This window comes from Rattus norvegicus, chromosome 5 (genome assembly GCF_036323735.1).
Source record: "Rattus norvegicus strain BN/NHsdMcwi chromosome 5, GRCr8, whole genome shotgun sequence".
Taxonomy (NCBI): Eukaryota; Metazoa; Chordata; class Mammalia; order Rodentia; family Muridae; genus Rattus; species Rattus norvegicus.
In genome coordinates, this window is record NC_086023.1 from 22,927,055 (window position 1) to 23,071,233 (window position 144,179).

A 144,179-nucleotide genomic window follows, 5' to 3' on the forward strand; every position below is an offset into this window, starting at 1 on the left:
CTGTAATACTGCTTTGAGGTAAGGGTTGGTGATTTCCCCAGAAGTGCTTTTATTGTTGAGTATTGTTTTCATTATCCTGAGCTTTATGTTATTACAAATGAATTTTCAAATTGCTTTTTCTATCTCTATGAAGAATTGAGTTGGAATTTTGATGAGGATTGCATTAAATTTGTAGATTGCTTTTGGCAAAATGGCCATTTTTACTGTATTAATCCTGCCAATCCATGAGCATGAGAGGTCTTTCCATCTTCTGAGATCTTCAATTTCTTTCTTCAGAGGCTTAAAGTTCTTGTCATACAAATCTTTCACTTGCTTGGTTAAAGTCACACCAACATATTTTATATTATTTGGGACTATTGTGAAGGGTGTTATTTCCCTAGTTTCTTCTCAGCCTATTTATCCTTTGAGTAGAGAAAGGTTACTACTTTGAGTTAATTTTAGACCCAGCCACTTTGCTGAAGTTGTTTATCAGACTTAGTATTTCTCTGGTGAAACTTTAGGGGTCACTAAAGTATACTATTATATCATCTGCAAGTAGTAATATTTTGATTTCTTTCCTTCCAAATTCCATCCCTTTGACCTCCTTTCATTATCTCATTGCTCTAACTAGGACTTTGAGTTCTATACTGAATAAGTAGGGAGAGAGTGGGCAGCCTTGTCTAGTCCCTGATTTTAGTGGGATTGTTCAAGTTTCTCTCCCTTTAGTTTAATGTTAGCTATTGGTTTGCTGTATATTGCTTTTACTATGTTTAGGTATGGACCTTGAATTTCTGATCTTTCCAGGACTTTTATCATGAAGGGGTGTTGAATTTTGTCAAATGCTTTCTCAGCATTTAAAGTGGTTTTTATCTTTGATTTTGTTTATATAGTGGATTATGTTGATGGATTTCCATATATTGAACCATTCCTGCATTCATGGGATGAAGCCTACTTGATCATGAGGGATGATTGTTTTGATATGTTCTTGGATTCAGTTTGCAATAATTTTACTGAGTATTTTGGCATCGATATTCATAAGGGAAATTGCTCTGAAGTTCTCTTTCTTCGTTTGGTCTTTGTGTGGTTTAGGCATACTCACAATTGTGGCTTCATAGAAGGAATTTGGTAGTGCTCTATCTGTTTCTATTTTGTGGAATTGTTTGGACAGTATTGGTATGAGGTCTTCTATGAAGGTCTGATAGAATTCTGCACTAAACCCGTCTGGTCCTGGGCTCTTTTTAGTTGGGAGACTTTGAATAATTGCTTCTGTTTCTTTAGGGGTTATGGAGTTGTTTGTCTGCTCCTGATTTAGCTTTGGTACCTGGTATTTGTCTAGAAAATTGTCCATTTCCTGCAGATTTTCAAGTTTTGTTGAATATAGGCTTTTATAGTAAGACAGCCAGCTGATCTTTGACAATGATGTAATAAATATATTTTAGAGAAAAGACAGCCTCTTTTACATATACACAGGAAGGGCTGCAGAGGAGAAAAAGAAGGAAAATAATTGTCATTGTCCTGGTTGAAATTCAGTGGTGGTGGTAGTGATAGTGGTAGTGGTAGTGGTATTCTTTAAAAAAGTTTTGTCTTTATTTTGTTTTTTTTATTATTTTTTTTTATTTTTTGTAAATTTCACTCAGGCTAGGGTCCTTTGAAAAGAGAAAATGTTTCCAAGATTAGTCGATAAGGAAAAGAAAGAAACCAGGGTATTTTTATAATTCTGGGTAGTATCCTGATACTTAAACTGTATAAAACATACATACTTAAAACTTACAGATCGGGGCTGGGGATTTAGCTCAGTGGTAGAGCTCTTACCTAGGAAGCGCAAGGCCCTGGGTTCGGTCCCCAGCTCCGAAAAAAAAAGAACCAAAAAAAAAAAAAAACAAAAAAAAAAAAAAAACTTACAGATCTCTCTGACAAGTACAGCATCACAAAGTACTGATAAAGTTTTTGCCAAGGAAAAAAAAACTGAAATCAAGAGCACTTCAGACAAATCATTTACCATGATCAAGTAAGCTTTATCCCAGAAATGCACAGATGTTATAATACCTGCAAATCACCTAATTTTAGTCATCCAATAAATGGACTTGTAAACAATAATCATATGATCATTTTAATAGAAGCAAAGGGGATTTCAAAATAAAATCTAACATTGTGCATGAGAAAAGCTCTAAAGAAAATAGGAATAAATAGAACATGTCTCAACATAGTAAAGACTTTACAACAAACTTATAGCAAACATTTTAGTAAATAATGACAAAAGCAAAGAATCTCCAATAGGATCAGAAGCAAGGCAAAAATGTCTACTTTCTTAACTTCCATTCCACATAGTTCTTAAAAGTCTTAGCTACAGGCATGAGATAAGAAATGGAAACAAAAGGAATAATAATAGGAAAGGAGAAATAAAAAAATCATTATTTGAACGTGATTCGATTCTATATGTAAAAGCCTTTAAAGCTTCACCAGAAAATGACTATAAATGATGAGCCCAGAGAATTGAGTATAAAAGTGACAACAAGAATCAGTAGTGTTTTGTGTTGTCTAGTTTTCTGTCCATTTGACACAATATAATGTATAATCACTAGAGAGAAGGGAGTCTCAACTGAGAAAATGCTTTCATAAGATTGGGATGTAGGCAAGCCTTGAGAGTGTTTTCTTATATAGTCATTGAAGTGGAATAGCCCAGTCAACTGTGGTTGGGCCTACCCTTGGACAGGTGGTTCTGCGTTCTTTATGAAAGCAGGCTGAGCAAGCTATGAGAAGGAAGCCAGGAAGGAGCATTTCTCAATGCCCTCTATATCATCTCCTGACGCAAGGTTCTTCCCTGTTTGAGTTCCTATCCTGACTTATTTTGGTGATACACAGTGATACAGAAGAGTAAGCTAAATAAACCCTTTCCTGCCAAGTTGCTTAGCATGGTGTTTCCTTACATGAATAGCTGAGACACTTTCCTATAAACCAATAATAAATACCCTGAGAAAGAAATCAGGAGAAACTCCATTCTGAACGGCCTCAACAATGACAAATCTCCCAAAATACTTTAGAATAAATTTAATGAGGAATGTGAAAGAGATCTACAATGAGATTTTAAATACTGAAAAAAAAAAGATTTTAGAACATGGGAAGCCCTTGATTTGGAGAGATTTCTCTAAGGCTAAGAACTCTTGCTGTTCTTACGGAGTACTGGGGTTCAGTTCCTTGCATTCCATGGTAGCTCAAAACCATCTGTAATTGTAGTTCCATGATCTTTGAGGTTCTCTTTTATCCTCTGTTATTGTTACACACATACAAACAAAACACAGATTCACATAAATATATGAGAATATTTTAAAATTAATGCTTAAAGGCCTTCCATGCACATAGATACAAAGATTTAATATTTTAAAATGGGTATACTATGCAAAGCCAACTACAGATTCAAGTCAATGTAATAAAATTTTTCGTATCATTCTTCACAGTAATGAAAAAGTCTTAAACTTTATATACAAATACAAGTGGTTTCCAGTAATAAAGGTAAAAATTATAATGTTGGAGTTATTAACCATACAACCACATCTGCTTTCAAGTTATACTATGGAGCCATAGTTTAAACAATAAAATAAACAAAAAATCATTATGATATTGACACAGAACACAGAGACAGACATATAAATAAATGGAATAGAAAATGGGAATAAGGTTGCACCCACAGAGCCACAGACAACTGGTCTTCGAAATAATATAAAAATATATTTTAGAAAAAAGACAACCTCTTTTGCAAATGGTGCTGGTTCAACTGGAGGTCAACATGTAGAAGAATGCAGATCGATCCATGCTTATCACCCTGTACAAAGCTTAAGTCCAAGTGGATCAAGGACCTCCACATCAAACCAGATACACTCAAACTAATAGAAAGAAAAGTGGGGAAACATCTCGAACACATGGACTCTGGAGAAAATTTCCTGAACAAAACACCAATGGCTTATGCTCTAAGATCAAGAATCGACAAATGGGATCTCATAAAACTGCAAAGCTTCTGTAAGGCAAAGGACACTGTGGTTAGGACAAAATGGCAACCAACAGATTGGGAAAATATCTTTACCAATCCTACAACAGATAGAGGGCTTATATCCAAAATATACAAAGAACTCAAGAAGTTAGACAGCAGAGAGACAAATAACCCTATTAAAAAATGGGGTTCAGAGCTAAAGAAAGAATTCACAGCTGAGGAATGCCGAATGGCTGAGAAACACCTAAAGAAATGTTCAACATCTTTAGTCATAAGGGAAATGCAAATCAAAACAACCCTGAGATTTCACCTCTCACCAGTGAGAATGGCTAAGATCAAAAACTCAGGTGACAGCAAATGCTGGCAAGGTTGTGGAGAAAGAGGAACACTCCTCCATTGTTGGTGGGATTGAAGACTGGTACAACCATTCTGGAAATCAGTCTGGAGGTTCCTCAGAAAATTGGACATTGAACTACCTGAGGACCCAGCTATACCTCTCTTGGGCATATACCCTAAAGATGCCCCAACATAGAACAAAGACACATGCTCCACTATGTTCATAGCAGCCTTATTTAAAATAGCCTGAAGCTGGAAAGAACCCAGATGCCCTTCAACAGAGGAATGGATACAGAAAATGTGGTACATCTACACAATGGAATATTACTCAGCTATCAAAAACAATGACTTTATGAAATTCATAGGCAAATGGATGGAACTGGAAAATATCATCCTAAGTGAGGTAACCCAATCACAGAAAAACACACATGGTATGCATTCATTGATAAGTGGCTATTAGCCCAAATGCTTGAATTACCCCAGATGCTCAGAACACATGAAACTCAAGACTGATGATCAAAATGTGAATGCTTCACTCCTTCTTTAAAAGGGGAACAAGGATACCCTTGGCAGGGAATAGGGAGGCAAAGATTAAATCAGAGGGAGAAGGAACGCCCATTCAGAGCCTGCCCCACATGTGGCCTATACATATACAGCCACCTAATTAGACAAGATGGATGAAGCAAATAAGTGCAGGCCGACAGGAACTGGATGTAGATATCTCCTGAGAGACAAAGCAAGAATACAGCAAATACATAGGCGAATGCCAGCAGCAAACGTGAACTGAGAACGGGACCCCCTTTGAAGGAATCAGACAAAGGACTGGAAGAGCTTGAAGGGGCTCGAGACCCCATATAAACAACAATGCCAAGCAACCAGAGGTTCCAGGGACTAAGCCACTACCCAAAGACTATACATGGACTGACCCTGGGCTCCGATCTCATAGGTAGCAATGAATAGCCTAGTAAGAGCACCAGTGGAAGGGGAAGCCCTTGGTCCTGCTAAGTAAGACTGAACCCCCAGTGAATGTGATTTTTGGGGAGAGGGCGGTAATGGGGGAGGATGGGGAGGGAAACAGCCATATAGAAGGGGAGGGGGAGGGGCTAGGTGGATGTTGGCCCACAAACCAGGAAAGGGAATAACAATCGAAATGTAAATAAGAAATACTCAAGTTAATAAAGAAAAAAAAAAGAATAAAATTAAATACCTATCTCTCGGGATTGGGGATTTAGCTCATTGGTAGAGCACTTGCCTAGAAAGCTCAAGGCCCTGGGTTTGGTCCCCAGCTCTGAAAAAAAAAAAGAAAAAAAAAAAAAACAAACAAATACCTATCTCTCACCACCACCATCCCTAAATCAACACCAACTGTATCAAAATTCTTACTCTAAGACTTGAAAGTGTTAGAGGAAAACATTTTAGTATGTATCCATAGCCAAGGTTTCCTAAAAAGAAGTGTAATTTCTGAGAAAATATTTTATCAATTGCCAAATAGGATTTAATGAAATTGAGAAAACTTATGAGTGTAAAATAATGTATTAATTGGGAGAAAGATATCCTACAGTATGAGAGAAAGTCTTTGTTAAGTGCACTTCTGTCAGAGGATTGATAACAAAATTATAAGAAAGAAACAAAGGCAAATAAGAAGAAAGAGCTCATTCATATATGGACAAATGAATCGAACAGATGGTTCTCAACAAAGTATACATAACCAACAAACAGCTGAAAATACATTCAGTGGCACTAACCATGTGAGAAATGCAAATTACAAATACAGGGAGCTAGAAAGCTCATCATCAAGAGTACAGATGACAACTATGACAACTGGGGTGTGTGGAAAGAGGACGCTTCCCACTGCTGCTGAAAATTATCACTGGAATAGACTAGATTAGAAAATGTGTGGAGATTTCTGAAAAGGCTAAAAGGAATACTACCATGTAACCTAACTCTACACTACTCTTTGGTAAATCATTGAAAGACTTTACATCCTACCACTGAAATACCTGCACATCGATGATAATTGTCGTATTATTGACAATTGGAAAGAAACTGAATCAGCCTAGGTGTCCATAAAGTAAATGTGGCACATGTACTTAGTGGAATTTTTCATCTGCTCTAAAGAAAAGCTAAAACATGGCATTTTTGAGTAAAAAACTTAGAATTGAAGGTCACCATGTCACACAAAAGAACTCAGACTCAAAAAAAGGTAGAAACCACATTTCCTCTTGTATGCTGAATTTGGATTTAAAATCCTGGCATGGGGCTGTGCAGGTGTGTATCTTCAACTAGAAAGAAGATCATACGAAAGATGCATATGATGATGGAAGAGGTGGGAGGAGAACAAGAGAGACATATCATACAGAAACTGGACAGAAGCAAAAGGAATTGGACCAAGAAGAGAAGGCCAAGAGAATGATGTGATGAGAAGAGAGTGATGGAAACAGAATAAGAACAAAATATCATGATGATTTACGTGCATGAAAATGCCATAAAGAAACCCACTGTTTCTAGCTTCACTAAAAATGGATGGAATTGTCCCCACCAGCGGGGACCCAGTTATTCAGGGTCCCGAAGAGGCTTTCTACCTGTGGGCCAAATGAGGGTAAAGAGAAGGAGACCAAGCAAGATTCTGTTGTCAAGGTCTCGTTTATTGGAGTGAATGTTACAACTTTTAAGGCTTTCAGGTAGGGGTAGTGTCCTTTGTGAAACATAGAGGAGGGGGAGATGAAGATATAGACAGTGATAGCTGGAGGCAAAGAGGTCAGGCGGTAGACGATGATGAGGTCAGGCAATGGAGACACCAGGTGTTGACTCAGGAGATAACTGGTATTTGCTAGAGCTGAGCCATCCCTTGAATGTTATCTTCCTGTGCCATAAATTCATGGGAGAGGCTTTGTCCAACAATCTTAAGACTTATGGCAGTCATCTTAGGGGTGAATATCTGTGGCCAAACAGCCCAGAGTCACCTAGTCACTTTGAGCCATGCAGTCAAAAAGCGGCTAGGCCCAAATGTGTAATATCTGGGACTGGGTAGATTTAGCTAAGAAAAGACTTTAGAGGGAAAAAAAGTCAAGTTCAGAGTGTCACACATTTGGGGCGTTTATCTGAGATGTGCAATGAAACCTGAGGAGCTGCAGAGAAACCAAGCAGCTATTGGAGAAGAATCCTGTGGTTCCCAAAAGAGCCTTCATAAAATGAGATGAGGGAGTACAAGAATTTGAACAGTGACTGCATTGCAACTGAAGGAATGAGGGCCGTGGAGGCTGAAAGTGGAGCATAAGGGAGATGAGCACAAAGCCACAAAACAAGGGAGGGAACTAAGTCCAGCTTAAGAGAGACACACTTGCCTTGACGTTACAAAGAAGCTGAAGGAAAAGCATCTATAACAAAAGAATATTTGGATAAAAGCTGCAGTAAAAGAGTGGCAGAGGGACTGGAGAGATGGCTCAGCGGTTAAGAGCCCTGACTGTTCTTCCAGAGGTCCTGAGTTCAATTCCCAGCAACCACATGGTGGCTCACAACCATCTGTAAAGAGATCCTATGCCCTCTTCTGGTGTGTCCGAAGACAGCTACAATGTACTTATATAGAATAAAGCTTTAAAAAGAAAGAGTGGCAGAGATGAAAGCAGGCAGTGGAAGGATATAGAGGGCCAGGGATGGGGGTGGGGGGCAAGAGAATGAAAAGACGTACTGGCAACTCTTCCTAACTTATGTTTCCTGTACATGACTGCACTGTTACAAATTCAATAGTCTTTGCAATTTATCAGGTCTGTCCCATTCAAAGCTCTCAGGAGCTCCATGCTACTACAAACTTAAATGCAACCCAGGGATTTTCATTCATTCTAAATGATTGAATTCAAATTAGAAAAATGACAAAGCATCATGATTTCTAGGACAAAGAGGATAGGAAAACAAATGTCAGTGGTCAACCTGAGATTACAGGCCTGAATGAATTAAGAATATTATTAACAATGACTAGTCTAAAAGTCAAAATAACCAGTAACTTTCTTCTTGATCAGAGACAGGTTCTAGGCCTTGGACTAAAGCAATATAAACAATCTTCATCCTCGATCTCCTGCTAATGTTCTACAAATAGTAGGAGATGAAAGATCTGTTAATCAGGTTAAAGAAGTATGGCCAGGGGCTTTAAATCAAGAAAAGCAGATGAGAGTCTCCTCAATGATACATCCCATATGCACTTCCCTGTGTGTCCTCTGTGGACTACATAGTCTGTGAGGAAGGAAATCAGGAGGCATAGCTACCTCTTCCAAGCCTGTAAAGATCAAAGTAGGTACAGTCATTTGATCACATCACATATAACTGCCTCATATTTATTTTTATATTCCTTCCTTTAATGAAAAGTAATTATTTTCTCATGCAATATATCCGGATTACAGTTTCCCACCTTCTACTCCTCCAAGTTTCTTCCTACCTCTCCTCCTCTCCCTTCCAGATCAACTCATTTTTTCTTTCTCATTTGCAAAAGCCAGGCTTAAAAGAGATATCACTCAAACATGCCAAAGTAAAGTACAATAAGATGAAGCAATAACTCACATATCAAAGTTGGATATGGCAGCCGAACAGGAGGGAAAATGTCCTAAGAGCAGACACAAGAATTGGAGACCCAATCATTCTCACAGTCAAGAGAACCATAAGAATACTAAACTAATAACTGTAACATACATGAAGACCTGATGCAGAGCCATTTACGCACTGTGCTTCTTGTTTCAGTCTCTATGAGCTCACATATACCTGTATTGATTGATTCAAAGGGCCTTCCTCTCACCAATCCATTAGTTGCCACTTTGTCCTATTGACAGTGTCCTTTGCCTTACAGAAGCTTTTCAATTTTATGAGGTCTCATTTGCTGATTGTTGATCTTAGAGAATAAGCCATTGGTGTTCTATTCACGAAATTTCCCTCTCTGCCCTTGTGTTGAAGGATTTTCCCCTCTATCTCTTCTATTAGACACAGTGTATCCAGTCTTATGTGTCCTTGATCCTCTTGGACTTGAGCTTTTCACAAGGAAATTAGAATGGATCAATTTGCATTCTTCTACATGCTTATTTCTACTTGAACCAGCACCATTTGTTGAAAATGCTGTCTTTATTTCTACTAGATGATTTTAGCTTCTTTGTCAAAGATCATAAGTGTGTGGATATATTTCTGGGTCTTCAATTAATCCATTAATTCATTAATCTACCTGCCTCTTTCTGAACCAATACCATGCAGTTTTTATCACAATTGTTCTATAATATAGCTTGAGGTCAGGGCTGGTGTTCTTCCACAGAAGTTCTTTTATTGTTGAGAATAGTTTTTGCCCTTCTGGATTTTTAGTTATTGCAAATGAATTTGAGAATTGCTCTTTCTAACTCTATAAATAAGTGAGATGGAATTTTGATGTGGATTCTATTCAATGTTTAGATTGCTTTTTGCAAGATGGCCATTTTTACTATATTAATCCTGCCCAATCCATGTGCATGGGAGGTCTTTCCATCATCTGAGATATCTGATTTCTTTCTTCAGTGACTTGAAATTCTTGTCATACAGATCTTTCCCTTGCTTGGTTAAAATCACACCAAGATATTTTATATTATTTGTGACTATAGTGAAGGGTGTTGTTTCCTTAATTTTTTCTCAGCCCTTTGATCCTTTGAGTAAAGGAAGACTACTGATTCATTTGAGTTAATTTTATATCCATCTACTTTGCTGAAGTGGTTTATCAGATGTAAGAGTTCTCTAGTGAAATTTTTGGGGTCACTTAAATATACTATCATATCATCTGAAAGTAATGATATTTTGAGTTATTCATCTCCAATATTTATCCATTTAACTGACTTTTGTTGTCTAACTACTCTGGCTAGTTCTTCAAGCACTATATTGAATAGATAGGTAGAGGTTGGACAGCCTTGTCTAGGACCTGATTTTGGTGGGAACGCTTCAAGTTTCTCTCAATTTTTCCTGGAGTTGGCTACTGGTTTGATGTACATTGTTTTTTTTTTTTTTTTTTTACTAAGTTTAGGTATGGGTCTTGAGTTCCTGATTTTTCCAAATCTTTTAAAATGAAAGGCTGTTGAATTTTGTCAAATGCTTTTTCAACATCTATTGAGATGATCATATGTTTTTTTTTTCTTGAGTTTGTTTTTATAGTGAATTACATAGATGGATTTCTGTATATTGAACCATCCTTGCATCCTTGGGATGAAGTTTACTTGGTCATGGTGAATGATCATTTTGATGTGCTCTTGGATTCAGCTTGGGGGAATTGTGTTGAGTATTTTTGCATTGATATTCATTAGGGAAATTGGTTTGAAGTTCTCTTTCTTTGTTGGGTCTTTGTGTGGTTTATGTATCAATGTAACTGTGGCTTCACAGAGTGAATTAAGTAGTGTTCCTTCTGTTTCTATTTTATGAAATAATTTGAGGAGTATTAGCTCTTTGAAGGTCTGATAGAATTCCTTACTCATGGTTTATCTAATGGTATATCTGATCCTGATTAAACTTTGGTACCTGATAACTGTTTAGAGAATTATCCATTTCATCCAGATTTTCCAGTTTTCTTGAGTATAGGCTTTTGTAGTAGGATCCGATATTTTTAAATTTACTTGGTTTCTGTTGTTATATATCTTTTTTTCATTTCCCAGGTTTATTGGGAAGCTGCTCTCAGGTAAGTTTACTGGTCCCAAGGATTGAGACCAGGGGAGTCTCCATGGGGAGGTGGGGAGGAGGAGAGAGAAAGGGTGTTCTACTCAGAGAGAAAGGAGAAGGGGAAAAGAAGGGCATAAAGAGAGAGGAAAAGCTCTCTTTTCATTTCTGATTTTGTTCATTTGATACTGTCTTTGTTTCCTGGTTGTTGATTTTCTCAAACAACCAGGTCCTAGTTTTGTTGATTCTTTCTATAGTTTTCTTTGTTTCTACTTGGTTGATTTCAGCTCTTAGTTTGATTATTTCTTGCCATCTACTCCTCTTGGGTGTATTTGCTTCTTTTTGTTTTAGAGCTTTTAGGTATGCTGTCAAGCTGCTAGTATATGTTCTCTCCAGTTTCTTTTTAGAGGCACTCAGAGCTATGAGTTTTCCTCTTACCACTGCTTTCATTGTTTTTACTTAAGTTTGGGTATGCTGTGCCTTCATTTACATTACATTCTAAAAAGACTTTAATTTCTTTATTTCTCCCTTGATCAAGTTATCATTTAGAGCATTGTTCAGCTTCTGTGTGTATCTGGGATTTCTGTTGTTTTTGTTGTTACTGAAGACCAGTCTCAGTTTGGGGTGATCTGATAGAGTGCATGGGATTATTTCAATCTCCCTGTATCTTTTGATGCCTGTTTTGTGACAGATTATATGGTTACTTTTGAGGTGCTGAAAAGTTGGTATATTCTTTTGTTTTAGGATTAAATGTTCTATAGATAACTGCTAAATTCATTTGGTTCATAATTTCTGTTAGTTTCAAGTAAATGTCTCCATTTATTTTCTGTTTCCAGGATCTGTTCATTGATGAGATAGGGTATTGAAGTCTCCCATTATTATTGTGTGAGGTACAATGTGTGCTTTGAGCTTTAGTAAAGTTTCTTTTATGAATGTGGTTGCCCTTGCAATTGGAGAATAGATATTCAGAATTGAGAGTTCATATTGGTGGATTTTTCCTTTGATGAGTATGCAGTGTCCTTCCTTTTCTTTCTTGATAACTTGTGGTTGAAAGCCAATTTTATTTGATATTAGAATGGCTATTTCTGCCTGTGTCATGGGACCATTTGCTTGGAAAATGTTTTTCCAGCCTTTTCCTCTGAGGTAGTGTCTGTCTTTTTTTTTCACTGAGGTGTGCTTCCTGTATGAAGCAAAATGCTGAGTCCTATTTTCATATCCAGTCTGTTAGTTTATGTCTTTTACTGGGGAATTGAGTCCACTGATATTAAGAAACATTAAAGACCAGTAATAATTGCTTCCTGTTATTTTTATTTTTGGAGGTGGCATTATGTTTGTGCAGTTATCTTCTTTTGGGGTTGTTGAAAGAAGATTAATTTCTTGCTGCTTCTGAAAGAGCGTACCCCAAAACGGGGAGCCGCGTCTCTCGCTCCGATCGCAGGGTGGGGTGCCCCCAGGAGTCACGAGGAGCCATTCTTGATGTAACAGCAAGAGGTAGCTTTATTAACGAGATCCCAGGTCTTAGCGGGATCCCGGGTCGACACATATCTCACACAGGAGACAGAGGAATCGACCCCGAGCTTCCAAACTCGGGGGTTTTTATAGGGGAGGTAAGGGGCATTCGAGAGGTTACACATGATTGGTCAATTCAAAAGGTGCACGGTTACTTTCGGCGCGAAATGACATCAGCAAGGAGTATGTGTTATCTAGCAGCTCGGCAGGCAGGTAGGGTGGCTCATCTCACTCAGGGGGGTGAAGGAAGGGGAGGGGGTGGCTATGGATGGTCAGTGTCCTTGGGGCTGATAGCTGGTTTGGCAAGTCCTATCTCTGGCTGTCCCTCAGGCACGTCTGGCCCTGCACATCCGGACTCTGACAATGAGCAACCTTTATGAAACTCTAGTTCTACATTCCCCAATTCTTTTTTTTTTTTTTTTTTTTTTTTTTTTTTTTGGTTAATAGTTCTAATCCTAGAACTTCATGGAGAACTCAGCTTCATCTAGCATAACAGCTTGGTATTGTTGTCTTAACATGAGGATTCTAATCTGGACACTATCCAAGCCTATCCACCAAGGTCATGACTAGCTTTTAGAACTTCTAAGCTTATACAGACTGTGATCCCAGAGGCACAGTCCCAAGAAGTGTTAAGAGTACTAACATATGCAATGTTACATCATTTGTAATGGAAATCAAGCCTATCCCACACCTATCTTGATAGAACCCAGGACAAACATGACTGAATTTCCCTCTAGGTCCCAGCTCTCAGCCCCAACAGCTAGTACGTGGCTGGTGAGGGCTGAGAATTGACAGCTCTCAGGGTGGTCAGCAGCACCAGGTACGGTCCTTTCCAGCGAGGCTCGAGTGTCTGGGCTCAGTGTAGCTGCAATCTCCGACCTGGAACTGATGGGATGTCTCAGGGGTCTCCGGGGCATAGGCTGCTGTCAGCTGTGAGCAGATTTCTTTCTGTATCACCTGTAGGTCTTTTAGCCTGGCACACAAATCGTTATTACTATGGCACTATGACATGTTGGTTCAGTAACATCATCTAATACATTCGGGGGTAGGGGGCTGAGGCCCCATATAAGATCTCAAAGCGGATAAGGCTGAATCTGGAAGGGGTATTTCTTGCTCTGAAGAGAGCAAGAGGGAAGGAGTGTCACCCAGTCTGCGCCAGTCTCCATGGTTAATTTAATTTGGTCAGGGTCTCTTTGCCCTGTTTGCTTGCTAAGCATTCACTTATTGACATACCTTATACTTTCTACTGTCTCTCTGGCTAAAATCTTAAAGTCTATTACACACACCTTAACTACTTGGACAAACTTCTTATCTCCTAAATGAGTCAATTTCTGTATTTGGCAAAGTGAGTCTTTTCTTTGTTCTCTGGGGAGTATAGCTTTCCTCTCAAGTGTGCCATTGTCCTTTATCTTTTAAGCAATTTGGGCCTTTTCTAAGTGAGGCCATCCCTTAGTCCGATCCTAGTTCTCAGTGGCTGTCTCTTGCAGGCCTGCAACCAGGATAGGCTCCTGCATAGTCATTTTTCTAGCCGCTTGATCTGCTTCGTTATTGCCCCATGCCACTGAATCTCTTCCCTCCTGATATCCTGAGCAATGAATAGTACTCACAGTTGTTGGCTTCACCAGGGCATCCAAGAGATGGCAACAGCATCTGAAGTGCTGATGTGCTGGGGGGGTAGAGGTTCAGCCATCCCAGATGACATTGTGTTGTCCACCATGGCAGCACCCACTTGTCTCTGACCTTCATTCATGAAGAGAACTGTTCCCGTCTGTGGACAAGGTCCTCGGCTTTCAGCAGGGGTCAATCAGCCAGTCGCAGAGGTCTTTCCTCCACCCATGGGCTTCTGCCAGTACTTGACACTCGTGCTGTGGTGGCTCCAGGTCCGGATTGGGCAGCAAGGTGACCAGATTGTCCCCAACCGGTGGAGAATCTAGTCCATGGCAGCTGACCAGTGGTCCCATCTTTTGGGACACTCTATTCAAAGGCAAACATCAGCCACTCTATCACAGTTTAAGTCCTGGATTGGGTGATAATTGTTAGTGCCCGGTTGGCAGGAGTGATGTGTTCCAGGCAGATCAGGACTAAGTCACACATCTCCCAGCATCAGGTACTGGTGCACTGAGACAGGTCTTAAGCTCCACATACACAGTCTGTAGATATGTATACACATGGCCTCACCCAGCCATTTCAGCCCACGCAAGCCATTTTGGAGAGCAATTTTCTCATGAGCAAGGGATAGGGGCAGTCAGGGATGACCATGAATTAGTGGGTGGGTTACCCGGCCCACGCCAAGGTCCACTGTTCTTCGGGCAGTCCATAAGTATTGTTCGTTGCCAGTAGCCCCTTGCACTCAAGGTCTTTGGATATTGGCCCACTGGGGGGCATAGGAGCACAGAGCATTGGGTCCCTGTATCCACACTTCCCTTCTATCTCTGTACATAGCCAGCACTCTAGGACCAAGAGGCTCTCCAGTGGCCCCTCTTGTTCTTCTTGGGCAGTCCCTGACCCAGTGTCCTTTTTTCTTCGTATTAGGCACACTGATCTTTAGCCAGGAATTCTCTTCTGTTGCCAGGTACTATCTTCCTAGGTTCCCTAACTACTGTGGCCAGTATATGTTCCTCTCTCGTCTTTTATCTCTCTTTAGCTCTCTAATTTCCTCTTCTTTTTGTCTCTTTTCTTCCCTAGCTTCCTGCTCTCTTTACCTCTTTCTTTCTTTCTTTCTTTCTTTCTTTGCAGTCTCTCTGCATCTTCTTCTACAGCTATTAGGTGCTGTCCACTTTTCTGCACAGACCCTGAACCATGCATCAACTTATTTTCTCTGCAACTTACAATAACTCTCTCAGTGACTTAGCTTAACCCTTCAAGTTTCTGTAACTTTCTCTTCATATCTTTTCCTTATCTTAGCCAGATTGGTGGGGCATTTTCCAGCCCCTCAGAGACCCACCCTTGGAGCCTGACGGCAGACCCAGCACTCCCTACTTTCAGGCGTCTGAAGAGAGCAGGCAGAAGTGAGGGCCTTCTATCCATGTCTGGAACATTTTTTCTGGTCTCCAGTAGGATTCCGTCTTTCCTTGGTGGTAAAGAAGACCTGTAACAGTTACTAACAAGCATCTCAAATGGGATGGTGAGAAAACAAGAGAATCTTGAGAATAGAGGTCTACTGAAGAGGGCAAACAGCATTTAGTCACACAGCTAAACCAGGAGGCCTTTCTTGGAACAAAAAGGCCATTGTCAGTGTCAGCTCCATGGCTTTGCCTCTCAAGAGAACCAGCCTCCAAATGACACTAGGCTTCTAGTAACAAAAGGATGGAGAGATGGTTAGAACCTGGGTGCTAGATGCCAGGGGGCTGATAACCAGTTCACCTGGGGCTATCAGGACCTCAGTAGTAGCCCTTTACCAAACTGTCTCACTGGGTTTAAAGGGCCCAAGGAAAAGAAAACATTAATAGTGCTGGAGACTGACTCCTCCCTTGGAATAAAGACAGCAGATAAGGCAGGCTTCCTTAAAGAACTTCTCTAAATGAGTGCTCTCCTACTGGGAGCAAATGTCAGAAATTCCTTTACTGTTCTTGTTTTCCTTATAGCCCCACCTAGCTCTCGGCCTTTTTAGATTATTCTTCCTGTAGCATTTCTAACACAGCCTGTCCCTTTTTTTTTTTTTTTTTTATAGCCTGTTGACAGCATTTCTGATCTTTTAGGCAGCTACGCACTAAGTGTCATACCGGCTGAAACTCCGCCTTTAAGATTCTTTGCTCCCAAGCAAAATTTAAATCCTTTTCCAGCTTATCTCAGCTGTCCACCGTGAGATTTCCAGAGATCACGAACCAAGGTGTAGTAATTCACTAAGAAATCTCTCTATAGTGTTTCTTTTTACCTTAAGCCTTTTCCTTTTAAACAGCTCCTGAAGAGCCAGAAAAATTGGGTGAGACTTGAGAAGTCCCCGTGCTCGCTGCAGCAGCTCCGCAGCTAATTTCGCTCCCCTCTACTGTGTGCTGCGAGCACAAGCACAGATAAAACACTATTTTAAAAATTAACTTTGGCTATCAACCAACACACCGCCACTAGAGCGGGGTCCATAAGATTAAGTTTCTTACTCACTAAGCATTAAGGGGACCAAGTAAAACTCTTCGACGAACAAAGCATAACATGATTTCAAACACAGTCGTCAGTCCAAAGTCAAACACGAAACAAAAGCCAAAAAAGACACTAGACAATACCACAGAAAACAAACCAGACAAGCAAGACTAAAACAAAGCATCCTATAACCAATTTCCACAGATGCCTGGTACCTTCAGTACCTGGCCCAAACTTCAGCTTAACCTTAGCTGCTTCTGGGATACCAAACACAGAATACAGACAACAGACACTAACACATCTAAGCACACTTGTCCGTGCCTATACTTAAATAGGCAGCCGAACTCGACCTCCAAAGTCACAGTCAGATCTTTTTGACTGTCCGTTGCCGGGTCCTCCTGACAAAATTCGGCTTGTGGAACGTCTCTCATGCGTCCCAGAGCCAGGACCCAACAAAGGCTGACTCATGGAACGTCTCTCATGCATCCCAGAGCCTGCGCGATTGGGGCGTCCCCCGGTGCGCTTTCTAAAAAGGAAAAAAGAAAGAAAAAGACTATTCAGAGTAGGAATTCTTCATCTACTCACAGGCGCCTATTCGGGGTGGGGAACCTTCTTCCACCCGTGCACAGGGCAGGAATCCTTCTTCTGCCCAGACAGTGCACTCTCAAGCTAGCTTTCTACAGGGCGGGAATCCTTCTTCCACCCGTGCACAGGGCAGGAATCCTTCATCTGCCCAGACAGTGCACTAAGACCTTAAACCGGTACCGAAAAACACAGACTACAGGACTTAATTCACACACACTCACACACAGCGGCCGCTTTCCAGCACTCACACTAACGTACCTCCAAGTGGCATTCGGGGTTCCGGGGGTCACGCTCCGATCCCGGACGAGCCCCCAAATGAAAGAGCGTACCCCAAAACGGGGAGCCGCGTCTCTCGCTCCGATCGCAGGGTGGGGTGCCCCCAGGAGTCACGAGGAGCCATTCTTGATGTAACAGCAAGAGGTAGCTTTATTAACGAGATCCCAGGTCTTAGCGGGATCCCGGGTCGACACATATCTCACACAGGAGACAGAGGAATCGACCCCGAGCTTCCAAACTCGGGGGTTTTTATAGGGGAGGTAAGGGGCATTCGAGAGGTTACACATGATTGGTCAATTCAAAAGGTGCACGGTTACTTTCAGCGCGAAATGACATCAGCAAGGAGTATGTGTTATCTAGCAGCTCGGCAGGCAGGTAGGGTGGCTCATCTCACTCAGGGGGGTGAAGGAAGGGGAGGGGGTGGCTATGGATGGTCAGTGTCCTTGGGGCTGATAGCTGGTTTGGCAAGTCCTATCTCTGGCTGTCCCTCAGGCACGTCTGGCCCTGCACATCCGGACTCTGACAATGAGCAACCTTTATGAAACTCTAGTTCTACATTTCTTGCATGTAGTTTCTCTCTTTGTGTTGGAGTTTTCTATCTATTATCCTCTGTAAGGCTGGATTTGTGAAAAATATTGTGTAAATTTGGTTTCGTCAGGGAATATCTTGGTTTCTTCATGTATGGTAATTGAGAGTTTTGCTGAGTTTAGAAGCCTGGGCTGGCTTTTGTGTTCTCTTAGGGTCCGTATGACATCTGACCGCAACCTTCTGGCTTTTAGAGACTCTATTGAGAAGTCTGGTATAATTCTGATAGGTCTGCCTTTATATGTTACTTGACACTTTTCCCTTACTGCTTTTAATATTCTTTCTTTGAGAATTTGGTATTTCGATTATGTGACAGGAAGAATTTCCTTTCTTTTCCAATCTATTAGAGGTTCTGTAGGCTTTTTGTATGTTTATATGCATCTCTTCCTTTAGGTTAGGGAAGTTTTCTAGTGGTCCTTGATTTGCCCATCTTTGCTCTCTTTGTAGGTATTATCCTTAGGTTTGGTCTTTTCATGTACTCTTGGATTTCCTGGATGTTTGGGTTATGAGTTTTTTGGGTTTTCTTTGTTTGATTTTGAATTTGTTTTGACTGTTGTGTCTATGTTTTCTATGGTATCTTCTGCCCCTGAGATTTTCTCTTCTATCTTTTGTATTCTGTTAGTAATGCTTGCATCTATGACTCCTGATCTTTTTCCTAGGTTTTCTATTTCCAGGGTTGTCTCCCTTTGGGATTTCTTTATTATTTCTATTTCCAGTTTTAGTTGCTGGATGGTTTTGTTCAAATCCTTCACTTGTTTGTTTGTTTTCCTGTATTTCTTTAAGGGATTTGTGTGTGTGTGTGTGTGTGTGTGTGTGTGTGTGTGTGTGTGTGTGTGTGTTTAAGGGCTTCTACCTGTTTACTTGTGTTCTCCTGTATTTTTTTAATGGAGTTATTTATGTCCTTCTTAAAGTTGTCTATCATCATCATGAAATATGATTTTAAATCAGAACCTTGTTTTTCTGGTGTGTTGGGGTTTCCAGGGCTTGCTGTGGTTGGAGAACTGGGTTTTGATGATGCCATGTACTCTTGATTTCTGTTGCTTATGTTCTTGCACTTACCTCTCACCATCCCATTATCTCTAGTGTTAGCTGTTCTTGCTGTCTCTGCCAGGAGCTTATCCCTCCTGTGAGCCTGTGATCTTTGGTGTGTAAGTACTTCCTGGGTGAAAAGCTCTCTCTGAGTGCAGTTGGGGTACAGAGAGCTGTGGCACAGTGTCAGCTCAGGGGCACAGATGGAAACTGGAAGGATCATGTTCTTGGCAGATTTGGGCTTCCTATGTCCTTTGGGCTCCAGGTAGTTCTCAGTTGGGTCAGGTATTAGGGCAGAAGTGGTGGTCTTACCTGTGATCTTAGGTGTGTCATCACTTATGGAAGACCAGCTCTCTCTGGGCAGCATCAGGTTGCAAAGAGCTGTGGCACACGGTTAGTTTTGGGGTGCAAATAGAAACTAGAAGGATCCTCCAGGAATCTTCTAAACGGTGATAGAGAACACATCACCTTGAGGGCATATGTGAGAAGACATGAAAAAAATTTTTTTTATTGTGTCAAGCCAGGAGAGGAAGAGAGAGAGAGAGAGAGAGAGAGAGAGAGAGAGAGAGAGAGAGAGAGAGAGAGAGAGAGAGAGATATGAAAATTTTAAGTAACAAATTCAGGCCCTGGGTCAGAGGACAGATAAGGAATTTCAAATAGAAGATTAGAAACTCTCAGAAAAAGTTTTTGGCTTGGTGCAATGTCACATTTTTTAAAGTTCTTGTTATGAAGTCAGAAGTCCAACATGGTTTTCTGCTTTCTATGCTTCTGGTATATTCATTGGAATTTCACACTGATAATTAAGCGTCCTCAGTTCACAAAATTGAGAAGTATAATTAACTTCTAATTAGTGTTTCTGCTAAACTGTAAGCCCTTCCCAATTTGTTCTAAAAATATAGTATATAATTTCAATCAAAGTCATACTAATTCTTTCTTTCTCTTCTGTGGATTGAACCAAGGGCCTCATGCATGGCATGCTGTTGTTCTACCATGAAGCTATACTATGAACCCCATTTCCCCCACTTTTTACTTGGAGACAGGGTCCCAATAAATCGATCACATTGGATTTGAATTATACAGACCTCTTAATGTAGGATAAGATTAAAAAAGATTGATTATTGGAGAGTAGTTCATCTATTTAGTCATTCACTAAAGCACTGCTTGTACTGCCTATCTGCCAAGCATGACTTCATTTCCTACATGGAGCAGAGTAACCTGGAGAAACAGCTGAAACAATGGGTCATTGCCTTTAACAATCTGCTGACTGGACATATGTTTCTGTAAAATCTTGCTTGCTTGCTGGTGTTAGAGTGCTTAGTCCAGAAGACTGTGGAAACAGTCTGTACTTTAGTAACCACATCAACTAGTTAGACATTTTTATCTGTGCCCTAAATATATTTTTATTTTCCTTCTCTTTTATTTTGTTTGAAATACCCTTAAAGAAATGTAAAAATCAGGCCATTTTGCCTATCTATATTTAGCATCCATCTTTGACTGGGTGGATATGTTAATTCATCAGCACCTGCTGGCATACCTCCTGATCAACAGTGTTGCATATCATCAGCAAATCCCCTTCCACACCTGATTCCAGGTGGCAACAGGGAGCCTCTTTCATGCATTTTCTCACATCCTGATCCTGCTGTTTGCCCTTCTATCTGAATTCATTGGTATTATGGGCAAGTACATAACTTCTGTCATTTCTGCTCTGGAACATATATTGAGATTTTATTTTGTCCTAACCCATGATAAGTTAATGCATATGCTGTAGGTATGTTTGGGTAGATGAATATTTTTATTTGTTTAGAGCAGTGTTTCTGGGATTAAACTTACCATGCTATCTAACTCCATCAGAGCAATGTTAAACAGTGTAGTTTGTGTGCAGAGTGCTGTAAAATAGACAAATTCATTAGCTTGTCTGGACCTTTTACCAACACAAGGATGGAGAAAGCACTATTCATTTTTTAGATGTTGTTCAAAGGATTAGTTGATTATCTTAAAAGTTAACATACCTTCTAGTGCCCATTAGGCAGTCAATTTATACAATTTGAACAAATAAAAGTGTTTGTACATATGTAAATGTAGCCTTGTATCATTGTTTGTTTTGTTTCATTTTTAAGATTAGTTTTTGCTCAGCCCAGGCTAGGATAGTGATATATCCTCCTGCCCCATCGTCTATACCACTGCGTTCAGCTTCTCACTATCCTCTCATCAGGACAACCTTTAAGTTAATTGTGTGAACCTAGCCTCCCTCCAGTTTGAAAAAATAAGAGTTATTTAGATGATCTCAAAATAATGAACTAAGGGCATCAGAAATAATCCATAGTGAGAAATTCTCTACTTCCAAAGTCTGACAAAATTTCAAAATGCTTGGGACTATTGAGCCATCTCAGTAACATTCAAGTGGGAGAACATCTGTGACCCTGTAGTGATCTGGCCACATTGACAAGGAAGACAGTCAGCAATAGGAAATGGCTTGTAGACCTCACATCTCTGCTTACTACATGAAGAAATTGTGAAGGCAGCCAAGTATGATGGCATAAGCCTGTATGTAGTCCCTGCATCTGGGTGGCTGTGTTGGGAAGATTAACATGAGTTTAATGCTAGCCTGGGCTACAAAGTCCATCCAGGGCTGTTTCAAATACATATCCTCATACAAAAGTAATATAAAAAAAATGAAAGAATTCATGAAACCAAGCATTGAAAGTTGCTCATAAGCACAAGGGTCAAGGAGAAACCAAAGGTGTTTGGGTTCTTAAGTTTCAGGATAAATAAACCCAACTCCAGCAGGCAATCAGTGGCCCTCAGAGCTCTGAAAGTAACTAAGCTGATGTAGTCATCACCCACATCATAGGTGTTCTCTACAGCACATCTAGTGGAAAACTAAGACACATCACCATCCGTATGACACCCAAAATAGTGATTTGAAATTAGTGGTGTGCAAGTGTGGAAGGTTTAGTTAGATTTTCTCTTAGCAACCATCTTATTTTCCTATTGGCATCCATAGGGGTAGACTACAGACTCCTACAGATGCCCAACTCCTTGTATGCTTAAATCTTTATATGACATAATAGTTTGCATTGTTTGTATATTGTAGTGAGCCCTATTGGATTTGGGCCTGGCCGTTTTGTGACTGTTTAGCTCAAAGTGGCTATGTGACTCTTGGCCACACATACTCCTCTAAGAGCCTCTCCCAGAAAGACCCTGAGAGCAATGACAGGATGTTTCAGCCTGAGCAAAACACCGGATGTCCTTGAGCAGATTCCTGAGAAGGGTTCGACCTTTTCAAAGAACATGTCCCCGGAAGACTGTTGCCTCTTTGTTATAGGAGGATGTCTTGCAGTGTAGTGATTCACCTTATATCCTTGGGCACTTCCCAAACTCCCCCACCCTAAGCTTCAGTTCCTGCTTCTATTCCTGCCTCAGAGCTTTAAATGCTGTACATTTCTCTCAATAAACGAGACCTTGACAATAGAATCTTGCTTGGTCTCCTTCTTCTCTCACCCCCCATTTAGGCCCAAGCGTAGCGCCCCTTCGGGACCCTGAATAACTGGGTCCCCGCTGGCAGGGCAGTACATATCTACAGACTTCCCACTAGGACATCTTTTCCACTTGCAGCCCTTCTCATCTGAGAACTGACATGGCACTAGGGATAGGAACATAATATAGGTATGTATGCAAATCAAAACTTACCCATATCAAATCATAAAGACATTCATTAAAATCATTTTTTGGCAGGCATATGTGTTTTAACCATTTATCATTAAAGATAAAGGTGAATTTTGTTAGATGGATGTCCTTGTTGGAGTTTATGTAAAGAACTAAGTCTTATCCAAGTATTTGATGTAGCAGGACATGACACTGTACACTAGTTCTTTTGTTTAGCTGTGATCATATGTCTGACAAAAGCAGGTGAACAAAGGAGGGTTTGCTTTGGATAATATTTAAGGAGCAGTTCATCTTGTTAGGAAAGGCATGTTAGCAGCAGTGTGAGGCGGCTATCACTTTACCTCTGTAATCAGAGCAGAGATAACTGGTGTTCACTTCCTTCTTCCGTTGGATGGTGCCGCTGGTACCTGAAGTAGATCCTCCCGTCTCGGCCGAGCCAGTCTAAGAGTCCCCTTGCAGACATGCACAGAAGTTTGTTTCCTTAATGAGTCAGGGCCTGTCAGGTTACCAATATTAATAATCACACAGAGCATCGCCAACATTTTAAAGAGTTAATATTTGGTTTTTATTTTCATCAGTGTTAGGGGTTAAATCTCGACTGGTGCCTGGGCAAAGCACACCAAGCCAACATGGTTCCACATGGAGAGGTTTAATGAAAGAAGAAGGGTAGAAGAAGAGAGAAGTAAAGGAGGTGGGCCATGGGCACATGGAGGGAAAGGGTGGTAGAGAGAAGGGACAGGGAAGGGGGCAAGAACAGAGAAGCGAAGAACAAAGAGAAAGCAAGAGGGAGAGGAGGGAGCAAGCATCTCCCTTTATAGTGTCAGGCATAGTTGGCTGTTGCCAGGCAACTGTGAGGAGGAGCTTAGACTGAATACCAGAATTAGTGCCAAGAATGCCATTTTGTGTAAACATATAGGACTCAATGGCAGAAGCACACTTAAGTCCAAACCTGAAACTTCTGGACATTCTGACCTAATCTCAAGCCAAAGTTCATTTAATGATTTTTGAATGAAATTCCAGTTAGCAAATCAAATATACACTTTAAAGTTCAAACAGTAAAACACAATAAAACCCAGAAGCATACATGGATTTGACTTTTACATGCTGAGGAAAAACACTAGGAAAATACTTTAAGTCTTTGTTTTCAAAACTAAACAATTATATTTCTGAAAGAACTGAGGCTGGAGAGTTCGTTCAGTGGTCAAGAGTACCTGTGCTCTTACAGAGGGCCTGACTGTGAGTTCTAGAACCCACAGGTAGCTCACAATCATGTATAACTTCAGTTCTAGGGGATCTGATACTTTCTTCTGACTTCCACAGGCATAAGAAATTTAGGTAGTATATAATACACATGAAAAATAAAAAGATGAATCAATTCTTAAGAATTAAAAAAAGAGCAGAAATATTCTGTGTACAATAAAAGTCCAGTAGTTTCTGAACATGGCGATGTTTAATTTCAGCATCCAGGAGGTAGATCAAGGTGCAGTTCTATGAGTTCAATACCAACTGGTATACATATAGGGAATTCCAGGACAGCCAGGACTCAGGAGTATATAAAGAGACTCTCAGAAAAGAAGGAAGAAAGAAGAAGGGTAGAAAGTCAAGGAGGGAGGGAAAGAGGGAGAGATGGAGGGAGGGAGGAAAGAGAAAAGAAACACTGAAAGACAAAATTTAAAACAAATAAACCAACCATACCCCTACGGTTACTAACAGTAGCTTCAGTCCAAGCTGAGATGTTTCAGACACCATGGTGTGATGACTGCAGAGTAATTGTTGGTGTTGTGTGTTCACAACCATGGCTGCCAGGAGACCATAATGCTATACAGGCGAGCATGGCCAGAAACACACCAGATTCACGGCATGGTTGATTTTGATCTACCTTTTGGTCCTTGGGTATTTGTTAAACTCTTGCTGTTGCAAAAGCTTTCACAATTGTCACATATAGAGTCTTGACTCACAGAGTAAGAAGCTCTGAACTGCTTCCCCATGTCATGTATTACCTACTACATATAATCATTATGCAAATGGTTCCTGGACAGAACAGGGTATACATGATCACACAAATGTAGTTGCCTTCTTTGCATATTTTGTTTCCAGGTTGGTTGAGTTCACAGATACAAAACCAGGTGGACATGGGAGACCTATGTGTCCAAAGACAGCCTGTTGTTGGCATTTGCCAGGCACTGCTCTTGAAGGTAACTATGATGCACACAGTTATTGATATGACCCTCAAGTCTGTCTTCTGAGGTCAACATTATAGAGAATGAAAAGAGGCACAGAACAGTGATACGTTATCTCTAGCCACGCCCTTCCCAAATGGAGGATTCACCAAATACATCTCTGTCTGCCCTTGCTTCTACATTAGTTAAACTCTATCTGTGTAAGGTACTCATACTTTATCAAGTGTCTTTGTACATTAAATTAGAAGGATGCCTAGCACAGGGGTTTAGTGGTGAAAACCATAATCCACCTGGCCGCAGAACAAACTAGAGTAAGCCTTGATTTCCATGTGCCAAGAGCACCAGAGAGCCAGGCCTTTCCAGATTTTTTTATCCTATGCTCCTTACTCTTTGGCTCTCTCACTACTCCATCTGCTGACCTCTGCCTGGCTGTCTTCAATCTTATCTGGTCAGTCCAATACCATATTGGCGAGGATCTATAGTAGCAGCACAATCTATGAGTAGGCCTGAATGAGAAGCGGGGCTATGCCTGCCTGTCTAGATTCACCACCCCTGGAGAACTGAGGCTTCACAGTTCTTTTTCAAGTCTACTGCCTATCAAAAACTCTGCTTTTTATTTTCTCTTACTTGGACATATTTTACATTGAACCTTCTGACTTTGATGTAGACCAGGGGTCAATAGCTTTTTTTTTCTTTTTTTCTTTTTGACAAATAATAGAATCTCATTAATGACCCTTGAGTAATCCCCTTTTGTGTTCTCAGACACACATGACTTGACTCATTCCCTCCAGGTTAAAATCTGTAAAAGAATAAATGCAGTTGACCCAGTCCACTTCCTTTGCACCTGTCCTTGGTACCCAGACTACAGATCAGTTCTCTGTACCCTTGAATCCATACCCACCCAGGAACTATCAGCAAAGTCTGCATGGAGGAACACATGGTCACCAGGCTACCCTTACAAAAAGGCATCTGCCTCAGAGCCTTGGCATGCACCAAGACAACAAAGTGAGGGCATAGATCACATGTGCAGACAACAGAATAGAAAAACAGGGGGCTGAAAAAATGCTTGGAAATTAAGTAGCACAATTTTTAGAAATGAGAGGGGGATGTAGCTCTGTGGAGTGCCACCTAGCATGTGTGAGGCCCTGGCTTCTAGGAATCCCCAGCACCAGTAGGTAAATGAATGAATGAACGACTAAATAAAGTAGCCGGACTGCATTTTGAATTTTTGCCTTTATTGCCACCTGCAGGCCAGGACCGGTATCAGGCTAAAGTTCTATTATAAAGTGGTCTTCTTGCTTTATAACAATTTTTATGTGTGGGAGCTTTTTTTCTAAAGACAACAACAACAACAACAAAAACAAAATAAAAAACAAAAATGTGATTTCTGTGCAAAATATTTGTACTATTATAAAATTAATGCTTTATTTATATGATAGTTGTATAAATTTTTGTTTATATTGAATATATTTTACATAAAGACATTTTAAAAGAAACAGTTAATATTTTTACAAAAGATGATAAAAGAAAAGACATTTAAAATACCTTTACATAGTTAAAGAATATGGAAAAATCAATACGAAAATCCTTTACATTCTGGGGGGGTGGAGAGATACTAGAATAGCACTAATGACCTCAGTTCAGGAGATCTGATGGTTTCATCTGGCCTCTATGGGTATACATACACACATGTCACACACACACACACACACACACACACACACACACACACACACACACACACTGATAAACAAAACACCTAGACAGTAAAGGTAGGAACCTGATTTCTGGAGAAAATCTTTACCTGTGTCCTCACTCCTCTCTTCCATTCCATGACCACCTAGTATCTTTACCCTGTAACCCTGAATAGTGTGCCTTCCTTCCTTCTTCTTGGATATGGTTACACCAGGTTTATATCTTCCTTCAATTCCTCCTGGCCATGCCTAACTGACCATCACATAAAGACATACAGATCACAGGATGTTTGTTGCTGCACTGAAGCGCTACCTGTCCGGGACCAGACTGCCGGACTAGGCAGATTCCTGAGAACCTTTACAAAGAAAGAACATGTCCCCGGAAGACTGTTGCCTCTTTGTCTAAGGAGGATATCTTGCAGTTTAGTGATTCACCTTATGTCCTTCGGCACTTCCCAGTACTCCCTCCCCCACCCCCCCGCCCCTAAGCTTCAGTTCCTTCTTCAATTCCTGCTTCAGAGCTTTAAATGCTGTACATTCCTCTCAATAAACAGACCTTGACAAGGACACTGCTTGGTCTCACTCCTCTTTCTCACCCGTTCTCCAGCAGGTATGGGTCCCCCTCGACCCTCACAAATAACTGGGTCCCGGTTGGCAGGGGCAGCTACTAAATGTTATTGCACATATCTTCTTCTACCTGCTCGACTTCCTGCCAGGCAGTACCCTAGAAGTCAAACTCCCATTGCAGGATTGCAAGCCTCTGCTGTTATCAGTCCAGGAATACCGGGGCATCTATGGTAGATCTTCTTAACACCTGCCCATATCTTTCTCAAGCTCTCTTTACTAAATTCTCAAGTTGGCCAGGGTTCTCATGCTGTCTGCTTCCTGACCACATCCTGGTTGAGTGTCACTATTTGTCCCAGCTATATGCCCAGGGAAGGTAATGGCTAAGGCAAGGTCACACTACTCAGGCTGTGCTTCTTCTTGTGCATACAGAAATCAGGGCAGTTCCATGGCATCGAACATCCTTTCAACTTGAGACACTGTTGCATTTTGTCAATACTTAAATAATTCTTAAGAATTTATTTTCACTTTATGCATATGAGCGAGTGCCTGCATGTATGTATGTATGTAATATATATACATATACATATACATATACATATACATATATATATATATATATATATATATATATATATATATATATATATATATATATATACCACGTGTGTGTTTGGTGTTCTCAGAGGCCAGAAGATTGTTTCAGATTCCCTAGAACTAGAATTACAGGTGGTTGCAAAATGTCCAGTGTGTGTGCTAAGAAATGAATTTGGGACTTCTACAAGAATATTAAGTGATCTTAACTGCTGAGCCATCTCTCCAGCCATACTGAGTTTGATGCGACCCCCCAAGAACTCACGTGAGACCGTCCTTGCTGTAATTAACATGAGGTTTATTGATAGGAACCAGTGCACTGGGGTCGAGACTCATATCCCACACAGGGGCAGTGGAGTTCGACCCCCAGTAACTAAGACAAGGGGAATTTAAAGGAAGAAACCTCAACCCAAGCGGGTAGGGAGGGCATCATTGGAAAATGTCGAGAATACCAGTGAAAAATCACAAGGAGGAGCTTCCTGTTTCTCAAGATTGTTTACTTTATGGTCCATTAGTTCCTGGGAGAAGCTTCCTGCTTCTCAAGATTATTCTCTAGGATTTTAATCTAACTTTATGGTCAGCTAGTACAGGTAGAGGGCAGGGTCTGGAATTTGAGGTATTTAGGGCTTTTTTAAACTTCTGACTTCTTAGCTGCATTTTTTATTCTTTCATTCCCTACTTCTTCTAGTGGCTAGTTCTAATCATAGAACTAAATTATAGTATCTTTATAATATTGATTTTCTTGTCGTCCTAAAGCATGATACTGTTGGCATAACATCAAAATCTGAACAGTACTCACTCTTTCTCTAATGAAGGTAACTAGTTTCTTTAACACACATGGACCTATAATCAGAAGCAGAAGCAAAACTAAGAATGGTACCATTAGGGAAGATAACAGAGTAGTCATCCAAGGAGATCTACTAAACCAGCTCTCAAACCATCCCTGATATGCTTCTCTGTCTCTCTGTCTTTTGTCTAACCTTTCTCTAAGTTTATTCATGGAGTCTTTAATTACTCCTGAACGGTCTACATAGAAGCAACATTCTTCTTTCAGTGTAGCACACAGACTCCTTCTTTAAGGAATATCAGGTCTAATCTCCTATTCTGAAGGACTACCTCTGAGAGGGAGGATAGGTATTCTTGAAGGTCAGCTAAAAAGTCGTTCACTCTTTTTATATCTGAGTCAACGGCTGTTCTGAATTCTCTATAAGCCTTGCATTTCAGGGCAACAGCAGATGTACTTGTAGCTGCCCTTGCAGCACCTAGATAGCCTTAAGTAATTCTCAACTCTTAAGATAGCCCTAAGTAATTCTCAACTCCTGTGTGTGTGTGTGTGTGTGTGTGTGTGTGTGTGTGTGTGTGTGTGTGTTACTAAGTCTTTCACATCAGGATTCCAATCTGGACACTATCTAAACCTACCCACCAAGGTCATGACTAGCTTAGAACTTCTAAACTTATGATCCCTGAGGCACAGTCCCAAGAAGTGTTAGAAGTAATAACGCACATAATGCCTTCATAGTAAGGGTATGTTACATCATTTGCAATAGAAATCAAGCCTATCCTCACACCTATCCCGATGGAACCCAGGGCAAACATGAAATTCTTGTTTCTAAAGCACACTCCTCAAGTGAGCATTATAACAACCTCCCAGTCACGTCTCTGATGTATCCACTTATCTGATGTGCAAGTTTAGGGAGCTTTTTGAAGATCTGAGTGTCCCTCTAGGTCCCAGCTCTCAGCCCAAACAGCTAGTACGCGGCTGGTGAGGGCTGAGACTTGATGGCTGTCAGGGTGGTCAGCAGCACCAGGTATGGTCCTTTCCAGTGAGGCTCGAGTGTCTGGGCTCTGTGTCATTGTATGTATTTGCAGTCTCTGACCTGGAACTGATGAGATGTCTCGGGGGTCCCCGGGCCATAGGCTGCTGCAAGCTGTGAGCAGATTTCTTTCTGTATCACCTGTAGGTCTTTTAGCCTGGTATATAAATCATTATTATTATGACATATTGGTTCAGTAACATCATCTAATACAGTTAGAGGAGCTGAGGCCCCATATAAGATCTCAAAGAGGGGTAAGGCTGAATCTGGAAGGGAGCAAGAGGGAAGGAGTGCCACCCAGTCTGCACCAGTCTCCATGGTCAATTTGGTCAGGGTCTCTTTTAGAGTTTTATTTATTTACTCTACCTGTCCTGAACTTTGAGGTCTGTAAATACAACGTAATTTCCAATCGACCTCTAAATACTTGGTCACACCCTGACTTACCTTGGCAACGAAAGTAGGGCCATTGTCTGATCAGATTACCTTGGGCACTCCAGACCAGGGGAAGATTTCTTCCAGTATCTTCTTGATGACTACCGAGGCTGTCTCTTGCTTGGTGAAGAAAACTTCTATCTATTCCTGGAAAGGTATCTACAAGCACTAGGAGAAACTTGTGATCATATTTGTCTGATTTTATCTCAGTGAAGTTCACTTTGACTTTTCACTAAACTCTCTAGGTCTCTTTGCCCTGTTTGCTCGCTAAGCATTCACTTACTGACTTACCTTATATTTTTTACTGCCTCTCTGGCTAGAATCTTACAGTCTATTACATACACCTTAACTACTTGGACAAGCTTCTTATCTAAGTGAGTCCATTTCTGTATTTGGCAAAGTGAGTCTTTTGTTTGTTCTCTGAGGAATATAGTTTTCCCTCAAGTGTGCCATTGTCTTTTTTTCGTTTAAGCAATTTGGGCCTTTTCTTCTGTTGTACATCCTAAGTGAGGCCATCCCTTAGTCCAATCCCAGTTCCCAGTGGCTGTCTCTTTCAGGCCTGTAACTAGGATAGGCTCCTGCATAGCCATTTCCCGAGCCACTTTATCTGCTTTGTTAGTACCCCATGCCACTGAATCTCTTCCTTCCTGATGTCCTGGGCAATGAATAATACTCACAGTTGCTGGCTTCATCAGGGCATCCAAGAGATGGCAAAGACATCTGCGGCAGTGATGTGCTGAGGGGTTGGGATTCAGCCATTCCAGATGACATTGTGTTGTCCACCACGGCAGCACCCATTTATCTCTGACCTTCATGAAGAGAACTGTTCCCATCTGTAGACAAGGTAGCCTTGGCTTTCAGCAGGGGTCAATCAGCCAGTCGCAGAGGTCTTTCCTCCACCCATGGGCTTCTGTCAGTACTTGACACTCGTGCTATGGTGGCTCCAGGTCAGGATTGGGCAGCAAGGTGACCAGATTGCCCCCAACCGGTGGAGAATCTAGTCCATGGTAGCTGACCAGTGGTCCCATCTTTTGGGACGTTCTATTCAGAGGCAAAACATCAGCCACTCTATCATAGTTTAAGTCCTGGATTGGGTGATAATTGTTAGTGCCCGGCTGGCAGAAACGGTGTGTTCCAGGCAGAATGGCACTAAGCCATACATCTCCCAGCATCAGGTACTGGTGCACTGAGACAGGTCTTAAGCTCCACATACACAGTCTGCAGATATGCATACACATGGCCTCACCCAGCCATTTCAGCCCACACAAGCCATTTTGGAGAGCAAATTTCTCATGAGCAAGGGATAGGGGCAGTCAGGGATGGATGACCATGAACTAGTGGGTTACCCAGCCCACCCCAAGGTCTACTGTTCTTCGGGCAGTCCATAAGTATTGTTTGTTGCCTGTAGCCCCCTGTACCCAAGGTCTTTGGATACTGGCTCACTGGGGCATAGGAGCACAGAGCGTTGGGTCGCTGTATCCACAAAACAATTGGGCGGGCTTCCCTTCTATCTCTGTGCATAGCCAGCACTCTAGGACCGAGAGGCTCTCCAGTGGCCCCTCTTGTTCTTTCTGGGGCAGTCCCTGACCCAGTGTCCTTTTTCTTTGCATTAGGCACACTGATCTTTAGCCAGGAATTCTCTTCTGTTGCCAGGTACTGTCTTCCTAGGTTCCCTAACTACGGTGGCCAGTATATGTTCCTCCCTTGTCTTTTATCTCTCTTTAGCTCTCTAGCTTCCTCTTCTTTTTGTCTCTTTTCTTCCCTATCTTTCTGCTCTTTTTGTCTTCTTTCTTTTTTCAGTCTCTCTGTCTGCATCCTCTTCTACAGCTATTAGGTGCTGTCCACTTTTGTGCACAGACCTTGAACCACACATCAACCTTATTTTTTCTGCAACTTACAATAACTCTCTCAGAGACTTAGCTGAATCCTTCAAGTTTCTGCAACTTCTTCTTCATATCTTTTCCTTACTTTAGCCAAATTGGTGGGGCATTTTTCCAGCCCCTCAGAGACCCACCATTGGAGTCTGACGGTAGACCTGGAGCTCCCTACCTTCAGGCATATTGAAGTAAACAGGCAGAATTGAGGGCCTTCCATCCGTGTCTGAAACATTTTTTCTGGCCTCTAGTAGGATTCTGTATCTCCTGTAACAGCTACTAACAAGCATCTCAAGTGGGATGGCGAGAAAACAAGAGTCCAGAAAATAGAGGTCCGCTGAACAGGACAAATAGCATTCAGTCACACAAAATGACAATCAAAAGATTAACAGACAAAATATAGAAGTGCGCACAAAAACAAAAAACAAGCAGCCGCCGCAAGATCACCACAAAACTGAACTAATTTAGAAGGGAGCTTACAACGACAGATGAAGGAGAGCGGATTCCACATCACTCTTCCTTTTCAACCACAGACAGATGAATGACAGCAGATCAAAAATAATGGTTAAGTCAAAGGTGCCTTCTGGAGGCCAGCCAATATCAAACGCTGGCCACTCCAAGGGGCAAAAAGTCTGCCGAGATACAAATCGTGTGCTCTAGTAGTCCAGTGGTCTAAAGTCAAACTCAGGAATCCCATCGTCAAAGTCACAAATAACACAAAACAAAGACCTAAAACACACAGACAAAGACCACTCTAGAAATACAGACAGCTGGGTGGACGGGTCTCTTCTCCAGTCCAGGAGATCACCGAATCCTCACCGGCACCCAGACAGGAATCTCCCAGGCGTCCCTGGGGTTCCCCCAGACCTCCTGGGCCATCTCCCAGGGCAGCACAATCGGTGAGTCCCTGGCACGTCTACCGCTCGTGTCTCTCCTGAGACACGAGCCTCCCTTCTCAGCCCGAGACGGAAGTGACTGCAAAACCAGAACTCCAGAACTCGCGAGCAAATACAGACCCAGAGTAGCAAATACAGATCCAGAGTTTAGCCGGCACAAAACAGAAGGACACAGACAAAGACACAGATGCTATCTCACCTCCAAGTGGGTCTTCAGAGACGAGGGTGGTCGCTGATCCCGGATGAGCCCCTAAATGAAAGACCCCCAGAGCAGGGAGACCCTCACTCATGTCTCAGGATGATGTGACCCCCCCAAGAACTCACGTGAGACCATCCTTGCTGTAATTAACATGAGGTTTATTGATAGGAACCAGTGCACTGGGGTCAAGACTTATATCCCACACAGGGGCAGTGGAGTTCGATCCCCAGTAACTAAGACAAGGGGAATTTAAAGGAAGAAACCTCAACCCAAGTGGGTAGGGAGGGCGTCATTGGAAAAATGTCGAGAATACCAGTGAAAAATCACAAGGAGGAGCTTCCTGCTTCTCAAGATTGTTTACTTTATGGTCCATCAGTTCCTGGGAGGAGCTTCCTGCTTCTCAAGATTATTCTCTAGGATTTTAATCTAACTTTATGGTCAGCTAGTACAGGTAGAGAGCAGGGTCTGGAATTTGAGGTATTTAGGGCTTTTTTAAACTTCTGACTTCTTAGCTGCATTTTTTATTCTTTCAAGATAATATTTTAATATGAGTATCATGGCAGTCTTTTCTAAGATTTAACTACAGGGACACATGTCTTCCACTGTCCTAAAGAACCTTGTTCAGTAGTTTGTTGATTAATCCTTGGCCCTCAAAGGGGATGTGGTTGGATATAGTGATGACAGCCTCTGACTTCAACACCCTTGTTTTCTTTTCCTACTTTGCTGCCTTCCAGATCACCATTCTTTGATTATCTCCAAAGAAATTCTGGATCTGGCCCCTTGGGTGAATGAGAGGAATGCTGTTGCCATCCACAACCTCATACGTGACGTCTGCCAGTTAGCTTAGATGAACTCCCAAGATCATATCCTGCCACCCTCAGATCTCATCAAAGAAGGTGGTGACCACACAGAGGACAGAAATGAGGAGCTCACCACTAGGAGAGCCAAGGCATGGCAGTCAGGGATTAAAATTCAAGAGTCAGTTTACTGTGTGGTGCTGACATTCTCATTGCATTCATGGTGAGTCATGTGTAAAGTGATTCTGAGCAGTGGCAGGGGTGGGGAATACAGGGTATTCCCTCGGCGGGGGGGGGGGTTCTCAGCCTGAGAAAATAGATAAGTCATTGCAGGGCAGGGGAAACAAAGTTTATAATTGGCAAGTAGCTATTCTATGTATCAGGCAAAAGTAAACACTGTAATGTAAGGTGAAAGCAATGTTGATGTATCAGACCCTCCTGGGACCCCTGGGTCTCTTGCAGGGTTTGATCCCTGCTGAGCCCTACTGATGCGTGTGGAAGCCTTTTGTTCCTAACAAAGGAGCAGTCTGGCCTGGTACCCACACACCTGGGCAATGGTCAATTCCTTCCTGTCTTTTGTCTTCCCAGTCTTTTGTCTTTGATATTTAGCCTGGTCTTCCTGGATTTCTCCCTAGTTAATTCAGGACACAGTCGGTCTTTCATTACAGAAGAGCCGGGGGTTTCCCACTCTGCTTCCCAGACCTTTTCTAACTGGCCAACTTTGGATATATATTTGGTGAATAAAGCTACAGGAGCCCCTTCCTCTTCTGGCTTGACACAAATAACCTGTGTGTGTGTTTCTTTAGTCCCACAGGCTTTTGCCCGATTCTCTGTGCCATGTTGGTGCGGGCATTGACATTGATGGACATACCAAAGTCAGCAAAGTTCATCCCAGCTGGACAGAATCAGTCATTCGCCCACATCTCATCCCTTTATGGGCAATCAGTGTATAGACTAAGAAGCTGCTGTGAACTTACTTGAGGTCTAGACTACCAGATGCAACACTGGGTCCTAAAACCCAGGCAGTTCAGAAGAATGTCAGAGAGCAATATTAAATTCAATCTGCTTATTTTCCTGGACAATTCCTGTCTCTCCTAACTGCACATTTAACATATTATTGTTAATTATACTGTGAGTACATTTCTATACATGATTCATCTTACTTCAAAAGTGTTCTTATATTTTCTATATAAATAGTACGCCTTTTAAAACGGTTTACTTTTCTTCCTTTTTTTTTATTAACTTGAGTATTTCTTATATACATTTCGAGTGTTATTCCCTTTCCCGGTTTCCGGGCAAACATCCCCCTCCCCCCTCCCCTTCCTTACGGGTGTTCCCCTCCCAACCCTCCCCCCATTGCCGCCCTCCCCCCATAGACTAGTTCACTGGGGGTTCAGTCTTAGCAGGACCCAGGGCTTCCCCTTCCACTGGTGCTCTTACTAGGATATTCATTGCTACCTATGGGGTCAGAGTCCAGGGTCAGTCCATGTATAGTCTTTAGGTAGTGGCTTACTCCCTGGAAGCTCTGGTTGCTTGGCATTGTTATACTTTTGGGGTCTCGAGCCCCTTCAAGCTCTTTCAGTTCTTTCTCTGATTCCTTCAATAGGGGACCTATTCTCAGTTCAGTGGTTTGCTGCTGGCATTCGCCTCTGTATTTGCTGTATTCTGGCTGTGTGTCTCAGGAGCGATCTACATCCGGCTCCTGTCGGTCTGCACTTCTTTGCTTCATCCATCTTGTCTAATTGGGTGGCTGTATATGTATGGGCCACATGTGGTGCAGGCTCTGAATGGGTGTTCCTTCAGTCTCTGTTTTAATCTTTGCCTCTCCCTTCCCTGCCAAGGGTATTCTTTTTCCTCATTTAAAGAAGGAGTGAAGCATTCACATTTTGATCATCCGTCTTGAGTTTCCTTTGTTCTAGGGATCTAGGGTAATTCAAGCATTTGGGCTAATAGCCACTTATCAATGAGTGCATACCATGTATGTCTTTCTGTGATTGGGTTAGCTCACTCAGGATGATATTTTCCAGTTCCAACCATTTGCCTACGAATTTCATAAACTCGTTGTTTTTGATAGCTGAGTAATATTCCATTGTGTAGATGTACCACATTTTCTGTATCCATTCCTCTGTTGAAGGGCATCTGGGTTCTTTCCATTTTCTGGCTATTATAAATAAGGCTGCGATGAACATAGTGGAGCACGTGTCTCTTTTATATGTTGAGGCATCTTTTGGGTATATGCCCAAGAGAGGTATAGCTGGATCCTCAGGCAGTTCAATGTCCAATTTTCTGAGGAACCTCCAGACTGATTTCCAGAATGGTTTTACCAGTCTGCAATCCCACCAAAAATGGAGGAGTGTTCCTCTTTCTCCACATCCTCGCCAGCATCTGCTGTCACCTGAGTTTTTGATCTTAGCCATTCTCACTGGTGTGAGGTGAAATCTCAGGGTTGTTTTGATTTGCATTTCCCTTATGAATAAAGATGTTGAACATTTCTTTAGGTGTTTCTCAGCCATTCGGCATTCCTCAGCTGTGAATTCTTTGTTCAGCTCTGAACCCCATTTTTTAATAGGGTTATTTGTTTCCCTGCGGTCTAACTTCTTGAGTTCTTTGTATATTTTGGATATAAGGCCTCTATCTGTTGTAGGATTGGTAAAGATCTTTTCCCAATCTGTTGGTTGCCGTTTTGTCCTAACCACAGTGTCCTTTGCCTTACAGAAGCTTTGCAGTTTTATGAGATCCCATTTGTCGATTCTTGATCTTAGAGCATAAGCCATTGGTGTTTTGTTCAGGAAATTTTTTCCAGTGCCCATGTGTTCCAGATGCTTCCCTAGTTTTTCTTCTATTAGTTTGAGTGTGTCTGGTTTGATGTGGAGGTCCTTGATCCACTTGGACTTAAGCTTTGTACAGGGTGATAAGCATGGATCGATCTGCATTCTTCTACATGTTGCCCTCCAGTTGAACCAGCACCATTTGCTGAAAATGCTATCTTTTTTCCATTGGATGGTTTTGGCTCCTTTGTCAAAAATCAAGTGACCATAGGTGTGTGGGTTCATTTCTGGGTCTTCAATTCTATTCCATTGGTCTATCTGTCTGTCTCTGTACCAATACCATGCAGTTTTTATCACTATTGCTCTGTAATACTGCTTGAGTTCAGGGATAGTGATTCCCCCTGAAGTCCTTTTATTGTTGAGGATAGCTTTAGCTATCCTGGGTTTTTTGTTATTCCAGATGAATTTGCAAATTGTTCTGTCTAACTCTTTGAAGAATTGGATTGGTATTTTGATGGGGATTGCATTGAATCTGTAGATTGCTTTTGGTAAAATGGCCATTTTTACTATATTAATCCTGCCAATCCATGAGCATGGGAGATCTTTCCATCTTCTGAGGTCTTCTTCAATTTCTTTCCTCAGTGTCTTGAAGTTCTTATTGTACAGATCTTTTACTTGCTTGGTTAAAGTCACACCGAGGTACTTTATATTATTTGGGTCTATTATGAAGGGTGTCGTTTCCCTAATTTCTTTCTCGGCTTGTTTCTCTTTTGTATAGAGGAAGGCAACTGATTTATTTGAGTTAATTTTATACCCAGCCACTTTGCTGAAGTTGTTTATCAGCTTTAGTAGTTCTCTGGTGGAACTTTTGGGATCACTTAAATATACTATCATGTCATCTGCAAATAGTGATATTTTGACCTCTTCTTTTCCGATCTGTATCCCTTTGATCTCCTTTTGTTGTCTGATTGCTCTGGCTAGAACTTCAAGAACTATATTGAATAAGTAGGGAGAGAGTGGGCAGCCTTGTCTAGTCCCTGATTTTAGTGGGATTGCTTCAAGGTTCTCTCCATTTAGTTTAATGTTAGCAACTGGTTTGATGTATATGGCTTTTACTATGTTTAGGTATGGGCCTTGAATTCCTATTCTTTCCAGGACTTTTATCATGAAGGGGTGTTGAATTTTGTCAAATGCTTTCTCAGCATCTAATGAAATGATCATGTGGTTCTGTTCTTTCAGTTTGTTTATATAATGGATCACGTTGATGGTTTTCCTTATATTAAACCATCCCTGCATGCCTGGGATGAAGCCTACTTGATCATGGTGGATGATTGTTTTGATGTGCTCTTGAATTCGGTTTGCCAGAATTTTATTGAGTATTTTTGCGTCGATATTCATAAGGGAAATTGGTCTGAAGTTCTCTTTCTTTGTTGTGTCTTTGTGTGGCTTAGGTATAAGAGTAATTGTGGCTTCGTAGAAGGAATTCGGTAGGGCTCCATCTGTTTCAATTTTGTGGAATAGTTTGGATAATATTGGTATGAGGTCTTCTATGAAGGTTTGATAGAATTCTGCACTAAACCCGTCTGGACCTGGGCTCTTTTTGGTTGGGAGACCTTTAATGACTGCTTCTATTTCCTTAGGAGTTATGGGGTTGTTTAACTGGTTTATCTCTTCCTGATTTAACTTCGATACCTGGTATCTGTCTAGGAAATTGTCCATTTCCTGAAGATTTTCAAGTTTTGTTGAATATAGGTTTTTATAGTAAGATCTGATGATTTTTTGAATTTCCTCCGAATCTGTAGTTATGTCTCCCTTTTCATTTCTGATTTTGTTTATTTGGACACACTCTCTGTGTCCTCTCGTTAGTCTGGCTAAGGGTTTATCTATCTTGTTGATTTTCTCAAAGAACCAACTTTTGGTTCTGTTGATTCTTTCTATGGTCCTTTTTGTTTCTACTTGGTTGATTTCAGCTCTGAGTTTGATTATTTCCTGCCTTCTACTCCTCCTGGGTGTATTTGCTTCTTTTTGTTCTAGAGCTTTTAGGTGTGCTGTCAAGCTGCTGACATATGCTCTTTCCTGTTTCTTTCTGCAGGCACTCAGCGCTATGAGTTTTCCCCTTAGCACAGCTTTCATTGTGTCCCATAAGTTTGAGTATGTTGTATCTTCATTTTCATTAAATTCTAAAAAGTTTTTAATTTCTTTCTTTATTTCTTCCTTGACCAGGTTATCATTGAGTAGAGCATTGTTCAATTTCCACGTATATGTGGGCATTCTTCCCTTACTGTTATTGAAGACCAGTTTTAGGCCGTGGTGGTCCGATAGCACGCATGGGATTATTTCTATCTTTCTGTACCTGTTGAGGCCCGTTTTTTGACTAATTATATGGTCAATTTTGGAGAAAGTACCATGAGGAGCTGAGAAGAAGGTATATCCTTTTGCTTTAGGATAGAATGTTCTATAAATATCCGTTAAGTCCATTTGGCTCATGACTTCTCTTAGTCTGTCGACATCACTGTTTAATTTCTGTTTCCATGATCTGTCCATTGATGAGAGTGGGGTGTTGAAATCTCCTACTATTATTGTGTGAGGTGCAATGTGTGTTTTGAACTTTAGTAAGGTTTCTTTTACGTATGTAGGTGCCCTTGTATTTGGGGCATAGATATTTAGGATTGAGAGTTCATCTTGGTGGATTTTTCCTTTGATGAATATGAAGTGTCCTTCCTTATCTTTTTTGATGACTTTTAGTTGAAAATTGATTTTATTTGATATTAGAATGGCTACTCCAGCTTGCTTCTTCTGACCATTTGCTTGGAAAGTTGTTTTCCAGCCTTTCACTCTGAGGTAGTGTCTGTCTTTGTCTCTGAGGTGTGTTTCCTGTAGGCAGCAGAATGCAGGGTCCTCGTTGCGTATCCAGTTTGTTAATCTATGTCTTTTTATTGGGGAGTTGAGGCCATTGATATTGAGAGATATTAAGGAATAGTGATTATTGCTTCCCGTTATATTCATATTTGGATGTGAGGTTATGTTTGTGTGCTTTCATTCTCTTTGTTTTGTTGCCAAGACGATTAGTTTCTTGCTTCTTCTAGGGTATAGCTTGCCTCCTTATGTTGGGCTTTACCATTTATTATCCTTTGTAGTGCTGGATTTGTAGAAAGATATTGTATAAATTTGGTTTTGTCATGGAATATCTTGGTTTCTCCATCAATGTTAATTGAGAGTTTTGCTGGATACAGTAATCTGGGCTGGCATTTGTGTTCTCTTAGGGTCTGTATAACATCAGTCCAGGATCTTCTGGCCTTCATAGTTTCTGGCGAGAAGTCTGGTGTGATTCTGATAGGTCTCCCTTTATATGTTACTTGACCTTTTTCCCTTACTGCTTTTAATATTCTTTCTTTATTTTGTGCGTTTGGTGATTTGACAATTATGTGACGGGAGGTGTTTCTTTTCTGGTCCAATCTATTTGGAGTTCTGTAGGCTTCTTGTATGTCTATGGGTATCTCTTTTTTTAGGTTAGGGAAGTTTTCTTCTATGATTTTGTTGAAGATATTTACTGGTCCTTTGAGCTGGGAGTCTTCACTCTCTTCTATACCTATTATCCTTAGGTTTGATCTTCTCATTGAGTCCTGGATTTCCTGTATGTTTTGGACCAGTAGCTTTTTCCGCTTTACATTATCTTTGACAGTTGAGTCAATGATTTCTATGGAATCTTCTGCTCCTGAGATTCTCTCTTCCATCTCTTGTATTCTGTTGGTGAAGCTTGTATCTACAGCTCCTTGTCTCTTCTTTTGGTTTTCTATATCCAGGGTTGTTTCCATGTGTTCTTTCTTGATTGCTTCTATTTCCATTTTTAATCTTCCTTTTTTTTTTAAAGAGAGAGTATCAGGTATCTTTGGTTGCCACTGAACTCTATATGTAACCACGGTTCAGTTTGAGTTCCTGTTCCTTCTACATCCATCACAGCTGGGTGAAACTATCTCCAGCATAAACTTTAGTCTATTCTTTTGAACATCTGCCTGTCTGTCCATCCATCTCTGTGCATGTGCAAAGATGTTAGTGTAGAGTGTTAGTGTGGAGATCCCAGTTGACTCTCTCCTTCTACCACATGGCTTCCAGGGATTGAACTTTGGTAGGTTTGTGGGGCAAGCACCAAGCACTTATAAGTGCTTAGACCCTTGCTAAGGTTTAGACCCAGTCCTTCTATTGATGCCATTACAAACTTCTGGGTTGATTAAACATAGGCATTGGGGGTGGGGCAAATAACAAATTCATTGCTCCTAGTTTAACATTAGCATGATTTTTAAAATAACCTCATCAGAAATAGTTGAGAATAGTTAAAGAACAACAGTCCAGATTACCTTATATAGATAGATGGTTTTCAAAAATGTCAGAAATCCACAGAACATAACATTTAAAGTTATTTATCTTTTTTTTTTGAGATATATCTGATCCTAACAGCTCCCCTTTGGTAGATTTAATGAAGAAATTGAGCATCTCTACCTCCAGGTAATGCAATACTTTGTGGCTAGGCAGCCACTGGACAGAAACTGCCTATTTCATCTACAGACTAATACTATCCAAAAGAGGACACTTTATGCAGAAGAGTCTACTGATAATCTTTGTCAAGCCACAATTATCAGCCCTTTGAGGTTTCTGCATTTCAAGTGTCTGTCAGTTGATTTGGGGCTAGAAGGCTGAAGACTTGCACTCACATGTTGCTAACAGAGGATTGTCGTAGTGGAGATTTCTCTCTACAACCCATCTCAGTTCTGGAAGCCATATTAGGCTTCATATGTTTTTAGAAATTTGGTCATTCTCAGGTTTTTGACAGGGTTGAAGACTGATTATAGTCTCATAGACTATTCAGGCTGTTTAACTATGAAAATATCTATTTAATTGGATAATTATCAGATAGTATACAAACTAACCAGGATATAGTATAGATTTTAAGCCTTTCTTAAGCTGGAATGGATACCTAAATGGTCTGTTTAACTGATAAAATGTTGGACTGGGTGTTAGGTATATTTTATGCTTTTATTTTTTATTTTTTTTTTTTTTTGGTTCTTTTTTTCGGAGCTGGGGACCGAACCCAGGGCCTTGCGCTTCCTAGGTAAGCGCTCTACCACTGAGCTAAATCCCCAGCCCCTATTTTATGCTTTTAAATTACAAAATGATAATAGTTGTGCTCAGCTTATATTTGAGAGAACAATTTTTTAAATTAGACAGAAAGGGTGAAATGTATGTTGATATCATTATACAGGTGAAGGCAGATTCAGGATAGAATGAAAGCCTGTGATTTGACAAGAAGGAAGGATGGGTGGGAGAAAAATTTTAGAGGAGGAGGAGCCTGGAGCAAACATGTGAGGGAGCAGCTGAGAAAACATGGAGGCAGATGTTAAGATTTTTCTCTGCACATTTACAGGTTGTTATGAATAGACTTAATGTATGGATGTGTACAGGATTTTGTGTTTCTAGATGAGACAACTGTATTTTATCTAGGTGGGCATTTATATCTTATCAACTGGATCAGAGGTTATTGTGTTGTGTGTTCTTTCATGTGGTGATTTAATTGATTTCAAGAGTGTGTGTGGTGGCTGGATACACTGGGCTGCCACTGAATTGGGATGCGTATGTCTGGCTGGGAACTAGATGGTTAGAGAGATTGTAGTTGGACTCAGAGAGTGGCCATTGGCAGTGTGATATGGGATGGAGCTTAGCGGGTGAGACGTTTAGATGACTGAGATGAAAATATCCAACAGATGCCATGTGGCCCCATCATTCTGGCACTAGTGTCGGGTAAAAGAAACCCTTTTTAATTTTACTACAAGACACTAAGGCTTTACCCTAGTGACCCTAAATGACTGTAGGCATTTCGCTTGACTCCCAGGAGACCAGGCCCATTCCTAGCTACAGCTTTCCATAGATTTGTGGCCATCAGTCAGGTAAGGGCAATGCCCCAAGCTCCTTCACAGGTAGAGGCCACGACCACAGAAAATGTAAGCTCAAAACAGATTTCCATTATAATGAGGTACCTAAAGGCCTGGAGGCTTAGCCAATGAACTTTCCTTCCCAGACACTCCTCCCTACAAAAGGTATTTAATCTTAGGACTACCCTGAGAAGTGGGATACTGTTTTGCTCATGCACTTTTCACCATGACAATAAATGCCTTAAAACAGTTGACTGCCTCTTTTCATCAGGATCCACCACAGGGAGCCATGGGGAAGGCCTTTGCCTACATAGCCATGTTGTCTAATTTCCTGTAGAAAGCCTCTCTGCGCTCCAAGCCACAGCCACCACTACAACCAAGCCAAACCAAACCTGCCACCATCACACCAAGGACTATCTCCAAGATATCAGCCAGAACGTCTCCCTCTTTCCCACGTCAGGCCTGGACTAGATTCAGCCTGTGGGCTGTCACTCCATTCTCATCTCTTCTGTGACTTCCAGCAGCACCTGGATGCCCAAGAGCTTGAGAGCCTGATGGCCCCGGCCTCCTTGCAGTACTGGAAACCCCCAAGCCAGATCTGGCTGTGTCCCATGCCCCAGACTGTGCTTCCCCACCCCCAGAATGGTGGCCTGCAGCTGCCCTATGGCCCAACACCTGCCCAGTGGTGGTGAGGTAAGTGCTGTCAGCTTCCCGTGTCTGCCTCCCCAGTGGCCAAGCCCTGTGGTAGAGCAGACACAGGACCCATGAACCTACACATCTCTGTGAGTTTGAGATCAGCCTGGTCTTCATCATGCAAAAACATAAAGTAAAAGTCTAAAAAAAATGGGACCATATTCTATTGTTTCATACCTTGCATTTTCTACTATAATTTAGAGATTATTTTATATCTGACTATCAGGTGTCTTTTCTTCTCCATATAAACAGGTTTTTATTTATATTTTATGAAGATGAGTATTTTGTTAATATGTACTATGTGCACCTCTTGTGTGCCTGATGCTCTAGAGGTCAAAAAAAGAGCATTAGATTCTTTGAAACTATGTTTATAGTTGTTTTGTGCCATAATGTTGTTGCTAGAAAACTAACCGGGATCCTCTACAAAAGTAGCAAGTGTTCCTAACTACTGAGATATTTCTCCAGCCTCAGCTGTGTTTTTCTTTAATGAACAGTTAATATCGGTGGCCAAGTTATTTATTCTCAGCTTTCACTTTGCTTCTTCTCACATGCTGTCTTTGGTTGACAGCAACACTGTTCTCTATTGACGTAATGCCCAGCCAGTCTGCTGTCTGATAAGCCTTCATAGTCCTCTTTTATAATACTTTCCCTAGTCATCCATTCTTTTTAATTATCACTGCTGCTTCTCAGCCCTTATCGTATTTTTGAGGGTCTGCCTGCAAGGTTTCCATTTCTTCATATCTATGCACTCCTGTCATCGAATTTCCTAATGCTGAGTGTCTGACTGTCATCCTCCTTTTCTTAAATCCTTCAGTGGATTTTCACTAATTGTTCTAGTAAAATTATTAACCCTGATCAAATAATCTAATTTTTAAATTGTATTCTGGAGGATGCAGAGATTAATCAATGATTCATCTCTTAATCAGTGATTAAGCAGTTAATCAGTAATTAAGAGAACTTGCTGCTCTTCCAGAGAACTTGAGTTCAGTTGTCAGTACCCACAACAGATTGCAGTTTCAGGAAGTCTGGTGCAATATTCTGGTCTCTGAGGACTTCTGAACACAAATACAAACACACACAAAACACACACACACACACACACACACACACACATACACACACACACACACACACACAAGTGAAACATAGATTGCATTCTGGGGAGTTTTTAAAATGAAGGTGGCTAGATCAGAGTTTCCAGAAGTCAGACCTTCAGTTTTTGTTTAAAAACTACAAATGCATTTCTAGGTGCTTTTGGTACATGGAGTATTTGGTCAGTGGAACTTTAGAATAAAGCACAAATGCATTCACTCCCTAGCATATTTCCTTTTAAGGTATATTTCTAGCTCATTTTCTTCCTTTCCTCTTCCTCTTCCTCTTCCTCTTCTTCTTCTTCCTCTCTCTCTCTGTCTCTCTGTCTCTCTGTCTCTCTCTGTCTCTCTGTCTCTCTCTCTGTCTCTCTCTGTCTCTCTCTGTCTCTCTCTGTCTCTCTCTGTCTCTCTCTGTCTCTCTCTCTCTCTCTCTCTCTCTCTCTCTCTCTCTCTCTCTCTCTCTGTCTGTCTAATTCTATAGCCAAGACTGGAATAGAACTCACTGTGTATCCTAGTCTGGCTTGCAACTCACAGTGATCCTCCTATCTCACTCTCCCACTAGTATTAAAGTCTTGAAGACTGTGTGCCTGTGCCTCCAGAATCTGACATTAAAGGCATGTGCCAGTACACCTACTCATTAAGGATGTTGGAAAACATCACAAAAATCATATTCTTTGATTTGTTTTCTAGCTTTGAGACAGGGTGTCACTCTGTAGTTGTGGCTGGCCTAGACTCACTTCTGGCTGACAAGGCTGGCTTGGAAATCACAAAGATACACTTGTCTCTGCCTCCCAACTGCTGAGGTTAAAAGCATGCCCTTAATTAAAAGCACAATTTTTTTGATTTACGAAAAACTACACATAATACAAATGTATGTGTATATATACTTTAAATAAGGTGAAGCTACTTGGACAGACAATCAAAAATCATAAACTACATAAAAGCAAACAATCAACAAAACAAAATGCATTGTACTGCTACCCCTCCACACAGCTTCAGCAGACCTGCTGACGCTGAACCTTAAAGATAGTCTCTCTTCGTGTATCCATGTTTCCTGACAGCTGAGTTCTAGAAGCATACCTATCTGCCCTGAGCAGCCTACTATCCCTGCCAGACCTTCATTATTCTTCCACTTATCTTCCCAGTTTCATCAGACCTGCTGATTTGAAACCATACAGCCCTGCTGATTGAGTAACAGACAGCCCAAGGATATGCCACTGAGGCCTGCCACATAAGCATAACAGAGGTTGGCTACTTTTGGAGGACTAAACGTACTTGAAAGAACACAATCAACAAAAGCCAGGGTAACATGATACCTAGAGAGCTATCCTACTATGGGAAGCCATGGATATCCTAAAACAACTGAAGCACAAAAATAACTTTACATTCAATCTTATCAAGGTGATAGAGGCCTTTAAGGAGGAAATGAATAAATCCCTTAAAAAATACATAAAAATACAGTCATATACACATCTTTAAAGAGAAAACAAATAGATCCCTTAAAATGGTACAGGAAAATACAATTAAAAGTAAAGTAAAACTGCTCAAGACCTGAAAATGGTAATAGAAGCAATAAAGAAAACACAATCTCAGGGAATCCTGAAGAAGAAAAACTACGGAAGAGAACAGGAAGACCAGATGCCAGCATCAGCATCACCAACAGAATACAAGAGATGGAGGGGAAAACAAAATATTTCAAGACAAATCCAAATTTAAGCAATACCAATCCACAAATCTTGACCTACAGAAAATACTAGAAGGGAAAGTCCAACCCAAGGAGGATAACATCATCCCAAAAACCAAAGGGAATAAGTGAGTCCATAGAAGCAAAACCAAAAGAAGCACATTCATACATACACACTAACAACACCAACATCAAAATAACAGGAATTAACAATCTTTGGTAATAAGTAACTCTCAACATCAATGGACTCAATTCTCCAATAAAAAGACAAAGACTAACAGAATGGATGTGAACACAGGATCCACAATTCTGCTGCATACAAGAAAGACACCTCAGAAATAAAATAGGTTTTACCTCAGAGTAAAGGGCCAGAAAAATTTTATAAGCAAATAGACCCAAGAAACAAGCTGAAGTAGCCATTTGAATATCTACAGAAATAGACTTTCTAACCGAAATTAATAAGAAGAGACAGGAACTGATAGGACTAAAAGTTGACTGCCTGCCATGCAAGAGTGAACCCTGATTAATAGTGGCATACTTTTTTGAGGTGGTCCTTTGTTTTTAACTCACAGAAGTGTATATATTTATCATGCACAACATGTTTTAAAAGAAACATTTATTGCGAATAGTTAAATCAAAATGATTACCAGTATGTTACCTCAAATGCTTTAATAGAAAAGCAACCGTATATTTTCAGCAAGTTTCAAAACCACAATGCATTGCTAGTTACTGTTCTCAGTGTGTTGTGCAATAGATAGCTAATTTTGTTCCTGCTTCCTAACTCTTGGGTCCTTTGACTGACATTTCTTGGCCTTGATTTTAGTGGGATTGGTACAAACATAGAGTTCAGGTAAGTGTAGTTTTAAGTTTATTCTCTTAGATGCAGAAATCCCTTCTAAAAACTCTGTCAGTTGAGCTAGAAATATTACTGTCATCTTCATTTCTCCAAAATATTTCTGCTTGCATTTTCCCAAAGACGGAGAAAATCATTGCTTGTGCCCTGCTCTCATGGGCAGGATGGCTATGCAGCTATCATTCTGTGCAATCTACAAGCAATCACAGACATCCATTCAGAGTATAAGTTTCCCCTGCTATTATGTGACCTAAATCTGGGTGTCACTCTGGATTGAATCCTTACCTTGGCCATGCACCTCTAGAATGAATAGAAAATCAAAGATATTAGCAACAGTTCCCAACCATCTGCCTTTGATTGTTTTGAAGTGCTTAATTATTCAATTCTTTTTTGAAGGATATTTTTATTTACATTTCAAATGTTATACCCTTTCTTGTGGAAAACCCCCATCCCATCTTTCTTCCCCTTCTTCTATGAGGGGTTTCCATGTCCCCACCCACCCACCCCTTTGAACCTCCCCACTGTGATAATCACCTATACTGAGGGGTCAAGCCTTGGCAGGATCAAGGGCTTCTCCTCCCTCTGGTGCCCAACAAAGCCATCCTCTGCTACATATGCAGCTGGAGCCATGGATCTGTTCATGTGCACCCTTTGGGTAGTGGATTAATCCCTGTGAGCCCGAATTGGTTGGGATTGTGGTTCTTATGGGCTGGCAAGCCCCTTCAGCTCCTTCAATTCTTTCTAGAACTCCTCCAATGGGCACCCTGTTCTCAGTTCAATGGTTTGCTGCTAGCACTCACCTCTGTATTTGTCATGCTCTGGTAGAGCCTCTCAGGAGACACCTATATCAGGCTCTTGTCAGCAGGCTCTGAACGGTCATTCCTTCAATCTCTGCTCTAAACTTTGTCTCCATATCTCCTCCTATGAATATTTTTATTCTTAATTTGAAGAACTGAAGCATCCACACTTTGATCATCCTTCTTCTTGAGTTTCATGTGGTCTGTGGATTGTATCTTGGGTAATTTGAGCTTCTGGGTTAATATCCAGTTATCAGTGTGTGTGTGTGTATGTATGTGTGTGTGTGTGTGTGTGTGTGTGTGTGTGTGTGTGTGTGTGTGTGTGTGTGTGTATGTGTCTGTGTGTGTGTCAGCGCCAGCACCGACCTGGTACCGAGAATCGGGCGGAAGCCTACGGGATGAAAGAAGCACACACACACAGGTTATTGGTGTCAAGCCAGGAGAGGAAGGGAGCCCCTCCTGTAGCTTTATTCACCACTTATATACCCAAGTTCCCCAGGTAGAAAATATCTGGGAAGCACAGTGGGAAACCCTGGCTCCTGACTTCGGTAACAAAAGACAGACTATGAGACCTGAATTAATTAGGGAGAAATCTGAGAAGACCAGCCTAAATTTTAAGGATAAAGGCTGAGGAAGCAAAAGGCAGAAGTAAATTGACCACCACCCAGGTGTGGTCCAGGTGTGTCGGTTCCACATGCATCAGCCGGGCTCAGCAGAGGTCATGCAGTGGAGACACGGAGTGTTTACTACTTGGTCTTTTCTTCCTGTGCCGTAAATACATGGGAGAGGCTCTCGTGGAGTATGTGTGGCCAAGAGTCACGTAACCACTTTGAGCTATCCAGGCCCAAATCCAATATGGCTCACTACGTGTGTGTGTGTGTGTGTGTGTGTGTGTGTGTGTGTGTGTGTGTGTGTGCGCTTGATTGAGTTACCTTACTCAGGATAACATACTTTAGTTCCATCCATTTGCCTATGAATTTCATGAAGTCATTGTTATTGATAGCTGAGTAGTACTCCATTGTGTAGATGTACCACATTTTCTGTATCCATTCCTCTGTTGAAGGGCATTTGGGTTCTTTACAGCTTCTGGCTATTAAAAATAAGGCTCCTGTGGACATAGTGTAGCAGGTATCCTTGTTATATTCTTATAGCATCTTCTGGGTATATGCCCTGGAGTGATATAGCTGGTTCCACAGGTAATGCAAGGTCCAATTTTCTGAGGAGCCTCCAGAATGATTTCCAGAATGGTGCACCAGTTTGCAATCCCACCAACAATGGAGGAGTGTTACCCTTTATCCGCATTCTCAGCAGCATCTGTTTTCACCTGAGATTTTATCTTAGCCATTCTGACTGGTGTGAGGTAGAATCTTAGGGTTGTTTTGATTTGCACTTCCCTGATGACTAAGAATGTTGAACATTTCTTTAGGTACTTCATAGCCATTCAGTATTTCTCATCTGATAATTATTTGTTTAGCTCTTGTGATAGTTTGCATATGCTTGGCCCAGGGAGTGGCACTATTAGAAAGTATGGCCTTGTTGGAGGTAGCTTTGTCACTGTGGGGATGGCTTAGAGACCCTCCACATAGCAGCTTAAGGATGTAGTCTGCTCCTGGCTCCCTTTGGCTGAAGATGTAGAACTCTCAGCTTCTCCTGCACCATGCCTACCTGGATTCTGCCATGTTCCCACTGTGACGATACTGGACTGAAAGTCTGAACCTGTCAGCCAACTCCAATTAAATGCTGTCCTAATAAGAGTTGCCTTGGTCTTGGTGTCTGTACTTCACAGTAAAACCCTAAGACAGCTCTGTATCTCGTTTTTAATAGGGTTATTTGACTCTCTGGAGTATAACTTGTTGAGTTCTTTGTATATATTGGATAGGAGCCCTCTATCAAATTGGCAAAGATCTTTTCCCAATCTGTCGGTTGGCATTTTGTGCTAATGACAGTGTCCTTTTCCTTACAGAAGCTTTGCAATTTCATGAGTTCCCATTTGTTGATTCCTGATCTTAGAGCATAAACCATTTGTTTTCTGTTCAGGAAAATTTCCCTTGTGCCTATGTGTTCAAGGCTCTTCCCTACTTTTTCTTCTATCAGTTGGACTGTATCTGGTTTTATGTGGAGGTCCTTGATCCACTTGGACTTCAGCTTTGTACTCAGAAATAAAAATGGATAGATTTGCAGTCTTCTACATGCTAACCTTCAGTTGGACCAGCACCATTTGTTGAAAATGCTATCTTTTTTTCCACTGGATGGTTTTAGCTCCTTTGTCAAAGATTAAGTCACCATAGGTGTGTGGGTTCATTTCCAGGTCTTCAATTCTATTCCATTTATCTACCTGCATGTCTCTGTACCAATAACATACAGTTTTGATCACTATTGCTCTGTAATACAACTTGAGGTCATGGATGGTGATTTCCCCAGTTCTTTTATTGTCGAGGATAATTTTTGATATCCTGGGTTTTCTGTTATTCCAAATAAATTAGCAAATTGCTCTGTTTAACTCGATGAAGAATTGAGTTGGAATTTTGATGGGGATTGCATTGAATTTGTAGATTGCTTTTGACAAGATGGCCATTTTTACTATAGCAATCCTGCCAAATCATGAGCATGGTAGATATTTCCTTCTGAGATCTTCAATTTCTTTCTTCAGAGACTTGAATATAGATCTTTCATTTGATTTATTAGTCACACAGATATATTTTATGTTATTTGTGACTATCATAAAGAATGTCATTTCTGTAATTTCTTTCTCAGCCTCTTTATCCTTTGAGTAGAGGAAGGCTACTGATTTGTGTAAGTTAATTTTATGCCTAGCCACTTTGCTGAAGTTGTTTATCAGGTTAAGTAGTTCTCTGGTGGAACTTTTGGGGTCACTTAAGTAAATTATCATATCATCTGCAAATAATGATATTTGACTTCCTCCTTTCCAATTAGGATCCATTTGACCTCCTCTTTTTGTCTGATTTCTCTGGATAAGATTTTGAGTACTATATTTTATAAGAAGGGAGAGAGTCGGCAGCCTTGTCTAGTCCCTGATTTTAGAGGGATTGTTTCAAGTTTCTCTCCATTTAGTTTGACATTGGCTACTTGTTTGCTACATATTGCTTTTATTATGTTTAGGTATGGACCTTGAATTCCTGATCTTTCCAAGACTTTTAACATGTTGAATTTTGTCAAATGCTTTCTCAGCATCTAATGAGATTATCATGTGGTGTTTTTTTCCTTTGAGTTTGATTATATACTGGATTATGTTGATGGATTTCTGTATTTTGAACCATCCCTGCATCCCTAGAATGAACCCTACTTGATCATGATAGATGGTTGTTTTGATGTGTTCTTGGATTCAGCTTGTGAGAATTTTATTGAGTATTTTTGCATTGGTATTCATAAGCGAACTTGTTCTGAAGTTCTCTTTCTTTGTTGGTTCTTTGTGTGGTTTAGGTATAAGTGTAATTGTGGCTTTATAGAAGGAATTGGGTAGTGTTCCTTTAGTTTCTATTTTGTGAAATAGTTTGAATAGTATTGGTATGAGGTCTTCTATGAAGGTCTGGTAGAATTCTGAACTAAACCGTTCTGGTTCTGAGCTTCTTTTTGGTTTGGAGACTTTTAATAATAACTGCTTCTATTTCTTTAGGAGTTATTTCCATAACATATGGTTTGTCTGATTCTGATTTAACTTTGGTATCTGATATCTGTCTAGAAAATTGTTCATTTCATCCAGCTTTTCCAGTTTTATTGAATATAGGCTTTTGTAATAGGATCTGATGATTTTTTGAATTTCTTCAGATTCTGTTGTTATGTCTCCCTTTTCATTTCTGATTATGCAAATTTGGATTCTCTCTCTCTCTCTCTCTCTCTCTCTCTCTCTCGCCCCCCCCTCTTTCTCTCTCTCTGCCCTCTGGTTAGTCTGCATATGTTTTCATCTATCCTGTTGATTTTTTTCAAAGAACCAGCTCCTGGTTCTGTTGATTCTTTATATAGTTTTTTTTTTTTTCTGTTTCAACTTGGTTGATTTCAGCCCTGAGTTTTATTATTTTCTGTTGCCTACTCCTCTTGGGTGTATTTGCTTCTTTTTTGTTCTAGAGCTTTTAGGTGTGCTGTCAAGCTGCTAGTCTATGCTCTCTCCAGTTTCTTTTTGGAGACACTCGGAGCTATGTGTATTCCTCTTAGCACTGCTTTCATTGTGTCTCATAAGTTTGAGTATGTTGTGCCTTCATTAAATTCTAAAAAGTCTTTTATTTCTTTCTTTATTTCTTCCTTGACTAAGTTATCATTGAGTAGAACATTATCCAATGTGTATGTGGGCTTTCTGTCACTTTTGTTGTTATTGAAGACCAGCCTTAGTCCATAGTGATCAGATAGGATGTATGGGATTATTTCAATCTTCTTGTATCTGTTGAGGCCTGCTTTGTGACCAATTATATGGACAATTTTAGAGAAGGTACCATGAGGTACTGAGAAGTAGGTATATTCTTTTATTTTAAGATGAAATGTTCTATAAATATTTGTTAAATCCATTTGGTTTATAAACTCTGTTAGTTTTCTTTATGTTTAGTTTCTATTTTCATGATCTGTCCATTGCTGAGAGTGGGGTGTTGAAATCTCCCACTATTATTGTGTGAGGTGCAATGTGTGCTTTGAGCTTTAGTATGATTTCTTTTATGAATGTAGGTGCCCTTGCATTTGTAGCATAGATATTCAGGATTGAGAATTCATCTTGGTGGATTTTTTCCTTTGATGAATATGACGTGTCCTTCCTTATCTTTTTTGATAACTTTTGGTTGAAAGTCAACTTTATTCAATATTAGAGTGGTTACTCCAGCCTGTTTCTTGGGAACATTTGCTTGGAAAATTGCTTTCCTATCTTTTACTCTTAGGTAGTATTTCTCTTTGAAACTGAGATGTGTTTCCTGTATGCAGCAAAATGCTGGTTCCTCTTTACATATCCAGTCTGTTAGTCTATTTCTTTTTATTGGGAATTGAGTCCATTGATGTTAAGATATATTAAGGAATAGAGATTGTTTTCTCCTCTTATTTTTGTTGTTAGAGATAGAATTATGTTTGTGTGACTATCTTCTTTTGATGTTTTTGCAAGGAGATTCCTTTCTTGCTTTTTCAATGGTGTTGTTTCCCTCCTCGTATTGGACTTTTTCATCTATTATCCTTTTTAGGTCTGTATTTGTGGAAAGATACTGTATAAATTTGATTTGTCATGGAATATCTTAGCTTCTCCTTCTATGATAATTGAAAGAATATAGTAGCCTGGACTGGTATTTGTGTTCTCTTAGGGTCTCTATGACATCTGTCCAGTACCTTCTGGCTTTCGTTGTCTCTGGTAAGAAGTCTGGTGTAATTCTGATAGGTCTGCCTTTATATGCTACTTGACTTTTTTCCCTTACTGCTTTTAATATTCTTTCCTTGTTTTGTGCATTTGGTGTTTGACTATTATGTGATGGGAGGAATTTCTTTTCTGGTTCAATATATTTGGAGTTCTGTAGGTTTCTTGTATGTTTATGGGTGTCTTTTTCTTTAGGTTAGGGATATTTTCTATAATTTTGTTGACGATATCTACTGGCCATTTTATTTGGGAATCTTTGCTCTCTTCTATGCCTATTATCCTTTGGTTTGATCTTCTCATTGTGTCCTGGAGTTCTTGGATTTTGGGGGCTAGGTGCTTTTTGCATTTTACATTATCTTTGATGGTTGTGTAGATGTTTTCTGTGGTATCTTCTGCCCCTGAGATTCTCTCTTCTATCTCTTATATTCTGTTCATAATGCTTGTATCTATGAATCCTGATCTCTTTCCTAGGATTTCTATCTCCAGGGTTGTCTCCCTCTGTGATCATTTTATTGTTTCTATTTCCATTCTTAGATCCTGGATGGTTTTGTTCAATTCCTTTACCTGTTTGGTTGTGCTTTCCTGTAATTCTTTAATGTCGTTTTTTCCTCTTTAAGTGCTTCTACTTGTTTACTTGTGTTATCCTGTATTTCTTTGAGGGAGTTACTTATGTCCTTCTTAAAGTCCTCCATCATCATCATGAGATGTGATTTTAAATCCAAATCTTGCTTTTCTGTTGTGTTGGGGTATGCAGTATTTGCTTTGCTGGGAGAACTGGGCTCTGATGATACCAAGTAGCCTTGGTTTCTGTTGCTTACATTCCTGCACTTCTCTCCCACCATCTGGTTGTCTCTGTTGTTAGCTGGTCTTGCTGTCTCTGATAGTGGCTTGACCCTCTTGTGAGCCTGTGTGTCCGCACTCCTAGAGACCGGCTTTCTCCCATTAGGATCTGGGTACAGAGAGCTATGGGACTGAATCAGCTATGGGTGCAGGCAGAAACTGGAAGTGTTCTGTCCCAGACTACTCCTGAGGCCTCCAGACTGTTCCCTTGGAGAAAAAAAATGTTGATCTTACCTCTGCTTTCAGGTATGTCAGTGCTTGTTGCCAAATTATTCAATTCTTAAGCTAGTTTTTCAACAAGAGTCTAATTTCAGCTGGTGACACGTATTAACATCATCTCATGGGAGGAAAATGTATGTGTCAAAGCAATTTTTGAAATCACTTGTAATTCTACAAGCCAACCAGTAATTTGAAAGCATTTCCTTAAGTGTTTATGGGCACATTTTTAAAGAGATCAGGCAATCCTAGGGGCATGGAATAAATGGAAGTGTATCTTCCCTCCAGCAAGTCTTTACCATACAGATTCTCCCATCAAGAGATTACACTGTATAGCAGTCCTGGGCAGAATTAGTAGCTTTTGGATATGGCCTGCACACTGGCTTGTGAGTTGAATATTTATTCCACAGCAAGTGGTTCTATTTTGAAAGCTATCACAATTCAAGGAGGTGTGTCTTCCCTGAAAGGGGCATATGATGACTCCCTTCCCTCTCTTCCTTCTTATCTAGCATGAGATGAAGTTTGTAACATGCTCCAGCCATAATTATTTCTGTCTTACTACAGGCTCAAAAGCAATATAGCCAAAACCTGTGAGAAATGAGGCAGAATAAATATTGTGTCACATTAAGTTATTCTTCTAGTTATTTATACATTAGAATAGATGGAAAATAACAGCATAGCACAGCATAGTAGGTGCTTGGATGTGAAAGATAGCTCACTGTATCTGTCAGCCCTGTCATCAAAGGGAAAACAACTACATTCTACTGCATTGTGCTATTAAGTTGTGCTGCTTGATGGATTTAGGGCCATTCAATGCAGTTTGGATTTAGGACATTTTCCACTTAACATGAGGTTATTGGAAAGTAACTGTGTCATGAGTTGAACAGCCTCTGAGTTTGTAGTTAGCTAAAGCATGTGCTCACAAGCATATTCAGTGACATTTTCAGTCTTAAAGGAATGTTTGGCAAAGCAAAATCTGCAAGTGCAGGACTGCTAGTTCTCCAGTAAGGAGAGAAGGACCTCCATCTTACATGGTGTTTGAATATGGTGCCACATAGATTAGGTGACTATTTTGTAACCAGTACTATTCAACATTGGCCTTGTCAGGGAACCTGGTAATAGAGTTTTTGTGGGTATACAGAAAAGTCAGTGAGGCTTGTAGCCAAGTATTGTTATGCTGGACTGCCCGCTCAGTCTCAATGAGAGAGGATACCTTTAGTCTTGATGGGAACTGATGTTTCAGGGCAGAGTTGTACCCACGTGGGGCTTTCTGTTCTCTGAGTAGAAGGGGAGAGAGTAATAGAAGAAGGATTCCTGAGAGTGGGCCTGGGAGGAGAGGATAGAGGGGGGCTGTGATTAAGATGTTATTTAATGAATTAACTGAATGTCAATTAATTTAAAAATGATGAAAGGGAAAGTAAAAAGTTAAAATGATGTTGTTGTTCATCTATATAACTATACAGTATCATAAATAATTTTAAAATTAAGCTAGAACCTAAACCCAAACTAAAAAATTAACTATGAAATATTCTTGACTTTAAAAATAGAAATGATTATTTCTTTGAAAAAAAAACTATACAAACTGTCTTATGGTGGTTTTATAGATTTGACTCTCATAGGCTCATGTGTTTGAATGCTTATCCCATGGGGTGTGGCATTATTAGGAGGTGTGGCCCTATTGGATTAGGTGTGAATTGTTGAAGAAAGTGTCTCACTGTGGTGTGTAAGCATTAAGCTCTACTCTCTGTAGATAGTCTCCTCATGGCTGCCGGAAGAAGATAGTCTTCTCCTGGCTGCCTACAAATCAAGATGTAGATCTCTTGGCTCCTACAATGCTAAAGTCTGTCTACATGATTCCATGCTTCTCACCATGTGGATAATGGACTGAACCCCTGAAACTGTAAGCCAGACCTAATTAAATATTGAATTTTATAATAGTTGCCCTGGTTATGGTGTCTCTTCACAACAATAAAACCATACCCATGACACATTATATTTTACTCTTGATTTTTATAGCATCATATAATATAAATACTTTGAGGGAATGTGATAATAATTATTTTAAAAATTTTTAGCATATTATTTATAAAATAAGTGTAAAGATATAAAAATAATCTTCTCCAAAGGAGTTTCTCAAAAATAATTCAATAACCATAAAGACAAACAGAAAGCAGACACCTAAAACTAAAGCAGTATAGCTAGCTAGTGATAATTACATTTATAGTATTTTTATAAAAACATTTACAAAACTCTTTTCTTGCATAGATTTTCATTGCTATCAAATTCCTAACAATGTGCATAGCTGTTATGAGACAGAGGTATTACTTATATACAGTGTGTTATATGTAGTTTTTGCTACACCACATAAGGTCTAGGAATTGACTACACTATAAGTCCTCATCCAGAGAATAATCTATCCATAGATGAAAAACACAGACACACACAGTTCTTTAATTTCCTTGCCTTGTTGGCACAATTGCTGGATGTTATTATCTCCCACCTGGAGAAGTGTACCCTTTTCAATACTCTTAGCTCCCCACCTCTCCACCTACACTCAACTTTAGTTGCTTTGTTACCTTTACTCCCAGCTCAACATCGCCAACCTCCAGCCTGTAGAAGCCTTATGTAGCAGCCAGTCCAGAGATCTCAGATGGCTGGTTGGCTTTTCCTCTGAAGCATGATGAAAACTCTTTCTCCTTTGTGTCTGTTAGCTTGCCTGTGGGGAATCTGAAGTCCTGACTATTCCTTCCATCTGGCAATTGAGCCATGGAATCTTCACTGATAGATCAATAACCAACTGGAGAATAGGAACTTAGCATCAGAACCAGCCCCACACACCGTGTGTTATACATGCCTACATGTGCTTGATTGTTTAAGATAGAGTTCTGAGAAACATTGGTGTGCTGATTAGTTTTATAGCAATATGACAAAAAATAGAGTCATTTGAGTACAGGGACTCTCAGTTGAGGAAATCCCTTCATCAGATTGCCAATAGACAAGTCTGTCGGGCATTTTTTTCAATTAACAATAGATTTGAGAGGTCCCATCTCACTTGAGTGATACCACCCTTGGAAACTTGGCCCTGACTCACATTGGAAAGCAAGTTGAGTGAATCATGGAGCAAGTGAGTGAGCAGCACTCTTCCACAACTTCTGCTCTAGTTCCTGCCTCCAAGACCCTGCCTTGAGCTCTGCTCTGACTGATTCATCTCACATTTTATAACTTACTCTATGGTCATACCCTACAGTCATAGGGAAAATGATGAAATGTGACCTGAGAATTGTTAGATGAGATCAATTCTTTCCTCTCCCAAGATGCTTTTGGTTATATTTTATCAAAGTAACAGAAAAGTAACTAAGACATCACTATACTTTGCAAATATGAAGTGCTAATATTCATTAGTTCACCTGGGTTAGCAGTCAACTACACTAGAGTGCTTATTTCTTCTCTTCATGATCACAAAGCTGACTTGGACTTTATGCAGCTGCCCAGTACTGTCCTCAAGATAGTGCCCTGCTGTATATCATAGCCTGAAGACAGACCATAATTTTAAAAATCTAAATGTGTTATCTACTAAGTACATATGTGTTTGTATCATTCTAATATTTAAAGCAGTAAACATTGTAAATTGGAAAATATAGTCTGTAACTACGAAAGAGAAGAGTACAATGAGGGACAGTTGGAATTGAGGAGCAGCTGGGGGGGGGTAGTGTGGAAACCTAGGACAGTGAACACTTCCTGGAATCTATTAAGGTCATTCTAATGAGGACTCCTAGTAGTGGAAGAAATGGAGACTCAATTAGTTATCTCTTGTCTCCAGGCAAAGTGATGGGAGTGAGTTATATCCAATTGAGTCAAGAGAATCCTGTGGAAATCTCCAAAGAACCCATGCTGTTGCTAAAACAAAGGATTGTTCTCTGCAAACTGACAACAGGGCCTCCAATGTTGAGGAGAACAACTACACAACTCATTGAACATGAAGAAGTGGAGCAGGTGGATACATGGAGCCTTTACCTCTATGTTCTAGTGTCTTTGGTGTGGAAAGGTATGATGCAGGCAGCCAAAAGAAAATTGACACCAAGCCAGTCACAAAACTTTTGGATATAATCTGTCCTGCTTGCAAAATAGGCTAGAGCAATGGTGGCACAGAATTTCTGAGAGTAGTCAACCAATGCCTGATTTGACCAAAAAGCCCACCCCATGAGCTGGAACCAATATCCAAAACTGTTTGGATAATGAAAACCATTGACCAGATAGTCTTGAGGCCTTGGGTAAAGTAAGAATACTGGTCTAAAATAATTGACAATAAAATGACTCTTAATGATACTTTGCTATATTCATAGATCAGTCCCTTCTCCCAGCATCATTGGAAAGGTTTCTGAACAAGCCACCTCAGTCAGTCAACAGGTTATTCAGGGCAGGAGTGAGGCTTAAAAAGAAAAAATGACAGTTAGACAAAACTATAACATGACTCCAGCCAGTTCTGAGGCTGAAGCAGATGTTTGATTTTTTAAATCTGCTTTTGGATCACTTTCATTATATGCAGAATGATAAGATCAGTTCTGAATCGAGGAAACAAGGTGATAATCAAAATCCTGTAAACACTTTTCTGGGGGCTTGTCAGGATGACCAAGACAGAAGAAGTGCAACAGGTGTTTCCATTGAGCCTGCTCTGAGCTTTGCATCAACTCAAATGTTAATGTTGTTAACCAGGGTCCATTTCCTCAGCCCAAGCCCAAAGACAGATTCCTACCCTGGGCTTATATCTTTTGTCCTGATAATGTCAATTTCCCACCAAGTGTGTAGAAGTAAGTAGCCCCAAATGGCTCTCTACGGGTTTCTTTAGTCAGCAGATGAGAAAGGGTGCAAATACAGCTACCATGCATTTGCGGAAAGGGTGTCTAAATGGGAGGTCTCCATCAAATCCTTTCCATCACAGCTCAGGGAATCTTTAGAAAGAGAAAGCACAGAGATAGTAAACATCAAAAAAGATGGTAGATACCAGGATAACAAGGCTCTGTGAACCAACTAAGCATGGCACAAATGAACTCACAGAGACCTCAGCAGCAAGCACAGGGCCTACATGAGTCTGCACCAGGTATTCCATGTATATATTATAGATATTCACATAGTATTTTTGTGAGAATGTGGAATGTGGGAACCAGGCAGACAAAACTATCTCAGAAAACATCAGGTGACTGGGACTTCCCGATAAACTTAAGGCCATGGATCTCGAGGAAAGGGGAGGTAGGGAGGAACTAGAAGGAGTAGAGGGAAGGGAAAAAATAATCAATATATACTGTATGAAGAAAGAATCTATTTTTAATAAATGCACATAAACAAATACAAGAAACATGAATACAGGTGGTTCATGGCACCTTAACTTTCATAGTCTGGCCACTTTCCTTTCAAAGTATTTGCTCAAACAAACAGACAGACCAATGAATAAATAGAGGCCTTTCTTTGCATAGTTCTTCTCTTTATGGATCAATTTCCTGAGTTATCAGCAGTAAAGAGTATGCATGGATTTGCAGTAAGAACTGCTATTTCTTAGATTAGAAGTCTATATAGTTTTTTAAAACTTTGTTTTTTCAAATATTTATTTTATTTTTTCTGTTCATTCATGTGTTTGGTTGAGTTTGTGTGTGTGTGTGTGTGTGTGTGTGTGTGTGTGTGTGTGTGTGTGTGTGTATCTGTGCACACATGTGCATGCGTGTGTACTGTATGTATGCAGGTGCCCATAAAGGCGAGAAGAGGACATTGTTTGTCCTGGAACTGGAGTTACAGGCAGTTGTAAGCTACTTGATGTGGATTCTGGAAACCAAACTTGGATCTCTGTAAAATCAGTAAGAGATCTTAACAAGTGAGCCATCTCTCTAGCCTGATTTCCTTTGCTTTACAGGAATGTCTAGAATATTTGCCTAGAAATACAAAGGAGAAAGAGTGGTTGCTGCAGTGCCTCTGTATTTCATTTTTTTTTTAATATCTCCTGTTCCTCAAACGAACCTGGGGCTGGGTAAAGAAGATAAACCTGTTTTATATACACGGTGAGTAGAAGTCAAAAGGACCCAGACTACCAAAGGTGACACTGCTTTCTGTTTGCTCTCTCAGACTGAGCTGTTGCTGGCCTCCTTGCTGCAAAGGCTATTGTTACCACATGAGACCCCGTAGGATTTGGAAGCTTCATGAAGGTTGTAGATAAAAACACCAAAATCATTACCTCCTCACCTGCATGGACTTCAGTTTGTCACTTCCAAACTCGAACTCATAGTTCTAGCAGCATCCCAGGGGTCGGTGCTCCAGCTTAGACCTCAGTCCTAAGGAATTACATGGTCATAGCTGAGGCAATAATGCTACAGCTTCTTTCCTGCCTGCACTGAGGGCATGATTCTTTTCCCTGAAAAGCCTGGATATTTTTCCTAGATGCCTCTGCAGATTTCTGTTCTCATGAGATTTGGAAATACAGAGAAGATACACAGTTAGCCTCAGCCCAAATTCACTGTGCTCTTTTGCCTTTCCAGAAGCTCACTGAACAGACATAAACCATAGGCGTAGTTTTTAAAGAAATATCAGATGAAAATAATTTTATCTTATTTTGCTATTTTAAGTGAATACATTCACATAGAACAGAATATGGTATCATCTGAATTGTTAGCTAAGTCATGGTTTGCCTTGTGTATGTCTTAGAAGAGTGATGTTGGAAACATTCAGACATCATATGAATCAAATGTAACGTTTAGCATTGCACACCAAAGCTCAGAACACTTGTAATAGGAGATCTTCTGAGTTAATTGGTTTGACAGTTTGACGGACTCTCCTGCTATTAACCTCACCATGACTTACTTAGTAAGAGGAAACCATGCAGATTCATGGCTAATCTGATTTCTAATATCAACTTTATAAAGCTTCTACATTTATTTATTCAGAGGTGTGTGTGTGTGTGTGTGTGTGTGTGTGTGTGTGTGTGTGTGTGCATGTGTACGTGTACAAGTCCATACGCTTAGTACAATAAACTTGTAGAGTTCAGAAGACAATTTGCTGTGTGGGTTGGTTCTCTCTTTCTACCATGTGGGTTTCATGGATCGATCTCAGGTAACTAGGCTCGGCAACAAGCACTATTACCTGCTGATCCGTCTGGTGGGCCCAGGACCTTAAACTGTATGACCAAAAACCTTTGAATCATGAAATCCTGCTTTACAGCTATAGTTACCTATTTTGGCACACTCCCTCTGTGTCAGTACTATGAAAGCTTTCCTACTGTAAAACTTCGTCAGAAGACCACCCACTCAATAAGGCCACAGAGACCAAAATCGCTGCAATCCGCAAGAGGTTTATTGTTCCAACGTACGTTGGGGTCCCCCACCATGCAGGCAAGAAGAGACCCCGAGCCCACAAGCACACACTTTTTATGAACATTTTGGCGGGGAGTTCAGCTGTTGCCTGAGTTGGGCGACTGCGGTTGGTTACCCTGAGCAACATTTCCTTCCAGCTGTGAGCCCCCATCCTTGGTCATAGGGAGCTGGCCTGCTATTTCTGACAGGGTTCTCACACTACCTGACAGTGGAGCAAAGTTAAAATGTCTTTCCAAGTGGTGAAATTTCCAATGGATGTTACCAATCTGAATACTACAATTTTATTCCAATCAAAGACAACTGATAAAGTGTCACATAATTAATCCATGAAGTGTTCTTCTCCCCATTTCCCTGGGCAAATATCACCCTTTGTCTTTATCAAGAGGGTTTAAATAGGCACTGCAGAGAGCTGCTAAATTCAATGCCTACCATAGAATGGACTCAAGGCCTAGAAGGGGAACTGGGCTGCCTTATTCTCAGGCATCAGAACAGTCAGCAGGTTTAATGACCCTCATAAAGAAGATTGAAGCTCTTAAAAGACATTAAATGGGAGCCTACAAAGATAGATGCAATTGCGAGACTATAAAAAAAAATTCTTTTCATTCTCTTTCATCAGCATTAACTGGCAGCGTATATATGGTAATTTACACCATAAATGAGTAAATATGTAAATGTTCCATTCCCTTTTGCATATTCATCCCCGTATGCACCAAAGAGTATCTGTCACAATCAGAAATGTTGGAACAATAAAGAAGAAAAGCAGATGAATCTTACGGAGGCAATGAAGCTGTAGCTTTTGGGTTGCTTCTATTTACTGTTTATTTTTTATTATTATAAATTAGTGTATTAACTCTAAAATTCTGAAGTATAATAAAAGAATGAGCAAAGTCAGTGTATAGAATTAAAGGCTACAGTAATCCAGCTCTTCAAATGTTTTATGCCTTATGTCTGAAGACAATTATGTCAAACTGATTTTTTTTTTTTGCTTCAGTGAGGGAGAGGATGTGAAGAGATGAGTTATTGATGCATTTAGGAGTGGAGAAAGAGGGTTTGGGTTCTGTTTTTCCATGTAACATTGGGTCAATTTTCTGCCTTGTTTTATTAAATACCTGTGACTTCTCTGGTTAATTTTTACAACCTTTCCCTTGGTGATGAATAAATTCATGCCTACAAATGTGTTTAAAATTAATCCAACCAACTACAGGGTATTCACTTATGCATGCAACTTATCCATTCCTACAAATGCTTGTCACTCTGGAATGGATAGATAATGACAGGTTATTGAATGAAAGACAGTTACAGAAAAGCTTGATCCTATGTGATGGAGTATGTGTTCAGAACTTCCTCCTCCCCTGACTTTGGATTTCCTTTCCAGGCTCTCTGTGCCAGGAACTGGAGAGCATTTGGAACCATATATGAAGAGTATCTTACTGGGCCATTGGCCTCATATCTCACACTTTGGAGAACTGCAAAATTTGGTACTTGCAGGATTCAAAGAAACCTTGGAAGGAGAAGTGAGAGCCTCTGCCAGGTGGCTTAAAGTGCATTACATTAAAATTGGTTGCATAAAGTAGGTCACTCTTACTTGCCAGTTCAAAATATGGAAAAAAAGAAAAAGAAAAGAAAAACAAAACAAAACAAAAAGAAGACCACCCCTGAGAGGCACAAAATGAGACTTAGAATCTACTCAGACCCACAGCTCATCAGTTGGATTCAGTAACATTTCTCTAACCAAATTATCTTAAAGTCATTTTTAAAACACCAGCCTTGATTGTTTCACTGTCTCTAACTCATGGAGCTTAACAAGGAAAAAAATTAAATGTTGAAAAAAAGACTATAAAGTGTTCCGTAGATGTGATACTAAAGGCTTGAACAGATTTTAATAAAACTTTTAAAAGATTCTTCCTGTAAAATCTCATAAAAAATGATCCACTGTCTCTGGATCCAAATCTATGTGTTTGCTCTTTTCCAAATCTCTAGGGCCAAGTGTTATTTGGGGATTATATTCTGGTCAAGGAGTAAGGCCAGAATTAAATCTCTAAGTTAAATAAAAAAGCAAAGCAAAACAAAACAAAACAAAACAAAAAATATATGTTTGAGTATGTTTTTTTACCATCCAAGTGGCAAACTTCACAAATGTTAGCCAGGCAGATTCTGGGTGGAATGGCTCTGGACTTAGTCCTTTCTGCTTTCTGTGACCATGTAAATTGATAACATGGTGAGCCTTTCATGGAAGACCGTGCCTGTACAGAGCTCATTTCCCTTACAGGAACTTAAGAAGACCCCTGTACTGTAAGGAAGAGTAGAGATGGCTCATTCAGGCACTGAGTCCTATAGTATTCTCTGTCTGAGGGCAATGAGGGGTGACAGAGAGTGAAAGAAGGTGTCAGTTAACAAAATGCACTAACAAAGATTACCAGACATTTTCTATTGCCCTCAAGCAGAGAGCCAAACAGTAGTGGTTGCACTGAGTAGGGCCATATGAGCACCGAACAGAGCACATGAGGACATAATGGAATCCTCTTGAGATGCTAGAGCCTAGTATAAGGTAATCACTTGGATTGTATTGGGAATGGTTACATGTTGAATTGTATTGCTACATGGCATTGCTATAAAATAAAAAAGGGGAGTGACACTTTCCAATTTATTTGTAATTAGGAAATAATTTGGGTCCAGGAGCAACCTGTGTACCATGGGAGGGGACCTGTTTTGCATCAGGAATAAACAACAGTTGAATTAACTGAGTAGATTTGATGGTTAGGAAGCTGCTAGAAAAGCCAGGCTATGAAATAAACAGCCACTTGGGAAAGTCCTTCATAAGCCAAGTTGAAGAATTAGATCTGTCCCTAAGGACATTACACAGAACTACAATTTTGGCATCAAAAACCCAGCTTCATTTCAGCATGTGACAACCCATTGATCTGTTCTGAGGTGCAGTTTCCCCTGATAAAAGGAAAGATCTAGAATTTCTAAAAAGGCCTCTTAGCTCATTTTCTGTTGCTGTAATGGAAGAGTTGATTCTGGGTAATGTAATAAAGAAAACAATGATTTTTTTACATGAGACTGGCTATTAAAATGAAAGGCTCTGAATCCTGTGAGAACCTTCTTCTTCATAAGGGCTTTCTGCAGAGCCTCAGTGGTATGAAGGAGAGATCACAGATACTACAGCAAGCCATTCTAAATCACACCAGGGCCTGTGTCATTAGGACTACACAGCAACTTGGGCTCCCTTTTTCTAATCTCTCTCTCTCTCTCTCTCTCTCTCTCTCTCTCTCTCTCTCTCTCTCTCCTCCGCCCCCTCTCAGGATTAAATTCAATGCTAGCTGGTGGAGACATTCAAACCATTCAAACCATTCAAACCCAATCGACCACAGGATTGGGTTAAACAAGACTGGGATTGATATTCTCCACACAATGGAAATGGGGATTATGATTTGAGATAATCACTCTGACAGTGCAAAATCAAACTAGGCTCCGTGAGATCCTGCTCTGAGAACTGGGTGAAGGGCTCAAATCTAGAGCATTTTCAGTCTGCTACAATGTGCTCATATCATATCACAGCCATTAATCAAACAAATCAAGTTCTAGGTCCCTCTGAGGTTTCAAATTCTGACCAAGAGGAGAATGAGCACTACACTGCACTTGGGAAGCACATGGCCTAGCAGGGGTGGCAGGAACTAAATGGGTGATTGTAACATTAGGGAAATGTAATTGAGGGAGAAAGGAAGCACAAAATCCTTAGAAGGAACACGTGGGCAGAGAGGTGTTGGAGTGCTTGGAGTTAAGGAAAAAGATGGAAGAGATATTTCGAGCTGCTGAACTAGAGGTTGGAAGTCACCAGGCAGCCTAAGAAAACCTTCCAGAGGAAGGTTAGTAGAGATATTAAAAAGGGTCCTATGCAGGGGTATGGACCCTACATTTCTGATGTTTGAGATAGCACTGCTGTGCATGGTCAGTAACAATAAGGAAAGTTTTGAATCACATCAAATACAAGCCAAAATAAATGTGTGTGGTTAAAAACATGAATTTCAGGTAAAAGATTTATGATATTCCTCAATGTTCTTGACTTCATTTCTTCCTGCCTCATCCAAAATAGTATTTGGCTATAAATGTAGGCACTCCTTTCCACACTTCATTTTTATTTACATCCTCAGAGTTAAATACAGGCTTGATGTAGTTTGTGCTTGCAGCAAATACAGAAAGTTGCAGGAAGTCTATGAATATAAACCATAAACACACTATTATAATACAGACATGTAGAATTTGCAGGTGATTGAGAGCTAAACATACTCGATGGTTCAGAAAGGTGGTTGTTAAGAGAATAGTGGGTTTATTTAGAGGAATTGGAAACTAGTTTTACTCTGTGTTCTTTGTTTGGTTTGGAAGACTTTTGGCCATGCCATAATTTTCTCTTCTTTTCACAAACAACTCCAGCTTTAACACTGCGTCCCTGCTCCTTGCTTCACATTTTCCGGGCATTTCCTGCCAAACCACATTGACTGTTTTTTACATTTTTTTTTCATGGAAACTTCCATCCAGCCATCTCCTGAATTTCTTACAGAAAGGCCTTTAGGCACCACAGCAGTTCTTTTAAGTGCTTTCTCTTTGAACTGTTCAAGGCTGAGTCAGACTAGAGTTCTGGAAACCAAGAATATCCCTTATGTAATAAATCAAAGACACTAAGGGTACACAGTGTCTCCAGCAGTATGAGGGGAAACACGCATCCGAGACTAGTCCTCGGAGCTCCCATCACCCACCCTTTAAATCAGGATGTGTTTAGTACATTTTACAGAGGACTGAGATTTATTTGTTTTTTAATCTTCTGTAACTTACATACTTCACAGAATCTTAGTTTCTTCTGAGTGATAAATTGTATGCAGGGGAGGTGAAATAACAGCCCAGGCATTGTGTTAAAACCTTGAGAAAAAGCAATGAGACTTTAATTTATTATAAACTCAATTCAAATAAGGGCGACCTGTCATTGTCAGTGATTGACTTAGGATACTACAACTGCTAAAAACCAATGTATTCTGGACCAGGGAATAGACTGGAAGATTCTGGGTTTATCAGTTCTCTCCTGTGTCCTTGAATATACTCCAGTCCTTGTCCTTCAGCCCATGCAGTGTCTTCCCAGTTTCTTCTGCATGCCCATTCCTGTGCCCATACCAAATTCTTTTTCTTCCCATTGTACTGGAGATTGAACCAGAGCACCACACATTAAAGGAGTGTTTTACCACTAAGTGATATCCTCGGCCTCTATCTTTAACCATTATAACTTTATAATGTTCCTCTGATATGTTCTGAACTGTTATAGTCATCCCCTCCACTTTTGTTTTCTCACATTGCACAAAGGAAAAGTAAAAGAAGTCAAGGTACAGGAGAACACTGATCCCCTCCCTTGAGAAGAAGCAAATGTTTCAAGTAATTAAGACTTCAAATTACTAAATATTGTCTCTTTCTATGAATTCAAATAATTTTATTTTATTTTTCATTGCATTCTGGTTACTCTCTCCCCTGGGCCCTCTTTTATCTCCCTCCCAACCCTATTAACCCTGACACCCCTTATTCCTACCTGTTCCTTTGCTGTATGAATGACTTTTCTGTACCTCTGGTTTTATAGCATGACTAGTTTAGTACTCAGAACTATCTGTGAAGTAATTGTATTGTGACTATCTATTGAAGCTTGAGGGTCATCCATAGGTTCATAACTGAAAGCAATGACTACCCCTTTCCCTGAGTCTATCCATACAGAATAGTTGAGCAGTGAGTGATGAGGCTTCTGGGTTTCCCCTCTATCCTTGTTAGCATGTTTAAGGCCCTCTTATGTGTGGTGGGACTAGTGAAATCATTCCTGGTTATTGTAATCCTATGCATTATCTGGAAGATGCTATTGTGTAGTCCTCATTCTTACCTTTGAACTCTGGCAGTCATCTTGATCATCTTTAATCAGCAGCCTCAGATCCTGGACAAAATATAGCTTGTTTAGTGCTTAAATACTTTGTTTAGTACTGAGTATTCACTCCTTCTCAGTACCTTGTTCGTCCATAAAACTGAGAGACTTTATCACAGTTTCAGCTTGATTTCCCTATACTGTGCAACAAAGAAGTACATTGTCTTCAATAAGAGTCTTATCATCTACCTCTAATGGGCAGTCAAGGGCAATGGCAAGAACCTATACTGACTGTCTGGTGGACCTTCATGACCAACACTTCATAAAGAGTTATCCAATACCTGACAGCAGGGATTTAATTCAAAAACCCATAGTTTCAGTAAAGAGCTTTTTCACCGATTGCAAACTTTTCTAGCTAATTTTGCATATTGGTGTCCTATTTAAAACTATTGTTCAATGCAGTGCAGCTCAATGGACAAAGGTGCTTGCTGCCAAGGCTGATGTTCTGAGTTCTATCCTTGGGATTCACAAGGTAGAAGAAGAGAAGAAGAAGAGAAGTCCCACAAGTTAGCCTCTGACCTCCATAAATGCATCATGACATCTCTCTCTCTCTCTCTCTCTCTTTCTCAATGTAGGTGTGTATGAGTGCGTGAGAGTTTTTGTCCATACAAACATAAACTAAACTCTTAATAATTTCATTGGGATCTTCTAGTTTTATTAAATCACCTATGGGAAATATAATTTAGAACTTCCAGTAAAATTAGCTTTTCAGAGAGGAAGAGAAATGACTGAGAACAGGGAAAGAACTAACATGACACTGCAATATGAAGACCAGCTAAGCACCAGAGTACATTTAGATCATTCAGCTGAGACCAAGCTATGTGACATTTAATGCTGTTAAGCACACTACAGATACTGGATAATTAGAAACTATTTGACGATAAACCAACTCAAAAGCCCATAATTGGGGAAGTCAGGAACTAGGAAGAATTCAATTGTTTAGCTAAATTTCCATTTTGTCAAATCAACTTCTAAATATGTATGTTTTTATCCAAACAATTGCCACTCTCGGTAAGATTTTAGGATTTGATAGAACAAGAAATCAATCTAGGCTAATTTACTTATTTGTAAAGTATAGAATCTGAGGCTTGGATAACTAAGGAATGTACAAATTCACACAATTAGTAGTAGAATTGATCAAGTCCTTAGTTTCAGTTTAGATAAAAATGTTTAGACCTGGTCATAGGGGCATAAGTGTGAAATACAAGCCTTCAGCTGACCTCTGCTCATATGGTGCTGAGGTGACGTGTGCAAGCAATACACGTCAGTGACACTGACTGTTCCTCATTTCTGATTCCATATGGCAGACATGAAGTGGGGTAGACAAGAGAAGCAACAACAGGATATATATGAACATTGATGAATAATTTTATTATCAGCCATCTTTCTATAAAATGTTAACAAGCTAGCTTTATGAACAGCCTAAGTCAGTCAATGCTCTAAGGCTAATGGAAGGAATATTCGGGAAGTATGCAGATAGAAAAGGAAATTAGATAATGGGAATCTAGTGCAAAGCCTTCAGTGGAGGTCAGAGGAAATGATGTGTGTGCTAAGATTGAACACAGAATTGTTTTTTCTGCCCTTCTCCTTTTGTCTGTCTTGGTTTGTGAAAGTTAAAAGCTGTGAAATACACTACCCCAAAACTCATTTTGTCAGACTAAAATAAGTGTCTTGTTTTATTTTTTCGTTCTTTGCTTACATCATCTTTACCACAACATGGGTTTTTAGTCAAGACCCAATGGACTCTGTGCTTTGACAGGCTTTACTGCACAAAATGGATCCCTTTGTTCTCCTTAAGTCAGAGCACTCATAGAAGCCTAAGCCATCCTTATTGGAGTTTATAAGGTAAAACCAATTTATACAAAATGACAGTTTGCTGCAACATTTTATGTCTGAGCCTCAGCCTGGTAAAGATTTGTTCAGAGAGAATACCTAGGTTAAAATAAGTTTGTGTAAATTTGACAATATGTGAAATTACAAACCTAATTGAAATAGGAATACAACTATATTTTCTCTAATTCCCTAAATGCTCTAATTTATTTTCTGAAGCAACATGGTAAGAATTTTGTTTGTTTGTTTGTTTAATATTGTTGTTGTTGCTTTTAATCAACATTTTTCCTAGTTTTGCTAGTTCTTTGAAAATTTTGTTCAATATATTTTTATCATTTTTATCCTTAACTCCTTCCACTTACTCCATCCAGATATACATTTCCCCCTACCCAGCCTCTAACTTTGTGCCTTTTGGGGGGGGTGGTGGAAAGGCTTATAAATGTTGCATTGGATACTAGATAAGATTTCAACTCTTTCTCAAAACGATTTGCAATTCTGGCAGGATATTTCAGATTAGATGTTTGGCTGCTTGGACTGATATGGTTTGAATGTGGTTAATCATCTCCAAAGCTTGCGTCTGTTTCTTGGTCTGTTAAGGTTCAAATTACCAACTTCATAAGAAGAATAAACAACATGAAGACTGAAGACGCCCTTGGGTTTGGGAGGGCATTCTACATTCTATACCTGTCACTATTCTGGATGTAAAGTTTCTCTTATCATGAATTAGAAATTTTTATCTGTTCTGCTAGCTTATGTAAATGTACGTCAACAGCAAAATGAGACTTGTTATTACTTTTCTTCCAAGTCCTCACTATGTAGCCCAAGGTGTTTCAGAACTCTCTATGTGGTATGAGTCCTGTTCTCAGTCTTTGAGTTCTGGGATTACAGGCATCATCCGGAACTATGCCCAGCTTGCAGTACAATTATTCTAACAATATTCACTGGAGTCAATGTATATTGATTCTTACTTACATCTGAGATTTTCTATTTGTTTCTGCCTATATACATATTCACATATACATTTAGATATGTGTATATATATATACATACATACATACATACATACATACATACATACATACATACATGCAGAAAGATAAATGCTGTCTTAGTAAGGGTTTCTAATGCAGTGAAGAGACATCACAACCAAGGCAATTCTTATAAAGGAAAGACTTAATTGGAACTGGCTTACAGGTTCAGAGGATTAGTCCACTATCATCATGGTGGGAAGCATGGTGACAGGCAGACAGACATGGAGCTGGAGAAGTAGCTGAGTGTTCTACATCTGGAAGAGCAGGCAGAAAAAGGAGAATGACTCATACTTCCTCCAGCATGACCACATCTCTAGACCCATGAGGGACATTTTTACTCAAATTACCACACACATGCCATTTCTAGAACTTGGCACAAGTGAGCAATAATTTTTAGCAGGTTATAGTGTGGTAGCAGTGAAAACAGCATCTTATGAGGGTAGCAGTAACACTACCAGAGGAAAAAGACTTTCAGGGATGGATTAGACCTTGATTTAAATTCATTTACTGTTGCTGTAACAAAGCACCTGACACCCATAAGAAACACATTGTTTTATCTCACAGCAAAACCATGTTGCTTCAGAAAATAAATTAGAGCATTTAGGGAATTAGAGAAAAATATAGTCATTGAGACTCTCTGCATTTGCCCCTCATTAGTGTGAGCTGCTAAATACTGAAACAGTTATAATCACCATAGTCTGCACAGATGGGGTTGCTGGAATGGGTAGAGGGTAGATGAAGAAGAGGAACAGACAGCCAGAGGAACCCATAATGCTTTTTGTTGTTGTTACTGTTGCTGACATGTGCTATTGGGTAAAATTTGTTTATTTGTCTTGGTGGAGGTTAATCTTCCTCTAGACTCTGAAGGCTTACTTAAAAATAAGTTTCCAGAAATTTACTAAATTCATAGATGGAAAGTGGTAGATTGGTGATTGCTGGTGGCTAAGGAGCAATGAGAATTGGAATTAGTATGAAGTAGAGTCTATTTGGGAAGAAAGTTCTTTGTGGCTGGTGGCAGTGGTTGCACATGGTACAATGTAATGGTTAACACTGGACTGTCAAGGCTTTGCCCTTTCTTTCCTCTTCCCATCACCCCCAATGCCAACAAATTTGTATCTCTTAAGTAATATTTACAACTGTATTTTACTAGCAAGATGTAATACATCAGGCTGTAGGTTTTAACTTGCCTTTAAATACAATTCACTATAGAAATCATTATATGATTTTATGTATGTGCAAAAACTTTTACTCTTCATTTTGTGTGGAGAATAGATTTAAAGATTTGGGGATCACACACACACACACACACACACACACACACACACACACACACAAATTCAAAGCCTCTGCAGTGACTACATGAAAAATGCTATCAGTGGAAGAGTGAATTAACAGATGACAGCTAGAGCTTCAAAGCCACATAATGAGCAGATACAATACAGAACTAATATATATTTCACAATTAACTTGCAAAATTTTATGCAAACATGTCTCATCAATCCCCAGACTGTCTTATGAGAAATATTAATTGACAGTATTAACACTGAGATCTTTTTTATTTTAAGTATAATAGAAAAGTCTTCCCCAATTATACATGAGGGATTGGTTCCAAGATTCTACAGGATGATTAAACCCTCCCATATTCAAGTTCTTTATCTGAAGTGCCATAATACATGCATATAAGCAATTATATTCTATCAGACATTTACAATGATATCTAGATTATACATATTCCCTGGTCAATGGAAATGCTATGTAAATCTTCTACATTGTTTCATTTACATTGAAAAGGGAACAGTGTGTGCATGTTTAGCAAGATTACATTTTTTTCTGAGTGTTTTCATTCTAAGGTTAGTTGATTCATAATTTGAAACCTCTGGACAATGGAGAGTGCACTCTGTACCCTGCATAATCACAGTCACCTTAGTTCTGACTTGGCTGCTCTTTACATTTGTGAGATAAGCACCTTACAAACAAATGTAGAAAAATGCAAGTCAGATTAAACTGAAAGGTTACAAAACCACCCAGAAAGTCCACTTGGAAAAGCCTGTGCTTGTCCTATTCCTGTCATCCTTGCCCTCCATCCCATGGACAATTTCTCTACGTGAACTGGAAAGAAACAATGGCAAGTGTCTCCCTTTGTCTGTGGTGAAAACAGGAGGGCCATTTGATCTCCTTTTAGCAGATCAGCATTAACATAGTACCTCAGCACCAAGACATACGACATCAAGGATCCCAGTGGATCTCACCCAAAACATTGGACACCAAGGACACTGGTGTTTATCCAGTAGCATCATTTTTACACTCAGTCATTTTCAAATGATGTCACTCAATGCCAGTGCTGTCCCGAAAGCTTTATTTTTCCCTCATGAGCCTCTATCTCTGTTATCTTAGCTCTTTATAAGTAGGCAAAATGGACATAGTTGTCAATGGTTTGTGGGTTATTTTCTATGCATTTACTCTTTAGAATATACCCACTTCCATTGATCATGACCTGCCTGAACATTGTTCCCGCAACCCAAGGTCGGACCAAGATCCATAAACATATGGCATGAATTTTTCTTTCATTAATTCATTTATTTATTCACTTTTTATCCCAATCACAACCCCCTCCTCCTCCTGGTCTCCCCCATCAGACAGCCCATTCCCCTCTCCTCCCTCTCCCTCTCCTCTGAGAATGGGGAGACTTCCCATGGTTTTCACCCAACCCAGGTACATCAAGTCACTGCAGGACTAGGCACATCCTCACCCACTGAGGCCAGACAAGGCAACTAGCTCGGGGAAAGGGATCCAGGCAGACAAAAGATTCTACAATAGCCCCCACTCCAGTTGTTGGGAGACTAATGGGTATTTGTAATAACCCAGTATTTTAAAACTGACAATTCCTTTAGAAATTATCGATTTTATCTCTTTCCATTGATAATGACAATTATTGAGGACTCCTAATCTTGTTCTCAGTGTGAGGAATTAAGTTTTCTAGTCTATGATTTCTTTCCTGTGAAAGGGATAGAGAACCACATTAAAAGTAATTCATGACTCCTAATGCTGAGAGTCCACAGGAAGGTGAAATCTGCAGGGGAATTTCAGTCAAACTACAAACAGGGTTAGAGCCATGGACTGGAAGTAGATGTAAGATGTAATATACACATAACATTATACACCAACCAATCTAACACAGTTCCCTGTGTCTACTGGGCTTATAAAAAGATACGTCTTTAGGGGGTTGACTTTTTATAATGGAGTTTTATTCCCTAGCTTCATGAAAAGAAAGTGAGTGCAGAATGCTTAAGGAATGTCGTGATCATTCTGATGAGAGTACAAAATTTCTTACAGTCAGTCCTGCTGTGAATAGAAACATTTTGTCAGGAATTCTTATAAATGTGCACAAGACTCCTAGGTTGCCAAGGGGATGCTGAGACCCAAGTGGAGTTTACAAAATAAACATTTATAAATCTTCCTGCTTTATAAACAAAACCTGGCATTTACACTTACATTAGCAGCACATCCTGACTTTGTGAGGGGAACAGTCCAGGGGGAAATTTACTGGAAAGGCATAACAAAGATAATTGCTTGTCTGCTGTTGTTTTTTTCTGAAAACAAAGTGGTCTAGAAGATGAAGTTCATGTGAGATTTTTAAAAGCCTCATGTCAGATAGTAATGAAACCACCAGAAATGCATTGTTCTTAAAGTGAAGGGGCTGACTGTCTGGGAAGAAGCCACACCTATGTTGGAGAGGTGCCAGGCTGCCTGACCCATTGTTGAGTTAAACATGTGCCCTGCCCTGAGTTATTTCATATTGTATAATACTTATTAATGTGTGGCCTCTTCAGACTGTGCCTTGCCACCAAAGTGTCTTTTTTACAAGCAGAATTTGAGTTTGCTATGAGGATGGAGGATGCTACTGCCCTTTGATGAATAAATAGGTGGCACCATGTGTTTGCACCACCCACACAACATACACTGACTAACTTACTCTTAAGAGTAAACGGCGCCACTCTATAAATGTAGCAAACTAAATTGTGAGAATGAGAGCATAAGGACATAACAAAATTGGGTCAATGAGGCTAGCAAAGTAGCTTAGTAGGTAAGGGGTTTCTTCTAAACCTGAGAAATCAAGTTCAATCCCCAGAGCATGTGGTGGAAGAAGAGAATCAGATCCATTAAATTGTCCCCTGACCTTCACATGTACACAATGGCACATGCATGAGCATGCTTACAGTTATATAAATACATTTTATAAATAAAAAATAGCAAAAAATAAGTAAACAAATGTAATTTTTGTTAAAAGAAAAAAGCAATCCTAACTAGGAAAACCAAGTTTACAAGCTTATCAGATATATGAAACTGAGGAAAGGATTCAAAGGCTTCCCATGATTCCTACAGAAAAGGACATCTAACGCTGTAAAAAAGAGGGCCCTACTCACCTGCTGTCTCAACATTCAATATTTGTATCATTACACAATACACAGAAAACAGGATCCTGTGGGTCTCAGGGCTTTTACTTCTGATGAACGCTAATGTAACCTGCTTGAAATGACACTTTTCTACCCATATGTCTGTTTGGACATAATGTTCATCCAGTCATTCATTCTAGACCCAGTCCTGATCATAACCTCTTTAGCCTCCACTGCTCTCACTTCTGAAGCTCAACACTAATTGTTCCACCTAACTCCACGGTGGATGCAGCAACATCAACCTCCAGTGTAGGCTCATCTTATTCCTGCAAAGACTCTTTCTTCTCATCCTTATCAGATTCTGCCTTCCAGGCTTTACTCAAACTCTCCAACCTGTAATCTGTGTGTGTGCGTGTGTGGGTGGGTGGGTGGGGTAATCTTTAATCCTTTGTGGGCTTTCTGTAACCTACCTATACATATGCATCTAGATAGATAGGCAGTTATATAGATGATAACTAGCTAGATGATAGAAAGATAGATTTACTATGTAATATGCAATATACAATTTCCAACAAAGTTTGTAGTTAGTATTATACTAAAGGAACCCATGTTTGCATCATCTGGTCACAAAAGGAAGTGAGAAGACATGTCAACAAAACTTTGATAGATTATAAATGTATTATTATTCAGCAAATTCTAACATTGTCAAAGATATGCATAAAAGACACATTTATGCTACTGATATAGTGTGCTCATGACACCTGGGCTAACTAGAACTCATTATGAAGATATGGAATCTTGCATTTCAAAAGGTAAGGTTGTTGGGGGCTAGCTTTAGTTGATTTTAGTATCTCTTTATAGTAAAACTCTGTATCAGACCTTGTATCCTCAGACTGAGAGATCTCTTTTCTCTACTAACCAGAAAAGTAATAATGATTTAAGTTAACATCTTAAAACCTCAGAATGTACTCTACTCTTCTATAACCTTCCTAACTAATGTTCCCACCAATGTTTTTTTTTTAATAAACATATTATTTATGGCTTCTTTTTATGGTAGTATAAGAGTCCATGGAATCACTTCAATGGCAGAACATGCCATTCACTTCACTTTGCATCTGTGCTTTAGAACTATGGTCACATGTATTTGCCTCATAGAAAACTATCAATTTCTTTTAAAAGAGTTGTTATTTTGTCTATATCAAATACTTCCTGTGTTAAAACATGGAAGTAAGTATTAAGTGTTTTTACTATCTGGAAACCCTAGCCACTCATAATTGTATTTGTTTTGACCTTTAACAGAAGCCTACTATTCAGCATTTTTAGCTCCAGAATGAGATCCAGGAATCTCTTCCTAATTCTATGTTGTTATATTCATGCAGATATCCTGATGACCACCTCTGATGGTAGCAATTCTTGGTTCCAAGGGGGTTCTCAGCATGCCCTTCAAACATGGCAAAAATGAGGTAATTCCTAGACTTCATTAATCAACTACAACTCAAATCCAAAAGTAGATATTCACATGTCCAATAGTTTTCTATATACCTTGTGGATCGTTATCCTAAAATTGGTTCTGAAAAAACCCTACCCACAGAACAGTGGTTACCCTTAAAACAGAGCATGTGGTGAAGATTATACACAATGTCTCCCACCTTGAAACTTCTGTGTATTTTCTCTGTAGCCCACACATAGCTCCAGGGTTCATTACATATGTGTTAAATCAATAAGTGAATCAATGCCTCAAGTAGAGGGAAGATGGATTTCCATGCTGCTTTAAATGAGATTTCACTTAGTAAGAGCACAGTTTAATTTCGTGATTTCCTCAAGGTTATTTTCGACATATTAGATCACTAACCTAGACTTACATAACTTCTATCAGGAATGTCAGCTAGGCCATGGATCAAAAGAAACTGTGCTAAGGTTTTATTTATTTAAGACCTGTAAGGAAAATTGCAAGTCACCCAGAAAGACCTCAAATCTAACTACTCAGTAAATTTCTTACTTTCTGCCCCCAAATCTGTTTTTAGATTTCTGCAGAGAAAGTTCTAATAATGCAATTTGTTTGCATAGCCATTGCCTAGACAGAATGACTTGCCCACAGGAGGAGTCATTCCTGGTTGACATTGCTGCCTGTAATAATGGACTTTGGAGGCACAGCAGTTTTAATGGGTCACAAAACCACCATAAATCTACAGCAGAAATGACCACATCTGTATTTTAAAGATGCATTTCTTAGTGATTTCATTCCAAAATATAACAAAAATTTAAAGCTGTTTCCATGCATGTCTCATTTTTCTAAATTCTCATTTGCAGATGGTAAGTCTACACACACGACATAACTGGATTTTCTTTCTTCTTTATCTGTTTTGTATACGTGTACTGTATATGTATGTACAGGTGTATCTGTGCATGTGTATATATGTGTGTGTGTGTTCTCATGTTCATATGTAACTAAGCTAATGCATGCCATAGTCTATGTATGAATATCAGAGGACAATCTCGGGTGTCAGTCTTTGCTTTCCATCTTGACAGAGGCAGGGTATCTTGTTGTTCACCACTGTGTATACTAATACTGGCTTTCAATTAATTATTTTTTCATGAATTCTTCTGGTCCTGGAAATAATCATGTGGTCTACTGTTTCTGAGTTTCTATGTGTTTGGGGTTCTGGACTCAGCTATTCAAGCTTACATCCCAAATGTTTTATTCATAGAACTATCTCCCTAGTTCCATAGCTGTATTTTTAACCCTCAGTCTTTATAATTAAAAGTTTTTTCCCTAGAAGTTTAACTTTAAGAGGACGCTTGAGTAATATTCAGTTCTAATTCAAGTCCTCTATGCTGTTTCGGTGTCGCCCATGGTGATTAGTGAATATCTCCCGTAAAGTCTATGTGATATTTACTGCTTTTACTTCTAACTGGACCAGAATTGGTAGCCAATGTTAAAGTGGGGTGAAATGATACAATCTGGCAGCAAAATTAAGTATTTTACCTAAGCCTTCATAATCATTTTTGAAACAGAATATATGAAGAAATGTAGGGAGCTGCAACGTGCCGTGCCTCAAAGATAGCACTGGTTTCCGCCTTCCACCCTTCCAATGGTAAGCGCTCCTTGCAGTAAACAAGTCCTTATTTGGCTATGCCTGCCTGGCCTGCTAGCTTCCGCATAGTGACAACCTATCTGCATGACCCACGTGGCTTGCTGGGATTGGCCAGCGCTAGCTATTTAAGTGTGGTGCGGGGGTTTCCCGGGGTCAGAAGACTGTATCAAGTAGTCAGAAGATTGTATCAAGTAGTCAGAAGATTGTATCAAGGTTCCTGAGTAAAACTGCTTGAAGAAGTTTTTTCTTCTCTGGTCGTGTCTTCCTTGCTGGTCGAGGTTGGGCACGACAAGTGGTGGCCCATACGGAGGCCTCAGAGATCAGAACTTCTTGCAGTCAGGGCAGCGCTGGAAAGTTCCAAAGGTAAGGTGGGACCATAAGGACCGCGGGAAATAAGCGGCTATAAAGTCTCAGGGTAATGAGCAGGAAAGTTCGCGGTAGCAGCGAACCGAAAGTAGCAAGACGTGCGGTGAATTTAGCTGTAACAGCATAGAAAGTTTTTGTCATGGGGACCTCACAGTCTCGTCCAATTTTTCTGGCTCTTCAAGAGCTGTTTGAGCGAAAGAAGCTAAAAAAAAAAAAAAAAAAAAAAAAAAAAAAAAAAAAAGAAGCACCATAGAGAGATTTTTGAGCAAATGCGATGCCATTGCACCCTGGTTTGTTGTCTCTGGTAATCTTACTGTGACAAGTTGGGAAAAATTAGGGAAACACCTTGATTTTGCCTGGGAACAGGGGACTCTAAGACCTGGGGTCCGTCCAGTGTGGTGCTTAGTGCGTAGTTGCCTTGAGGATCAAAAATGTTGTCAGGCAGCTATAGAGAAGGGGCAAGCTGCCCTAGAAATGCTTCAAGAGGAGAGGTCAGAAAAGCAGGGAAGTGCAAAGGAGACAGACTCAGAAAAGACAGATACAGAGGAGGAAACAGACAAAACAGATTCAGAAGAAGAGTTACAAGAGTTGATAGATCAAATGTGGAAACAGTCTCTAAGGAATAGACAGAAAAAGAAAAGGAAAAAGCCTAAAATGGCAGAGGAACCTCCTGGCGGTTCCCCTCGACTCCTCCTCCCTGCAATGTTTTAGAGGGAGGAAGTAGAGTTTCGGGTAGAACATTCTGCCCAGAAGTGTGGAAGGCAGTCCGCACAGAACTACATCTGGCCTATCCTGTTTATGTGGATGCTAATCAACAAAGGTATCATGAGCCTTTAGACTTTAAGGTGATCAAGTCCCTGGCGGAATAAGTCAGGACATATGGCATTGCGGCCTCATTTACCATAGCTGAGGTTGAGGCCTTACACAGATTTTGCATGACTCCTAGTGATTGGACTAAACTTGCTCGGGCTTGTCTTAGTCTGGGACAGTATTTGGACTGGAGAGCTTTTCTTATTGAGTTTGCCAATGAACAGGCTGCCACTAACTTGGCAGCGGGGGGCGGCCAAGCTGCCTGGGATAGGGATATGCTTCTGGGTCAGGGATGCTTTGCCAATGCTCAGGACAGGTTTACCAGCAGATTAATGAAGTTGCAATGAAGGCATGGAAATCCTTACCTAATGGGAGAAGTGAGTGGAAACCTTACCAAGATCCTTCAAGGACCTATGGAGCCATTCTTTGACTTTGTAGCCCGATTAGTGGAAGCAGCGGGGAGAGTCTTTGGAGACCCCAATACTGCTATGCCCTTGATTAAACAGTTGGCCTATGAATAGTGCACAAAGGAATGTCGAGCTGCTATCACTCCTTACAAGAACAAGGGACTTGAAGCTTGGATGAAGGTCTGTAGAGAAATAGGGGGACCTTTGACTAATGCTGGACTTGCGGCTGCTGTTATGCAGATGACGCAGAGAAAAGGAGGAAGCTCAGAAGCGTGTTTTAAGTGTGGTAAACAGGGGCACCTAAAAAGGCAATGTCCAGAAAGGAGAAGTCTAGTCAGTACAGGAAGTGGTCAATGCCCAAGGCAACCAGGGCTGTGCCTCAAGTGCAAAAAGGGGAATCATTGGGTTAATGAGTGCCGCTCGGTAAAAGACATCAATGGGCAGCCTCTTAGCTCGGGTTTTGGTGGAGCATGTCCAAAAAACGGGCAGCGGGGCCCACAACCCCAGGGCCCACAAATATATGGGGCAGTTGAGAATCAGGATGTAGAACAGAGTCACGAGAGATGGCCGTCCCTTCACCATCTGAGGGGCCAAGTAGAGCCACTAAGGGCTCCGCAGGACTGGACCTCTGCTCCGCTGCTAGACTTGTACTAACTCCTCGGATGGAGGTCCAGTTGATAGAAACTGATTTTATAGGACCCCTTGAGCCTGGCACAGTAGGGTTACTTATAGGGAGATCATCTACAGCTTTAAGAGGACTACATGTCCATCCAGGAGTTATTGACCCAGATTATACCGGGGTGTCAAGATCATGGTAGAATCACCGAAAGGGATTACTGCCATTTCCCCTGGGGACAGAATAGCCCAACTATTACTTTTGCCTAGCCTTCATGAAAGATTTGCAACCCAGTCTAGAGAGAGAGGGGAGAGAAGGCTTTCGGTTCCACAGGCTCCAACCTTACATTTTTAGCCTTGGGTTTAGACCAATGCCCAGTAATGGAGCTAAGGGTAGATGGTAAAAGGATCCTAGGACTGCAGATGCTCAACAGATAGTTTTAGGATGTCAACAGTGTATCACTTCTCACCATCCCCCTAGTGTAGGGGTTAATCCTAGGGGCCTCCTACCCCTAAAGATTTGTCAAATGGATGTAACTCACATATCTGGATTTGGGACTCTAAAATACATTCATGTTTCTGTGGATACCTGCTCAGGTGTCATTCATGCTACCCCTATGACTGGAGAAAAGGCACGCAATGTTATTGGACATTGCCTAGAAGCCTGGGCTGCTTGGGAAAAGCCTCAACACTTAAAAACTGATAATGGCCCAGCATACACTGCCCAATCTTTCAAATCCTTTTACAAACAGATGGATGTGCAGTTGAGCCATGGCCTGCCTTATAATCCCCAAGGTCAAGGTATTGTTGAGTGAGCACATCATACCTTGAAGGAATGCGTAATTAAACAAAAAGGAGGAATAGGCCATGGCAGAACTCCTAAGGAACAGATACTCTTATTTTTTTAATTTTGGATGATGATGGCCTTTATGCCGCTGACCGACATCAATGTTGGGCGAGCACATTGAAAGGTTATGTGAAATGGAAAGATGTGATCACTGGCTTATGGCATGGGCCAGATCCCGTGTTGGCGTGGGCGAGAGGGTCTGTTTGTGTGTTTCCTCAGGACCGGCAAGATCCGTTGTAGGTCCCTGAAAGATTGACCAGGAGGTACAACAAGAATGAAGATCTTGCTGTTGCTGACACTTCTCGGTGTAACCCAAGTGCTGGTCCAAATGGAGTCCTGGTTGGGGGATACTATCGGTGTTCCTGAGACTCATGCCGATACATCATGACCTTTAAGCCCACTCCTCTAATTTGTCTAAACAGTTGTCAAGTTTTCTTTTAGGTAATTGGATGGGAGAATTCGATTTCTTAATGGATCAGCTACATGTAGCCACACGTACGGATGCTAGACTGGCTACGGGATTGTCATCTTGGATTGCTGCTGCTATGAATCATCTGAGGGAGTGGGAGGGTATGGGAGCCCTAGCTGGACTCTTGCTGCTGGTCTCCCTAGTGAGCCTGTGGTGTCTCTGTAGAATGAGGTTTGTTCAGAGGCGACACGCGGCTATGGTGGTACAGGAATTTGCAGCCATTGAAGCAGGACAGTCCCCTCAAGCCTGGCTTATGGTCATTCAGAAGACCTAGCTGCACCTCGCCCCTGAGTATGTCTGAGTGACCCTGCCCAGTGACGGGCAACTTCCCTTCTACCTAAGGCATGGAACCTTGTGGGCGACGAGGTATCCTAAGAGGGGTTTAATGAACGGATGATCCTAAGACTGGGGGGGTCGCCACACTCAGCGGTGCCTTTGCCTGCTTGATTAATTAAATAAAATGGGGGAACTGTAGGGAGCTACAACGTGCCACACCTCAAAGATGGCGCTGGTTTCAGCCTTCTACCCTCCCAACGGTGAGCACTCCTTGCAGTAAATAAGTCCTTATTTGGCTATGCCTGCTTGGCCTGCTAGCTTCCGAATAGTGACAGCCTATCTGCATGACCCACGTGGCTTGCTGGGATTGGCCAGCGCTAGCTATTTAAGTGTGGTGCGGGGGTTTCCCGGGGTCAGAAGATTGTATCAAGGTTCCTGAGTAAAACTGCTTGAAGAAGATCTTCTCTGGTCGTGTCTTCCTTGCTGGCTGAGGTTGGGCGTGACAAAGAAAATGGGCATTAACACATACAAAATAAACAAAATAAGTATTGAAACAAATATTGGGTAGTGAGGTTTTAAAACACCTATGGTAACTAGAAAACTTTTCAGTTCATAGAAAGCTGCTTCTGACACTAGCTTGTACCAGTGTTGTTCCCTGCCAAGTGAGGTATACAATGGTAGCTCATTCAGTAACACCTTCTCATGGTGACATGTTCCTGTGGATATGTTCTGTTTTCAGCTCTTTTTTTTACAATACTACTACAAATTTAGTGTTTATGATAGAGACATGAGGAATAAAAAGGGTCCAGTTTTCCTTCTTTTTGACATGTCCTCTTCTGTGGATATATAGTTAAGCAACAAACTATCATTATGTAGGCAACTATATCGGTACTTTCAGTGCATTGACCCTAACATTTGAAGTGCAAAATGCTAACCTAACATAGATTTACTGTGCATTACTTCAATAACTTAGCAGATGAATTTAACACAGACCCAATCTTATCATCAGAGATTTTAAGACAAACTTTGACAGACCCAGTAGTTTAAACTCTTTCATATTCCCAATATGTTAATTAGAAAAACAAGTATTGATGAAAAGCAGAAGAGAGACATAGTCAGTCTGGCCCCATTAGGAAGAGCAACTACTGAAAAAGGAACCACTGACCAGTACATCTATCCTCAGAAAGTGACATGAGGCTTATATTTTAAAAAGGATAAGAAGCATGTACAATTAAGCAGTTTTGATCACAGCACAGTCTTAGTCATAACTTGTTTGTGTATTTTCTGTTCTGAAGATAGTCTCATAAATTGTTAAATTGTTAATTTGTTAGTGCTCAAGGTATACAATCTTACCTTTATGGTCTCTCTCTCTCTCTCTCTCTCTCTATCTATCTATCTTTCTCTCTCTCTCTGTGTGTGTGTGTGTGTGTGTGTGTCTGTATGTCTGTGTATCTGTGTGGTGTCTATGTGTGTGTCTCTGTGTGGTGTGTGTCTGTGTGTCTGTGTTTGTCTGTGGTGTGTGTGTATGTGTGTGTGTATGTTTGTGTGTGTGTATGTGTGTGTGTGTATGTGTGTGTCTGTGTCTGTGGCGGTGTCTGTGTGTGTGTGTGTGTGTGTGTGTGTGTGATAATAAAGAATTCCTATCTTGTGAAGTTTTGCTTCTCCTACAACATAAGATGTGACTCAAGAAAGAAGGTTCAGGACAACAATTATTCTCGCACATTCACAAAATGATAGAAGAAATTCCAGACTGCCATCCCATTCTTGGTCATTTGTGGGCCCAAGTCAGAGAGCAGCCATATTTTAGCAAAAGCAGCTATGAAGTGCACACTTCATTTTCCCTGTGTGTTCAACCATTCCTTAGTATTGAGGGATCTAGAGTGTTAGACAATTTGGCTCTGCAGGTTCCCAAGCAGGTGATGAGCTTGTACATAAGGAGATAGGCAATAAAGGTTGAAGAATCTAAGTTACAGTAAACAATCAGATGCTTAAAGCTGAAAGCAGTGGCAGCATTATAAACTAGAACACCAAGAGATAAACCACCAGAACATTTAATCAAATGAGTTCTGTCAGTAGATATCTTCTGTCAAATATCTCTGGTAATGAATTCTGGAAGGATTTAGTGCCAGGAAACTGAGACAGGACAGAAATATGTGGGACACGAAGAGGTCATAGAAAGAGAAAAAAACCCCAGCTTGGAATCTGAAGTCTCTCACGAGTTGTAAGTCAAGCATTTCAGCATAATTAACAAAATTTGTCAGATCAACAAATAATTCTCTTACATTGGAATATTTAAATAAGAGTGTTAAATAGCAGTATACCATGCTGAAGACCTAAGCCTACATAAGGCTTAAGTGTGACAGCAAGCCTGAAATTTTCTGGAATCTCACATTTTTAAAATATTTTTTAATTCTCTTATGACTTTTGATTTTACTTATCACCTATAATCATGCAATGTAAATGCATTTTTTAAATGATATTATTGTCTGTGTCTGGCTAGCTCCCAATGAGTGAGAAAGAGGTGTATCGAATTAAGCTTTACTGCTTACAATAACTGAGCAGTCAGTGATCTATTAGACTGCGTTATATTAATCTGGCTACATCCAAGTCGAAATACCCATGATATTTTATTTTAATATTGATCTGGCTCTTTGGGTGTTTTTCCATGATTTTTCTTCAGGACCCTGCTTGTGGCTGAATTGCCCCCCCCTTCTGTGTATGTGTGTGTCTCTGTCCCAGTCTCTCTCTCTCTCTCTCTCTCTCTCTCTCTCTCTCTCTCTCCCTCCCACTGCCCACCCATTGGTTGGTTAGCATTTATTGAGAAGTCAGAGAATAAATCTGGAGCAACGTTTACACAAACTTGAAACAGGAGATTCATAGAATAAGCATTACAATGCCATGTAAGGATGACAACAGGATTTTGAGGCAAAGAAATTAGCATTTGATAATACAAGGATAATCTTTAGATAGTGCACAAAAACATTATACCTACAAAGGACCTTCGGCAACTGTACATCATATCACTTAACTGGGATAAGTGAAAGAAAAGATTTTTGAAAATCAATTCTTTGGAACATAATACCTTAGAAATCAAAAAAATTATAGTATATTGCTCTTAAAAAGATACCTAAGATAAACTCTTTCTTGAAAAAATGCTCTCCGACACTTTAGTATGCCTTATCTTTCCAAATCACCACACTTTCAATTAATTCCCTTGCTTAAATTTATGATAAAATTATTTTCATAATAAACTCCGCCTCTGCTTCTTACTGACTTGTCTTGAAATTCTACTCTGCAGCACATTACAAAATCTAGCTTCTCCTAAATAGAGTACTCTGAATCAAACTCTGCAGGATGCTACAGGTAGCCATCGGGGAACTTTCTCTCAGTCTCTGGCTTCTGTTGTCATTGTCAGACTCACATGTAAGAACATGTCTCCACAATATAGTGGTTTTATTCTTCAAATGCCTGTGATAAATAATACCAGTTTTGTTGTGATTTTGTGAGACAGTGAATAGCTTAAGCTACCCTTGCATGCAGGATCTTGTTGTGTTCTGTAAGATCAGTGATTTTTTTTTAACTGCATATTAAGAACATAGAGAAGCAAAAATAGATAATATGGTCATTGGTAAAAATCAGTGGTTTTATATTTCTAATCATATTTCTTTGCACACTGAATTGATCATTGACAGTGTTTCTCAGGAAGAGACCATCTTACTAGTCCTCTTCCCAAGTTCCCCATCCTATTGCTTCAAGACACAAAGCCTTATGTCACAAATATCCTTAGATTTGGTGTTTTCCCCTCTTCCAATGTATGGACTAAGTCACATAGAAGACTGCAGGTAACTTTATAATTTTTGAGTAAACAAAGAGTATAGAAATACTGAGACACAATTAACCAAGTAGAAACAAAAAGCAACATAGAAAGAATCAACAGAACCAAAAGTTGGTTCTTTGAGAAATTCAACCAGATAGATAAACCCTTAGCCAGACTAACGAGAGGGCACAGAGAGTGTTTCCAAATTAACAAAATCAGAAATAAAAAGGGAGACATAACTACAGATTCAGAGGAAATTCAAAAAATCATCAGATCTGACTATAAAAGCCTATATTCAACAAAACTTGAAAATCTGCAGGAAATGGACAATTTCCTAGACAGATACCAGGTACCGAAGTTAAATCAGGAACAGATAAACCAGTTAAACAACCCCATAACTCCTAAGGAAATAGAAGCAGTCATTAAAGGTCTCCCAACCAAAAAGAGCCCAGGTCCAGACAGGTTTAGTGCAGAATTCTATCAGACCTTCATAGAAGACCTCATACCAATACTATCCAAACTATTCCACAAAATTGAAACAGGTGGAGCACTACCGAATTCCTTCTATGAAGCCACAATTACTCTTATACCTAAACCACACAAAGACCCAACAAAGAAAGAGAACTTCAGACCAATTTCGCTTATGAATACCGACGCAAAAATACTCAATAAAATTCTGACAAACCGAATCCAAGAGCACATCAAAACAATCATCCACCATGATCAAGTAGGCTTCATCCCAGGCATGCAGGGATGGTTTAATATAAGGAAAACCAACAACGTGATCCATTATATAAACAAACTGAAAGAACAAAACCACATGATCATTTCATTAGATGCTGAGAAAGCATTTGACAAAATTCAACACCCCTTCATGATAAAAGTCCTGGAAAGAATAATTCAAGTCCCATACCTAAACATAGTAAAAGCCATATACAGCAAACCAGTTGTTAACATTAAACTAAATGGAGAGAAACTTGAAGCAATCCCACTAAAATCAGGGACTAAACAAGGCTGCCCACTCTTTCCCTACTTATTCAATATAGTTCTTGAAGTTCTAGCCAGAGCAATCAGACAACAGAAGGAAATCAAGGGGATACAGATTGGTAAAGAAGAAGTCAAAATATCACTATTTGCAGATGATATGATAGTATATTTAAGTGATCCCAAACGTTCCACCAGAGAACTACTAAAGCTGATAGACAACTTCAGCAAAGTGGCTGGGTATAAAATTAACTCAAATAAATCAGTAGCCTTCCTCTACACAAAAGAGAAACAAGCTGAGAAAGAAATTAGTGAACGGCACCCTTCATAATAGTCACAAATAATATAAAATACCTCAGTGTGACTTTAACCAAGCGAGTAAAAGATATGAACAATAAGAACTTCAAGGCTCTGAAGAAAGAAATTGAAGAAGACCTCAGAAGATGGAAAGATCTCCCATGCTCATGGATTGGCAGGATTAATACAGTAAAAATGGCCATTTTACCAAAAGCGATCTACAGATTCAATGCAATCCCCATCAAAATACCAATCCAATTCTTCAAAGAGTTAGACAGAACAATTTGCAAATTCATCTGGAATAACAAAAAACCCAGGATAGCTAAAACTATTCTCAACAATAAAAGAACTTTAGGGGGAATCACTATCCCTGAACTCAAGCAATATTACAGAGCAACAGTGATAAAAACTGCATGGTATTGGTACAGACAGGCAGATAGACCAATGGAATAGAATTGAAGACCCAGAAATGAACCCACACACCTATGGGCACTTGATTTTTGACAAAGGAGCCAAAACCATCAAATGGAAAAAAGATAGCATTTTCAGCAAATGGTGCTGGTTCAACTGGAGGTCAACATGTAGAAGAATGCAGATCGATCCACGTTTATCACCCTTTACAAAGCTTAAGTCCAAGTGGATCAAGGACCTCCACATCATACCAGATACACTCAAACTAATAGAGGAAAAACTAGGGAATCATCTGGAACACATGGGCACTAGAAAAAATTTCCTGAACAAAACACCAATGGCTTATGCTCTAAGATCAAGAATCGACAAATGGGATCTCATAAAACTGCAAAGCTTCTGTAAGTCAAAGGACACTGTGGTTAGGACAAAACGGCAACCAACAGATTGGGAAAAGATCTTTACCAATCCTACAACAGATAGAGGCCTTATATCCAAAATATACAAAGAACTCAAGAAGTTAGACCGCAGGGAGACAAATAACCCTATTAAAAATGGGGTTCAGAGCTAAACAAAGAATTCACAGCTGAGGAATGCCGAATGGCTGAGAAACACCTAAAGAAATGTTCAACATCTTTAGTCATAAGGGAAATGCAAATCAAAACAACCCTGAGATTTCCCCTCACACCAGTGAGAATGGCTAAGATCAAAAACTCAGGTGACGACAAATGCTGGCGAGGATGTGGAGAAAGAGGAACACTCCTCTATTGTTGGTGGGATTGAAAACTGGTAAAACCATTCTGGAAATCAGTCTGGAGTTTCCTCAGAAAATTGGACATTGAACTACCTGAGGATCCAGCTATACCTCTCTTGGGCATATACCCACAAGGTGCTCCAACATATAAAAAAGACACGTGCTCCACTATGTTCATCGCAGCATTATTTATAATAGCCAGAAGCTGGAAAGAACGCAGATGCCCGTCAACAGAGGAATGGATACAGAAAGTGTGGTACATCTACTCAATGGAATACTACTCAGCTATCAAAAACAATGCGTTTATGAAATTCATCGACAAATGGTTGGAACTGGAAAATATCATCCTGAGTGAGGTAACCCAATCACAGAAAAACACACATGGTATGCACTTATTGATAAGTGGATATTATTCCAAATGCCTGAATTCCCCTAGATACATAGAACACATGAAACTCAAGATGTGAATGCTTCACTCCTTCTTTAAAAGGGGAACAAGAATACTTGGCAGGGCATAGGGAGGCAAAGTTTAGAACAGAGGCAGAAAGAACACCCATTCAGAGCCTGCCCCACATGTGGCCCATACATATACCACCCAATTAGACAAGATAGATGAAGCAAAAAAGTGAAGGACGACAGGAACTGGATGTACATCTCTCCTGAGAGACACAGCCAGAATACAGCAAATACATAGGCAAATGCCAGCAGCAAACCCCTGAACTGAGAACGGGACCCTCGTTGAAGGAATCAGCGAAAGGCCTGGAAGAGCTTGAAGGTGCTTGAGACCCCATATGAACAACAATGCCAACCAACCAGAGCTTCCAGGGACTAAGCCACTACCCAAAGACTACACATGGACTGATCCTGGGCTCCAACTTCATAGATAGAAATGAATAACCTAGTAAGACCACCAATGGAAGGGGAAGCCCTTGGTCCTGCTAAGACTGAACTCCCAGTGAACATGATTGTTGGGGGGAGGTTGGTAATGGGGGGAGGATGTGGAAGGGAACACCCATATAGAAGGGGAGGGGCAGGGGTTAGGGAGATGTTGGCCCAGAAACCGGGAAAGGGATTAACAATCAATATGGAAACAATAAATACTCAAGTTAATAAAGAAAAAAGAATTACTGAGACACCAACTGTTAGGTATGGAAGACAGGGGCTACATGCCTCCTGTTTATCTGTAATTCTTTGATGAAATCTATACCACCCTCATACTGAAAATGAATCACAATGATTAATTTCTTATACTGCATCCTCCAACATTCTGGGACTACAGTCATATTCATTGTCTAATGTGAGTTCATTTTATTATAATAGCTATTTGCAGAGTATTCCATCCAAGCACAAGAGAGTACACATTCTTTTGAGCAGCACATAGAACTTTCATTAAAACAGACCATGTATTGCGACAGAAAGCTTATTTCACCAAATATGAGAATACTGAAATAACTCCTGGAATTTTTCTTACCACAGTGGAGTAATGCTAGATATCAAATAGAAGGTAAACCCCAATAAATATACATAGTTATGGAGGCTGAACAACACACTACATAATCATGAATGAATCACTGAAGGAGTAAAAAGCAAAGTTTAAAACTTTTAGTATTGATTAACACAAAAATTTCAACATACTAAAATCTATGAATGATTTATTTTTAAAGGAAATCCTAAGAAGGAAGTTTATAGTTCCCAGTGTCTGTTGGGAAATCACAGAGAACTCAAATGAACAACTTAATTGTAGGTCTTAAGGTTTCAGAAAAACAGGAAAAAACAACATCTTGAAAGAATAGATGGAATGAAATAATCAGTATCAGAGCAGAAATTAATAAAATAGAAATGTGAAAAATAAATCAATGAGATGAAGAATTTATTTTTGATATTAACAATTATAATAGATTAAAAACTTGAAATTAACAAGAGAGAGAAGACACAACTTGATTATAGATGAAAATGTTGATATAACAACAGATACCTGAGAAATCCAGAGGCTAGCAATGGTGTACTAAAAGTTTTATTCCAGCCAATTTGAAACCCCAAAAAATGCATTTTTCAATCATATAACATCCTAAAGTTAAAACAAGAAGAGATAAGAAACAGGTACATCATCAGCAATGATATTGAAATAGCAAAACAAATATCAAACAAAAATTCAAAAAGCAAGTGATCACTCAACTAGGTAGATTCACCACACAATTTTATTAAACATTAAGACCTAAAATATATGCTTCCCAAACAAATTATTTCATAAAGTAGAAAAAGGAAGAACTTTTCCAAATTATTCGCAAGAAGTCAGCTTTACACTGATTGGTGAGCTGAGTAAAGACACAACATAAGCAGACTTATCTACTCATCTCTCTGATGCAAAAGTTCTCAATAACATACCTGAAATTCAAAGAAAAAAGACCCCAAAATGAGCATTTGCTACTATCATTGCAGCGTTGATGGGATGTTTCAACATTCATCAGTCAGTCAATGTAACCCATGTTATTACCTACCCAAAACAGAGCAACATGATCATCTCAGTCAATTGAGAAAAGGCCACTAAGAAAATACTTTCATGATAAAAGTCTTGCTTGGAGACTAGGAAGACAGAGAACATACTCAACATAAAAAAGCAGTAGCAATATCCAACAAGTCCATAGTCCATCATTCTAAACAGAGAAAACCCTGGCAACTTTTGATGTATATAGTAAGGATGTACAGATTTTTCCCTCTTGCTCACTATGATTGCCATGTTAGTCAGAGCAACAGTTCAAGAAAAAGAGATAAAGAGATGAAAATTGGAATTAGTCAAATAGTCTTATTTGTAGGTGATATGACTACACATAAAATATTCTGAATAGGGTTAAAAAACAGTCAACACAGTAGGAAGATACAAAATTAACAAGGTTTCTCAGAGGCACTGACAAAAGATCAAAAGGGAATGCTAACTAAGTGTTCTTGTCCAGGGGCAAACTTGACAAGATCTGGTCTAGAACTGGGATCAGTAGCTCAAAGGAGTTAAGGTTTCTGTTCCTGGGCACCTATATTTTTCCCCCAAGGAGATTGGAGTTATTGGTCCTAAGGGCACTGAGAGCTCAGTTTGTAGCACCCTTGAAATATCCTGTGTTCCTTTTGTGCAACATTGCTTGATTAGCTTCCTACTGATTTTATTCCACTGTATGATAGATTTCTGCCTTCTCTATTTCAGCACATCCACTCCTTATCCTCATTTTCCACCCCCTACCACTCACAAACTGTATATAAAATGCTGGATGTCTTAATAAACTTGCTTGTTATGAGTCATCAGCTTTTGTAAGACCTCATGACCCGAACTGTCCTGTTTTCTTTATTTTTCTTATCTGGAGTCCTCCCACTCAGGAACTTGTTACTGAAGAATGGCCTGCTGGTCCAGAACAACAACATAAAAAAAAGAAGAAGAAAAAGAAAGGTTTGAATCACGGAAATTTAAAACACTGAAGAAAGAAATTTAAGAAGACAATAGGAGGTGGAAAGGCTTGTCATGATAGATCGGTAGGATTCTTATCACAAAAATTGGTCATATTACTAAAACCATTCTACAGAATCAATGAAGTTCTGTCAGAATTTGAACTTAATTCTTCCAGAATTTGAAGCAAAAGAAGACGACCCAGGACAGTCAAACAATCCTGAACAATAAAAATAATGCTGGAGGTATCAGAATTTCTAATCTGAAGTTATACCTCAGAACCAAAGTGTGTGTGTTTATGCATCTGTAAATGTATGTGTGTATATCTATGATGTGTATATGTGTGTGTGTATGTGTATATATCTATATGTAATTATATATTTATTTACTGCCATTAAAACAGAAACATTGATTGTGAAATAGAATTAAGTAGCTATATATAATTCATAATCTTATAGCCACATTATTTTTGACACAGAGGTACACATTGGAGAAAAGACAGCATCTTCACTAGATGATGCTAGACAAATTGGATAGCTACATGTAGAATGAAACTAGATATTTATTCTTTACCCTGTGTAAAACTCATCTTCAAATGGATAGAGATCAATATAAAACCTAATACATTGGACAACTAGAGAAAAATGTAATAAGTATGATTTAATTTTTAGGTGGAGGGAGGGATTTCTGAATAGAATTCTAGTAGTACAGGAATCAGGACCAACAATTGACAAAATGGAGGACATAAAACCAAACTCTCTGTACAGCAAAGGACACTATCAATCAAGTGAAGAGGCAGTCTACAAATGAACAAAACCCTTTTTCATCTATACATATGACAGAGAATTAACATCTCAAATAAAGAACTCAAGAAATTAAATGCCAATAAAATAACCTGATTGTTAAAAACCATGGAACAGGGCAGAGCATTCTCAAAAGAAGAAATATAAATATCTAGGTAATATTTTTTAAATATTCAATATTGTTAACCACCAGGGAAACAAAAATTAAGACTACTTTATGACTTCACCTTACCTAGTCAGAATGACTAAGATAAGTAAAATTGATGATGAATACTAGCATGGATATTGGGAAAATAAAGCACTTATTGTTGGTGCTACTGTGAAAATAATGCAGACACTTTGGAATTCAGTAGGCAGGATCTTCAAAACCTAGAAAACTGATATGCCACATGACACAGCTATAAACTGTGTCACAGAATCAAGGGACTTTTTCCTACTACAGAGACACTTGCTCATCCATGGATGTTGCTGCTCTATTAACAAAAGTTAGGTAGTGGGACACCCCTAAAATGTTTGCCAAATGATGAATAATGAAACTGATGGTAATGAAACTGTGGCAGATTCATGGAATGCAGTTTTGTCTGCCTGTAAGAATAGTGAAACTGAAATTTCAAGTAAATGGAAAATACTAAATATAATAGTTCTGAATAAGGTAATTTAGACTCATAGAGACAAATGTTACATGTTCTATCTCATATGTGGATCCTTGCTTTGAATCTCCAGATATGTATCTTGAAGGTATGGTAAAAGTATAAATTAGTGGCAAGGACAAGCCTTGGCTTGGAGAGGAGTTCTGGGAAAGGGGTATTTTGGAGTGGTAGAAGAAATGATATTAAGTCCACCATGGCTACAAGCTGACAGCTCTCTTGTCTGTTCAAGATGGCTCTGTAGACAGCTCTAGCTCGAAACAACTCTTTCTTGCTAATAAAAGCTTTTAAAAGCCATCTGGATAATCCTAGGGTTTCCAACCAAAGTCTTAAAGGCTACTAAGAAATTATTGGGTTTTACAGCCAAAGTCAGAAACTTACTAGATAAAATTCTTGGGTTTTCTGACTAAAGTCAGAAGAACAACTAGAAAAAGATTCTTGTATTTTCCCACCAAAGTCAGAAAGCCCTCCAGAGAAAATTTAAAAAGAAAGCTACAATACCTCTCTGCTAGTTCATATTTTGCAGCAGAAAAGCTCAGGCTTTTATTTACCTATCAACTCAATCATTTATTTAGGTTCCCTTTTGATTATCTCATACATCAGCATTTTATGGTCTCAGTCACTTGATTCTAAGAAGACAGCAAGTACATTTTTTTAAACATGGCAAATAAATTCAAAGGTCTAAGCAAAGACAAAAATCTAGTTGGGTAGGATCCAGCTATGACATCACCATTCATGCCACAACTGGGCCTCACTAGCTCTGTCCCAGACTGAGCTTTAACAGGAATCTGCCTGCCTTTGTAAGCACAAGCTTAGCTAGGTGGGATCATGTTTTGCAATCACAAATCCCCAAATTTCTTTATCTCCTTCCTTAATATTTTTCTGACAAGCTGGCTTGTAATACAGCTTCCTCTGTTCTTTAGGTCTATGAAGTCCCTCAAACAATTCATATTCCATTCTTATATTTTATATAGTTGAGAAATTATATATTCTTGAACGCATGTTTTCAGAGTTTATTCCTACAGCCTTAAGGGTTGTCCTGAAGGTCACAATATTCACCATTTTTTCTGAGGGACACCAGACACACCTTTCCCTCCCTGACTCACATTGTTTCTAATTATCATGGAGTCTTTAGCCTTGGCAAGGAAAGCATTTCCTGAAGGAACAACATAAGAAAATTATGTTCATTATTATATAAGCACTCCACACCCATAGCAACTGTCAGCACTTGTGGAGGCCCATGCCTTCCTACCTCTGCTCCTGGGGTGGGAACTGTGTCACACTGTCCATTCAGCATGGCAGGACTTGCAAATTAACACATTGATAAGGAGCCATGTAGAGTTTTAAGGAAATAGAAATAGTAGTACAGTAGTGCTAAAGGGGAATGATGGGTTATGGAAGGTTAAGTGATGTAGAAAATAGAGAGAAGTGTAGCAAGGGTATAGGAGTGGCTAACTGACACAAAAGATAACTATAAAAGTTATATGGAAACTATTTTATGAGTATTATATGAAGATATATGTATTTATTTTGGAAAAATATATTAAATAACTTTAAATGCATTGGCCTTGTACAGTGGGATAATGTCTCTTCTACAAACCATAGGCTATCAAATAGCAAGCCTAGTGTCAATTCTTGGTAAATTTCCTTTGATCCCCCAATATAGTATAGACTATAGCATTGCTACAGCCCAGAAATTAATGAAATCTGTATTGCTGAAGATACCACATAATTGTCCTGGGTTCTTCACCCCTTCTATCTGGTTTTCATAGTGTTAGAATGTGCAATGAACACTACTAGAGGAGAGAAGTAATCCACCATAATTACTTACTTGTGAACCCTCTGATCTATGATAATCATCACCCTAGAACATGTAACAGATAACGTATGAGTCTTAGGAGTGTAGCCAACTACTTTTGGATGTTAGGCCTGCATATCCACAAGATATAATTCATGCTTGTTAACAAGGACAAGAATCCATTGTTGTGGAGGCCTTGTACTCAGAGAATCTACTTCTATTATTCAACAAAGTGGACATAATGTTAAACTAATCTCCAAATACTTTATATCCATTCCCATAGATTAATGTAGCATTCAGACGTCATTGGATAAATTTAGTTTTTGCAGGAGATGACCATTGATTCAGAGATTCACAACTGGTAAAATACACAGAATATGGGACTGTGAATTGCTGACTTTTAAAATGGAATGGTTATATTGCACTATTTTTCATTGGTGTGTGTGTGTGTGTGTGTGTGTGTGTGTGTGTGGAGAGAGAGAGAGAGAGAGAGAGAGAGAGAGAGAGAGAGAGAGAGAGAATAGATGACTACAAAAATGTTTTTCAGACATGATAGAGCTGATGATACATAAACTCAGTATCTGTATGGTGTGCACAGAACCTACACAACGTGAAACCAGCCAAGATTTTAATATGGACTGGGGAGGGGCTCAGGAAGTCTCACCCCTAGCTGGTGATTCTATTGATCCTCAGTTTCTTTAGAGATATAGTCACTGGAAGTTTGCTCATGTTCAAGTAGTTGACCCAACACCCATGCACATAAAAGCAATATTGAGGACTCAACTATAAAAGGCATACATGAAGTTGAAAGGGAAATATGTTGGTAGGATATAGGGGGAATTGGGAGGAAAGAGTTGATTTAAATGCATTATAAAAATTTCAGAAAATTGTGAAACCATGTTTTTTTTCCAATTCTCAAAACAGGAGATTACTGCTAATTTCCCATCATCTTCTAGTCACACTCAAGTAGCTAAAAAGTATTTCTGGTGCATGCAACATGCAGCAGTACTTTATAAGGTGAAGACAATGCCTGGGGAGAATAAGGCTGGTATATCATGGGCTCATGGGAAACAGTTGAGATCTTCAGGGCAATATAAATGTGTCTGCAGATGACAAGTGAGAAGACAGGAGTCGGATATCATGGCCAGCATGTTTTTTTTCCCATTCCCTCTTTTGGCTTCTTTGGGTTCAGAGTTTTAACACTGTGCTGCCCACTGCAACAGTCAAGCAGATGGCATCAATTTCAGTACTGTGAACTTAGACGTGTTTAATTAGCTCTCTTCCTGTGGGCTTCTCATTCTTGCTCAGCTGTAATCATTAGACACACACTGACAGCAGCATGTCAGAAGGCCGGGTTGAAACATGCAGCTAACATCATTCTAGATTCCTTAAGAATCTCAGGTAACATTTGACTGTCAGCTTACTTGCTTCAGTGTATTGTAGCACAAGATGACAATTTCAATCTTGTGCTTTGTGTGTGTGTGTGTGTGTGTGTGTGTGTGTGTGTGTGTGTGTGTGTGTTTGTGTGTATCTATACAGAGAACCATTAGGATGATCTATAGCATTTTTCTGGGAACTTAACAATTTTTAATTTAATGAGCATAAATAAAATGTTTCAAACCACTGTTCTTTTTTTCAATGTACCATCTTTTTATCTGACTCATAAGAGAATTTAGTACAATGAATAATGACATGTTTGAAGGGCAGTGACATAACTCACAAGGAAGTGAGTAGAGAAGGCCAGCAGGCTATCCTTAACAGTATGTCAAAGTGGAAGGACTGCTGCTGGAGAGATTGCACTAACATTGGGTACAACTGTGACCTTCATCCTCACAGGCATCAATGGTACAGGAACTCCAGCACAGTGAAGGCAGCATCCTGGTCATCACATCCTGAAGGCATGTGCAGATTAACATCTTTCATATGATATTTAGAGGCTTCTACTTATGAGTTGCACATTGTTTTGGATAAAGAAAAATATTACATGTTTTCTGTGTGTTAAACATTACTGCAATGGTAGAGGAGATTGGTAAAAGTTAGCCAGAAATGACTGCTTATAGTTTCCATAAGTATAAAGAACTGGGAGGCACTAACTTTTGTCTATAGTTGAAATCAGATATATGATTCCCCTTGCGGGGCCATGAGCTGTACTGTGGTTAAGTTGCATAGTTAAGATTTCTCCAGATTCTTATAAGACTGACCAAACTAACTTTTCCTCATTCTCCTTTTTAACATTCCTCTGCCTGGCCCATTAGCATTTTTATTTATTTATTTATTTATTTTTATTTTCAGAGTGAATCCTTACCACCTATCAGTAGCATAGATAAAAACAAACAAACAAACAAACAGCTTCAGTCTTTTTAATGTTATGAGTTCTACAAACCCACAGAGAAGAGAGTTTCCCTGACTGGCTAATATTTACTGAGCACGTTTTGTGTAAAGAAGATGCACTATGTCATTTGATCATCATGAAAACCACTGTACACTGCTCATAGCATTCAGGACAGATGAGTTCACAACGGCCATAGATCTACAGTGTAAGCCAGCACCCAACAAATACCCAGCATAATAATAATGCTGATGGTATTCAGTCCATGCTTTATCAACCCAAAGCTTTGAAATAATATTTGCAAACTAAATTTTACCCCAATCTTAGGTTAAGAACATATAGAGAATGTTAAAATCCCTGAAAACTTCTGTTACCTTTCATAGTGGAAATGTCTATCATAATTATTCTAGTCCCCTGACATGAGTTTTGTTTCAATTTCAATTTAAAAAGAAATACTGTTTCTTAAAGATTTATTATAATGTTTGTGTGCATTTACATGTGTAGGCATGTGTGTGTATGCATGCACGTGCATGTGTGTGCATGTATGTGCATGTGTGGGTGTGTGCCCAGAGACAGCAGAGGAATCTTCCTCACCCTGGAACTGGAGTTACCGTGTTATGAGCAGCCTGGTGTGGATGCTGGGAAGCAAGCCTGGATCCTCTAACACAGCTGTATATGCTCCTAACCTTCTTAAAATTTAATTTTTATTATTTATGTTTCTTGGATCTTTTTCTCCTTTCATCATTTTTCAGAAAATAAGCAGAAATAAAAGAGTACCACTGAAAAAAAGGGGGCCGTTGCTATTGGCAACTGAGCATCAAGGGTTAGAAAAAGATAAAAAGCAAAAAAAAAAAAAAACAAAAAAGCTCAACAGTTTTATTTCTGATATAAAAGATGAATAAAAGAAAAAATAAATATTTTATCCATATTTACTATGTTATCTACATTTAACTAGATTGTGGATGCTAGTTTATGGTTGACATTGCTGTGAGAGCTATAGAAACATGTCAGGAATTACCTTTTTTAAAGATATGTAAATCAGAGTACAGAACTTTTCAAAGCAAAATTTCCTATATCCAGAATTAGAGCTAGTTACCTCTTCTCTCATAGATCATGTTGTTTTTTTTTTTTTCTCTTACTCCCAGGAATCAGATGCGACAATGGAGACCAATATATTTCACTTCTAAAATGTCCAATGCACAGCCAATTTTCCAAAAGTTTGTATTTGATGAAGGGTAACAAAGCTTCCAATCATGAGATAGTTGGATGTTCCTGAAAGAAAGTTCAGATAGTAGGGATTTGAGCAAATGAAGCCTTGTAGGATGATCTCATTATAAAAGGCTGGTCCAGCCTATCATTGGATGATAAGGAAGGGTAGGTGGGGAAAAGTCTAGGAAGGAGGGAGAAGGATGAGGGAGAAGACTCAAGATGGAGACGATGGAGGAAGATGATCAAGATCCAGGTGGAATAGGTCAATTTCATCTTGTCTAGGTGGACAGTTTCTATCTTTATTAATTGGCAGTGCATTTATTGTGTGGATGTATTGTGGATTGAGTATTTAAATATAATCGCTAAATTACAAGCTTCTGGAAATTTGATTCTATCCACCAAGGGGACAGTGTGTGAAAGTGGCAGGCAAAGAAAGAGCTGGAGCTCACAGCTCCTGTGGATCTGCTCCAAGAGAGAACTCTTGGGAACTGGTTCTGCCGCTTATTTAATTTTTGTCACAGCAGGTGGCAAACCAAAACAGTGTGTTGGGCAAGAGTCCACTAGAACGTTAAGATTATCAGCCTAAAAGTCAGTGAGAAAGTTTTATTTTCTAAGTAAGAGGAGTCCAGCACCATGTTGAGTTGTGATGTCTCAAGCTTGGAACTTTAAACCAAAGAAGCACAGAAGCAGCCTAGTCTTGCAGCTCTAGGTCCCCTACTGTGATGAGTACTGGCAGCTCAGAGAGTTAGAGATCAAAGGTGGCTTGCTTCTTTAACAAACATTGTTTGGAAAATGATTTAATTTCGGTTTTTAATTGCTTTAAAGGTACTTTAAAGGTGTTTAATTGCTTTAAAGATACTAGAAAGAATTAATGCTCTATTAAGTCTTTCAGGATACCCATATTCTTTGTATGTGGGCTCCATGGGAATTTTGGGTTAAAATGCTAGTTAGACAAGCTGCCTGCTTCCTAATGACAGGTATTAATGTAATTATGATTAAGTTTGATTTTATAGTTAAAAGAAGAGAGTAGAGTTTACCCAAGTCAAATGGGGATTTCCACACACGGTTCAAAACTACGATAGGGGAAATTAGTCACTGACTCCAAGTAGAGAGTGGTGATATTTACAAGTCTATAAGGTTATTAAAAATAGAAGTCTGTACACCAAGCAGAGTGAATACAGACATATATTAAGAAAGTTATTAATAAAAATCTGACATGCCAGTTAGAAAGCTTGGTAGATAGATGTACTTTGGGCTAAAGTCCTGGTTTTATAAGTTGCTTATTTCTTATTGGTATTGGAATTGATAGAAGGTGTTTAATTTGTTTTATTCATTAACCTGCTAAAGGCTTCATGACTTGATGATGCCAGCTAGCAAGGGTTTGCGGTTACTTTTGATATTTACCACAACAGGAAGCTCAGGTTCTCTTAAAGTGGGCTCTACAGAAATTGTGGGTTAATTTCTTAATATGGCAGATTAGAAAAGCCTAAACAGGCTCATAGACTATTGTTTAACTTACTTCTTTTTCAACATTGTTTTAATTTGCATAGTGGGTGTGATTTTGAGTCTTGTGGATATATTTTTCCTCTGGGTGAGAGTGCAAGATACACACTTCTCTGGTTACAGACTAAAGAGCATGGTATTTTGGGAGAAAAGTTTGGTTTTTGTGTTTTTTAAAAAGGCTAATTAGGTTTTGGACACCCTCCAGAGTAATATTGATTAGATTTCATAAAGAGAGACCACCTGAAAACTAAATTCAAGAGAATCAAGCAAAAAGATACCTCATTTTTTCTTTATTAACTTGAGTATTTCTTATTTTTTTTCTTTTTTTCTTTACTAACTTGAGAATTTCTTATTTACATTTCTTTTTTTTTTTTTGCAATTTGCAAGAGGATTTTTTTTTTAACTTGAGTATTTCTTATATACATTTCGAGTGTTATTCCCTTTCCCGGTATCCGGGCAAACATCCCCCTCCCCCCTCCCCTTCCTTATGGGTGTTCCCCTCAAAACCCTCCCCCCATTGCCGCCCTCCCCCCACCAGTCTAGTTCACTGGGGGTTCAGTCTTAGCAGGACCTAGGGCTTCTCCTTCCACTGCTGCTCTTACTAGGATATTCATTGCTACCTATGAGGTCAGAGTCCAGGGTCATTCCATGTATAGTCTTTAGGTAGTGGCTTAGTCCCTGGAAGCTCTGGTTGCTTAGCATTGTTGTACATATGGGGTCTCGAGCCCCTTCAAGATCTTCCAGTTCTTTCTCTGATTCCTTCAACTGGGGTCCTATTCTCAGTTCAGTGGTTTGCTGCTGGCATTCGCCTCTGTATTTGCTGTATTCTGGCTGTGTCTCTCAGGAGCGATCTACCTCCAGCTCCTGTCGGTCTGTACTTCTTTGCTTCATCCATCTTGTCTAATTGGGTGGCTGTATATGTATGGGCCACATGTGGGGCAGGCTCTGAATGGGTGTTCCTTCAGTCTCTGTTTTAATTATTGCCTCTCTCTTCCCTGCCAAGGGTATTCTTGTTCCCCTTTTAAAGAAGGAGTGAAGCATTCACATTTTGATCATCTGTCTTGAGTTTCATTTGTTCTAGGTATCTAGGGTAATTCAAGCATTTGGGCTAATAGCCACTTATCAATGAGTGCATAAAATGTATGTCTTTCTGTGATTGGGTTAGCTAACTCAGGATGATGTTTTCCAGTTCCAACCATTTGCCTATGAATTTCATAAAGTCGTTGTTTTTGATAGCTGAGTAATATTCCATTGTGTAGATGTACCACATTTTCTGTATCCATTCCTCTGTTGAAGGGCATCTGGGTTCTTTCCAGCTTCTGGCTATTATAAATAAGGCTGCAATGAACATAGTGGAGCACGTGTCTTTTTTATATGTTGGGGCATCTTTTGGGTATATGCCCAAGAGAGGTATAGCTGGATCCTCAGGCAGTTCAATGTCCAATTTTCTGAGGATCCTCCAGACTGATTTCCAGAATGGTTGTACCAGTTTGCAATCCCACCAACAATGGAGAAGTGTTCCTCTTTCTCCACATCCTCGCCAGCATCTTTTGTCCCCTGAGTTTTTGATCATAGCCATTCTCACTGGTGTGAGGTGAAATCTCAGGGTTGTTTTGATTTGCATTTCCCTTATGACTAAAGATGTTGAACATTTCTTTAGGTGTTTCTCAGCCATTTGGCATTCCTCAGCTGTGAATTCTTTGTTTAGCTCTGAACCCCATTTTTTAATAGGGTTATTTGTTTCCCTGCGGTCTAACTTCTTGAGTTCTTTGTATATTTTGGATATAAGGCCTCTATCTCTTGTAGGATTGGTAAAGATCTTTTCCCAATCTGTTGGTTGCCGTTTTGTCCTAACCACAGTGTCCTTTGACTTACAGAAGCTTTGCAGTTTTATGAGATCCCATTTGTCAATTCTTGATCTTAGAGCATAAGCCATTGGTGTTTTGTTCAGGAAATTTTTTCCAGTGCCCATGTGCTCCAGATGCTTCCCTAGTTTTTCTTCTATTAGTTTGAGTGTGTCTGGTTTGATGTGGAGGTCCTTGATCCACTTGGACTTAAGCTTTGTACAGGGTGATAAGCATGGATCGATCTGCATTCTTCTACATGTTGACCTCCAGTTGAACCAGCACCATTTGCTGAAAATGCTATCTTTTTTCCGTTTGATGGTTTTGGCTCCTTTGTCAAAAATCAAGTGACCATAGGTGTGTGGGTTCATTTCTGGGTCTTCAATTCTATTCCATTGGTCTATCTGTCTGTCTCTGTACCAATACCATGCAGTTTTTATCACTATTGCTCTGTAATACTGCTTGAGTTCAGGGATAGTGATTCCCCCTGAAGTCCTTTTATTGTTGAGGATAGCTTTAGCTATCCTGGGTTTTTTGTTATTCCAGATGAATTTGCAAATTGTTCTGTCTAACTCTTTGAAGAATTGGATTGGTATTTTGATGGTGATTGCATTGAATCTGTAGATTGCTTTTGGTAAAATGGCCATTTTTACTATATTAATCCTGCCAATCCATGAGCATGGGAGATCTTTCCATCTTCTGAGGTCTTCTTCAATTTCCTTCTTCAGTGTCTTGAAGTTCTTATTGTACAGATCTTTTACTTGCTTTGTTAAAGTCACACCGAGGTACTTTATATTATTTGGGTCTATTATGAAGGGTGTCGTTTCCCTAATTTCTTTCTCGGCTCGTTTCCCTTTTGTATAGAGGAAGGCAACTGATTTATTTGAGTTAATTTTATACCCAGCCACTTTGCTGAAGTTGTCTATCAGCTTTAGTAGTTCTCTGGTGGAACGTTTGGGATCACTTAAATATACTATCATATCATCTGCAAATAGTGATATTTTGACTTCTTCTTTTCCGATCTGTATCCCCTTGACCTCCTTTTGTTGTCTGATTGCTCTGGCTAGAACTTCAAGAACTATATTGAATAAGTAGGGAGAGAGTGGGCAGCCTTGTCTAGTCCCTGATTTTAGTGGGATTGCTTCAAGTTTCTCTCCATTTAGTTTAATGTTAGCAACTGGTTTGCTGTATATGGCTTTTACTATGTTCAGGTATGGGCCTTGAATTCCTATTCTTTCCAGGAGGAGATGTGTGTGCAGAGAGCAGTCTCTTCTGGTTTCCCAGGCTTGTCTGCCTCTCTGAACGTTTAGCTCTCCCTCCCACCGGATTTGGGTGCAGAGAACTGTTTATCCGGTCTGTTTCCTTCAGGTTCCGGGGATGTCTCAGGCAGGGGTCCTGCCGCTCCTGGGCCCTCCCCCACGGGAGCCCAGAGGCCTTATACAGTTTCCTCTTGGGCCAGGGATGTGGGCAGGGGTGGGCAGTGTTGGTGGTCTCTTCCGCTCTGCAGCCTCAGGAGTGCCCACCTGACCAGGCGGTGAGGTCTCTTTTCCACGGGGTCTGGGAGCAGAGAGCTGCTGCGGGCCAGGATCCGCGGGCGTGGGACCTCCGGCAAACACAGGACGTGCCGGGTCCTAGATTAACTCTGCCTCTGTGTGTCCCGATCTCACCAGGCAGCTCTCTTGCAGCAGACAAGTTGGTCTTACCTGTGGTCCCGAGGCTCTTATTTACATTTCGATTGTTATTCCCTTTCCTGGTTTCCGGGCCAATATCCCCAAGCCCCTGCCCCTCCCCTTCTTTATGGGTGTTCCCTTCCCCATCCTCCCCCAATTACCACCCTCCCCACAACAGTCACGTTCACTGGGGGTTCAGTCTTAGCAGGACCACAGGCTTCCCTTTCCACTGGTGCTCTTACTAGGCTATTCATTGCTATATATGAGGTTGGAGCCCAGGGTCAGTCCATGTACAATCTTTGGGTAGTGGCTTAGTCCCTGGAAGCTCTGGTTGGTTGGCATTGTTGTTCATATGGGGTCTCGAGCCCCTTCAAGCTCTTCCAGTCCTTTCTCTGATTCCTTCAACGAGGGTCCCATTCTCAGTTCAGTGGTTTGCTGCTGGCATTCGCCTATGTATTTGCTGAAGATACCTCATTTCTAAACTTTTGTCTTGATCATTATATATTGCAGAATGTACCTGCTTGATTCCTGATCTCAAAGACTTTCAGCTGGGTTCAGTCAAGACAGACACATCAGGTTACAACATTAGTTCCATTTTCCCCACCCTGCAAGGATATCTCAATGCTCACATACAGCTTGAAGAAGTTATTGAAGAGTCGCCTCTCCAATTCCCTGGACCTTGGGAGACTGAAGGCAGTTATTCTATGGTTGTTTTTATGAGATATTTAGAAATGGTCATAATTTAGCAAAGAGAAATTAGTTAGAATTGATTTGTATAGCCATAATCACTATTTGGCTAACTAAGCTTAAGTCCTATCTTTACATTGGTATAGAACTTATTCGTTACAAAAATTTTAAAAATATAAGGTTTGGACCCAGTCCTTTTATTGGTGCCATTACAAACTTCTGTGTTGATTAAACATAGGAATTAGGGACAAATAACAAATTCATGGCTCCTAGTTCAGCATTATGATATTTTTAAAATAGTCTTGCCAGAAATAGCTGAGAATAGTTAATAGACAAAATTCCAGATTACTTTATATAGATGGTTTTCAAAAGCATCAGAAATCCACAAAATATGACGTTTAAAGTTATTTATCTTTTTGTTGAGACCTATTTGCTCCTAACAGTTCCAATTTGATGGATTTAATGAAGAAATGGAACATCTCTACCTCCAGCTGAGGTAATACTTTGTGGCTAGGCAGCCGCTGGGCAGAAACTGCCCATTTCATCTACAGACTAATACTGTCCAAAAAGGGATTCATTATGCAGAATAGTCAACTGATAGTCTTTGCTGAGCCAGAATTATTAGTCCTTCAAGATTTCTGCATTTCAAGGGTCTGTCAGTTGATCCTGGAGCAGAAGGCTGAATGAAGGCTTGCTCTCACATGTTGCTAACAGAGGACTGTGCTAGTGGAGATTTGTCTCTACAGCCTTTCAGTTCTAGAAGCCATTTTAGGCTTCCTACGCTTTTAAATTTTTGGTCATTCCAGATGTCTGACTGAGTTGAAGAATAATTTGGCCTCATAGCCTACCCATGCTAATTGACTTTGAGAAATCATAGTTATCTAGATGATTTTCTAATGGTATAGTTATGCACAGCTTGTATTTGATGAAAAGTTTTTTTTTAATTAAACAGAAAGGGAGATGTGTAGGATGATGTCATTATGCAGCAAGCTGGATCCAGCCTATCATTGGATGAGAAGGAAGAGTAGTTAGGGAAAAGTCTAGGAGGAGGGAGAAGGAGGAGGGAGAGGATTCAAGATGGAGACGATGGAGGAAGATGATCCAGATCCAGGTGGACTAGGTCAATTTTATGCTGTCTAGGCAGGCAGTTTCTATCTTTATTAATTGGCAGTGGATTTATTGTGTGGATGTATTGTGGTTTGAAAATTTAATATGTAAATCTGATTATTTCGTTAGAGTTTGTTGAGTCTTGATTTTACCGGGTGGGTGGCTGGAACCAGAGAGTTCTCGGCTAGCAGAGAGCTGCTGGGAGAGATACTAACCTGAGATGAATTAGCTGTAGTTCCAATGGTCTGCTGGAGCTGGAACTAGCAAGGGAGTGAGACTGCCATGGTATGCACCAGAGCTGTTCCACTGCCTATTTTCTCAATTTTATTGCAACAAAACATAAGTTCTTCCCATTGCAGTAAGTCTAAAGGAGAGTTGTTTCCCTCCTTGGCTCAAATGTGTAGCATTTCCTTGAAAGTAACAGCTTCAGCTTTTCTCTCCATGTTCTCAGGGATTTCTGTGCTTAGGGTTTCACTGCTACAAGACATGACTGACTGCTTTGCATCTAGAGAGTGTCTGCTGTGTTGTTTGAGAGTATATAGCTCTGCTTTGGAGAATGTGAAAAGCACAGAGATAGACTTAATTTACAAGAGCCATTAAGTGGCTCTGTGTCATAGACAGAAATCATAGGATATTTATATTATAAATCAGTAAATTGTAGGGAATAGCAAATAAAAATAAATGTAATATTTATGTTTTGAAACAGAACAAGGAAGAGTGTTAACTACACATTATAAATAATACACAATCCTTAAAAAGACAAGGTACTGATGATGTAATCGTTCACACCTACACACATGCCCACATGTGTTCCAATCCCCCCCTCCCTCTCTCCCTCTCTCCCTCTCCCCCCCTCTCTCTTTCTCTCTCTCTCTCTCTCTCTCTCTCTCTCTCACACACACACACACACTTTCTTACTCATCCACTTTCTCTTGCACACACACACTCATAGATACAGACTCTCACATACAAACACACACACACACACACACTGACTCACTCTCTCACACACATACTCTCACTCTCACACACAGAACTAGAGTGAAAGAAGTTATTTCTAAATCAATCTAGTGGAAACATGCCTTAGGTCCTTTACATCACTGTTTTGCCAAGCAAAGTCTGAAGAGTTTTCCAGTAAGTCTCACCATTGTCAAACTTCAACACCAAAACAGAAATTCATTAAGCAGGACTATCCCCTAGGCGCAGAGCTCAAAATGTATAAGAGACTCAGCATCTTGCTCATCATGAAGACTATGGAATTATGGAGAGGCTCCAAGGATGTACACGCATCCTGTCCAGATGATCATCATCTCAGTGCCTTGCAGCTCTTTGAGATAGTCAGACCATGAAAGCCTGTCTCTTCTAAGATTCTCCTTTCAGATTGATAGGTGGAACTCTGATCTAGCTGTCCTCAGGCTGCTTAGTTCTTGCTCTGATGTGAGATATTTCAATTGATTTCAACAGGAGATGGAGTCCAGGGCAGAAAGCAACTAGAATATCAGTTCTTGGAATAAATACAGTTGAATGCCTTCAATATTTGTTTGGATGCCATGCTTATTTGATTCTTAGAGTTAGCATAAGCCATTACCTAAAACGTCACTGTGGAACTGCATCTGGGTGGAAAGCCCTCTAAATCACTGAGTACTGGAAAACTGACATGTACCAGATCTACATGTTCATGATAAAGGGAGAAAAAATTGTCTGGACTCAGAAATGGATTTGCTTAAAAGTTAAACTCTACCTTCTGTTACATATTTTGGCAGCCTGTGTGTCTTATTTGTATGGTGCTAGGTACTCAGTATTATGCTTTAGAATTCAAACATTGACAATGGCCCACAATCTTAAAATGATGCTATTTTACAAGCTTGGAATTTAAAAGACATTCTCTATAGAGATCTTCAACTCGCCAACAAAATTGCCATTCTAAAAATCTATGTCTTAAGAATGCCTTAGATGTAAAATTGTCTAAGTTGCTAAGAATTATTACAAATTATTAGTACATATTTAATATTTAATTGAAATGTCTGGCAAATGTCTTCTATTTCATTTCTGTTTTGAAAGGATTCATGCTTTAGGCTGTAGAATAAATGTTTCAAAATAGTCAAAAAATATATCCATTCAAAAAAAAACCTATTGTTGGGACTTAAGCCCAGGAATTTCGTATTTACCATACCAAAGCAGACTTTGCTGCTAGGTTTTTCCTCCATCCCTCAGACCCCATCTGTTACAGGGACCTCTTGGCTGCCATATTCAGCACCTCCCTAACCTAAACATGTCTAGTCTGAGCTACCTTTCTTCTAGAGCCATCTTGGTTACTTCTCTTGGACTGTTAGGTTGCTTGTACCTGGTACCCCTCTTTGCCCTCTCTATTTCCCTCCTTTCTTCTCACATGGCTCAGGCTTATATTCATTCTGGACACTACCATATGTCTCTGCCTCTGTCTCTGCCTCTGACCATGTTCTCCCATCTCTCTCTCTCTCTCTCTCTCTCTCTCTCTCTCTCTCTCTCTCCTCTCCTCTCCTCCTCCTCCCCCTTCCTTCCTTCCTTCCTTCCTTCCTCTCTCCCTTCTTTCCTTTCTTCCTTTTGTCTTCCTTCCTTCCTTTCTTTCTTTCTTCCTTTCTTTCTTTCTTTCTTTCTTTCTTTATTTCCTTCATTCCTTCTTTTCTGTCTTTTAAGTCATTTAGTGCCAAAACTGGGAGTGGTATAAATGAGTTCTCTAACAAGGAGCCCAGCCACATCAAAACAAGCTGCTGGTCTGACTCTCCTAAGGTATGTTCAGATCATTTGTGGCTTCTGCCATGCACAAAACTTTATTTCAGATACCTGAGTCCAATTCTTCAACATTTCTTTCCCTTTACAAACTTTCTAACTTTTTGTTTGGATCTTTGTGGGCTCTGGCATGTTACATACACACGGGCATCTCTCCTTTCTCCTGTTCTCTTCCCTCTCCTCTCCTGGATAAGTGTGACCCCAATAAAGTCAACTAACCTGGACCCTTGGTGCTCTCAGACTACCAACCAAAGAATATTCACGGGCTGGACTTAGGCCTCCCAACTCACGGAGATGTGCAGCTTGACCTTCATGTGGGTCCTGAACAACTGGAATGGGGGCTACCCCAAAAGCTGTTACCCGTATATGGGATATGTTCTACTAGTCAGGCTGCCTTATCTGGACTCAGTGGGAAAAGAAGTGCCTAGACTTTCCTAGAGAATTTACTGCCAGAGTTGGGGGATACCCAGGGCAGGCACCACATGTTCAGAAAAGAAGGGGATAGAGAGATGGTAGAAGGAATGTGGGAGGGGGTGACAGGGAGGGGACAACACGCAGGATGAAGAAGTTCAAACAATTAAATTAAACTAAAAAAAAAAAATCAGGCCTCAACTCAGGCCTCACTGGAGTGCTACTAGGCCTCCAGGACAGAAAAACAGTTTCTCTTGCTACCAGATTCTGAAAAGAAATAAACTCACAAAGCAGTACAAAATAATTTTGTACTCTTCCTTTATTTAAAGAACTTGCTTTCCAATGAGTATGCTCTGTAGGTAACCAACTGTGTCATGATAAATGACTTGACAAAGAAATTAAAGTTTATGTAAGCTCTGAGGGTCGATGAAAGTGCTCTAAGGTATGCATATTCAAATTCTAAAGTTCCAAGTAAATGGTTTATTATATAAAAAAAGGTTTTATATTTCTTTACATTCCTATCCTGTTGTTAAACACTAACTATCATTATCATAGGTTCCCTTTGGTTGCTTGCTAAGGAAAAACTTCAGAATGTTTCAAAAATATCTGTTTAGTATATATCTGCAAAATGTATTAATGCTTTTTTTTTTAACTTGAGTATTTCTTATATACATTTCAAGTGTTATTCCCTTTCCCGGTTTCCGGGCAAACATCCCCCTTCCCCCTCCCCTTCTTTATGGGCGTTCTCTTCCCCATCCTCCCCCCTTTGCCACCCTCCCCCCAACAATCTAGTTCACTGGGGGTTCAGTCTTAGCAGGACCCAGGGCTTCCCCTTCCACTGGTGCTCTTACTAGGATATTCATTGCTACCTATGAGGTCAGAGTCCAGGGTCAGTCCATGTATAGTCTTTAGGTAGTGGCTTAGTCACTGGAAGCTCTGGTTGCTTGGCATTGTTGTTCATATGGGGTCTCCAGCCCCTTCAAGGTCTTCCAGTTCTTTCTCTGGTTCCTTCAATGGGGGTCCTATTCTCAATTCAGTGGTTTGCTGCTGGCATACACCTCTGTGTTTGCTGTATTTTGGCTGTGACTCCCGGCTCCTGTCGGCCTGTACTTCTTTGCTTCACCCATCTTGTCTAATTGGATGACTGTATATGCATGGGCCACATGTGGGGCAGGCTCTGAATGGGTGTTCCTTCTGTGTCTGTTTTAATCTTTGCCTTTCTCTTCTCTGCCAAGGGTATTCTTGTTCCCCTTTTAAAGAAGGAGTGAAGCATTCACATTTTCATCATCCGTCTTGCGTTTGATTTTTTCTAGGCATCAGGGTAATTCAAGCATTTGGGCTAATAGCCACTTATCAATGAGTACATACCATGTGTGTTTTTCTGTGATTGGGTTAGCTCACTCAGGATGATATTTTCCAGGTCCAACCATTTGCCTACGAATTTCATAAAGTCATTGTTTTTGATAGCTGAGTAATATTCCATTGTGTAGATGTACCACATTTTCTGATTCCATTCCTCTGTTGAAGGGCATCTGGGTTCTTTCCAGCTTCTGGCTATTATAAATAAGGCTGCAATGAACATAGTGGAGCACGTGTCTTTTTTATATGTTGGGGCATCTTTTGGGTATATGCCCAAGAGAGGTATATCTGGATCCTCAGGCAGTTCAATGTCCAATTTTCTGAGGAACCTCCAGACTGATTTCCAGAATGGTTGTACCAGGTTGTAATCCCACCAACAATGGAGGAGTGTTCCTCTTTCTCCGCATCCTCGCCAGCATCTGCTGTCACCTGAGTTTTTGATCTTACCCATTCTCACTGGTGTGAGGGGAAATCTCAGGGTTGTTTTGATTTGCATTTCCCTTATGACTAAAGATGTTGAACATTTCTTTAGGTGTTTCTCAGCCATTCGGCATTCCTCAGCTGTGAATTCTTTGTTTAGCTCTGAACCCCATTTTTAATAGGGTTATTTGTCTCCCTGCGGTCTAACTTCTTGAGTTCTTTGTATATTTTGGATATAAGGCCTCTATCTGTTGTAGGATTGGTAAAGATCTTTTCCCAATCTTTTGTTTGCCGTTTTGTCCTAACCACAGTGTCCTTTGCCTTACAGAAGCTTTGCAGTTTTATGAGATCCCATTTGTTGATTCTTGATCTTAGAGCATAAGCCATTGGTGTTTTGTTCAGGAAATTTTTTCCAGTGCCCATGTGTTCCAGATGCTTCCCTAGTGTTTCTTCTATTAGTTTGAGTGTATCTGGTTTGATGTGGAGGTCCTTGATCCACTTGGACTTAAGCTTTGTACAGGGTGATAAGCATGGATCGATCTGCATTCTTCTACATGTTGACCTCCAGTTGAACCAGTACCATTGGCTGAAAATGCTATCGTTTTTCCATTTGATGGTTTTGGCTCCTTTGTCAAAAATCAAGTGCCCATAGGTGTGTGGGTTCATTTCTGGGTCTTCAATTCTGTTCCATTGGTCTATCTGTCTGTCTCTATACCAATACCATGCAGTTTTTATCACTATTGTTCTGTAATACTGCTTGAGTTCAGGGATAGTAATTCCCTCTGAAGGCCTTTTATTGTTGAGGATAGTTTTAGCTATCCTGGGTTTTTTGTTATTCCAGATGAATTTGCAAATTGTTCTGTCTAACTCTTTGAAGAATTGGATTGGTATTTTGATGGGGTTTGCATTGAATCTGTAGATCGCTTTTGGTAAAATGGCCATTTTTACTATATTTATCCTGCCAATCCATGAGCATGAGGGATCTTTCCATCTTCTGAGGTCTTCTTCAATTTCTTTCTTCAGAGGCCTGAAGTTCTTATTGTACAGATCTTTTACTTGCTTGGTTAAAGTCACACTGAGGTACTTTATATTATTTGGGTCTATTATGAAGGGTGTCATTTCCCTAATTTCTTTCTCGGCCTGATTCTCTTTTGTGTAGAGGAAGGCTACTGATTTATTTGAGTTAATTTTATACCCAGCCACTTTGCTGAAGTTGTTTATCAGCTTTAGTAGTTCTCTGGTGGAACTTTTGGGATCACTTAAATATACTATCATATCATCTGCAAATAGTGATATTTTGACTTCTTCTTTTCCGATCTGTATCCCCTTGACCTCCTTTTGTTGTCTGATTGCTCTGGCTAGAACTTCAAGAACTATATTGAATAAGTAGGGAGAGAGTGGGCAGCCTTGTCTAGTCCCTGATTTTAGTGGGATTGCTTAAAGTTTCTCTCCATTTAGTTTAATGTTAGCAACTGGTTTGCTGTATATGGCTTTTACTATGTTTAGGTATGGGCCTTGAATTATTCTTTCCAGGACTTTTATCATGAAGGGGTGTTGAATTTTGTCAAATGCTTTCTCAGCATCTAATGAAATGATCATGTGGTTTTGTTCTTTGAGTTTGTTTATATACTGGATCACGTTGATGGTTTTCCATATATGAAACCATCCCTGCATGCCTGGAATGAAGCCTACTTGATCATGGTAAATGATTGTTTTGATGTGCTCTTGGATTCGGTTTGCCAGAATTTTCTTGAGTATTTTTGCGGCGATATTCATAAGGGAAATTGGTCTGAAGTTCTCTTTCTTTGTTGGGTCTTTGTGTGGTTCAGGAATAAGAGTAATTGTGGCTTCATAGAAGGAATTCGGTAGTGCTCCATCTGTTTCAATTTTGTGGAATAGTTTGGATAATATTTGTATGAGGTCTTCTATGAAGGTCTGATAGAATTCTGCACTAAACCCGTCTGGACCTGGGCTCTTTTTGGTTGGGAGACCTTTAATGACTGCTTCTATTTCCTTAGGAGTTATGGGGTTGTTTAACTGGTTTATCTGTTCCTGATTTAACTTCGGTACCTGATATCTGTCTAGGAAATTGTCCATTTCCTGTAGATTTTCAAGTTCTGTTGAATATAGGCTTTCATAGTAAGATCTGATGATTTTTTGAATTTCCTCTGAATCTGTAGTTATGTCTCCCTTTTCATTTCTGATTTTTTTAATTTGGACACACTCTCTGTGTCCTCTTGTTAGTCTGGCTAACGGTTTATCTATCTTGTTGATTTTCTCAAAGAACCAACTTTTGGTTCTGTTGTTTCTTTCTATGGTCCTTTTTGTTTCTACTTGGTTGATTTCAGCTCTGAGTTTGATTATTTCCTGCCTTCTACTCCTCCTGGGTGTATTTGCTTCTTTTTGTTCTAGAGCTTTTAGGTGTGCTATCAAGCTGCTGACATATGCTCTTTCCTGTTTCTTTCTGCAGGCACTCAGCGCTATGAGTTTTCCTCTTAGCACAGCTTTCATTGTGTCCCATAAGTTTGGGTATGTTGTACCTTCATTTTCATTAAATTCTAAAAAGTCTTTAATTTCTTTCTTTATTTCTTTCTTGACCAGGTTATCATTGAGTAGAGCATTGTTCAATTTCCAAGTATATGTGGGCATTCTTCCCTTATTGTTATTGAAGACCAGTTTTAGGCCGTGGTGGTCCGATAGCACGCATGGGATTATTTATATCTTTCTGTACCTGTTGAGGCCCGGTTTTTGACCAATTATATGGTCAATTTTGGAGAAAGTACCATGAGGAGCTGAGAAGAAGGTATATCCTTTTGCTTTAGGATAGAATGTTCTATAAATATCTGTTAAGTCCATTTGGCTCATGACTTCTCTTAGTCTGTCTACGTCTCTGTTTAATTTCTGTTTCCATGATCTGACCATTGATGAGAGTGGGGTGTTGAAGTCCCCTACTATTATTGTGTGAGGTGCAATGTTTTTTTTGAGCTTTAGTAAGGTTTCTTTTACGTATGTCGGTGCCCTTGTATTTGGGGCATAGATATTTAGGATTGAGAGTTCATCTTGGTGGATTTTTCCTTTGATGAATATGAAGTGTCCTTCCTTATCTTTTTCATGAATTTTAGTTTAAAATTGATTTTATTTGATATTAGAATGGGTACTCCATCTTGCTTCTTCAGACCATTTGCTTGGAAAGTTGTTTTCCAGCCTTTCACTCTGAGGTAGTGTCTGTCATTGTCTCTGAGGTGTGTTTCCTGTAGGCAGAAGAATTCAGGGTCCTCATTGCATATCCCATTTGTTAATCTATGTCTTTTTATTGGGGAGTTGAGGCCACTGATGTTGAGAGATATTAAGGAATATTGATTATTGCTTCCTTTTATTTTCATATTTGGGTGTGAGGTTATGTTTGTGTGCTTTTCTTCTCTTTGTTTTGTTGCCAAGACGATTAATTTCTTGCTTCTTCTAGGGTATAGCTTGCCTCCTTATGTTGGGCTTTACCATTTATTATCCTTTGTAGTGCTGGATTTGTAGAAAGATATTGTGTAAATTTGGTTTTGTCATGGAATATCTTGGTTTCTCCATCTACGTTAATTGAGAGTTTTGCAGGACACAGTAACCTGGGCTGGCATTTATGTTCTCTTAGGGTCTGTATGACATCTGTCCAGGATCTTCTGGCTTTCATAGTTTCTGGCGAAAAGTCTGGTGTAATTCTGATAGGTCTGCCTTTATATGTTACTTGACCTTTTTCCCTTACTGCTTTTAATATTCTTTCTTTATTTTGTGTGTTTGGTGTTTTGACTATTATGTGACGGGAGGTGTTTCTTTTCTGGTCCAATCTATTTGGAGTTCTGTAGGCTTCTTGTATGCCTATGGGTATCTCTTTCTTTAGGTTAGGGAAGTTTTCTTCTATGATTTTGTTGAAGATATTTACTGGTTTTTTGAAGTGGGAATCTTCACTCTCTTCTATACCTATTATCCTTAGGTTTGATCTTCTCATTGAGTCCTGGATTTCCTGTATGTTTTGGACCAGTAGCTTTTTCCGCTTTACATTATCTTTGACAGTTGAGTCAATGATTTCTATGGAATCTTCTGCTCCTGAGATTCTCTCTTCCATCACTTGTATTCTGTTGGTGAAGATTGTATCTACAGCTCCTTGTCTCTTCTTTTGTTTTTCTATGTCCAGGGTTGTTTCCATGTGTTCTTTCTTGATTGCTTCTATTTCCCTTTTTAATTCCTTCAACTGTTTGATTGTGTTTTCCTGGAATTCTTTCAGGGATTTTTGTGACTCCTCTCTATGGGCTTCTACTTGTTTATTTATGATTTCCTGGAATTCTTTCAGGAATTTTTGTGACTCCTCTCTATGGGCTTCTACTTGTTTATTTATGATTTCCTTGAATTCTTTCAGGGATTTTTGCTATTCCTCTCTGTAGGCTTCTACTTATTCTCTAAGGGAGTTCTTCACGTCTTTCTTGAAGTCCTCCAGCATCTTGATCAAATATGATTTTGAAACTAGATCTTGCTTTTCTGGTGTGTTTGGATATTCCATGTTTGCTTTGGTGGGAGAATGGGCTCCGATGATGCCATGTAGTCTTGGTTTCTGTTGCCTGGGTTCCTGTGCTTGCCTCTTGCCATATGATTATCTCTAGTGTTACTTTGTTCTGCTATTTCTGACAGTGGCTAGACTGTCCTATAAGCCTGTGTGTCAGGAGTGCTGTAGACCTGTTTTCCTGTTTTCTTTCAGCCAGCTATGGGGACAGAGTGTTCTGCTTTCGGGCATGTAGTTTTCCTATCTACAGGCCTTCAGCTGTTCCTGTGGGCCTCTGTCTGGTGTTCACCAGGCAGGTCACTTGCAGCTGAAAAGTTGGTCTTACCTGTTGTCCTGAGGCTCAAGTTTGCTCGTGGGCTGCTGCCTAAGAGCTCTGCGCGGTGGCAGCAACCAGGAAGATCTGCGCCGCCCTTTCCGGGAGCTTCAGTGCAGCAGGGTTCCAGATGGCATTTGGTGTTTTCCTCTGGCGTCAGAGATATGTGCAGAGAGCAGTCTCTTCTGGTTTCCCAGGTGTATCTGCCTCTCTGTAGGTTTAGCTCTCCCTCCCACGGGATTTGGGTGCAGAGAACTGTTTATCAGGTCTGTCCCTTCAGGTTCCGGCGGTGTCTCAGGTGCAGGGGTCCTGCCGCTCCTGGACCCTCCCCCACGGGAACCCAGAGGCTGTATACAGTTTCCTCTTGGGCCAGGGATGTGGGCAGGGGTGGGCAGTGTTGGTGGTCTCTTCTGCTCTGCAGCCTTAGGAGTGCCCACCTGACCAGGCGGTGAGGTCTCTCTCCCATGGGGTTTGGGGAGCAGAGAGCTGCTGCGGGCTGGATCCGCGGGTTTGTGACTTCCGGTAAACACAGGAAGTGCCCGGTCCTAGAGGAATTTTGCCTCTGAGTGTCCTGAGTTCACTATGCAGGTCTCTTGCAGCAGAAAAGTTGGTCTTACCTGTGGTCCTGAAGCTCATGTTTGCTCATGGGGTGCTGCCTACGAGCTCTGCCTGGCAGCAGCAACCAGGAAGCGTATTAATGCTTTTAACCCAAGAGTATTTTTGTGTACCGAAAATTCTGCTATCACTCAAAGGTACATCTAAAACATCTCTCTCTCTCTCCCTCTCTCTCTCTCTCTCTCTCTCTCTCTCTCTCTCTCTCTCTCTCATTTTTATTTATAAACTTAAGAAAAGTTCTTGTAAGCTTCAGGGAATCTACTTGAATTTGCCTCTCACCTCTCACAGGTCAAATGGACTCAGGTATATACTGTTTTTATTCAGCAACCCAACCTGCACATTCCACCTATCCCTATTCCCACTTTCCCTGGTCTTGGTACTCTCCTCTCCCAACTACTGGGTCCATGTGCCTGGACGTTTCAAATATATTCCCAAGATAAATTATTTTCCTCTAAACATGTTGACTTTACTTTCTGTTGCCGACAGATTTCAAATCCACTACAGACTGCTCCAGGAACTCACCAACTCCAGGCATTCCCTCAATATCTATTCTGGACAATACCAAAGTGGCTAGCCTCTGATTGTACAGCTTCACAGACTTTTTCAAAGCTGCCTGTACTTCCCTAGCCCCATATGGTCACGCAGAGACTAGACAGTGAAACGGCCTGCTTTTCCTGGCCTTGGTTAGCATTCTAACTTTCCTGCCTGCCCCACAACAACTTCCCAGTGCTAGCAGGAAGTGGTCATAGAGGAACTTGTGTTGTCCTTTGTCATTTATTTATTATCAACAAACAGGATGGGATGTTGGATTCCAGACCCAGAACAAAAGACTGAGGTCCTATTTAACACATCAGAGCAGATGCTGGCCACCAAGTCCTCACAGCCTTCAGTCCCTACCTGTCACAAACTCCTCCTGGCTGGCATACTCAGCCTCTATCCTAAACTTCTCCAGCCCAGGGGCTCAGCTGCCCTTCTTCCACAGGCTTTTTCCTAAATAATCCAGCCATTTGGTTACCTGTTCTCTTTTGTCTTTCCTGTCTTTTGCACCTGATTCCCTTCCCTCCTCTCTTCACTGCCCCTCCCCCTTTACCCACGTGGGTCCGGTACTGTTCACTCTGAACTCTCCCAGATGTTCCTGCCTCTGGCTGTGTTTCCCACATATTTACAGTAATCTTCCTTTTCCACCATACCTAGGAGCACTCATGGCTTTGTTTTGTTTTGTGTTGTTTTCCCCTTTTTCTCATAAGGATTTTACTTGTTAAAAAATAACAAGTAATTTCCTTTTTTTTTTTTATAAAATATCATGACAGTATTCTAGGCTCTTTAGATATTATCTCTTATGGCATTAATGATGGTTCTATCTCCTTAAAATTTCTCATAGCATCTGAAGAAATAAAAAATCACAGTTTAATATATAACGAGGTTCTTATATTTTCATCCAATAAATGTTTTAATACCCTGTGAACTTAGAAGTTCACATAAATAATAATAAAAGAAAGAATGAACTTATGTGGAATTTATTTTAGGCCTTGAACAAGGACAGCCACATATCAAGAACTAACAAATCCCAACTTACATGTTTTTTTCCCAGACATTCAGAGAAGCATCATATGCAATGGGGGCAAATCTGACAAGCACATGTGAGCACCCTGCAGCCCACCACACTTCCAGCCCTGACTTAGTCCAGCCTCATTGCCAAAGAATGTAGAGAAAGGGAAGGCTCCCCTGCTTATACATTTACATTCAGGAGAGGGAAAAGAGGGGGAGCAAAAAATGCGCTCAACATTTTCATTTGTTTCATGGACCCAGAATTTTGTGTTTTCCTCTCAGTGTTAGTGAGTGTTAATAGAAAGTGTGGTTTTTAGATCATTCGGGAAGATATATACAAGTGTTTCAAAACTTATGAGTTCTGCTCATAGACTTGAATGCAAGACGTCTGTATGGTATGATTAGGGTTAGAAAAAGTTTTCTTTCTAATAATGTGCGGTTTTTCGCCTCTTCTTTCCTCCTCTTTTTCCTCTCTTCCCTTCCTCTCTCTGTTCTCCACCTCCCTCTCTCCCCCTCCCTGTTCCTTTCAGCAAAGACTATTTTAGTACCATGTGAAAAATCCAATATTTTTTGCAGGTTTGAGAAATAAAGGCAGGTTGGTGACATAAAAGTTATTAAAACACGCAGAAAAAAGTGAGATTGTTTATAAAGCTCTTTATCACCTTAGAGACTGATTTTTGTCCTCACAACACTGATTGCTGTAGTTTACTTTAGAAGTTCATCCTACAGAGGTTAAAGAAGAAAACACATATTTCAGGTTGTGTTTATTTCAGGTAAAGAAGTTAAAATCTTGTCACTAAATGTGTGGGATATTAGGGATTTAAGATATTAGGAAAAATATCTTAAAATATGTGGATTAGAAAATGTAGCAAGAAAAAAAAAGTCATTCCTCGTGTTCCTTCACGTTCCTTTTTGGAAACTAGATATTATAACTGTGCTCTCTGTACTTTGCATGCACTCATTGCCTAGAGATCAGCAGACATTTTCTGTGAAAGGCTTTACGGTCAGATTGTCTTGATCATGAACTGGTCTGCTTCTGTTTGAAAGTAGACAATACATAAAGAATGGGATGTGGCTGTGCTCCAGCAGAAGCTCCCTTACTAAGAAAGAAATCAGTACCTTGCAGGCACTGCTGAAAATCCACTTTCCACCCTGCCCCTGCCTGTGCCTGCAGGAGGTCAGAAAGTTTGTCTATGAAACTTACATGTGATTGGCTTCAATGTATTCTTTTTACATGTGCATACCAAAATTTATCCTCCAAAGTTTCATATTACCAGACTTTTTGTTGTTGATTAGTACAACTTTGGTGAAAATATGGTATGCACAATTCTCTGTATATGCTCTTAGCTTCTACTGTGCAATAAATTTATAGATATCAACTTATTTCATCAAATGGAATGAATACTCCTTTTGCTAAATCACCTTATAGAAAGTATACTATTTCTTCCAGATTTTTAGTGACTATTTTTGTGCACATTCACTGTTTTGGTCATCTAGCCATTTGATTCTTCATTTAGTCTCTGTTTCTTTACTAAGAATACACCTTTGCATGTTTCTAGATTTTCCTTTTTGGTAAGTTTAATTTTACATTTCCTTTGTCATCAAACTGGAAGGAGTTTTATTGGGTGAGAAGAGTTCTTACATGAATTAAAACAACAGGCCTGTTCACACCTACCTAACGGTTTTCTAAATTTTTTCCTTTAATATTTAATCACAGAATTTTATTTTTACTCAGGTATCTTAAAAGAATCTATTGAATCACATTTCATTTTCATTTCATATTTTCATCATTAACTTGCCTTCCTGTTAGCTATATCTACAAGTCAAAATTTGTAAAACCTCTATGCTAATCAGCTGTAATTAATAACAAATTTATATCAACTAAATGCAGCAATTGTTGAGTAAGTGTTTATGTGGAATTCTATAGTTTTCCAAGTTCTTCTGTATAGTAGACTACATTCTGAATGTTTTATTCTTTTGAGCATGATTTCGTGTTTACTCACTTTGAAGAGCTACTCTCATCTCTTATCGCTTCTTCCCCTTTTGCCATCCAGTGCATAACTATGATATTAATAAAATGAGCAGTAAATATTATTGTATCCACTTGGCCATTGCATTGTGTCTTATGCACTAGGTTAGCCTGGAGCAACGTAAGTTCATTTCTTTGTAGATGCACTAGAAGCAGTCTTCACTGCAGGTCTTTTACGAGGTTTCTTTTCCTGAGTAAACTTCAAAGAGGGAGTTCTGGGAAATACTATGAGCATCACTGGTGCAGATGGCCACCAATTCACAGCTGTTTCCTTTTCCCACAGTAATTCTAGATTCACCTTGCTCTTTTTAAGGACCTCTGCTGGCTAGGGCAGCTTTGGTCTGTTGCAGACCTCCATTTCTGAGGTGTCTGAGTGTCTGACTGGCTTGCCCTTCACAGGTTACAATGGGGTAGCTTTTAATGTCAGGCAAAGGCATGTCAGGGAATTCTTCAGTGCATCATCTGGTTCCAGCCATAGTTCTTCCCCTCCTTGCCAAGTGACTCATGTGCATGGAGTCTAAGTAACCAGGGAGTTGTTTTCTTGAAAGTGCATTAATTAGTATGTCATATAACTAGGACATTCAAAGCCAGAGATCTCACATTTTAGGAATAAGAAATATAAATACAATAACACAGTGTGTAATATTTCACAGGAAATAAATAAAATGTAGCCATTGTTTCTTCTAATACTTGATATCTAGACCCAAGTCATCCACATCATATAAACACAGCCCCACTGATGACTGATTACTGGCTGACATTGTGTTTTTCATTCTGTAGGATGGCTATTCATCTTTACGTACTGTTGCCTCTGAGCTGGTGCCTCAGTTTTACCTTTCTATTCCATCATTCTATCAATAGAGTAGATTTTAGGAATTTTTCACCTAATAGGACTAGGAGATTATATTTGTTCATTGTTAGATATTTCTTATGAAGCTGATCCCTTTGTCCAAGAAGGTATTATGTGACTGTCCCCATCAGAAAATCCAACTAACTGTAAACATTTGGAGAGAAGATGAGGTGAGATTCTGAGGCAAAGGAATATCCAGAAAGGTATCATTTCATATAAACAGTAAGGTTTATACTTTCTAGAGTTAATGCACTTCTTTGTAACTTACTTTCTGCCAAATAACTTTTGTCCTTTTGGAAAAAGACACCATATTGAGTCTTTTGCACTCTGTATTTATGATGGATTCTTATTGAGTTTACCTGACTTCTTTTTGAATGCCAGGTCAACAATATGATAAGCATTTTGGATTCACAGACCATTTAGTTACTAAAAGGGAGAAGCTGAGTTTTCACCAGAGTCTAGCCCCATATCTGTAGTTGTATCTTGAGAAGGCAAATTGCAAATGAATTTGCTATAGATTTGCTCTAGAACCATAGGAGTTCTACATTGTAATTTTTCTATATGGAGTTGCCATACAATGGGGAAACATAATTTCCCATATTAATATTCACCTCTGGAATCTGAGATTTATAAGGTCATATAACTTAAGCCGCAAGTCTTGCTACAGAACAACTTAGAAATGATTGAGAACTTTCAATACCAAGAGACATGGAAATATGATAGCATCTCATAGACATAGGCTAGAGAACTATTCTTAAGTGTGGTGTATTAATGGAGATGAAAACATCTCTCAAGTGTTGAGTTGTATCCTCTGAATTTGGTAATATGAGGTATGATCTCTCTTGTTTGTATTTACCAGAAGAAGTTTTGCTAAACATGGACCAACAAATCCGAAATATCCTTTAATAAGGCAGGTCCTAAGTTATCACAGGTTTATTCTCAATGTGTGTTAACAAGGCCTTAAAACTATTTGCTATTTCCAAGTACATAAATTCGCTTACATAATGAACACATATAGTGGTTTTAGATACTAAATAATGACAACAAAAGAAATCATTGAATACTAATACTCAAGCAGAGGTGAGATGGTTAAACACAGTCCTCGGACATGAAGAATTTGGTCTCAAGTATACTGTGCCCACTTATTCATTTTGCTAAGTCTTGGGAACGTTAACTATGATCATTTCATTATGCTTTAAATCTTGCAATATGTATGGACTATTTTAAAAAGTAAATAAATCAAAAATGAACTTAATGAAGAATATGAATGGTGAACAATAAGAGAAAATAGAGTGAATCCACAGATGAAACAGAAAGATCATTTATGATAGAAAGAATTCAATCTTCCAACAGGATGCATGGGAGAAACAGTAGTGAAAATTCAGATAATACAATGTGCTAGTAAACTACATGAATGGCTAAGGTAAAGACAAAAGACTCCTCAGGATAAAGAAATGATTAGGACACAAATATAGGTGTTTTGTTAATGTCTAAAAGGGAGAAGTTAAGAAACAGTGCTTATGCCCAATGTATTCAAAATTCTCTCAGGTGATTGTAATGTCATTACAGTAATGAGCAAGATGAGGCAGTAGAGGTGAATGGTTTGTGAAAGCTAAACTCAGGCAAGAGAAACAGTGTTTCCAAAGCTACAGTCCTAGAAGGTTCCGTGACAACATTCATAAACCTAGGGTGGTAGTTGTGGAGAAAATCAGTAATTATCAAGGTCCAAGACTGAAGGACATCAGGGAAGATGTAATAAAAATATGTGGCATTAGGACACTGAGAGTAGAGTATCGATCACTAATGGCATATGGGATAAAGGCTGGAAAGGATATCAAGAAGATGGAATATGTTGCAATGATAAGAAGAAAGAACAACGGGTAGAGGGTGTCCATGGCAGAAAGGCACAATCAATAAAGAGAGTCCTGACTTCCTGTCAAGTGTTACCATTGACTGGATGAGACAGCAAGTTTCTTGTCAGTTGGTAGGCCTAGTGAGGGCTGATTATAAGAGAGGAGATGGAACAACTTTGGGGACAGTGAGATTTAGCCAGTGACCAGTACAAAGGATGATGTGATAGGCAACACCATCAGAGCCAGGCACAGGAAGTGACAATTGCATTATGAGCATTCAACTATTTATTTTTTTTAAATGGTCAAGAACATTCCACTAAAGGGCATATATATCAAATACATGAGATCTGCAAACTACCTTTCTGCTCTTGAAAGTCAGAAAAGGATGCTTGAAGTTTCTGAAACGACAACCATATTTTATATCTATTCAAGAGATTTGTTTGTCCCTATAATCATGGTCTATACTTTGTATAGAATTAATTTCTTGGTGCTTCCTAAATGCACAGAATTTCAAGCTTGTCTTGTTAACCACATTATTGGTGTATGTGTGTTTACCATGTACCAAGATCAAGTAAGGCAATGATCAAAGTTTCAGAGCCAGAAAAAAATAAAATCATAGACCAGCGAGTTTAGCTATCTGTGTATGAAAAAATTTTCTCAATTTTACTTCATTTATATCTTGAATGTACTTCTTTTCTTCTCTCTCCTCATTTGTTGATTTATCAAAAGTTAAAAATGTACAGGTAATTTTCCCCCAAACCATAAAATACATTCTGTATGCATGACTCTGCTAGGGGCTGTAAGGAGAAATTGAGTATCAGCTAATGTGTTTCTGTCTTCAGTGACTTAAGGCTCTAAAAATGAAGTATATACACAAAGAGCTATACACCAAGTAAGAGTACAATAAAGGATCTATGTGTGCTCTCAAGCTAAATTCCCATTCTGAACTTAAAAGGATATACTCATGATATTGATAAGACAATCCCATATGTTGCTAATAGCATTGCAAATGATGCACTCTTTGGGGCAGAATTAATTTGGCAATCTGTATCAAAGGCAGAAGTATTTTACTATGTAATATTATTTTGTGGGATAGACATGAGGGCCCAAGTCAGGCTAGGATGGGTTCTTGGAGCTACTAGGCATAAAAGAGTGCTAGATGCTACAGGAACGCTCTGTTGAAGGAAGATCATGAGAAACTTCTACAGATAAAAGTCTGAAGAAAAGCCTGCACATCATGATGTTAGTGGGACATCCGGACAACATAGCCCTGGAACTCTAAAGTCTTCCCAGATTGTGTGTTAATTATATTATGTATGTCTCATTCTAAAGCATCCGGTATGCATAAGGAGATCACTTTGTACAAACCTGCTGACATTACTTCCTCACACTATATTTTACTAAATATATTCCTCACACTATATTCTTTGTTATGAGCACTGCCTTACCTCCTCAGGTTTCTCCACACTTACGACTCTATTACATTACAATTGCCATTGCACATAACCATCTGCTATAGCTTCCACTCTCTCTAATAGCAGATGACTGCTAACTCTTGAAATTCCACTGGATATTTACTGAGTTCAGTGTGGCCTGAGAAAGACCTCCCAGTATATTGACATCAACTAGAAAATAGACAACTGTTTGAGATAGTTCAAACAAGGACCTTGAAAGCCAATAGTGGTATCAGAACTAGAAGGAGGCCAGTGAATGCCTTATGGCTCCATCTGAGTTCCATGTAAAGTAACATAATCAATGTGGTTAAAAAGCATATAATATAGTAAATGTTTTATTTCTATGTTTCTTGACTAAACTCTAGAAAGTCATAAAATGATATTATAGAAAACTCTATTCCTTAAAATTTATTTCACTTGTCCAATAAATGATAAGTCGTATCTTATGGGGTGCCAAATGAAAAAGGCTGTGCACTAACAGTAGAGTAGGGAGTAGAGTAGGATTCCAAGGAGCAGATTGAATTGTTGTAAGACTGGCTAAAGAAAATCTCCATAACCATTGTGTTTATGTGTTAGATGTATAGGCAATATCTATATACTTTATATTTTTGTATATTATTATCAAAACTGAACTCTTAAATATCAACAAATGGAAAAGTGTTTTCCCTGCAGATATAAACATGTTTTATTAGAGCATAAGACCAAATTCATGATGTTTATTCAAGCCATAGGATGTGGTAAGTCAATGGAATAAGTTGTGGAATGTGTCCAACTGTCTAACCTGTCTGGAGGTGGGCTAACTCTGTTTTGAGAAGTCACCAGTCTTCCTTGTGCTGCTGGTGGACCTTTCCAGACAACGTTAATAAATGCAGGACAGAAAGAAGACCAACTCCTAGACTTGGGTATTGAGAAGACCCATGGGGAGAAACGCTTTGGTCTGTACATGGGAGGCTGAGCCGAATGTCAGCATGCAAAAACTAGGGATGAAAGTGAAGCACCGCCAAAGTGTTCATCTGACTGGATATGAACAAAGGCATAGTGGATGGAATGAGAAATAGCAAAAGGTGACCAGCAACAGAAGGAAGGGCATTGTGCGGCGTCTCAGCTGTCAGTTGCAACAAATTTTGAAAATTATTGGTTAAAGTGATTCATTGTTGACATTTTTCGACCTGCCTCTCCATCCTGACCCTTTTAGTTTCTTCCACTCAAGCCAGTGGGTCTCCATCTCTCTTTCCAGAAGAAAGGCAGTTTTATGGTCATTTGCTTTCCTGATATGACAGCACATACTGTGCCCCCATTTCCAAATGACTTTCAGAAATTCCTTGAATGGATCCCAGAAGATAAAGGACATTTGCATTCAATGACTATTGACTGAAGTGTCATTTCTGTAGTCAGAAGACCAAATAATTGAAGAGGGCAATGGGGAAAACAAGTTAATTAACAAAGACACAGCTGTGTGACTTAGCAAGGAATAACTTACTTTTAACATGTGAAATTATTTGACTCCTTTGAAGAATGAAATGTTTGTTTTAGTGTCTATTCTTAATTCTGATATTAGACAAAGAAGTACTAATAAAGTTTGAGGTGAGTATGCTAGGAGTAGACAAAACTACGATGGATACAGGACAGGATCCAGTCTTAGGGAATCATGAAGGCTGTCCTGCATGAGATCATTTTAATTAAATGCAAAGAGAGGAAGTGGTATTGCTCAAGAAAAGAAAGAGAAAAATGTACTGTATTTATAAATGCGATGTAAGAAAGAAATGAAAGTTAGAGTAATGCCTTCATGTCATTAAATCCATACACATGATATGGAAGGTTATAGTATTTTTTTTTCTTTTTTTTCGGAGCTGGGGACTGAACCCAGGGCCTTGCGCTTCCTAGGCAAGCGCTCTACCACTGAGCTAAATCCCCAACCCCGGTTATAGTATTTTAATGACTGGCAAGAGAATTAGAAAAACACTCTTAAAAAAAGAAACTAGAACTATCATCAGGGGCCTTGGCTGTTTACAGTGATAAATCTAATTTCAAAGTTTCTGTTACTGTGAAGACTGTCTTCAGATCAGATATACTGACAGTGATAAGCTTTCACCATGTGGATGTGTTATGGGGTTCCTTCATTGAAGCTGCCAGTATAAGTTCAAGTGGGACATTTTTCTTTCCCTATATTTGCCTCTGCCTTATTCTCACAATGGAAACCTTAAGCAGTGGCGCTCATTAAGACAGTGGCTTATTGTGGAAAGTAGTCATCTCTTGCTTAGGTCTTCTGTTTCCTCTTCTATCTTCCTTCCTTGTCTCCAAAATTAGCCTTTTATTCCAACAGTTTCAACTGAACATAAAAAGGTCTTAGGTACTTGCTTACTGTTTGCCATGTGTTACAACCTAGCTAGAATGTAACAAGTAAGCACACTCTATGATAGGATGCACTGGAATTTAACAGTGAAATTTAGCAGTAATGAGGCAACAGCAATGAACTGTGCAACAAGTGACTCTTCTTTGATTTGGCTATTCTGCAGGTACCTCCTAGTATTAACTATTGAGAGATGAAAAGTGGTTGAGAGCAGGACAGGTACAGAGGTGGGAAGGGGAATTCTAAAGCCTCCTTTAATTTTGTGTATAGATATTCCTAATCCAGTCTAGCCGCACAACACGTGTGCCTAAGGTTTTGCTATGTGGAACAGATGTTTGCACATTCTTTCCTCTATGATTTGTTTGCCTCTATTTCAACTAAGAAGAAATTTGAACCATGCTGATAATGCCATTCTAGGATACCACAAGCAATTAACTAGTAAGCTTGCCCAATACATTTTCTCATATTCATATTATTTATGCCTACATTAATAAATCTTGGAGACCTGTTGGTCTTTACAATTGAAATGTTGCCATTTTCATATTTTGCTTCACTCAAATCTCTAGAGAAAGGTTAGCTTTGCCACGATGTCTGGAAAATTGCACCAATTGGAGTCAATTTTAAACTATTGTCTTCATAAAATTGTGGACAAGTTTAACCATGCAGTGACCTAGAAAAACTCCAAACTGTGTGGCCCATTTGGAATTATGAAATATAAGACTAAATTGTTCTGTTAACCTGTTTTCAATAAAGAAAAATGATAGTTGTAAGAGACCTTCCTTGAATTTTCAAAAAATATCTGCTTATTTATCTTACAAAGAGCTATTCCTGATGATAGCCCAAATCATAAAGTCACTTTTTATAGAATCTTACCACTAAGAGTAGGAAGGATTTCATGATTCCATCGTTTTGTCCTTTTGAATGCATTATTACTGCATGTATGTATGCATGTGTATGTGCCACAGTCTGTGTGTTGGGTCACAGAATAACATATAGCATCTATCATAGGAATAAAGAGACTGAACTCTGGTCAATCAGACTTAGCACCAAGCATATGCTGGACCACCTCACTGGACTCAAGGGCTTGGTCCTTTAATTGCCCAATGGGTAGAACTGATGCAATTACATGCCTTCACACTGTGTCAGTAGATATTGTAGGCGCCGAAATGAAGTTTTGTTAAGGCTTCTGTTGTGCCAGACTTGGAGTTTAGGGCTTTTCATACTTGACTTTACCTTATATTAACAGCAGTTTATGAGATATTGCATATATTATATATGTATTATCTTATAATATTGTTGAATAAACAAGAAAACAGATTTAGATAAAGAAGTTAATTCTGATCAGAATGGAGACTTGATGAAACAGGAATTTAAGCCCTGGTGAGTCCGATCTAAAAGCTTCTGTCACTGAGAGAGGATTGCCTTCTAAAGTGTACCAGAAGCTCTTGCAGCTGCATCTGGAGGTTTCCAAAAAGTAAACAGTGAAGGACAATTTAAGGGATCCATGTGGCTTATCAGAGAACCACAAAAATTTTAGTCCTACTTGTTCCTGGTATATATCCATTGCTGAAAAAGTCTGTCCTCTGTTACAATTAACTTTGGGTAGTGGCCTAGTATGTTTTTCCCTTAAATAAGGAGGTACAGAGATTTAGATTATTTGTGTTGGGATTATATATTCGCAATGTCAACCACATGCTAAAAAATAAAACATAGTTTAGTTCGCATACTCTTGCCAAGGCGCTCATAGCATGATGCTAATCGTGTGTGGGGATGTGGTAGGTGCCTCCAACATTACAGGGGCACTTGATTCCTCATGTAGTTATAATGATAGCAAACATGATAGTGATATGATAGTTGCATTATCCTTGCTGCTGACCAGATCAGGCTTTTTGCTGCTTTATTTTAAGTAAAGATTTCCATAGGCTATTGCACATAAAAGTCTTTTAAGTTTAGGCTGAAGGGGTAGAGTAGGGAAGCAGAAGAAGGGGCAAATTGATAGATGTGCCTGTTTGGGGCAAGCTAAGTCACCATGTGTTTGAAAATACAGGCTGTTCTCTGAGCTTTTAACTGAGAAGAAATGTAGTCACTTTAGGTAGATGCTCTGGATTGTTCCATTTAAATGTGTGGTATAATGTTTGCTCACAAATCCTGAACTTTATGTGGGACAAAACAAACTAATTTATATGGCATTTAAAACAATCCACAGACCACATGAAGCTCAAGAAGGATGACCAAATTGTGGACGCTTAAGTTCTTTTTAGAAGGGGAAACACAAATAGGAGGAGATACAGAGACAAAGTTTGGAGACTGGAAGAATGTCCATTCAAAGCCTGCCACACCAGGGCATGGGGGAGAAGCCTTGTGGCCCCTTACCCAGTACTCCATGATCCAGCCTCAATTTCTTCAAGTGTGCAAGAAGGAAACTAGACTAGACAAGAACCAGTTCTAGATGTGTTGGGTTCTTATATTTATTCAACCCCTGATCCAGAACAGTTTCCCCTCTGTTTCCAGAAGAGTCTTATCAGTACCTAGTTTGACTTTTGGGGGGGGCTGTTTTAACTCATAAATCCTTAGAAGTTTTAGAGTGGCAGGAAGCATACTGTTCTAATAAGGTATCTCTGGATACACTGCTGGATAGTTTTGGGATGAGAGATGGCAGCCAGAGACCAAACCTTCATTAAAAATCCAGAGCATTCACCTCCAGTTTTGCTAATCTTCAGAAGATGAGAAGGAGTGATTGAATAATTTACCTTCATTTCCATACAAAAAATCCTCCCCCCCCAAAGCCCTACAGTAAGTAGGTTAGAGAGCTATGTGCTGAGATGTAGCAAGGCCCAGCTTCACAAAATAGAGTATTACCCAGGAATACCTATGTACGTCACTCTGTATCCTTGTACTTGCTATTCAATTTACTTCTTAGAACATTCTTTGTTATAAAACAGCTCTCGTAAGCTAAGAGCTTCCCTGACTTCATTGGCCATTTTGACCCATTCCTGAAACTGAAGAGAAGATGGAGGAACTTTTTGAGCTTCTAGATACCTAGTATGAAATTGTAGTTGTAAGGAGTTTGTGACTGCCCTTGAAGTACAGGCAGTCTTGTGAGACTAAGCTTTTACCTTTTAGGATATGATGTTAAGTCCAGATGATATTAGGATTTATTTAACTTGTAGGACAATGGACTAGAGAGCTGGAGAAGTAGTTGTTTGTAAGAGGAAAATACCCCACAGAGTGTCAGAAGTGTTCTGTGCACCATATCTTAGTAGAATTCAACATAAACTAATTGTGTATTATAGTATAACATTTTAAAATTATGTAAAGCCTAACCTATATTAATAAAGGGTTATGTTAAGAGAGAAAACATTTTACAACATTTAAATAGTTGTAACTGCACTGGGTCATTTTAGAATAGTAGACACCTAGCAACGTGACCAGAGGATTCTAGTATGGGCTAAACTTAAAAAGTATGTGAAGGAATGTACTCCTCTGCTCACAGGGGTTTATAGTTAAGAGGATGAGAGTAAACAGAAGATGGAAGACGTGAGAGAAAATTACAAGTGACAGAGGAAATGACCATGCATATACTGAAGACCTAGAGACCAAAGACTTACCTGTGCAGGACCCCTTTCAGGTCTTGAGTCTCACTCCTAGTGCTAGTTTCATATTAGCCTTAGACATTGCTGTCCAGCCAAAATATGCATATATCTATATTTTATGGCACTTTCTGTAAGAAGTGCAGCCACCTGCATATTCTGTGAGCATCAGTAAAAAGGCTGATAATGCTGAGGGACAATGGATAATTGTTCCTAAACAGTCCATTATTGATCATAGGTTGACTGGCAGCACTCAAAACTTCCTGGGTGGGAATGAAAATGATGTAATGATGCTATTAATAGTCTTTTTCTCTTTTTATATACTAATCATTCCATTTGTTTACATCTCAAAATGATATTCTACTTCACAGTTTCCCCTATACAAGCCCCTTGTCCCGCAACCTCCTTCTGCCTCCCCTTTGTCTTGAGTCTTTTTCAAAACTCAGAGTCCCTGAAGGACAGGGAAACAGCTGGAGGCAGCAAGAAGGTTCTGTTTCTATATCTGCTCTCTTATTATATCAGTAACACTGAAGAGCTCAGCTCAGCTCCACCATTACTGAAGAGTCACTACAGGAATTTTGGGTTTGCTTCCCTTCTGTCTCTCTCTCTCTCTCTCTCTCTCTCTCTCTCTCTCTCTCTCTCTTCTTCAATTTATTTATTTATTTTGCTTATTCATTTTACATTGGGCTCACTGCCACTCTCCTAGTCACTCCTTCTCACAATATTTCTCCCACCCCATCCCCTTTTCCCTTGAGAAGGTGAAGACCACTGTGTATCCCCTTGACCCTAGCACTTCAAATCTTTGTGAGGCTAGAAAAGCAGTTTCTCTTATAGAAGTGTTTCTAGTTCCTGACCTTAACCATCAGACTAGCATGGTTTTGCTAGAATATTTTCTAATAAGAAAGTTGAAGAATAAATTTGACTCCTCTGAGATCTTAGAGAAGGCCCCAACTTTCTGGTTTTCAATGTATTGCTCAAGGCAATATACACAGTTCAGTTTAAAGAAGCTGAGAGACTTTTTAATACATCTGCCCAGTGGGGAGAAAAGTTCATCTCTGAATGATTCAGAAACTCAATCTTTTTATATTTTGCAGTACAGTTTTTAGCATTGCTTCTGAATACAAATCTTCTCATCCATTTTCTCTGACTTCTTGGTTCAGGAGCCAATAACAAATTGCACTTCAGAAGTTCTTGACATCTGACTTTCTAAATTAGACTTCCTTAGAGAGCCTATAGCTCATGTGCAGGGTATGTATATCTCAAAATTCCACTTGAATGAGCACCTTAATTCTTGGAACATAGACTCAAGCCAAAAAGGTCCACTGCCTTGTAAGCAATGGGATATACACTGCTGTGGAGATACATCATTGTTATGACTCTTGACTACAAAGAGACTCAACTTTTGCTATACCTTGTAGCCAAGTTAATAATGTACTTTGAGTTCATTTAAGACTGTATACTTAACCTGCTATCTTTTGCATACTAGGCCTGTTCAAGTTTAACCTGTCTTTCAGAGAACAGTGTAATCAACCCTTCTATGTGTTAGATTTACCATGTAATCACCTTTTACAAACTAAGCTAAATGTACATCTTTAGTCTTAAGTTATGGCGTCTTTCCCATCCCTGAATTATATATATATATATATATATATATATATATATATATATATATATATATATATATATATAAAATGTGTGTATATTGTACTAATCATTTGTTAAAAATATAGCCAATAGTTTGAAAGCAACCTTAAATAGAATACATATTCCCCCAAATTTGGAAGAAGCATGAGTACATAGATTGATAACATCTGTGTGAGGTTTTGAGTGATGTTCTGTGTCAGTTGGGATGAATAAAGCACCTTGATGTTTAAAACTCTGACAAATATTTCTGTGGGGATGAAGTACCCATCGTTCCTGACAACAGACAAGTCATTAAATAGGTAGAAGACAAAAGAAGAGAAGTGGAGAATTGAAATTTGAAATTGAACTTATTCTTGGTTAACAAAAAAATTTGTATTTCAATTACAACATTGAATACAGTTTTTGTTCCCTCTCTGGGTTTCTTTAATGAATTAACCAACACAGAATTCGTTTCAACATTGTCTCTAAGGTCATGTTTTTAACAAAAGCCTCCTCTTTTGGTAAATCTGAGACTGTCTGGAGTGGATTTAGTGTTTCTTAATGGAAGGATTGTAATTCTACAAATGGTTAGGTGTTGAAATGGATCTGTCCTGAGCAGCCCCTTTACTGTGAGCACATAGGGCAAATGTTCAGAGCTGTAAATTTTAACAACCTCAGATAATTTGTTACAGCTTGTTAAAAAGGAGAATTGCTTAAACTCTTCCAGAGTATTGTGAGAGTTACTCTTCTTCCAACCTATAATTTCTTGGAAGGATTACATGCCATGGGCAATGCGATGGGTCATAACCATAACAAAACTGAAAATGAATTGTTTATAATTATGTACCATTATCATGAAGTAATTTGACATGTGCTAGCTATTCAGAGTGGGTATTTATAAACTCAGAATAGTAAATGATTCATTGCCTTATCGAAAGAGTGTCATGTGCTTTAATTAGTCATTGTGTTGTCTGACTGTCTCTACTGTATCTGTGGCTCTTTTATATGAACTTTAAGGATGGCTTGGTGGTTCACATTTCTAGATGGAATCTCCAGAAAGCCAAAGATAGACACCCTACCATCACAATTCAATGGACTACAAAGCTTTATAAGAAAAACGTAGCAGGAAATAATGAAGGATCATAAGTCATGTGGCAAGTACCTCTACTACATTTAAACTGACTCTCATTGACTTAGTATACACGATGAAGTGAAAGGACAGAGTGAAAGCATTTTCAAGCTCCTTCCTTAGCAACAGAAGTGTTTAAATGTCCAGATAAATAACTGCTAGAGTTAACTTCCCTGAAGAGAGTAAAATCACTCTTTCCAAAGAAATCAAATCTAATTAGCTTCAAACAATGTTGAATGTCATCTGTGAGCTCGACATGGCTTTGAAAGCTGAGGTTGCCTTTCTAAAGCATCCTTTTCCTGTGCATTAGCTTGATAGTGTCCTTAATAGAGCTCTTAAAATTATTGTGTATAGTGTACACTTGTGTGTTATGTACACAAAATATAGTGTTAGGATTACAAAAAAAAATCACAGCCTTTGTCCAAAATCACAGGAGTAGCAGATGGTGAAGGTAAAAGACTCATTCCTGGGATTACCTCAACATGCCAAGGACTATGCTACGTAAGGAGATTATTGGTTCTCTTCCAAGGAAAACAGGAGAGACAGGAGCTTCAGGGTCTCTGGGACTTTGACAGACAGATACACATTAGCCAAGCACAAATGTTCAACAATAACAACATACTGTTTTACTGAAGACATCTTTGATGAAGGGATATCCAAGCCCGAGGATTAAATGAGCTAATTAGATGAAGAAAGTGGAACAGAAGGGAAAGAAGCCCTTCTTCATCATCTCTACTCCAGTTCCATAGAATGCAGATGATCCCTGCATAGAGCAGTGCTGTGAAAGGGGCCATCCTGTGTCAGGTCAGAGGACCTTTCTACCGTTGATTATTATTTAAGGCCAGGGTTCTTAAATCAGAATTCTGGGCCCATGTGAATCTTACCTGAAAATTTACTAAGCACAGACATTAGCTGGTTGTTAGACACTCCTGGACCCCAGCAGGGGTTGCCCCCTGCTGAGTCTTGCAGATGCATGTGGAAGCCTTTTGTTCCTTTCTGTTTGGCCTTGCGGGTTAACATCTGAGTGCAAACATCCTTTGAAGACTGCTCTGGGTTTCCGTTTTCCTGCTGAGACTGTAAACTTGTTTCTCCATTGTGCTTCCACTCCATGGACTTGGGGTATATATTCTATGAACCTCAGTAAAAGCTTTCATATCTCACAGGCCTACACTCTTGGTATGATGGTGGTGCAGGCGTTGTCAGCTCATCCTGCCCTAGATGGACCTGATAAAGAGTGACACTGGGGCCAAGATACTGAATAAGTCACCAAGTCACCTGTAGAACTGTAAGGGATACTCAAGTTTGAAAGTGTGTTAATATGATCTATGCTATTTTGTAGTTCAGAGTCTCCAAATCTCAATTTATTCAGCTATGAAATGGGGGTATCACTTTGAGGTTCAAGTGATATTTTAAAAATTCATATACTCAAATGATATGATTGTAAAACATTACATCAATAACTTCTTGGAGAAATAACTCCTGATGGAAGTAAAACACAAAAGCAATTATAAACTGGGGATTAAGCAATGTTTCTATGGCTTAGAACATGTGTTATTCTTGTCAAGGACACTGCTCCATTTCCAACAATCAAAATGGCAGTTCACAACCAACTGTAACTCCAGTTTCATGGGATCTGATGCCCTCTTCTGATCTCACAAGCACCATGCAGGTATATAGTGTTATATAAGTATAAGTTATATAAGTATAGGTATATACTTACATGCAGGCAAATAAAAAATATAAAAACAAAACTTAGACACATAAAAAATGTTAAAATATTTTTATAAAGTCAATTACAGTGCAGATATGGTGAGAGGAGCTTGTGATCCCAGCACTCAGGAGGCTGAGATTTGAGGATTGCTAGTTGAAGAATAACCTGTCATAGAAAGAAGGAAAGAAGGAAGGAAGGAGGGGAAGGAAGGTTGGAGGAAGAAAAGTAGGAAAGGAGGGAGGGAGTGAGGGAAGGAGGGAGGAAATAAAGAAGAAGAAAAATGATAAGACAAGGATTCCATTACAATACTATATGGCTGACAGCAAAAACAATGTTGCTCAATTTAACATGTTACATGCTGCTTATATCTCTCATCACTCCATCAAGAAAACATCACTGCTTGTTTTGGAGAATGGGAAACCTGGGGATTTATAAACTCTACATCTAATTAATTAGCAATACATTTAAACAAGTCCAATGTACATTTCAGTGTATTTATACTGCCAGTTAAAATTTGCTGGAGTTCTGTTCTGCTTATTCCATTCCAAAGGACACCAGGGAGCTGTTGTGCTGTTGCCCACTGGCCCTGTTGTAACCAAAACCGCAAGTGTCACAATTAGCACGTCAAAGGTGGCTTCCCCGAGAGAGCTTGGTAGAGCTCTGTATCCTCTACAGCTGAAAGACAGCTTTGAAATTCTGCCTCTAGTTGCTACAGAAATTAGAATTTGGCTATTGAGAGTTGAGAGATAGCCACAGTCAACTGCTGTTTCACATCCTGTGGTTAATTAAAAATACCAGTTTTACCTTCCTGGATTTGCAAGATGTGTCATATACTTCTGCCAAGCTAATTTTCTTAATGTGAAAAAGGTGTGTGAGTTCTGAACTCAGCTTGCTTGGACATCTCAACAGAAAGATATATATACATTTTTTTTCCTCTTCAGTTATATTCTCACTCAAATCAGCCACAGTTGCAATCTGAGGGTTTAAAAGGGGAGAATTGGCAAGTGTTGGGCTTAGCTGGTTTAAGAAACCCTAAGGAAAGTTCCATTCTGAATGTGTTGTTAGGGACCATGTGGTGGGTCTCCTTGCTCCAGTGAAGTGCAAAGTCAACAATGCAGGGAGCAGGGATTTCTCCAGTTTTTAGCTGTGAACCATATGATGATGGAATAAACATTTTTATTGCATGTACCTATTAAAAAACTGTGTGTTGTATGATCAGACCAAAATATATCATGCATATTTCTATTACAGCACTCTCGGGGAGGTTACCATGGAAGTTGTTCTTGCATTTAAAATGAGAACTTTTAAAATGAATATAATTATGTGTTTTTCATTCTTTCCATGCCATAGGAAAATGGAAGAATATTGAGTGAGCCTCACCCACAGCCAACCTCAAAGCCAAATATAAAGCAGATACCTCAGGCTGTCTCCTCTGTAGACACAAGCAGCTGCTGAAGAGGGAGCAGATAATGTGCGAGAGTCTGGCTCTCTTTCTCCCTGGAGAAACTCAAATGGAAGATGGTGGAATTCTGAAGGGCTACCAAAGGGACCAAAAGGACCAGATACTGAACTGCAGAAGAGTCTGAAAGGCTTTTATGTGTTTTTTCCTACATAGGGGTGTTCCCTTAGGTGAACCCTAGAACACAGTCCCTTTCTCACTATCCATGAAGCACAGCTTCCATCCCATAAATACATACTTTTGTTAAACGTCAATCAAAATAATTGAAAAAGGAAATACAGCCCCTCAGGAATACCTGAATTTAAGAACAAAGTAACCTCAACTGGAATGTGATACTTATTTTCTATTATTTGCTTTCATTGGTTAAAAGTGAATGAATGGCATAAAGACACAACATTGGAGAACAACACTGATTTTGCCCATCCCCATCTGGCCTTAGGCTCATTGGAGCATTTCCTTGCTCATTGGAAGCTACACTGAATATGACTTAAAGGAAGTAATAGCAGCAATTTGTAGCATTTTGTGAATTTGCATGTAAAGTGAACATCTCACGTAGGGTTCTGCACACATCTTACAAAGCTTAGATGTTTAGTTAAATCAGGAGAATGAAAGTAAAATTAATCCCTTCTCATCATGTAAGAAAGGCTTTGTGTTCCATTATGAGTAGTTGAGGCTCTGATTCCCTCTATTTCTCCTTTCCAGAAGAAAATAATTTAATATCTTAGTAACAAAGACATATCACTTAGATTTAGATTATAAATTCAGAAAAGAAGAAAATTATTTTTATTGAACCTTTGTTGAAGAATATTATAGCAGGTGAATCTCAATTTTTAATGTAATTTCATTTATAATGCATAATCTTTTTTTTCTTTTCCTTTTCTTTTTTGGAGATTGAACTTGGGGCTTTGAAATGCTAAGTATGTGCTTTGACCCTGTGTTATATTCCCAGATACTATATAAAATAAACACTTATAAGTATTTTAGATATTTTACATTTCCAGGAAGCAGCCTTGTAGCTTGCTCTCTCCCAGTTTTGCTGTTGTACCTGCCTTTCCTCAAGTCCCTGATACAACTACTTCTCAATACCCACTCCATTTACCTGTTCCAAAGCTGTGAGTCCTCAGATGCCTGATCCTTGAGTCTCTGCAAGTCACTGAGCCCCTTACAAAAGACCTGGAGTTTTGCTCTTGGCTCTCCACTGTGAACATACTCTGCCATCTCATTGCCTGGAGTTCTCTGATCCCTGCAGGTCTTTCAGACCTCTTGACCTCATTTAGGCCTCTTCACTAATGCTTTCTGGGAGTTTGATGAACACACGATACAAACACAACAAGAATAAACTGCTGTTCATGAAAAGACTTCCTTACTGTGCAATTAATGTATATTAAGCCAAATTCAGGCTCTATTCCTTGAAGTGTATGAATATTATAATAGTACAATCAATGTAATTCTCAGATTCTTATAGTATCTGCAGAAGATGAGTCCTCATTCATCTGACATCTATGACTCCTCAGGCTGCAGTTGTTTTTCTGCTGGTCTCATCCAGAAAGTGGTTTCTAAGTTAGTAGCAAAAGCAAGGTATTCTTAGAAAAGTCCTTTCAAAGGATTATCCTTGCAGTTTTCAAAATGTTCTCCACCAAATATATACCATTTTCGTGTTTATTTGTATATTTGCACATATGTATATGGGGTGGAAGGTGTATGTTTGTGCCAATGTGCTGCAGATCCGAGGACAGTTTGTGCAACAGATCTCTCCTTCTCCTGTGAGCATTCCAGGTTTGGAACTTAGTGTGTTGGAATTAACTTAGATGCCTTTTTCTACAGAACCATCTCCCACCACCACCATTTTTCATGAAACATTTTTTTCTTCTTTATAGAAAACCATTCTGAGCTGTGTTTAAAATTTTGAAGAAAATTGACTACCTTGATTGGTATATGAATTCACAAACTGAATATTACAAGGATAGAAATTACCTACTCAACTTGAAGATAATTTAGCTATTGAATATTTTCTGGACAATTGAGTCTCCTCTTGAATATGTAGTGGGTTGGTATAGGGAACAAGATGCATTTACAGAAAGAGGTAGATGAAAGGGCACATTCAGCATGGAGTCAAGGTTATCAATCTTTTAATGTAAACTATGTGTTATCTTACTAGGATTTTTAGCAAACCAGTTAGGGCAAGAAGGAAGCACCAACCAGCCTACATTTTGTTACAATGAACTGAAAAAATGGCTTTGAAAATATTGCTTGTTAAAAAAACACTATCTTTTCAATCTGTATACGCCTGATGGAGCATTTCTATGTCAGCATCCATTTAATTAAAGGCAACCTCATCCTTATTCATTGGTACATACTATTAAGTGAGGGCAATTACTTTCTCTGCATGAAATCATTATGGAGGAGGCATAAATATTATCTTTCCTTTAAATATAGAGGATATGTAGGCTGTAATCCCGAGGCAAAGCTGCTTCTCTGTAGCATTAGATGGCTCATCAAGAATCTTAAAAGTGAGCTTTTTTCTAGCTGGCTTCCAGGGAAGATGAGTTATGCCATGCATTTGTAATTGCAGAAATTATTAAATGCTTGCTCTCACTGGAGATGCTAGCACTCACCATTATTAGGTTTACATAATCCTTTTGGAGCTACAACAGGACTTAGTACTTCACTGCCTAGGCATTAGCAGCTTGGAATGCAAATTTGAACTATTCAGACTAGTCCCTTGAGAGAGAAGAAATGCAATTCCTGCCTAGCTCTGACCTATGCGCAGTCTTTCCTGGCTTGTGCACAGGCAGCCTTCAGTAGAGCTCTGGAAAATAGCAAACATATTTGTAGGCAAAACTTCTTTTCCCTTAACTTGAGAGAAATTAGAAATGTTTGGCAATGAGATTTGCTAGAGTGTGTCCCTTCTTAACTTTGACTTTATACATCACCCTTGCAGAGAGATAACACAGTCAGCCCAAGCTATTAACCACATCTGTACCCGAGAGAAGTGTTTGCTGCTCAATGTAATAAAAAGAAGAAGAAAAAAACAAATTTATTTGGAGTTCCTAATGTGTTCTGAAATTATTTTTATAGCTTTGGGAGAGTTTCATAACCCACAGAAAGAGGATATAAATTTTTGAATAAGGGTTCAGTTTAGCCATTTCTAAAGAATGTTCCAATGTTTATTCCTAGTCTCTTAAAACATGCTCCTCATATGCTGCATAAGTAATGACCTTGAAAGTCACTTTTATCCTGGGAGAAGAAGATATACAAACTATTCCAGATTGTCACCAAGTAAAAATAAATCCCAGCTCATGTTTTTGAGCCGTGCCCTGGTAAGTGAAAACAAACCTTGTCATGGATATTCCCCTCTCTGTTTCCTTAAATATACACTCTCTGACCTCTAGTAGTGTAAAAATTAAAATAGCATAGAGGGGACGGAATTTTATTTCCCAAAATAAATCCTATCAAAAGAAGAAATCTTCTATGATACTGTAACTTCTTCAAATTTTTAATTTCTTCATGGTATACTCTGTTACTGGTTGAGTTTTCAATATTATTGAACTCTGGCTTTGCTGAGAAATAAAATAAGGTATGCAGTGAATTACTTAAAGACTGCATTGCTGACCAGTTTTGTCTCAGCTTGACACAAGGTAAGTCATTTGGGAGAAGAAAACCTCAGTTGAAATATTTCCCCTGCCATGTTTGTCAGTGGGCAAACCAGTGGGGCGTTTTCTTGAATGATAGTTGATTTGGGAGGGTCTAGTTCACTATAGGCAGTACCATCCCTGAGATGCCAAGGGAAAGTAAGGCTGAGCAGACCATGAGGAGTAAGCCAATAAGCAGCATTCTCCCATGGGCTCAGCATCAATTCCTGCTTCCGGGTGTCTGCTTTTAAGTTTTGCCATGGCTTCCCTGGATGATGTCCTAGAGCTCTAAGATGAAATAAACCCTCTCCTTCCCAGGTTGCTTTTGGTCATGGTGTTTCATAACTACAATAGAAACCCTAGCTGAGAAATCCTACTCCGAGATTTTTAGTTTTTGTAAACTCAATGGAAGTTGTAAAAATCCTTTCTGCAAGTAGAAGCAATGACTATCACTGAGTTTAGAGATACCAAGAACCACACAGTTCACAGAAGAGAGAGCTATCTTTAACATCATTTTAAAACAATCTTCTACACTGTTGGTATTTTCCTTTAGGAGAATGAGAAAAAGACAGTATTTCTATAATTTAAAAGTGAGAGAGTCCCAGAAATATTGAGAATGACAAAGAAGAACAGTAAGTAGTGACCTAACAATCTAGGGTAGAACCCCGAATCTGGGCATGCTCAGAGCTTATGCAAAGGGGTGAGCTAAACTTTTTGTATCATGCAGTCAAAGTTTATGCTGTGTTAATGTTCTTTATGGGCTGTAACAGAGGGCACTGCCAAAACTCACGGTTTCCTGACCTCGTCTCACACCTCCATATTCTTTTGTTTCCACTCTATAGACAGCCAAGGTCAACCACAAGGAAACAGCTGTGACCTCCTGATAGGACAAGATAGATGACATTAAAAAAAAAAAAGCAAAGTTTAAAAAAAATTCTACTTACACATTTCAGGAAGCTAAGATTACTAGATCCCTGGCCTGGTGATATATCTAGTGATTTCACTATTGTCTAGTAGGAGAACTGAGACAAACATTGCTGAGAATGTATTTCTTTTAATTTATATGTCAGATTTGAGGTAGAATATTTACCACTCTGACATTTCTTGACTCAAGTATCAGGGTGTGTAGACAATAGTCTCTAAAATAGAATTTCCCCTCATATTTTCTTTTCTTATTCTATTTAAAGTAAATAGTCAAGGAAGATAAGAGTATAGTAATTATATAAGTGAGAAACAATAAATGAATAGATCATAAAATTTGTATTCATTTAACAAGTATTTAGTGAGGATTTATTGTATATCAAGATTTGATATTAATGCTATAAATGGAGTTTTGAACAGGAGAACAAAGACCTAACTAGCATACTTACTTTGACTCTTATAGTCTTAGAAAAAAAGAAAGAGACAAAAAAATAAGCTAGTGGCACAGAAGTAACATCACAAAAGGTGGAGGTAAGAAGGAATGTCCTATTTCTATAGCTGATGGCCATCCTCTTCTGGAGTGGTGGTACTTGAACTGAGGTCTAATAATTAAGATGAACCATTAGTACCTACAAAGATGGGGAACTAGAAGATGACAGGTTAACAGAACAGAGGAAGGTTCCATGTAGCAGGTGTAATGCTAGTGAGCTAGTTCTTATAAAAAAATCACTTTCAGTCTCTAGCTCCTTGAGTGTGTTTGGGAAGCTACTCATAAACTATTTTTTAGTCATGTACAAGTAATAACCTAAACTCCTTAAGAAGAACTGAACACACATTTACTAGTAACACAATTTCTAGATCTTGTTCAGGTCATGTCCACTGTCTTAGTCCTTGATTTCCCAAGTTAGCTGGTAGTTACTGATCTATTTCATGTTGCTAATATTAAAATACCTGAGGCCAGATACTTATAAAAAATTGTTTGGCTTATTGTATTGGTACCTGAGGGCCTATACAGTGCAGTGGTTGTTATTCTGGGCAAGGTCATAGGCTGCTTGACAACATGGATGGTTCCATGGCAATGCAAGTAAGGAGGAAGGTTATGAAAAGATTGTCAGAGGGATTTCAGTGTCAGGTCAACTGTTTCAATAATATCCTATTCTTGTGGAACCTAACTTGGCTTTCATAAATATGATATTAACTCTTTCTTTTTCATTACTTTTATTATTTCGCAGTCCAGTCATTGCCCCACTCCTGATCCACCCTCCCAGTTTTTCCTCTCATTCCTTCTAGCCCTTGTCTCCAAGAGGATGTCCCCCTCCCCCAACGCCAGGCCGCTCCACTCCCTGGCGCCTCCTCTTGTCCCACTCAGGCCAAACCAAGCAGTCTTATGCTGTATATGTGTTGGGGGCCTCAGAACAGCTCGTGTTTCCTGTTTGGTGGATCATGTCTGAGAGATCTCAGGGGTAGACTAATTGAGACTGCTGATGTACCTATAGGGTCACCTTCCTCCTCAGCTTCTTCTAGCCTTTCCCAAATTCAACCATAGGGGTCCTCGATTTCAGCCCAATGTTTGGGTATAAGTATCTGCATCTGTCTCAGTCAGCTGCTTATTGGGCTTCTCAGAGGACAGCCATACTAGGCACCTCTCTGTAAGCACATTATAGCTTCAGTAATAGTATCAGGCCTTGGAGTCTTCCCTTCAGATGGATCCCAAGTTGGGACAGTCACTGGACCTCCTTTCTCTCAATCTCTTCATTTTTGTGCCTGCAGTTTTTTAGACAGGAACAAAACAGGGTCAGAATTTTTGACTGTGGGATGGCAACCCCATCCCTCCATTTGATGTCCTGCCTTTCTACTGGAGGTCAACTCTACAAATTTCCTCTCCCCACTATTGTACATTTCATCTAAGGTCCCTCACTTTGAGTCCTGAGAATCTCACTTCACAGACCTCTGGTACTTTCTAGAGGGTTCCCCTGACCTGCAACCACAAAAGTTGCATAATTACATGCATTCTGCTGGCCTTTAGGGCTTCTCTCCTGTCTCCCCTCCCCATGCTTGATTCTATTGCCCTTTCCCCCCTCCAGTCTTCTGACCAGTTCCCTTTCCCACTCTGCCTCATGTCATTGTTTTTTTCTCACTCCCAAGTGGGATTAAAGCATTCTCACTTGGACTCTTCGGCTTGTTAACCTTGAGTTCTTTGGACTGTATCCTAGGTATTCTGTATTTTTTTTGTTAATATTCACTTATTGGTGAGTATATACCATGCATGTCCTTCTGGGTCTGAGTTGTCTCACTCAGGATGATATTTTCTATTTCCATCCATTTGCCTATAAAACTCATGATGTCCTTATTCTTAATAGCTGAGTATGATTCCATGGTGTAAATGAACCACATTTTCTGTATTCATTCTTCCATTGTGGGATGTCTGGGTTATTTCCAGCTTCTGGATATCACAAAAAAGGTCACTATGAACACAGTGGAGCAAGTGTCTCTGTAGTATGGTGGGGCATCTTTTGGGTAAATGCTCAAGAGCAATATAGCTGGGTCTTCAGGTAGATCTATTTCCAATATTCTGTGGAACCTCCAGATTGATTTCCAGAGTTGTTGTACTAGTTTGCAATTTTCGTCCACATGTGTTGTCACCTAAGTTTTGATCTTACCCATTCTAACTGGTGTAAGGTAGAATTTCAGGGTCACTATGATTTGCATTTTCCTGATAACTAAGGACTTTGACTATTTCTTTAACTGTGTCTTGGCCATTCGAGATGGCTCTGTTGTGAATTCTCTGTTTAGTTCTTTACCTCATTTTTTTTAAAGTAGGTAGTTTGGATTTTGGAGGTTAGCTTTCTGAGTTCTTTATATATTTTGGATATTGACCCTATATCAGATGAGGGGTTAGTGAAGATTTTTCCCAATCTGTAGGTTACCAATTTGTTCTATTGATGATGTCCTTTGCCTTATAGAAGCTTTTTGGCTTCATGAGGTCCCATTTATCATTTCTTGATCTTAGAGTCTGAGCCATTGGAGTTCTGTGGATTCCCCACCCCTAACTCCACCCCCATTTCCATGAGTTGGAGACCCTTTCCTACTTTTTCTTCTAGATTCAGTGTTTCTGGTTTTATGTTCAGGTCCTAGGTCCACTTACACATAAGCTTTGGACAAGGTGACAAGTATGAATATATTTTCATATTCTATAAACAGATTGATAATTAGGCAAGCACCATTTATTGAAGATTATTTCTTTTCTCCATTGTACATTTTTGGCTTCTCTTCAAATATCAAATGTCCAAAAGTATGTGGTTTTATTTCTGGGTCTTCAATCCTCTTCCATTCATTGACTTGTCAGTCTCTCTACCAAAACCTCACAGTTTTTAATCACTATTGCTCTGTAAGATAGCTTGAGGTCAGTGCTGGTGATTCCCACAAAGGTTCTTTTAATGTTAATAATTGTTTTCACTATTCTGGAATTTTTGTCTTTCCATATGAAATTGAGAGCTGCTGTTTTCATGTCTGTAAATAATTGTGTTGGAATTTTAATGGGGATTACGTTGAATCTGTAGAATGCTTTTGGTAAGATGGCCATTTTCTACTATGTTAATCATACCAATCCATGAACATGGGAGATTTCTCCATTTTCTGAGATCTTCAATATATTTCTTGAGAGCCTTGAAGTTCTTGTCATACAAATCTTTCACATGTTTGGTTAGAGTTACTCCAAGATATTTGATATTATTTGTGACTATTGTGAAGGATGTTGTTTCCCTATTTTATTTCTCAGCCCGTTTATGTTTGTATAGAAGAAGGCTACTGATTTGTTTAAGTTAATTTTATATTCAGCCAATTTGCTGTAGTTGTTTATCAGCTGTTCAAGTTCTCTGGTAGAATCTTTGGAGTTGATTATGTATTCTACCATATCATCTACAGTGATACCATGACTTCTTCTTTGCCAAGGTGTATCCCTTTGATCTGCTTTTGTTATCTTATTGCCCTTATTTGGGTACTATATTGAGTAGATATAGGGAGAGTAGGCAGACTTGTTGTGTCCCTGATTTTAGTGGGATTGCTTCATGTGTTTGCATTAATTTGATATTGGCTGTTGGTTTGCTGTACATTGCTTTTACTATGTTAAGGTATGGGCCTTGAGTTCCTGATCTCTGCAGTACTTTTAACATAAAGGAGTGTTGTATTTTGTCAAATGCTTTTATTAAGCCTTTCTGAAAACAATGCTTTCAACTAATGAAATCAGCTTCCCTAGACATCATCTCCTACAATCATCATTTCTACATGCCCCCCAGTGAAAATAAAACAAAAAGCACACAAACCTTTTGGGGTTACACTCAAGCCATAAGTCAATCTAACCTGATTATCCAGGCTTCTAGTAACAACTTTCTTTTTGTAGGTCATTCTTTCAGTGCAGATGCCCTAAAATGCCAGACTAAATGATATGATTGTCTTACCTGCTCAAAACCACATAACTTTACAGAAGTCTATTCTAAACTCTTCAGTCATTCAAATTTTCTTGAGCAGACTTTTAAGTTCTACTTCATGAATATTTCCTCACATCTATCCCCCAAGCATCTATGCAGCTCTTGGCCATTTAGCTCTCTCTTACTTGTATCTTCTCAATATTCTTATCCAGAATGCACTGCTTTCACTATTTTGTAAAAATTATCCTCATCAATTGAAATTTAGTTCAAATTTTATCTTTTCCATTGATAATTCTCTAGTCACTTCAGTATCTCAGTAGTCTTCCAGTAGTCTGGAGAATTTTGTTGTTGTTTTTGTTGTTGTTTGCTTTGTTTTGTTTTAAATTTCCAAAGTTCTACTACTTTGAAGTCCTAGAATCTATATTAAATGAATCTTCTTTGTGAATCTGAGGTACCACTCTATGCTATGTCTATTGATAGGATATGAATACAGTGACAATTATTTATTGTAAGTTTGTGGTCTGAAATCA